A 144179-nucleotide genomic window follows, 5' to 3' on the forward strand; every position below is an offset into this window, starting at 1 on the left:
TAATAGCAATGAATAGGACTAATAGACCAGTTGCTGTAATTTGCATCTGGCCATGAATTATAAAGAATAAAATTGCCACAGCTAGGCCAGTCTATGTACTGTAAAAATGTTAATTATTCACTGGGTTTTAATTTAGCTTATTTCGCTGACTGGAAAATGTGCTAAATTAAAACACAGTGAATATGTAAAATTTAGCATAGAACACATTATCTAAATGATAACACTGTGAATTTAAAACCTACTGAATATGCCTGAAATGGTAAATCAGTGAAATTTAAACCCAGTTAAAATTAGTCATTTTACAGTATGCTATTCAAAAGAGAGATAGAGAGAGAGATTGTTTCAGGAAACAATGTAGTAGAATTCCATTTTGACTTGCTATATTAAATAGAGATTTCCTTTGAACACGCAAGACAGTCCTGATGCACGTTTCAGTGACGCAAGACAGATATAACAATAAATGCATTACAGTTATACAAACTCATTTAATCGTAGAGAAATATTATGGAACAGAAGTAAATTTCAATTATCACATCATAATTGGAGTGCATTCAAGCAGCGAATTACTGCGAAAAACATTAGAAATAAAACTGTAAAAAGAAATTGCATAAACTCTGTACACTTTTGATACTGAGCAAGTCAAGACTAAGACACTAGTAATCAGAGACAGTTAATTGGCATTATACAGGACCTCTAAGGCCACAAATCCTGGCATTTCAGGGAATATCGTTGTCCTACAACAATATATACTTTATTATTTTGGAAATACTATAAAAAATATTCCAATTTATTTGAATTTGAACCCGAGAAAAAAACCAAGATTGGTGACATTTAAGGGTCACACATACACCTATTACAACTCAAGTATTAGCTCTATGCGAATATCTTCAAAAAATTAAAGACTGGAAAATAAAAATGCTTAGTTGTCTGTGCAGCCAATTTGGACAGTACCACCCTTTCTGTTGGCAATCATCTAAAGAACCAAGCAACCCTGTTATGCACAGCATTGCATGTGGTTAGGTTAAACATATGACAATATTATAGTCACAATATATAGCACCAAATATTTTCAATATTTCACTGTACAATTTCTTTGTTTGTACAAAAATAAATCAATTTGTATTGAAAGACTGCTGGTAAAATTTCCAAAGTGACTGCACTGTGAAAAATTGACAAAAATTATGAGTTAGAAATTCAAATATTCTTATTTACACTGAAGATATAAATTGCTTTACAAGAGCACTGCTATTTCAAATTGAATGTTTTCACACCACCGAATGTAGTGTGGTAGATATTTCTGTACTGGCCTTTCATTTTACTAGAAAAGTACATATACAGAGCAGGTGCTTAAATTATTCATATTCATATTCATATTCATTCAAAGTATTTATTTGAAAATGTCATTTATGTTGCAACACAGAAATCTAATTGGTATACATTTAAATGCATGTTGAGTCCTCATTATCAAAGGGCTCTATATAAATTGCATTATAAACTTAATAACTATATCAAAATATTAACTGAATCTCAAACCAACTCACAGACAGTGTTGGATTTTGTTACCAGTGTTCCTTCTAAGCAATATTTTCGTGACTTTTTTAGTCAGTAGTCCAAGTTTTTCTGTGCTATTAGGCACTCTGAGAAACTTTTTTTTTTAAGTTCATTCATTCTGTATTCAAATACATCTGATTCAAGATGTTTTTTTTTGAGGATTTCTCCAAGTCAATATTGCCGAGAAAGAACATTGATTATTGCTCCACAAACCTTTCTAATAAACATTTTAACCAAACATTTACAGAAATACATGAAGAAACATTTTTGGGAAGAAGACGTGACAAAATTCATGCTTGCATTCTGAGATCATTCCTATAGTTTACTGGGGACTTATGACTATGTATGCGAGTATATAAATTGGTTATACCAGGGAAATGTATGATGATAATTCACCCTGGTTTCAATATTCTGTCAATTCATGTTGGTACAAAGCATTTGCAAATGAAATACGACCAAACATTAAATGCAAAAAATGAAATGGGTGCTAATATTCATAAAACACTGAAAATCTCTGAAGGTCAAAAATTTAGTCCCAAATTCATACATGTCACATAATACAGTCAGAGGACCCCAATAAAGCTATTGCATTTAGAGTACAACTTTAAGCTAATTGTTATTTGGGGTAATTTAGCTAGCCGTATCCTTGCTAGGTCAAGTAGTAGCTAATGTTGCAGTGTATTCTTACAGTAGGATTTAGCTAGTTTAGCTAGACAATATCCTTGCTAGGTCAAGTAGTAGCTAATGTTGCAGTGTATTCTTACAGTGAGATTTAGCTAGTTTAGCTAGACAATATCCTTGCTAGGTCAATTAGTAGCTAATGTTGCAGTGTATTCTTACAGTAGGATTTAGCTAGTTTAGCTAGACATTATCCTTGCTAGGTCAATTAGTAGCTAATGTTGCAGTGTATTCTTACAGTGAGATTTAGATGGTTTAGCTTGCTAGGTCAAGTAGTAGCTAATGTTGCAGTGTATTCTTACAGTGAGATTTAGCTAGTTTAGCTAGACAATATCCTTGCTAGGTCAATTAGTAGCTAATGTTGCAGTGTATTCTTAGAGTAGGATTTAGCTAGTTTAGCTAGACAATATCCTTGCTAGGTCAATTAGCAGCTAATGTTGCAGTGTATTCTTACAGTGAGATTTAGCTAGTTTAGCTAGACAATATCCTTGCTAGGTCAAGTAGTAGCTAATGTTGCAGTGTATTCTTACAGTGAGATTTAGCTACATGTAGTTTAGCTAGACATTATCCGTGCTAGGTCAAGTAGAAGATAATGTTGCAGTGTATTCTTACAGTAGGATTTAGCTAGTTTAGCTAGTGTATTCTTAGTGATATTTAGCTAGTTTAGCTAGACAATATCCTTGCTCGGTCAAGCAGTAGCTAATGTTGCAGTGTATTTTTATTTTTAGTCACAACAGCTATTTTGACATGCTACCATTTTGGTGTGTCTTACAGTAGTGATGGAGCAAGAAAGACAACAAATCTGTAAAGAAACGAAGAGCACAAAAACAGTCAAGAAAAAACATGGTTTACACATTTCATGGAAGCCATCAAGATATTTATAATTAATATATAACTTATAGAAAGCCTAACAAGGCATTCTGGGTAATATGGCTGCAATGTGTGACACTATTGGCAGGAAACATTGAAATGAAAAGGACAAAAATTATCGCTGCATTGTGTACTCTATACTTGATATAACCAGGGTTGGTTCAACAAGCATTATTTGTCAGAATTTATCAAATACGCCATATCAGTTTGATTTACCAACTGCAGAACTGTCTTTTTCAAGAGTTTCCTTTTCAACTGCAGCTGGCAATGCCTCATTGTGGACATTGCTGCATTTAACATGGATGTGCTCTTTTGTCTTCACAGGTGACGTGCCTTCTGCTTTTCTTCCCTCACTATGGTCCCTGGCCTTTACACTGTGATGGTGAGACTCATTTGATGAATGTCTGTGGCTACTCTTTGAGTGGTGGTGGTGATCCCGACTTTTATGATGGCTGCTTGAATGATGTTTGGATGATCGGTGGTGTTCAGGATTTTCAGTAGATGAACGACTCTTTATGAACATAAGAACAGGTCGGCGGAAACCTGCAAACAATTTATTTAGGTAGTCAGGTGAAACACAAAGTAAGTACAAATGTAGACGAATTCAAAAGTTTGGACATTGTATTTATAGACCTTATAGGCACAGGATCGTGAGTGCGAGAGAGCCATGTGACCTTTTTATGCCTTCCAAACAAGGGTCCCATTCACCTTGGTCCACCATAGATAATTCATAGACATGTGCAGATCCTTTCCAACAATCATACTTCTTCATTGTAAACTAATAAGTAGCTAACATAGGAAGCAATCTTAAACAAAGACAGGTTGCAGTTGAAATTGAATGTATGTTTAGATCTTGAATTGTGGGAGTTTTGATGTGATCAGGGATTGTTAGTCCCCGTTCGGACGCAGTCCGAAAACGGGGACTTATGTTTTGCCCTGTGTGCGTCCGTCCGTGCGTCCGTGATCACCTGTATCTCGAACATGCATGGACCGATTAAGTTCAAACTTCACTCATACATCACACATTATATGGGACATATGCACATGCATTTTTTTCATGATCCGATTAACGATAGCCGAATAGCGGCCATTTTAAGGCCGAAAATGCATCAAAATCGCACATTTTCACCATTCCGGACCCGGATCTCAGTTATGCATGGACAGATTTTGTTCAAATTTGGTACATACATTAAACATAAAAGGACCTTGATGCACGTCATTTTTTTTTTTGGATCGGGTTCGAAATGGCCGACTGGCGGCCATTTTGTTTTAAAGAATTCAGTTCTGGATCCGTATCTGAGACATGCTTGGATTGATCGAGTTCAAACTTCACACACACAAGGTACATCATGTCACAAATATGTATGTGCATTTGTTTCATGATCTCATTAACGATAGCCAAATGGTGGCCGCTTTAAGGCCGAAAATGCATTGAAATCGCACATTTTCACCATTCCGGACCCGGATCTCAGTTATGCATGGACGGATTTCATTCAAATTTGGTACATACATTAAACATAATAGGACCTTGATGCACGTCATTTTTTTTTTCGGATCAAGTTCGAAATAGCAGACTGGCGGCCATTTTGTTTTAAAGAATTCAGTTCTGGATCCGTATCCGAGACATGTCTGGATTGAACAAGTTCAAACTTCACACACACAAGGTACATCATGTCACAAATATGTATGTGCATTTGTTTCATGATCTCATTAACGATAGCCAAATGGCGGCCGCTTTAAGGCCGAAAATGCATTGAAATCGCACATTTTCACCATTCCGGACCCGGATCTCAGTTATGCATGGACGGATTTCATTCAAATTTGGTACATACATTAAACATAATAGGACCTTGATGCACGTCATTTTTTTTTTCGGATCAAGTTCGAAATAGCCGACAGGCGGCCATTTTGTTTTAAAGAATTCAGTTCTGGATCCGTATCCGAGACGTGCTTTGATTGATCGAGTTCAAACTTCACACACACAAGGTACATCATGTCACAAATATGTATGTGCATTTGTTTCATGATCTCATTAACGATAGCCAAATGGCGGCCACTTTAAGGCCGAAAATGCATTGAAATCGCACATTTTCACCATTCCGGACCCGTATCTCAGTTATGCATGGATGGATTTTGTTCAAATTTGGTACATACATTAAACATAATAGGACCTTGATGCACGTCTTTTTTTTTTCCGGATCAAGTTCGAAATGGCCGACTGGCGGCCATTTTGTTAAAGAATTCAGTTCTGGATCCGTATCCAAGACATGTCTGGATTGATCAAGTTCAAACTTCACACACACATGGTACATCATGTCACAAATAGATATGTGCATTTGTTTCATGATCTGCTTAACAATAGCGGAATGATGGCCATTTTAAGGCCGAAAATGCATCAAAATCACGTATTTTCACAATTCCAGAACCGGATCTCAGTCATGCATGGATGGATTTTGTTCAGATTAAGCACAATGTGTTGTACATATGCAGGTGCATTTCGGTCATGATCTGCTTTGAATGTATATGTCACTCAAATATGAACGGAACGGGGACGTGTCATTGACAATGACTTAGTAAAAATGAATAGTTTCACAGTTGATAAGGTTTGAGAGAAATGCCAGTGAAAATGAATAGTTTCACAGTTGATAAGGTTTGAGAGAAATGCCATTGAAAATGAATAGTTTCACAGTTGATAAGGTTTGAGAGAAATGCCATTGAAAATGAATAGTTTCACAGTTGATAAGGTTTGAGAGAAATGCCATTGAAAATGAATAGTTTCACAGTTGATAAGGTTTGAGAGAAATGCCATTGAAAATGAATAGTTTCACAGTTGATAAGGTTTGAGAGAAATGCCATTGAAAATGAATAGTTTCACAGTTGATAAGGTTTGAGAGAAATGCCATTGAAAATGAATAGTTTCACAGTTGATAAGGTTTGAGAGAAATGCCATTGAAAATGAATAGTTTCACAGTTGATAAGTTTTGAGAGAAATGCCAGTGAAAATGAATAGTTTCACAGTTGATAAGGTTTGAGAGAAATGCCATTGAAAATGAATAGTTTCACAGTTGATAAGGTTTGAGAGAAATGCCAGTGAAAATGAATAGTTTCACAGTTGATAAGGTTTGAGAGAAATGCCATTGAAAATGAATAGTTTCACAGTTGATAAGGTTTGAGAGAAATGCCAGTGAAAATGAATAGTTTCACAGTTGATAAGGTTTGAGAGAAATGCCAGTGAAATTGAATAGTTTCACAGTTGATAAGGTTTGAGAGAAATGCCAGTGAAATTGAATAGTTTCACAGTTGATAAGGTTTGAGAGAAATGCCAGTGAAAATGAATAGTTTCACAGTTGATAAGGTTTGAGAGAAATGCCATTGAAAATGAATAGTTTCACAGTTGATAAGGTTTGAGAGAAATGCCAGTGAAAATGAATAGTTTCACAGTTGATAAGGTTTGAGAGAAATGCCAGTGAAATTGAATAGTTTCACAGTTGATAAGGTTTGAGAGAAATGCCAGTGAAATTGAATAGTTTCACAGTTGATAAGGTTTGAGAGAAATGCCAGTGAAAATGAATAGTTTCACAGTTGATAAGGTTTTAGAGAAATGCCATTGAAAATGAATAGTTTCACAGTTGATAAGGTTTGAGAAATATGCCAGTGAAAATGAATAGTTTCACAGTTGATAAGGTTTTAGAGAAATGCCATTGAAAATGAATAGTTTCACAGTTGATAAGGTTTGAGAAATATGCCAGTGAAAATGAATAGTTTCACAGTTGATAAGGTTTGAGAGAAATGCCAGTGAAATTGAATAGTTTCACAGTTGATAAGGTTTGAGAGAAATGCCAGTGAAATTGAATAGTTTCACAGTTGATAAGGTTTGAGAGAAATGCCAGTGAAAATGAATAGTTTCACAGTTGATAAGGTTTGAGAGAAATGCCAGTGAAAATGAATAGTTTCACAGTTGATAAGGTTTGAGAGAAATGCCATTGAAAATGAATAGTTTCACAGTTGATAAGGTTTGAGAGAAATGCCAGTGAAAATGAATAGTTTCACAGTTGATAAGGTTTGAGAGAAATGCCAGTGAAATTGAATAGTTTCACAGTTGATAAGGTTTGAGAGAAATGCCAGTGAAATTGAATAGTTTCACAGTTGATAAGGTTTGAGAGAAATGCCAGTGAAATTGAATAGTTTCACAGTTGATAAGGTTTGAGAGAAATGCCAGTGAAAATGAATAGTTTCACAGTTGATAAGGTTTGAGAGAAATGCCAGTGAAAATGAATAGTTTCACAGTTGATAAGGTTTGAGAGAAATGCCATTGAAAATGAATAGTTTCACAGTTGATAAGGTTTGAGAAATATGCCAGTGAAAATGAATAGTTTCACAGTTGATAAGGTTTGAGAGAAATGCCAGTGAAATTGAATAGTTTCACAGTTGATAAGGTTTGAGAGAAATGCCAGTGAAATTGAATAGTTTCACAGTTGATAAGGTTTGAGAGAAATGCCATTGAAAATGAATAGTTTCACAGTTGATAAGGTTTGAGAGAAATGCCATTGAAAATGAATAGTTTCACAGTTGATAAGGTTTGAGAGAAATGCCATTGAAAATGAATAGTTTCACAGTTGATAAGGTTTGAGAGAAATGCCAGTGAAATTGAATAGTTTCACAGTTGATAAGGTTTGAGAGAAATGCCAGTGAAATTGAATAGTTTCACAGTTGATAAGGTTTGAGAGAAATGCCAGTGAAAATGAATAGTTTCACAGTTGATAAGGTTTGAGAGAAATGCCATTGAAAATGAATAGTTTCACAGTTGATAAGGTTTGAGAGAAATGCCATTGAAAATGAATAGTTTCACAGTTGATAAGGTTTGAGAGAAATGCCATTGAAAATGAATAGTTTCACAGTTGATAAGGTTTGAGAGAAATGCCATTGAAAATGAATAGTTTCACAGTTGATAAGGTTTGAGAGAAATGCCAGTGAAAATGAATAGTTTCACAGTTGATAAGGTTTGAGAGAAATGCCAGTGAAAGTGAATAGTTTCACAGTTGATAAGTTTTGAGAGAAATGCCAGTGAAAATGAATAGTTTCACAGTTGATAAGGTTTGAGAGAAATGCCATTGAAAATGAATAGTTTCACAGTTGATAAGGTTTGAGAGAAATGCCATTGAAAATGAATAGTTTCACAGTTGATAAGGTTTGAGAGAAATGCCATTGAAAATGAATAGTTTCACAGTTGATAAGGTTTGAGAGAAATGCCATTGAAAATGAATAGTTTCACAGTTGATAAGGTTTGAGAAAAATGCCAGTGAAAATGAAGTTTCACAGTATATGACTTCTTGAAATGCTTAATTACATCATATTGTGTGAAAGACAATGAAATAGCATAGTTTGGCAATAGTGGTGTAGGAAGAGGAATGCATCAATTCTAGACAACTATTGTATCTTGATGAATAAGCCTTATGTGACCATCTTGCTAGGGAGCTAAATTGGACCTATTGTACCACCACCCATAATCCTAACTCTAACCCTCCCTAAAACCCCCAATTCAATTGTATATGCCACCCTCTAGTTAATTGTAGGTTTCTTAGAAAGGGCTTTATAATATATAATTAAATTGAGAAGCGCTGGAGGGTTAGAGTTTGAGTTGAGGTCATGGAACGGGGTACAAAAGGAGGTCATGGAACGGGGTACAAAAGAAGCTCTTTCCACTAATATTGCCATTTATACATGTGTAGTCAGTCGTCAGAGAGCTAATACAGAATTAGTAATAATTTCATCTAACTATTTGGTTTTAATGTACCTACCTTTAGAAGAGTTTAATGGTGTATCTATCACTTCACATTTTGTGAAACCTACATCTCTAGACAGCAAGTATTCTGTAAACGTCTCAGGTTTCAATCGAATCTCTCTGTAGTTCTTGTGTATGGTGTCCTGCGAATTGAGAAAAGAAACAGTGACTCAAGGGGTTTATTAATCATTTTCTCAGGAGGCTAATTATAATTCAGCAGGGGATTCTTGTTATTCATTGTACAATTTACCTAATTCTCAGCAAGCCTTCATACTCCACCAGGTGGTAGACACAGCTTGCTGGAGGCTCTTAACACTTTGAAATGAAAACTCTTTTCACTTTGCACTTAAAAAGCATGAATAGTTTTTGCACATATTTTTTTTAAAAGGAAAATAGTCCGAATAAAAAATTATAGAAAAAAAGAAAAGAGCAAAATATTATATCAACATTGCAAAATAGTAGAAAATAACAAGGTTTGAAAATGAGAATCTCCATAAATATTCAAACCAATGTACATATACTGAATTTGTACTATGACAATGCATCATCTTTCAAACATCCTACAAATCTATTTGTTGCTAGCTTAGAAGTATTATTGGCGTTCCGCTCCGCTAGGATTGCCCTTATAATCACTTTTGTCGTTTTGTGTGTGTGTCTGTGTGTTGTACATTTCCAGTGTTTTCACATATGATTTCTTCTGTGATTTTTTTTGGCTTGGCCGATTTCGTTCAAACTTGGCAGGTAGGTCACCACCTTCACCCTAGTTATTAGGAAAAATCTGAAATTTTTTTTTGGCCCACCGTTGCCATAGCAACAGCCAAAAAACTGATTTTTGGATAGCATCGCGCCAAATGTATCTCCTACAAATTTGCGATAAAACACTTCAGACATAGCTCATTCTACTCAGCTTGAGTGTGGGAACAAAGTTACTATTTGAATTTTCGATATCTGTTTTCATTGCTGAGAAATTACACCCCAAAGTTAGGGTAACTACGTTTTTCGAAAAACCTGCGATTAGGCTGCGAAAGTAGAACATTCCGGAGGGGTCAAAACGGAAGAGCCAAATTTAACACGTAAAAATAGAACGCGTATTTTGACCTCTATGTGGTCGTTGCCAAAGAGCCCTGCGTCCATCGCCTGGCGATGCTGTTCCGTTTCACCAGTTGCGTTTTTTTTGACTAAAATTTGGGCAGTACTGTCAGTCACGAAAATTGATGTATACATTAATACACATAAAATATGAATCACGGGCTAATTCAATGGTCACCGAACACTCCACTACTAAACAATCTGTGGCAAGATAGTAGCGTACTGTATATTTGACCCAGATTTGACAAGCGTGGTACAGTTTTTTCCGCGTGTCCGTAATAACGCGCACAAAGGATTGTGGGACAGAGTCCTTTATTTGCTGGGATTCTCGACTTTTGACTGCAGTTCTTTTTTTTTATATTTTAGAGTAAATGCTTCTGATATGCTCTTAGGTTGCTTAATATCCATCTGAAATTCTGGACTGTGGTCACATTTTTCGATTAGAAGTCGTATATTTAAATAACTCACCGTGACTAGTGTTTAGCATTATGAAGTATATTGTTATGAAGGTCAACACACTGCAATTTAGGTAAATATTTACCATTTCATTATTTCGCTTTCCAGCATTTACAGGAAACGCTTCATTCTAGAAAATCTTATCGCAAAACGGTTGGAAATAATAAATGTAACAGCAGAATATGTCCTAGCACAGTCACTCTACTGGTAGAGTGACTGTGGTCCTAGTAATAAACTAAGTGACTTCTAAAGACTGAATGGTGTTTGCGAACTTCGTATTAGTTATAAACCGACGTTAGCTTCACGTTTATGTCACCATGGAAACAGCCAAAAACATATTGCTTGTTTCTGAGCGGAGCGGATCGCCAACCAGCCTACCGGCTTGTATATTACCTAACAGTGATTCCAGTCTTTAACAGAATTCTTTCCAAATACAGATTTAAATTTGTATGACCTTTGTACTGCAAAAGACAGCCAATCACAAACCTCCAATTGATGCATTATGTGTATGCTTTTAAACTCACAAGAACCATGTTATATTATATAACACAACATTTTTTCTGCAGAAAATCTTTTAATTCAAAGCCTGCTGCATTATTGAGGTACAAATCATTTCACCATTAAAATTCAAACCAACGTCTACTTCAAATGCACATGCATAATTGACATTCAACTCATTAACAATTTACCCAACTGAATCATTACGTCGGTTTTCTGAATACGCAGTTGCTGTATAGCAGAGAGATTAAAGTCATTGTTAGTCTATACAATGGTCACATGTGACAACAGTTCTGGGTAATTTGTTTCATATTGTACAAATGTATCTTGGTACCGGCTTATAATTCATTTAGGATTTCATGACATCCAGTGTACCACTTAAGTTATTACCGTAATAAACAAATCACGAAGATTAGGACGTCAATCACAATAAATCGGCTACTTAGTTCACAATCTTGTTTTTTTTTTCATCAAATCTTGATACAATAGTTTCTACAGTACTGGTTATCGGGTAAACGAGTATATTTACACAGGTAGAGTACTATTTTTTATTTGTTTTCTCATCTTCTGTGGTAGCAAATGGTTGATCAGATTTGTTTGCAAATGTCATATTTTTCACACATTATTCATAATGCATTAAGAACTCACATTTTTATTGACTTTGTGCAAAGTTTATCAACAGTGCATATAAACATATATTAAAGTTGTTTATTTAATTAGATTAAAGGACTACATGTACCAGTACAACCTACAGTACAGTTCTCGCGGAAGCTTTGGCTTTTGTGGCATCATTGTCGCCTACGCATGGCTTCATTGTCGCCTCAGCATCGCATCATTGTGGCATCAGCTTCGCGTCATTGAAAATTGAAGCTGTGTTCGCCTCGCTATTTTGTGGCATCATCGTGGCCTCAGCTTCGCAGTCTCATGGCATCAACATGGCATCAGCTTCAAAGTATTGTGACATGAGTATGACCTCATTATTTGCACGCAGAAGGGCAGTAGACAAAAACATGTACAGAAGTTCGATATGTAATCGATTTGAAATTCAAGGCGAATAAAATAATATGATCAAGAGTAAAATAACATTTTAAAAAGATATCTTGTTTAATTATTTTAGTGTTGCAAGTTTTGGGCACCAAAAACTTTGCGAAGTACATTACAATCGGCAAGGTGACGAGTTTCATATTGACTGGAAGGAAAATCGTGATAAATTCAAATCACACGATGCAATCGTCGTTCTGATACAACACAATTTGCTGTATACGAAGTGTGACTTTTCTTGTTATAAAATTTACCTTTTTTCGCTCATTTTATTTGCTGCTAGAAGAGCAGATTCAGATTCCTCATTTCGGTGGTATTTTTCTGTGTTTCGTTTAGTTTTAGCCGAGTCCGACCCCATGCCCGGACTACTAAAACATGCAAAACACACGTACGCCGCCGGGTGCGTCGGCGTCGTCGCCAGTCATCTTGATACAAAGTTCCAAAACAAGTGCGTACATTTCCAACATATGATTGGATGGTTGTGGTGGCGTCGGTCTGGTAAAATTTGACAACCAATTCTCAAAATTAAGTCACGATCAGTGATCTGAGCTCGATCTATACGTACTTTAAAAGTATTCTCACAAACATATTTTCGAATGAAAACGAGCCATGCCCTGTATCGAATAGCGCTTGACATGCAGGAATAATTTATTGGGCTTCAGAAAAATAAACGTGTCCATTTAGTGTGGCCGTAAATATTTGGTCACCAGCCGATGAACAATTTGAAAATCATGATTCACACGGAAGTCCTTCGATACTGAAAATCATCGACCCCAGTCTGGTTTACCTTATTTCCCAACTTGCAAAACTGATTTGTATCTCAGCCCTGTTTGTTTTGTTTTTTCTTTTTTTTGAACTGAGGTAAAATCCCATCCGTTTGTCAAAATATACCGATGTTTTCCAGTGAATAATTGCGAAGCCTGTCACAGCACACAAAAAAACTTTGTGAATCGACGATGGAGATTGGATGGTACGACGACCCTTCAATTTGCGTTAAATATGTTTTGTTACAACATCATTGATTGGCTGAGAGTCACCTGATCGGAGCATGACCTGGGTCACAGAACCATATTAGTCCGTATTATCAACAGAACTTTGCGAGAAAACCACACCCACATTTTCAACCATTTTAGTGCGGAAGTTGCCAACAAATGTCGAAAACTTGTATATTGTATAAATTCGAATAAAATAAAGCTAGCGATTCGTAAGACTGGTTAATAATATATCCCCCGATGTTCTTCGATTTTTTTATTTCAAGGTGAGAAATGGATACTAGTAGTTGAAGTTCCATCGATTTCAAGGCGACTATTTAACCGCGACAACTCTACGCTCTGTTGTAGTTTCGCGAGGTAAAACAAAAATACAATAAATAGTACTTGTTTAATTATTTGTTTTTACAGCCCGCAAATTACGGGACATGATCCCCATGAATTGCGATAAATTTATGCTGATTGTGTTGAATGACGGACGTCGGGACCGTTTGGGGAAACAAATTACGGTCGGTAGACACTTCAAACAAATGAAATTATTAACGAAAGACGAGATTTTTCTAGGTATTTACGATCATTCGGTCATACCAAATATATACAAAATTGACAAATACACAAAGATGTGTAATAGTAGGTCATTTTTATTTTAGCCTTAGAAATATTTTCCTTCACTCAGTCCACGTCCATGCGTGGGAATTCTATTTAGCTTCATGGTCCTTCGGCTTGTCTTCTGCTTGGGGGGAAACAACAATAATTATACAAATCGTAAACTCAACACAATCAGGAAAAGAAACCCAGACAACCATGTTGTACTTCTGTTGAATACATTTTGTAGCAGTGAGTCACGTCGGAATATTGTCTAAAATAAAATATTCAATCCCAGCCAAATCTAGGTCAAAGGGTCAGATTGCGTGCATATAATTATAGATAGTTAAAACAAAAAGTATTTGAACTTTTGACGGTTGTTCAACATCTATGCACGGTTACTAAACTAGTAACCGTGATCTATGAAAACCAGAAAATTTTTAGTAGTCCGAATTGTTGCACGGTCGAAAATAAAACGGAAATTGATCGGTCAAAAGCGGAAGCGGTCAAGAGGTTTGGGGGAAATGAGTACAGTACTTCTTTGTTTGATGAAGCGATGCTGATGCCACATTTTCGCCATAATGAGGCCACAATGAAGCGAAGCGATAATCGCCTAACTTTTTAATGTCGCGACATTGAAGCGATGCTGAAGCCATAACAATGCCATAATGATGCGATGCTGAAGCGAAGGTGAAGCTGAAGTGAAGCCAAAGCTTCCGCGAGAACTGTACTGTAGGTTAAAACAAAGGAAATACTGTTGTTGCCTCTCCCTCTCTAATATTCAGTTTTCAATCTACTCAAACTATTTATATCGAGACTAGAATTTTCTCTAATAAATTTTCTTTGCAAAAAATGTCTTAATTGTATTAAACTTAATATTACATAAATGTAATAGAAGCATCCATGTTTGGATGTGTACAAACCACTGCAGTCACAGGGCTTGTTTGCCCTTTTGTTAAGTAGCAGGGAATTAAGCAGAAATTTAAAAGTGCCTGTCAAAAATATGTTAAAGGCATGATTTTGGACATTAGAATTGACAAAATTGTCAAAAAACATACAAAAAAATATTAAAATAAAGCCAGTGGAAAAAAATAGTTGCCTGTCAAAGAAACAGGCTGACATTAGAGGGCAGTCACACATCAGCAGAGGGCGCTGTCCCTCAGTTATAAAGTAGAAAATTAAACAATGGTGACTTGCCTTGTCATACAATTATCCTGGTTGTGGGAGAACACTGCTTTTTTCACTTTCACAAATGTTTTGAAGCCTTTCACACTGAAGTCAAGTAGAATAACAAATCCCAAAGAGCTTCGGAAATGCATTTGCAAATTAAAAACTTCATGCACAATTACATGCAGGAAACAGATCTAATGAAGGTTGTTTTTAGTATAATGAAATTGAGTAAAAACATCCATTTAATGCCTCAGTATACACCTTTTGAAAGCAGGTCTTGGGATTTCATATCAGGACACAAAATTAACAGTAGCTGAAGCTAGTCACACTATCTGTTCTGGTCCCAGGATTAGCATTTTTCAAAATATAATTACACCTTTTTTTCTACATTGATGTACATAGCTTATCAACTAAAAGATGGATAATTGAATACAAATTTGGTAATAACAGTTTTTTTCTTTCTTTTGAAATGATGGACTGCCAAAATATTAGTGAGGCTATTTTTCTAAAATCTCTTAATTTTGGACCAAATGAACGCAATTATTAATTTGCTATAACACAGATCTTGTACAACATTTTGGAACAAATATAGAAAAATATTCTATTGTTTTGTGAAAGACAACAACAGTTGACTCTGGTACTCAAGAGTTAAGTGGGGACACTTTACAACTGAGCAAGTGCAGAGAACAAAATGGTGACCTGTCATATACCTTTGAACTAGTCAACCACATAACCCCCCCCCCCCCCCCCCCACTCCCCACTCCAGCAACAAGGGAAGTGAAACATTCACATCCATCTCTACCCTGCCGATGATGTAGTAAAGCTATTGATCACCTGGCCCATGATCTGCGGAAATTTATGTTATATAAACCATTCTGACACAGGGAAAGTAAATATAAGTGCTAATTATCTACACTCTTCACACATGTATACATGCATGTTTTCATTTTTCTTTACTTGATTACACTTGTGTTGGATTCATGTTTCCATAAAACTTCTGTTCAAGCTAATGAAACATTTTTTTCTCAATATCTCCATAAATATACGAGCCAGCTATACCAAACTTAAACTTCACTATGATTATATATTGGTTGATAATATTTTAAAGTTTGGGGAAGATTGAACAAAAATTATTTCAGTTATTCTGGAAACAAGAACTGTTAAAGACTAAGACGATAATGCAGACGACGACAACGACAAACATTATAACCTCTATACCTCACTACTTTACTATCATTATGGGACAAGGCTGAAATACTGGATTCTGCCGTAAATTCGCCCATCCAATTTGAAAAAAACAAAAACAAATATTTTTCGGGGACTTGTATTTTCATTAAAAAATCCACCTATGCTGACTTTAACGCAGTTGGTCTACCCAAAAGAAAACAAACTATTGCAGAAGCTAATCTAAAATTTGATATATTTTTTTTCATACTGGAAAAAAATTTCATTACAATTATGTCACCCAGCGCATTATAACCTAATAGTCATTGTAATAATATGCAAAAAATAAATTTGTTGAATTGAAATGAATATAAATTTCAACTTATTTCATCATAAAGCAAATGATTCCGGCCGCATTTATAACGCTTGATGCTGCAGAAATGAATATCCACCATGTTTTGACCTGGGACGAAGTTCTTCACTAATTAACCAATCAAAATGACGGATGATGACAATGTGTCCAAATCACCATAGCTCATTTAAATATGTTAATGTTATTGAACGAAGCACAGAAGAGATTTTCCGATGTTGTTGATCCTTTGGCTTGGATTTTGATGGAAAGAATTCAAAAATATCACTTTTCAGCAAAAATGACAAAAATAATCATCAAAATTCGATAAATCATCAAAATTCGATATCACCACGAATTTAACAAATCTGAAAGAGGTCCACATAAAGTATCTATATATGTAATATCACAGCAATTGGACTTGCGGTTTTTAACAAGAAGTCGAAAACATCACTTTTTACCAAAATTCACCAAAATTAGAGAATTGAAGATATTATCATGAAATGAAGAAACCTAAGAGAGGTGTACCCATGGTACATATACACTAAGTATCAAAGCATTCAGGCTTGTAGTTTTCAAGAAGAAGTCAAAGAAGTAAAACATTGACATGGACGATAGATAATGACGGACAATCACTCATATGATAAGCTCCGCTAGACAAAGTCGACAGCGGAGCTAAAAACTGCAGAAAAATTTTGTGATCTGACATATCAATTTGATGCTGATGAAGTCATTGAGATTTGATTGAAACCATTAACCAGCAGCCTCTCGGCTGAGATAGCTCCGCTGTTAGCAATGCACATTTCAATTAAAGAATAGAAGATATCATTAGAAAATGAACAATAAGCATAGTATCAATGCAATGGGACTTGCTGTTTTCAAAAATATCATATTTTACAATAAATGATTGTGGTTTTTAACAAGAAGTCAAAATATCACTTTTTACCAAAAATGATAAAAATATTCATCAAAATTAGAGAATTTATTAAGATATCATTACAAAATGAGCAAATCTGAGAGAGATCCACATGTAGTACCTACATACTGTAAAAGGGGTAATTATTCACTGGGTTTTAATTTAGCTTATTTCGCTGACTGGAAAAATGCGCTAAATTAAAACACAGTGAATATGTAAAACTTAGCATAGAACACATTATCTAAATGACGAAACCGTGAATTTAAAACCCACTGAATATGCCTGAAATGGTAAATCAGTGAAATTTAAACCCAGTGAAAATTAGTCATTTTACAGTATTATGTAATATCAAAGCAATTGGACTTGTGGTTTTTACAACAAGAAGTCGAAAATATTACTTTTTACCAAAAATGACAAAAATATTTACCAAAATTAGAGAATTGAAGATACGATCATGAAATGAACAAATCTGAGAGAGGTCTACCCAAGGTACATATACACCAAGTATCAAAGCATTCAGGCTTGTAGTTTTCAAGAAAAAGTTGAAAAAGTAAAATGTTGACACGGACGACCACTCATATGATAAGCTCCGCTTGACAAAGTCGACAGCGGAGCTAATAAAAGATGGATTTGTAAAAAATTACGATTTAGTGCTTTTACACGAGAATTGGACATTGGGCAGTCGTATTGAATCAAATTACAAAAATAATGTTCATGTTGATGTATCTATTGGTATACTGTCTTTGTACAAAATTTAAACAGAAATGTTCATTGCATTCATGGGAAAGTAGGCATGGGTATCATGTAAAACAAAATGGCCACCAGTCAGCCATATTAGTTTGAATCACAGAAATAATATAACATGCAACTATAACCCAATCTGTATGATCATCATACCAACTTTGATCCAAATTGGCCTAGTCATCTCTGAGAAACAGTTCCGAACATGTAAAAAAAAATGACGATTTAACGCTTTTACATGAAAATTGGGCGTCGGCCAGAAAATTGAATTGAATCACAAAAATCATGTTGCTGCAGATGTATCTCTTGGTATACTATCTTTGTACAAAATTTAAACAGAAACATTCATTGCATCCAAGATAAAGTAGCAAGGGTACCAGGAAAAACAAGATGGCCACCAGTCGGCCATATTTGTTCGAATCACGAAAAAAAAATTACGTGCACCTACAACCCAATATGTATGATCATCATACCAACCTGATCCAAAAGCGGCCCAGTCATCTCTGAGAAATTGCTGCGGACACGTTTAGGTATCAGAAATAGCAAATTTTACATCCAAAATGGCCGCCAGACGGCCATTTTTGCTCTGATCATGAGGTAACTTGACGTGCATATGTAAGACATTATGTATTGTCTTCATGTAAAGTGTGAATGAAATCTGTCAATGGGTGTCCGAGATATAGCTCCAGATGTACGAATGTACATACGGACGGAACAAACCCAAAATAATAGTCCCTGTTTTCAAACTTCGTCCAAACGGGGACTAAAAACCCCAAAACTGCCGTTTAACGGCCCAGGGCGAATTAACGACAGAATCAGAATGGTGATGTGACAGGCTGCCCTACTATGATAAGCATATTTTTTTGAGAGCAAGTTCCAGTTGATACAGAGATAATTTACACTTACAATCTGCCAGATGCGAAGACACAAATGTGAACAACCGAGACAAGCATCAGTTATTTGGACACAAATCTTACTTACAGTGAGTTTCTTCTTTTTTGAATATGACTGCCAGGATTGAGGTTCAAAAATAAACCTTCCACCAGGTCTAAGTTGAAGATATACTCGTTTAAATGCTCTTTTCAGTCCTTCATCACCAAAGTTAAGGTGAATCCATTTGGAGACACTGAGACACATTATCACATCATATTCAGGTCTTTGTAGTGATAACAGAGCATCTGTCTCAAGAACATAGTTACACTGAAAAAATAAACAAAAATAAACGAGTAAGAAATTATACAATAACTTGTAGTTACATGATTATCCTTTGAATTGTATCCGTTGGTGGGAACTAAACATTAAATTTACATCTCAGTTGCAGAATAAAAAGTAATGTTCCAATCAGCTAAAGTACTGTAAACTAGGATGTAGTGTTTTACAAAAATTGAGATATTAGAGTATTATTGCTTTCTTCATCCATTGACATGGAATTGTTTTACAACACTTGCAGCTTATGCAAACTGAGAGTGAATTATTAGTCCAAAGGAACAGACAATTTCTGTAATTACCTGTCAGCTAAAATCTGCCTGTCTAGGACAGGTAGACAGACTTCAATTTCCAGCACTGATATTAGTTATGCAATTTTTCAACTACAGGTATATTTTTTTAATCTTTGCAAAAATTAGTTTTTGATGTACCTCACAGAGTGGTATGTCATGTAACATCACGTATATTTATAATAATATGCAAATTCTGTATTTGCTCTATCAGAAGCACATCTTTAATAGAAGTGTATATAAACATAAAATTTATTCGCTGTACACTGAATAATTAAAATATTATTTATTTTAACCAAAGAAACTCTTTTCTAACTTATGTAAGTGCATGAGTAATAAAATGAATTTTTGGTTGAAAAAAAAAAATACAGCTGCCCGGGGGGCTGTTTGTATATGCTTAGTATGGTTCTTGGGATATCACTGGAACTTGCGAAAATACCGGTAGCTATTATACAAATTAGTTAATTAAGTATGTAAGCATTTCAACCAAAAACAACATTGAATCATCTTTGAATCACAGTCCCTCCACAAATGGTTATGAAACGGTCAGATATCTATTGTTACAATGCATGTTTCGGTTAATTTGTTGTTTATTTAACAGCTTAATCGTTGTTTATTTCGCCAACGGTAAAATACGGACGTTCTGTCATCTTTCCCCAACATTAACATAAAATTAGCATATTCGATGATGTAATTTCTCCCACAAAGCATTGCGTTTTTTTAGTGCGCATGCGTACTTTCAATGTTTTCATTCGTGTCAACATAGTTTTTACTTCCGTGATCACTCTAAAATATTACTGTAATGTGAAAATCCCACGATGATTTCGTCGATTTTGACGATGAAAATGTCGATTGGCCATCAGATTTAGAGGAGGAAAGCCGTGATGTGGAGTCTGATTTAGATTACGAGCCAACAGTGGACGAAGCAATGATGGGCGACTATACAAAATCGCGGTCGTTTCAGAAAACAATATACACAAAATAAGAACAAATTTGAGCAGAAAACTAGCATTACTGTCTGTCAGTAAGTATTGATGAATATATGTATATAATCAGCTACGAAATCACGACGTTTTGAAAATGAAACCGATCTACCGAGTGGTAGCCATTTTGTTTTACACACAAAAAAACAAACGAGTTGTGAAATAAACGATTTCAATTTTAATAAATGTCCTATAACGCAATAAACTGAATTAACCTGGTAAAATCCTATTCAATTTTAAAATAATTCGAAAAATTATCATTATATATTCGATAAAGTGTCAACAATTTGGGAAAAACTACCGACATCGTCATAACACAAAAGCAATGACCAATTCTAAAACTGCCCCTGAAGTTCCCAGTCACAAATCATTTGATACCTCGGATAAAAACGACACACACAACCTAATATTCACTCAAGATGTTCCTGACAACTAAATAAACTCAAATAATAGCGTCAATTACAAAATATATTTGAAGAAACTATTACACTACGTTGATTTCTCCGACTCGACCAACGACCGACCTCAGTGTGAGTGCTTCAGCGTGAACTATGACGTCATAACTTCAGCTGGAAGGCTGAAACACGCACTGTTTCTCGATCTAAGCTCGTTCACACCTTTTGACAATAGCGTTTCATAACCGGTTGTGGAGAGACTGTGTTTGAATTAAGCTACATTGAAATCTGATCCGTGGTTCTTGAGTGATAGGTGGGAAAGACGCACGTCGTCAACTCAGTATTTTCAGTTAATGAAACACGCCTGTGCCACATGGGTAATAGAAAATGCTTCCATTGATTGAAAATCCTGCAATTGTTGCATAATTAGAGAATCATGTCAAGTGCCTACATTGTACCAGCCATACAGAATACATGTCTAGATTATTGGAGTTTTAATCATTTTTTTTTTTTAGAAATTCCAATTTGTATATGCAATATTTGTACCAGAAAAAGTTCAGTTTTAAACATTGCTACATGTAGATATACTAGTAGGTATCAAAAATCAATAACAATTATTGGACATCTATACTTTCATATGGACACCCAGTTTTTCCCTGCAGAAGATATGGCAATGGGTATATAACAAAATGGTGGGACAGCATGCACACATAGTAGAAAACCTGAAAGTAAAGTGTTGATATCAGCCTGTGATCTGTACTACTGCAAGCCACAGAGTGAACAGAAATGCACACATAGTAGAAAACCTGAAGGAAAATGTTGATATCAGCCTGTGATCTGTATTACTGCAGGCCACAGAGTGAACAGAAATGTACACATAGTGGGGAACCTGAAGGGAAAATGTTGATATCAGCCTGTGATCTGTATTACTGCAGGCCACAGAGTGAACAGAAATGTACACATAGTAGAGAACCTGAAGGGAAAATGTTGATATCAGCCTGTGATCTGTATTACTGCAGGCCACAGAGTGAACAGAAATGTACACATAGTGGGGAACCTGAAGGGAAAATGTTGATATCAGCCTGTGATCTGTATTACTGCAGGCCACAGAGTGAACAGAAATGTACACATAGTAGGGAACCTGAAGGGAAAATGTTGATATCAGCCTGTGATCTGTATTACTGCAGGCCACAGAGTGAACAGAAATGTACACATAGTAGGGAACCTGAAGGGAAAATGTTGATATCAGCCTGTGATCTGTATTACTGCAGGCCACAGAGTGAACAGAAATGTACACATAGTAGGGAACCTGAAAGTAAAATGTTGATATCAGCCTGTGATCTGTATTACTGCAGGCCACAGAGTGAACAGAAATGTACACATAGTAGGGAACCTGAAAGTAAAATGTTAATATCAGCCTGTGATCTGTATTACTGCAGGCCACAGAGTGAACAGAAATGCACACATAGTAGAGAACCTGAAGGGAAAATGTTGATATCAGCCTGTGATCTGTATTACTGCAGGCCACAGAGTGAACAGAAATGTACACATAGTGGGGAACCTGAAGGGAAAATGTTAATATCAGCCTGTGATCTGTATTACTGCAGGCCACAGAGTGAACAGAAATGCACACATAGTGGGGAACCTGAATGGAAAATGTTGATATCAGCCTGTGATCTGTATTACTGCAGGCCACAGAGTGAACAGAAATGTACACATAGTGGGGAACCTGAAGGGAAAATGTTAATATCAGCCTGTGATCTGTATTACTGCAGGCCACAGAGTGAACAGAAATGCACACATAGTGGGGAACCTGAAAGTAAAATGTTAATATCAGCCAGTGATCTGTATTACTGCAGGCCACAGAGTGAACAGAAATGTACACATAGTGGGGAACCTGAAGGGAAAATGTTAATATCAGCCTGTGATCTGTATTACTGCAGGCCACAGAGTGAACAGAAATGCACACATAGTAGAGAACCTGAAGGGAAAATGTTGATATCAGCCTGTGATCTGTATTACTGCAGGCCACAGAGTGAACAGAAATGTACACATAGTAGGGAACCTGAAGGGAAAATGTTGATATCAGCCTGTGATCTGTATTACTGCAGGCCACAGAGTGAACAGAAATGTACACATAGTGGGGAACCTGAAGGGAAAATGTTGATATCAGCCTGTGATCTGTATTACTGCAGGCCACAGAGTGAACAGAAATGTACACATAGTGGGGAACCTGAAGGGAAAATGTTGATATCAGTCTGTGATCTGTATTACTGCAGGCCACAGAGTGAACAGAAATGTACACATAGTGGGGAACCTGAAGGGAAAATGTTAATATCAGCCTGTGATCTGTATTACTGCAGGCCACAGAGTGAACAGAAATGTACACATAGTGGGGAACCTGAAGGGAAAATGTTAATATCAGCCTGTGATCTGTATTACTGCAGGCCACAGAGTGAACAGAAATGTACACATAGTGGGGAACCTGAAGGGAAAATGTTGATATCAGTCTGTGATCTGTATTACTGCAGGCCACAGAGTGAACAGAAATGTACACATAGTGGGGAACCTGAAGGGAAAATGTTGATATCAGCCTGTGATCTGTATTACTGCAGGCCACAGAGTGAACAGAAATGTACACATAGTAGAGAACCTGAAGGGAAAATGTTGATATCAGCCTGTGATCTGTATTACTGCAGGCCACAGAGTGAACAGAAATGTACACATAGTGGGGAACCTGAAGGGAAAATGTTGATATCAGCCTGTGATCTGTATTACTGCAGGCCACAGAGTGAACAGAAATGTACACATAGTAGAGAACCTGAAGGGAAAATGTTGATATCAGCCTGTGATCTGTATTACTGCAGGCCACAGAGTGAACAGAAATGTACACATAGTAGAGAACCTGAAGGGAAAATGTTGATATCAGCCTGTGATCTGTATTACTGCAGGCCACAGAGTGAACAGAAATGCACACATAGTGGGGAACCTGAATGGAAAATGTTGATATCAGCCTGTGATCTGTATTACTGCAGGCCACAGAGTGAACAGAAATGTACACATAGTGGGGAACCTGAAAGTAAAATGTTAATATCAGCCAGTGATCTGTATTACTGCAGGCCACAGAGTGAACAGAAATGCACACATAATGGGGAACCTGAATGGAAAATGTTGATATCAGCCTGTGATCTGTATTACTGCAGGCCACAGAGTGAACAGAAATGTACACATAGTGGGGAACCTGAAAGTAAAATGTTAATATCAGCCAGTGATCTGTATTACTGCAGGCCACAGAGTGAACAGAAATGCACACATAGTGGGGAACCTGAATGGAAAATGTTGATATCAGCCTGTGATCTGTATTACTGCAGGCCACAGAGTGAACAGAAATGTACACATAGTGGGGAACCTGAATGGAAAATGTTGATATCAGCCTGTGATCTGTATTACTGCAGGCCACAGAGTGAACAGAAATGTACACATAGTGGGGAACCTGAAGGGAAAATGTTGATATCAGCCAGTGATCTGTATTACTGCAGGCCACAGAGTGAACAGAAATGTACACATAGTGGGGAACCTGAAGGGAAAATGTTGATATCAGCCTGTGATCTGTACTACTGCTGGCCACAGAGTGAACAGAAATGCACACATAGTAGAGAACCTGAAGGGAAAATGTTAATATCAGCCTGTGATCTGTATTACTGCAGGCCACAGAGTGAACAAAAATGCACACATAGTAGAGAACCTGAAGGGAAAATGTTAATATCAGCCAGTGATCTGTATTACTGCAGGCCAGAGAGTGAACAGAAATGTACACATAGTAGAGAACCTGAAGGGAAAATGTTGATATCAGCCTGTGATCTGTATTACTGCAGGCCACAGAGTGAACAGAAATGTACACATAGTGGGGAACCTGAAGGGAAAATGTTGATATCAGTCTGTGATCTGTATTACTGCAGGCCACAGAGTGAACAGAAATGCATATATAGTAGAGAACCTGAAGGGAAAATGTTGATATCAGCCTGTGATCTGTATTACTGCAGGCCACAGAGTGAACAGAAATGTACACATAGTGGGGAACCTGAAGGGAAAATGTTGATATCAGTCTGATCTGTATTACTGCAGGCCAGAGTGAACAGAAATGTACACATAGTGGGGAACCTGAAGGGAAAATGTTGATATCAGCCTGAAATGTTGTATCAGCCTGTGATCTGTATTACTGCAGGCCACAGAGTGAACAGAAATGCACACATAGTAGAGAACCTGAAGGGAAAAAGTTGATATCAGCCTGTGATCTGTATTACTGCAGGCCACAGAGTGAACAGAAATGCACACATAGTAGAGAACCTGAAGAGAAAATGTTGATATCAGCCTGTGATCTGTATTACTGCAGGCCACAGAGTGAACAGAAATGTACACATAGTAGAGAACCTGAAGCGAAAATGTTGATATCAGCCTGTGATCTGTACTACTGCAGGCAAAGTAATTCACAAAGCAAATGTTTCTTAATCAATCTATGATGTATGCTAACCATATAGGATTATCCAGTGTTTATTTGAAATATGACACACAAGTAATATGGAATGTGTTATTAACAGCTTCTGTTAGTTACAGCAATTGAATTTTGAACAACACATAAAGTGATTCGGCCATTAGATCATAGAAATTTAATTACAAAATATATGAGAGCACTTTTCTAATATACCGTACTCGACCGCGTTAGTGCCCATACAGGGGCAAGCGCCCACCCCCCACTTTTGCGCAATTTTTATATTTGGGGTTACATTCGGCAAAGCACCCACCCCTTCAAAATGCAACTACCGGTAATTTAAAACTTGGTCTTGCGTAACGAATCTTGGTAATCGTTTTTATATGATACAGCGTGGATATCGACTGCTGTGAACATATTGTGAATGCGTAGAACACGGTAACCGTGCGTAAACTACGCATCGACAATGACCTGCTAATACAAGTAAAATGTGGTAAATATTTCATGCTACACATGTATATTGGCGATCCGCTCTGCTAGGATTGCCCTTATAATCACTTTTGTCGTTTTGTGTGCGTGTCTGTGTGTGTACATTTCCAGTGTTTTCACGTATGACTTCTTCTGTGATTGTTTTGGCTTGGCCGATTTCGTTCAAACTTGGCAGGTAGGTCACACCTTCACCCTAGTTATTAGCAAAAATCTGAAAAAAAATGTTGGCCCACCGTTGCCATAGCAACAGCCAAAAAACTAATTTTTGGATAGCTTCGCGCCAAATGTATCATCTCCTACAAATTTGGGATAAAACACTTCAGACATAGCTCATTCTACTCAGCTTGAGTGTGGGCACAAAGTTACTATTTGAATTTTTGATATCTGTTTTCATTACCGAGAAATTTGACCCCAAAGTTGGGGTAACTTTTCACCAGCAATGGCTTTTAACTCCTCTGTGATTTTTTCGGCTAGACTGGTTTTGTTCGTGCCGTCACAGGTAGGTCGTGCCGTCACTAATTGGAAAACAATCCTGGCCCATCACTGCCATTGCAACATCCAAAAACTGATTTTTAAATACTTTCGCCCCAAATGTATTACCTCCTACCAGTTTTGTAAACAGTCAGCTGGCATCGGTGTCGCTGGGTATAAATGATAAAGGGAAGTTGTGCAACCAAATTTGCCGAGTTCACAGTTTTTCACCAATAAAAAAATAACTAAGGCAACAACTCACGGTTTTTCAGCATTTTTGTAATAAAGACATTATTGTCTATCAATAATCCGCCCAAAACAGGAACATTTCTACAAAATCTTGTGTTTTTTCGTCGTTTTTCGAAAAACCTACGATTAGGCTGCGAAAGTAGAACATTCCGGAGGGGGCGAAACGGAAGAGCCAAATTTAACGTGTAAAAATAGAACGCGTATTTTGACCTCTATGCGGTCGTTGCCAAAGAGCCCTGCGCCCATGCCTGGCGATGCCCTTCCGTTTCACCAGTTGCGTTTTTTTGACCAAAAATTTTGCAGTACTGTCAGTCACGACAATTGACACACATAAAATATGAATCACGGGCTAATTCAATGGTCACCGAACACTCCACTACTAATAAACAATCTGTGACAAGATAGTAGCGTACTGTATATTTGACCCAGATTTGACAAGCGTGGTACAGTTTTTTGCGCGAGTCCGTAATAACGCGCAGAAAGGATTGTGAGTCCTCTTGGGTTGCTTAATATCCGTCTGAAATTCTGAAATTCATATTTTACGATTAGAAGTCGTATATTTAAATAACTCACCGTGACTAGTGTTTTGCATTATGAAGTATATTATTATGAAGGTTAACACATGGTACTTTAGGTAAATATTTACCATTTCGTTATTTCATTATTTCGCTTTCCAGCATTTACAGGAAACGCTTCATTCTAGAAAATCCTATCGCAAAACGGTTGGAAATAATAAATGTAACAGCAGAATACGTCCTAGCACAGTCATTCTACTAGTAGAGTGACTGTGGTCCTAGTAATAAACTAAGTGACTTCTAAAGACTGAATGGTGTTTGCGAACTTCGTATTAGTTATAAACCGACGTTAGCTTCACGTTTATGTCACCATGGAAACAGTCAAAAACATATTGCTTGTTTTTGAGCAGAGCGGATCGCCAACCAGCCTACCGGCTTGTTCAGTTTACCTCTCAAAAATGGCTAGTTACTAGTTTTTTTGGAAAAACCATGTCGTTTATTCGCAGAAATCAATTCCAACAGATCATACTTCGACATCGATAATTCACTTCCGCATTGCGTTACCGGAAAGTCTTCGAGAATTTCAGAAGAATTGCGTCAGTACAACACAGCATTCTGATTGGTTAAAAACCAACTTGACCCATTAAGTCAAAGGACGCTGCTGCAGGTCAAATCTGCAAATGTATCATGGCGGAAAGTGATTTTCATCGTGAGTTTGCGTACGATCCAACACCTTCGTCAGTGGAGATATACGACACTTTTGACTTCGACTGTGTCAACAGACTCAAATGTTTTTAATTTCGTAAATTCTGGTGGTACGTAATTAATATTGTAAAAAATGTGCATATTTTTTGTGATCATTTCTGTTTTTCCATTGTGAAAATCAATGACGACTAAACTAATTTCGTAATTTGATTTACCCTCAAAGACGTAATCTGTCACTTGATGAATAACAATTTTCATTTGCACTCTTTTTCGAGGGGGGTGCTCGGGTAAGCGCCCACCCCTAAAAAATCGTCATTTCCTGAGTTGAGGCCCCTGGGCGCTAACGTGGTCGAGTACGGTAAAAACAATAAATTAGTTCTTTATAATACAACTCTAAGTATGCCTCATATCATAGCCATCACAATGTAAACAACTGTGTCCCCAATGAAACACTCCCAGGGATTATACTTTAAAGGATGAAGTGGGCCATTGTGTGACAGGAAATGAGCCGATAAATTAAGATGTATGCAGGAAAGTTATTCGGTTTTTGAAAAATAAAGGCTACAATATGGTTGAACAAAGCTTTGTATGCGTTGTATTTTCAACAATATATTGATATAATCTGAGATAATACACTGTTACTGTAGTTTCACAAATCTGTGGAGAAGATAACACTAAGTGTGTGCAAAGGCTGTATAATAAGTAGATATTTGTCAATACAGACAACAGAGAAACCCCATTGTATGGGGGTCTGATATTGCATGCATTGAAATACCCTATGTAATTGTGTGAATGCCCTGTATCAGGGGTTTTCTCTAGAAAAAAAACTGCAAGAGAGCACTGCAATTCAGACGAGCCACCAAGTGGAGGTTCTCCCTATCAGGGTGTGGAGTTTGTGATAATTCTAAGTTGAAATTGAGTATTCTGTAGCTTCCCTGGGGCCAAAATTACTATCAGACAGGTCACAGTTGAAGACTGTGGCCACATAATCATAATTTTATGATTGCCAGAGAATATGCTCCCCAGGGGTCAGGGAGCGCATGATCATGGCATGAGGGCGCTGCGCCCCCGTTTAAAAAAATTCCTGCCTGTATTGTGCAGAGTTATGCCAGGTTCTCCCCAGGGTTGTTTAGGGCCGAGGTCGGCGATGCCATACTTGTGAATCTCGGCGCTATGTGTTCCAACGCTTGATTTCATATTTTACATGCCAGTATCAGATGTGCAAAAGGTTTGTTCGCCCCGCTGGTCGGCCCCGACCGGCACTCAGAATTAGTGACCACAGAAACGCTTCCGACTAGGACTATTGTCATTATAATTACGTACCAATCGACATGCATCCTGCCAGTCGTGGATTATAATTTGTAAACAATAGACCTGGGCGCACGATACGTAGCGGCTAGTCAAATTTGTGAAATTAGCACCTCTTTGTTTGTAAGTAAATACTTTCTGTGATAGACAGTCTATTTCACCCCCCGATATAACATGGTAAAAGCAAAGTTCATGATCAGTTTATGCTACTCAAGAAAAAAACAACGTGTTTATTGTGTGATTTGGTGAAATACAATTGAACTGTTATCATCTTCTTTCAAGACCTATTTTACCTTTTAAAAATTGCTAATCCCCTCTTTCGAAAACCATCATGCAGTTTTCAACTGAAATCGATACCAACACATCGTGCTACGACATCGCTTTACTTTCGCAATGTAATTTTTATGATCACTACCATTCAGAAAACTTCGGATTCTACCGACATTACCATACAGCATTTTGATTGGTTAATGGCATTCTTGACCGAAGAATTATTGGTATAACCGGTATATAACATCGCAAAGCAAGTTACGGTACGTCACGTTGTAACTTTGATGATCGTTTTGAAGTTTTATCCGTTCGTTCATTACTGTGAATGTAAACGTTTTTGAAGTTGATGGTACAAATAATAAATTACAACAATACACCAATTAAATATGTTGTCAATTTTTTGGAGAATGTTTTTAGAGTAAATAAAATCATAAAATTCATAAACATATTTCTGGCTTAATGTTTCGAATGCGTTTCATTTATCGTTTTACAATAGACAATTAAATTGCAAATAATTTATTTGTGTTTGTGCAGCATTTGTATTTTGAGAATGTTTCAAACTCTTCTAAATTGTGAAACATGTGTTGATTCCATTAAAAAAAATATTCGCACTGTGACGGATCTCATCAATATTCATAATTGTAAATGAGTTGTTAATTAAAGAAGGAAATGATATGAAAATTATTATGCAAATTAATATGCAAATTAGTTGCAGCGCTATGCATTTTTTCTGGGGAGAACCTTGTTATGTACAGGTATCAGGACACACAACTAAAACAATAGTCCAACTTTTGTCCTACCTAAAACTAAAACTAGGTCTCACAAAATGAATATATCTTCAAATCTACATGTATGGGTGTCTATTATTATTAAACACAAATTGAGCAATGACATTTATTTGTATTAACACTTTCCATGACCACCCATTAGAAACACAACTTTTAAAAGCAGTCTAGTTGACTTCTAACATTTTCTTTTTTAATTTCAAGCTATGATTATATTATTTGCAGGACATCTTCAAAGACATGGTGTGGTCATGCCATGGCTCGTTTATAAATTACATTTTCTATTAGAGGAACCTGAATTTATGCAGGAGCCCCGGTTAATACAGCAACATTACAACTATTTGTAGAGATAATGTTTATTATTGTATGTATTACCAGTATACAAGTTTAATGCTTCCTCCTTGAAAACAAACTGTAGTGCATATATCAAATACGCAATTCTTGCCTCGATACTTAATGAGTTTGAATTGGTGCCCTTCAATATTGCACTGCACCTACATGTATAATACCAAAGCAATTTTATCAATTTTGGACTTTGGATTTTGGGTGCCCTCTCAAGTTCAAGCCCTGTGAATGTATATAACGATACACATGCAGTACATGTACAACCGCATGAAATATAGCTTATAAAGACCATCAGTCATTACAAAGCAATTACCCATCTCCATAAGGCACAAACAAAAAAACGGAGCAACTATGCAAACAATTCAACCAAAATTATTGAGTTGTCTTTATTTTATTTTATTTAGAATATGACATAAACAGCTGGAACAATACAAGGCAAGTACATGTATATAACCTAGAGGGAGATAGACATTTTACATGTAATACATATACAGTACAACTGCACATAATGGTGCATGTGGTGTTTGGAGTGCTGTGTAGGTAATAGAGATAAAGCAATTACTAGTAAAGATAGAATTCTAAAACAGCTGCATATGCAGCAAGCACTACCAGTCTTATTTTCTGGATTCTCATTTTCCAAAATCAATTACTGTGGAATATTTTATTTTCGCTGGATTTAATTTTCGCTGAAAAGGCTTTTTGGGCGTTTTGTATGGAATTTATTTTCACTGATTTTTGATGAGTTTAATGTGAAATATAGGAAAAAAAGTATATTCGCTGGATTTTATTTTCACGGATTCATCCCTTCAGCGAAAATAGCGAAAATTAATTCCAAGCGAAAATAAAGTATTCTACAGTATAAAGATTATTTCTGCATACTTAAAATTCACTAGTTTCCTTTTTATAATCTTCTACATGTACATCATCACATGTTTAGATTGTCAAATAGATGTTACAATGAACTGTTCAGTAACTTTTCTGATTTAGTACTGGAGAACATCCTCAAAATTTCCGGCTAAAAAAAAATGAAATGAATATTTTGATACAGTTCAGTTTTCACTACTTACCCGGTACTTTTAATTTAAAAACTACCTTACTAAAGTATACATTTTTGTACTTCCAATGAACCAGAATCGTTTATTTGGCCATGGCCTCACCACTATATCTTAGCATACCCTGTTCAACCAGTGCATTTTAAAGTGTGCCTACTTTAGCAAGTTGATATCATGTCTTTTGTTTTATTCTGATTGCCATAAGCCACAACAACTTTGTTCGGGCACATGCATTAGATGCACACCCAACCAGATCTGTATGTATTTTACAGAAGTCAAATATGCGCGTTTATATCGAGTTTGTGCATTTTTGTAAATAAAGAATGACTATAATCAGGCTAGAGAAAAAAATTGTGTTTTTAATAACCCTACCTACATGCATCAGTATCAATATATCCTGGAAGAATGATCATGAATGCACGCACACGCATCACCGAAACAGGATCTAAGACTTTGTGAGGCCTTCAATATGTTAACACATCGGCATTGTACATGTATGTTAACACAATGGTATTATATGTATGGAGTAACATCCAGTTACATTGTAAGGTTAGTGGACTGACTGCTCCAGATCTGTGTAATTGTAACAGAGACAAGCTGTCCACAGTCAAGTAGGATTTGATAAGTTTTGATCTAGTATGTAACACAGGCATACAATTTTCAAACATTCTCTTCCCTACTAATAACGTATTCTCGCATGAATTGCATGATGGGGAATTGTTACATGTAATCATATTGAACTTCACAATGTTTTTAATACAAACTACCATGGGACAATTGGAATACCAATTTCGACCAGCTTCCTCCAAAACTAGCAAGGAATATACACAAACTTGAAAAACACAAAATTTCCTGACCTGTATGACAAACCAGTGAACGAGTTTCATTTGAATTTTAAGAGCAATGTACACTTACTATCTTGCAAATATGAATCTATTCAACTCGTGCATTTAAATGATACCGAAGCTCTCATCGCTAACTTTTCACTAGTTGGCAATAGTGAATTACATTTACAAATTGGCTACAATAATTTTATGTGAAATGCTGGTACATCTAGAAATTTCCACGATCTGATTATTTAATTGCATTTGCAATGACAGCACTTTGCAAGCATCAGAGAACATCTTTAGGAAAACAGCAACATTTACATCGCAATAAAATTTGTGAACTAGTGACTTGACTGTCGAAATAGCTTCGCTGTTTCAGCAGAGCCTTGAGTGTTCCCCTAATGCAGAGAACTAATCTAAGGAACATGTATATACAGTTGTCAAAGAAATTTGATAGCACTATCAAGACAAAATCGGAAATAGAATTTTTTTACCAAAAATATTCGCCCCCCAAAAAAATAGAATTGAAGATATCGAAACATATAAAACAAATCAGACTGAGGTCCACACAAGGTACCTAGATAATACATGTAAGTATCAAAGCAATTGAACTGGTAGTTTTCATGAAGAAGATGGAAATGTTATAGTTGATGGACGGACAACGAACAATCACCTATATGAACATGTTGCTCTGTCATCTATGATGACAGCGAAGCTAAAAAAAATTGACTAGAAAAAAAATTTGTTACTGTGAACGAAAAAGCATTCCAACCAGGAATATTATATCACTCGCTATTTTGCTATCAAAATAGCAATATTGATAGTTGAAATATAACAGTTTGTAATGGTAAACTAATATCAATATGGCTATTTTGTTAGCAAAATTACAATACTGCTGGTTGAGTTGTCTTTTTGTTCACTGTACCTCTACGTTGCTGCAGGAATCTGAATAACAATGATTTTTCCACTGTTAACCAAGTGAATAAACAAGCCAGTATAAAGAAAAGCAATGTCATTAACCACTGTATCTAAAACTAGATAACCCTGTATAAGCCCAGGATAACATTTACAAATAATAGTTGCACTAAATGACACTAACAGTATCTAACTAAAACGCATACATGTACTTCTTAATTGAATTTTTTAATCCAATTAGCTTATAATGTGAATTTACCGGTAGGTAGAATAGTAATCAACACAAAATTTACTTCAGACTTGTGGCCAGCATTGGTATTCAATGTATTAGCATGTAAATATACTCATTATATTAACAGATAGTCATTTTTTTATCAATTGCTCTTGTGATAAAACCAACAGAAGGTTTCATCTATCTTGGTATTTGAGGGACTCCAATTTGAAATGCATTAAAATAAAACAGAAATGTCAATTGACAGTTTGCTTGACAAAATAGAGTATGTAATATTTCAAATTACCATCAATTTGACTGTTCCATCAGGTTGCCCAACAATATTTCGACAACAAATTATTGTTATTTTTGTTATTCCGTATCAAATAGAACATGTTGTACATATACATGTAGCTATTTGATTTGCTGGTATGTCGCGCAATCTTGAGTTCGTATATATAAAGTTATATTTACTATGGTTAAAGGGTACATTTCAAACATGAAACAGGCAGACTTGTACCCATAAGCATCTGGCAAAAAAAAAAAGGTTTTTAGTTCACTAAATGAAAATTTTTAAAACCTTGAAATAGTTTTTATTTATGTGAAAACATTTCCTAAAAAGTGTGATGTCTGCAGAATTTGATAATTGTGGGTCAAGATGTCAACCCGGAACACACATAGGTTCATCAAGGCATGGCTTCTGAGAAGATTGATCACTTTTGCAAATCAGAACCAACAAGAGCTAATTATTCTTCTCACAATTAAGGTAGAACAAGAGGATCAACCTTATAATAAGTAGCGGCGAAAAAATTTATAGCAGTTTCTTATTATACGAGTGTGACATAGTTATAGACATACTTCATTAACTTTTCAAGTTTTTCTTTCTGGTACAAAATATTTATTTTGAGAAAAACTACCTAAAAAACATTTTTGGAATAATTTCCATAGGAGACCATGTTAAAACATTATTCCAATAACAAATTTTTTCACTATCGGTATATGTATAAATTTTGAAAATAGCGAGAAATTTTTTTTTAACATAGAAATAAATACCCCAAAAAATCATCATTTCCATGAGTGTTTGACCTTTGTTTTGTGCAAAAAGTAGTTTCGCGACCATATATTTTTATCAGGGATTTGTGAACAACAGCATAAAATAAAAACATAGGACAAACGTCAAGAAATCTGATCATTTGTTTTAATGGTAGCCAAGGGTTTTTCATAAAGAAATTCAAACAAATTGTTACATGAATAGAAAAAATATATTCATGTACCGTAACTATAATGTACTAGTTTACTTAATCTGTGATTTGTGGAATTTGAAAATCGGCAGCTACGTTGGCCGTAATCTAAGCACCAGCTGAGTGCCAGAACAACTATTTTTATATGAATGACTATTCATTGTAATGGTGTTGTAGTGACAAAAGGCAAGCTAACCTCAAAGAGACTTTTTTTTCCTGTAACCATGGTAACTATGTTAACTATCAAATGTCTGCACAGTAGTCAGGTGACTATTATTGAATTATGGGCACCACTGGCATGCACATGCAAATATTTACACTCATCACATATTTACTCAACAAATGTACATCTGAATTTTGCATACTGTCCTACTAATAGAACCAATACAGTAACTGGACAATATTTTATTTTTATGAATTGATCTCGTAGAACGTTGTTTCAATCAGAGCTGATTTGGAGGACCATCTGATGGAGCACAAATTCAACATTTAGAGAGTTTGCTTGTCAAATTATGTCATTCAGTATTTCAAAACAATTTGCAACAATTCAATGTCTGTAATCAATTTTCACTGCTCAACAAGGTCAGCAATAAATACATTTTCAGAAAGCTGAAATTAAAATGACGGGATGCTTGATGAAGTTAATTGTTTAGTAACTTTATGGGATTATCACCCGATACATGTATGACTTTGTTCATAGAGCTTGTCCATGCAAGTGATGTCAGGAATTATCAATACAAGTATACTACTATTATTATCAATACAAGCCCAACACATCAAAAAGACATTTTGCACGCTCAAAAAACACATTAATTTATGCAAATAAGGTATTGCATCTAATATAGTAATAAGCATACATGTAATGGTAGACGTGTTTTTGCAGTTATAAATGCCATTGGTTTTTAACCGACAGAAACACTACCAATATTATTTCAGCATTATTACAAGTTATTGTCAATACATCATACGATAATTGTATCGAGCCTGAAATTCACATATCAGTGATACAAATGGTTCTGCAATTTGTTTTCGCTCCACGTCTTGTTCGAACAAGTAATGCAACTATCGTGACATTTAATGTACCGTATCAAATGATATTGCAAACTAAATGATAGTTATGTGAAAAATAGAGAATATTTACAAACTAACCATTAATACATATTCCCTGTTAGACTACGACAATATAGCCAGGCTAGTTGCTCATTTGCTTGCTATGTGTGTCTCAAGATATTTATGCCATTAGAATGTGTTAGATCAAACCGTTGGTTGGCAATGCTCCTGCTTTGGTATTGCAGAATAATATGGTGGTGACAGCAACATTATTATTTTATTTTCATTTTCTATCCCAAGATGCATTATTCCAAAGATGAAACGAATGATTAGATACTGTCAACAAAGAAGCACCAGCTTGTGCAATACATACAATCATAAACATAAAAAAATGGAACAATGCAGGTTTATCTTTACCATTTATTGGTGATAAATCTCTAGGCATTAACCTTAAAAGCACAAACATAACCACCCGATTTCTATGACCCCTTCTATGAAATCAAATAAATAAATAAAAGTTAAACTATGCAGAGCTTCCATGTGAATACAAATAAGCAATCACTGGTGTTTAATATGAAAATATCTGAAAAATTAAATTCCATAATAGTTATACGATGACATGGCCCCCAAAAGTGATCATGCATGCATGATATCCCAAGGTATCTCAGGGCTTCGCATACAGAGGAGGTAATTACCTTGGCTGAAACAGTCTATTCATTCCAGCGCTACAAAATGTAAACAAGAAATTTGTGATTTGAACGACTTTGCAGCATACTCTGACCAAATGTGTCACATCTAGTATGATTTGCATAGTGAAATCTGGTCACCATGTTTCTTTTTATACATACCTGTACCCAGAGCCACAATTTAAAATCCCACCAAGACAAATATCTGTTGGCATTTATGAAGACAAATTTCTGTTTGGTATATATGTTGGGTAAATAGTGTCTGCACCCTGGGGCACATAAACCATTCATGCATTACACTTGTTCAAATATTATAACCATCATAACAATGATTTACTGTAGAATACTTTATTTTCGCTTGGAAGTTATTTTCGCTATTTTTGCTGAAGGGATGATTCCGTGAAAATAAAATCCAGCGAATATACTTTTTTTCTTATATTTCACATTAAACTCGTCAAAAATCAGTGAAAATAAACTCCATACAAAACACCTATAAAGCCTTTTCAGCGAAAATTAATTCCAGCAAAAATAAAGTATTCCACAGTATATAAAACTATCAGAGCAGGAGAACTAAGTGGCTTAAACACAGTAAAGCATACAAAAAGGGGAGGGATGTTAGTAATAACCAGGTTGTAGGTTCAAGGGTCCTCTCCCCAACAGTCTGGAAATTTTGCCTAAATTTTGCTCCTGCAGTCAGTGGGTGTGCTAATCTGAATATGCTAATTTCTCAAACAATGGATGACAGCTGTAGGTTTTCCTCGTGCACTGTATTGACTTATAGTTGCCACAAAGATGAAAGTGCAACCGCCCTATTTATTGTGATGTCGGAATAAATTTACATGGTTAATGAGAATACCCACAAATCAAAAAGGTAACCAGTAAAGTCTGTACCATGATACAAGTGTGATAAAAAGTCCTTGTGGATCTTGATTTGAACTAGAATATGCAGAGTAATCCCTAATATCAAATGGCATGTTCTATATGACGTAATGTGGTACATGGGCGTCACTGCTTAGTATTTAGTATTTGCGTAGGTGGTATAATTTGTTTTGACTATCAACAAACTTTGCATGCATACACAATGTGCATGTCAAGCATAGTCATTAAGATGTTCGATTCATGGCATAATACAAAAGCGGAAAGCCCAATGACTATAATTGTGTCACTGTATATAGGTCACCATGCTATAACCTTTTCATAGTACATGTACTTAAAACTATGGATACTGAGGATAAAAGAAAGTTTCAGAACTATTGATATGTTAATGACATCAATGCTAAAATTATTCAGAGATAATTAATATAGACAGATTCTCTCAGTGTAACAACGAGTAAAACAAGTACGATAATGCAACAACAAAAAATGCCAAATATTTTATGAATAGTACGTTTCAGATAATATTGAAAAAAAAGTAGGGTCGGTACAATGTAGGTAGGTACATGTATTTACTTTTTATCTTGAAATGGTTTTCAACAAGATCCTGCTGGGCAAGTTGTTTCATAGTGTACAGTAGCAATTTTCAAATGAATGTGAATGTATATGTACAGGCAGATATTTTGGTGTGTACAGGCAGATATTTTGGTGTGTACAGGCAGATATTTTGGTGTGAAATTAGCATCTAGCATTTAGCTAGAGACAAGAAATGAGCACCCTCCAGTGTTCACTTTCCAGATCAGCCATAAACAGATACAGGGTTGGCATGCAAAATTTAAGATTACAGGAAACACTTTTCATTTGCCTTAGTCATAATACTGCGCAAGTACATATATAATGGTAAATCTTTTAAGAATTTTAGGACTAAGGTTGTCTTGAATTATGCGAGCCCACAGAGCTGTAAACTGTGTTCCAATGACTGATGCAATTCTTGTTGACCCTATATGCTTTTGGAGATGTACCATTATTTTTGACAAGGTGGCAACATTGGATATGTAGGATTATCCAGACTTGAACTTCAAGACACTGAATTTCAAGGCAAACATTTCTAAAATTGATTGAAATTGTGAAGAATGTATTGAAGAGGTCAAGGCATTCAGAAGGAACATTCAAGCAATTGGCCTCAGTGACTTGCAAGTCCTGCATTATTTCAGATGGGGTGGAAAGGTTTGATATATACCATTATTTCTGAAGGGGGCGACTATTTCTGTTAGGGGCAGGCAGCTAGGTTGGAGATAAACCACTATTTCTGATGGGGTAAATATACCTTTTTGTATGGGGGCACTGAGACTAGGTTGGAGATATACCATTATTTTTTAAGGGGTGACAAGGTTGGAGATGTACCATTATTTTTGATCGGGTTGAGATATACCATTATTTTTTTATGGGTTTGAGTTGTACCATTATTTTTTATGGGGTGACTAGGTTTGAGATGTACCATTATTTTTTATGGGATTGAGATATACCATTATTTTTGAAGGGGTGACAAGGCTGGAGATGTACCATTATTTTTGATGGGGTTGAGATATACCATTATTTTTGATGGGATTGAGATGTACCATTATTTTTGATGGGATTGAGATGTACCATCATTTTTGATTGGGTGACTAGGTTGGAGATGTACCATTGGGTTGACCAAGAGCGAAGAAATAGACATTTGTCAAACAAAGCTAGATCTGGAAGCATTTGTAATAAATTTATTGAAGCCCTAAAAAATACCTTTGATAACCATGATGCTAGATGCATTATAGTAATATTGTGGCTGCACAAATGACTATTGATAAATGACTATTTTCATTTACTGACCTTAATTGGTATAACTTCTGGTTAACTATTTATAGCCATGAGCTGGTACTCATGTACGAAATATAATTGAAAATTACCCTCCCCAAATAATCCTTCTTGTAATCCTTTTTTTGGGTTCTGCAAATCTGAAGGCATACAGTTTTTTGCATGTGTATTAAAATGCCAGTGTTTCAGCCAGCCAGCCACCAATCAGCTGTCAATTTTCACACTGGCAAAACTATTTTTCATAGTTTTCATTAGTTCTTCCGATTATAGCAATACATAGATAGTTTAATTTGTTGAACACTTTGTTACTTTTCACAAAATAAACCACAATTTTTCCCCCCACAAATTTTAAATGGTAAACAATGACTACCGGTATTTCAAAAAATGCTCAGATTAATGGATAATTTTCATAACAATATTGCATTAATTGCCTATATTGTGTTCATTGTTGCTCAACATTCGAGACTAGTGGGGCTACTACTCTCAGGGTCTGGGGACAACCCTGAAAAAAATTATGGAAAAATTCTTCAAAATTTGTAGAAACAAATTTACCAAATTCATGGCATTCAAAGTTACATTTTTATTGTAAATTTTCTCTTCATTCTTTTTGGATGGGCTCATTTAAATTTTCTGGCTAAAGCTAGTGCAAAATGTTGTTTTTATCAGAGTATAAATATAAAACAAATATAATTATTTTGGTGCAAGATATAATTAGGTTGAACCTTAGGTTATATTGGATAAATTCATTAACAAAAACATTGTTTACTTACACATCTGAACATCACATTGTTTGGAAACCTTGGAGTGTGGTCCATTCCACTTTGTGGGATAGGTGGGGCAGCTATAGGTCCATGGCATCTATCCATAGATATGGGAAACTTCTGACCCATAAAAGACCAAGCTGGAGAGAGGTAATGTCTAATATTTTTCCTGGCAATACTTATCAGGTTTCCATCTATATCAATTCCAGTAATTTTGCGCGGCTCAAAGTCCTTGGCAATTGTTAGAGTCACATGACCAATATTGCATCCAATATCTAATACATCTTTTCCCCTGAACCACTCTGTACAAAAACACTTTAGTCTACAATCTTCTTGTTCAGGGTTTCTCTTACCATAATATTGATTATAATTGCCATACTGGAATAGTTTTCCTTTGGAGTGACATTTTGGCAGTAGTTTATTTTCCCCGCTATGTTGTCGTCTGTATTTACAACTAGTTCTATTCACCTCTTGTTCATTCTGACCCGACTCACCTCGAAGCAAACTTCGGCTGATTTTGGAACTGGCATCTTTTCTTTTACGTCTTAATTTAGGAGATGTATCATCAAATGCATCTAATACTGGCGAAACTATTTTGTCTACATTTCTCTGACTTTGCCGTGGCATTGTCTCGGACTGTGATACAACCTCTTTATCATTTGCGTCCTTCTCAAAGACTTCGCTCAGGCTGCCATCACTAGACAAATCAATATTTCCCTCCTTTCGTGGCAGACCAACATCACTTCGTTTTCTGTGCGAGTGTCTTTTCTTCTTTTTACCTCCGGATTTGGGTGGCCCTAACACGGTTGTTGGATCACTGTTATCTTTGTCATCTCCGGATTTAATATTTAAAGGATCTGTAATATCTTTTGGAAAGAGAAAAGGATTTGGGTCCTTATTACGTGGTGCTGGCGAACAATATGGAGAAACCACAGGCGCACATGGGTCGCCAGTTACTAAACTATTCAAATTTAATGGGTCTGTACTGTTTCCACCAAGAAGGAATTTCATGGGCTGTGTGATGGCAGCGGTTTTTCTTCTTTTCTTAATATGCTGTGGGCTGGTAAATTTTGGACTGTTGTTATGGTTACCGGCAGGATAGTGGCTGCTATGACGACGCTTCCTTGTAGGAACTGGTTTACCTTCTTCTGGTACCAGAAGCTGAATATCTTTCATAACCGAATCATTTCTTGATGTGACGTCACTGGAGTTAATACCCATTGTACCTGTATTGTCAATACTTACAAATGGTTGAGTTGGTTGAGCAAAGGAGATGTTCTCCGCAACAAAATCTGCGTGACTGGGACTGATTTTAGTCATAATCGGTCCAGCAACGAAACTGGCATTGTCAGGTCCCGGCTCAACGTCCGATGCCATTACTGTATGTGTAATTCAAACAACCGTTAATCGATGTCTATTAAATCGAGAAGTTGAGAGAAACGTTCTGCTATTGCAGCAGAACATAAACAAGTTCAGCAAAGGGGGTCATACGACGATCTCATTATCATAACACTGAATATTCATGAGGCAGACCACTAGCAAAGCCTTGGTTTGTGTACAGGGCTGAGCATAGTTTTTAACAAAAAATCACCTTAAACGCCGAAATAATCCAGGACTGCTTCAATAAATTGTCGAGATACTTCAAAATGAACCAGTATACTGAAAATAGCTGAAATATTGCTGACCAAAGAGGCGTGATGTGCCAATAATTAGGAGGAGATCCTATCGTGTCAACGTGCAAGTTGCGTCTGAATTTTCAGAGCGCTTGCGTCGAGTGAGGAACTCTGGGGGCTGATTACGTATTCAAAATGGCAACTTTGCTTCTCCACAGTAAACATTCGGTCTTTTTTCTCCACTTTGATACTATCCCGATTGCGCAATTTCCAAAATTTAGTGCACGTATTTTTTACAGAGACGAGAATTCCATGGCGATTATGCGTTCGCAGACAGCATGTGACAGATCTCGGTTAACTCGCTGTAAGGTTGGATCAAGGCCCTGGAGCAAAGTAAAGTAAAACAAATTAACATTTTTTCAACGAGTTGGGGTACATTATTTCAATATTATATTAATTTCGTTGGCAAAACATATACTATTTACCTAATTTTGAATTACCAATAAATTTAAACTATTTCAATTGCATATACAAATTTAAAGTAGTCGGTGAATTAAGTTTATCACCTGGAAGTTGGACAATGCAAGTATGGTCCCTGTCTCGGTCGGAAGTCCGATGAAATGGCGCGAACTAACCAGCAGACGAAATCGCAAATGACGTCATCAGCAGCAGACAACTACGAGAACTGCTGTCTTGTTTTACATATGTGGAAGTTGTGCATCCTAATTTTACTGGAAATCATTGCATTTTTTTGGTCTGGCTGTGAAATAACTGCCCAGGTTTGTAATTATTAATGTGTCAAAAGAAATCTCTATCATATTATTTGAATGTTTCCAACTTAATTATTGACATTTTACTTGTCTACTTTGTTGTGAGGACAACTGAAACTCCCAACTGAAACTAAATACTATATATATATATATATATCCATCATGCTCATGTTTTATAAATAATATATTTTATGCTGTCATTTCGGAGCTAAAATTGGAATATTTTATTATTCTAATCTCTAGATATAAACATTGTGTTTATTGATTGGGATCATTTTTGATCATTTGGGATCATAGTGCCAGCTTATAAAATGCACTTTTCACTAGGTTTATTCCATTGCAATTATATGTATTGCTTTCCTGGTAGACCTAGTTTGGCAATTAATGGCATTTAAATTTAAATTATTATATAACAAATGATATCTAAAGTTCACAACTGGTGATTTTTCATTTGTTGGGGTTGTCCATGCGGTACTTCAGGATTTTTTCCCCTGCAAATATTACATTAACTGAAATTAATTTTGTATTTACACATTTCCCAATTATTTTTCATAATGCAGTCATCTGCACATTCTCCAGTAATAGTAATTTTTTTTCCATAATCAACTTTTTTTCATTAAATCCTTCAGCCTTTTAACTTTTTTAAATGGACCCTTCAGTACAGTCTGGTTGCAACTTAACTTCCAAGCTGCCTATCAGCTGGCTTTGATTTCATAAAAACTTATAAATTTTAAAGCAAGTATCATTGCAACTTATTCTTTATAGTATTTATCCATGTTATTATTATGAGACATATTCAGGTAGAAAACTAGATTCACAATTACAATATGTGGCAGTTTTGAAAGCATGATCAGTATTACAGTAACCTTTAACCCTTTCACCACCAATTCTCTTTTTTCTTCAAAATTTATTGAGACAAAAATTTTTTGAGTAAAAACTGAAAGTTAACTCAAATTTTGTCTCTTGACTCTAAAATTAGGGTTCATTTCCAGAAATATTGAAGAAGATTGGAAAACAGTGTAGAAAATTATGGGAGAGAAAGTCTGGTGATGAAAGGTTTAAACTAGCTTAAGGTAGTTGGCTACCATTACAACTTATAGCCGAATTTCTTTTACTTTTAGGCCAGACTTTTTTTATTCCTTGTTTCTCGAGTTTTTATAAGGCAATTTTTTTGAGGAGGGCGAAAAATAAATAAAATTAATTCTTTTTTTCCATTAAATTTGTGTGATTCTCAAAGAATTGAAAGTGAAATTATTGATCGGAGAGAAGAAATGAAATAAAATTTTATTCCATGTATAACCTTGTTTCTCATCTGCGCGAGACTTCGGTACTTTGATCATGATACTCACATGAAAATGCAACTTGGATTTGGTATGCAGTGGGCGGTAAAAAATGAAGAACCCCGGTAAAAATAATATTTTTTTAGCAATTTTTTGCGCTTACAAGTCGGCGGGCGCGAGAAATTACGCTGAAATTAAATTTTACTTTTCGCACAAAAAATTTTTGAAACACACAATGAATTGGCTATTTTTGAGCTATTTTTACTATTGGTTTCCATGTTATATCTCAAAATTGTGTTCAGGTACATAATGATAATAGTAATTAATGAAATTGGTCCTTATGGTTGTCCTGAATGATTGGGAAATTCTGACGGATACTATTTATTTGTTCATGAAATAAATTAATAATGCTTAATAACACAAATTCCTATGAAAATATTTCCAAAACAGCCTATTTTTTAATGTTTTCAGACTGGTTTCCTCCAGAAAAGTATTATTTACTGGGAAAAAAATTCCTAAAAGTAAATGATTCATGTCTAAATTAATAATTATGTAATGCTTTTAAGACAAATAAACATGTTAATTGTTTTGACCTTATCTAATTGGTTGAATACTCACTTAACCTCCTTTAAAGCTAAACGTTGAGTTATGCTTGGACTACACTGTACGGTAATTTCAATATCATGTTATCCACAGAATATATCATCCAGTACTTCAGGGTTTTTATAAATAAGGGAACAGGCCGGAGCACAGTTCCCTCATGCCATGGTCATGCGTCATCTTACCCTGGGGAGCAGATCCTCTGGCAACCATATAATTCTGATTGACCCAAGATCACATGTGGCCACAGTTTTCAACTGTGACATGTCTGATAGTAATTTTGGCCCCAAGGAAGCTATAGAATGGCAATGCTCCATTTTAACTTAGAATTATCAAAAACTCCACACCCTGGTAGGCAGAACCCTATCTCCCCCACTTGGTGGCGCTGTTCAATTGCAGTGCTCCCTCTTGAATTTTTTTCCTAGAAAACCCCTGGTACTTGTTTGTATAATACAATGTTTTCCACCATAAATCCCATCATTTCGCCCAATTGTTTAGAGGCAGAAAATTGTAATGTGAATTTTGTTTACAACTCTATACCTATTTCTTCAGTCCTGTAATTATGTGTACAATATGTATGTAACAAATATTTGGTCTACATTTTTATACTACTAATAATGGTCAATAACCATTAAATTTATCAGAGTGGATGTTCATTTGAGGTGACTACCAGTACATCATTCTGATGTTTATGCATTAATATTCTGAACTGCAGGTGCAGTCACATTAGGCCCCCAAAAAAACAAACTTATGTTGCCCTCAAGCTAGAAAATTGGCTCGGTCGGATTTTTTTTTTTTTTTTTTTTAAACTCATGAAAACGAAGGGTATTGTAAATAACGCATGCTATATATTAAACACAAAAATCAAAGTGTTTCTTTCAGTCTTTTGTATTTAAATACAGATCTACCCGAGGTTCAAAGTCGCCACTAACCCCTCCGGGGACCCTGGGGATTAAACAACGGTCCGGGATCGTTAATTTTTAGACGAAACACTTTTTTACTGCTTAAAATGGTGAGTTTTTAATATTTGGATCTATTGAAAAAAAACACAAAAAAAAACAAACAAACATGCGACCTGATATTCGCTGAGGGCAACAAAACAATTTTTTTTTTGGTCTTACATCAAAATGCACACTAAATATTATAGCTATTAAATATATGGAACTGCATGGCATTTCCATTGTATTTGCAATACCTGCCAAGTTCCTCCAATTTATGCTGGTGTCACCTGCATTCAGATGGATTTCAGTGCATAAAATCACTCACATTTTATCAAAGTGAACAATCTTTTTATTAAACATACATGAACATAAGTTTGCAATTGAAAATGTTGCAATATTTTTCCAGAACAAGACATGAACAAATGTCCACAATTTCTTTATAGGTAGTGGTCCAGAAATATCAGTATTCTACCAGCTGCCAATTTATACATGTCCTTTAGATAATGTCTGAATGTAATACATCTATGCCTGGGAATGTTGTTTCAGGTAAGTTGAAATTATAGTATGCTATATTTTAATATATAATGTGGCACTGTCTTGTATGTCAGATATATGATTCTTAGAACAACATGTGTATAGTTGCATATTACCGGGTTTTGCCATAAATTTGCGATTTCACGGCTGCTGGGCCCTTATTTGGCGTTCAAAATTTCAAAAAATGATCATCAAATATTTTTTGGGGACTTATATTTTCATTGAAAAATCCACCTACGCCGACTTTCAATGCCGACAATTGAACCACCCAAAATCTAAAATTTTATACATTTTTTTCTTGCTGGATTAAAAAGTAGAACGCCTAAAATTTCATTACAGTGTCACTAAGCACATCTTTCTCCAAAATAAAGTCACATTAACGAGCCTTGTGTGCCAAATAAATTTTTTTTTTTCATTTTATTAGTAACGAAAGTATATTCTAAAAGAAGTTTCAAATAAAAACAAACACAACTGAATTGCTTAGTAGCAAATGATCGGGGTAGAGCAACCCGGTCATGCTTTATTTCGCAATTGTTGATTATTACCTAGTATTGATTGTTATGAATTGTATGAAATGCAAATAAATTTCAATTTTATTTCATCTTAAACAAATGATTCCGGTCGCATTTTAAATGCTTGATGCTGTTGAAATGAATTTCCGAATATATGTTTTGACCTGTGATGGTGTTCTTTGACCTGATAGGTCAAATCTCCTATTAACCAATCAAAATGATTGATGATACCTATGTGTTCAAATTACCATAGCTCATTTAAATATGTTAATGTTATTGAACGCAGCTAGTCACAATAAACTTCAGACTTGTATACTAGTCTGAGAATAATCATCCTACTCTTGAATAGGCGTCAATGACTACAGTGAAACTTTTAGACATCAGAAAAGATTAAAATAACATGTTAAAAAAATGCTGAAAAATTTCTTTTTCTTGGTCCCATTTTACTTTTTTTAAAACCCAAACTGCCGTTCAACGGCCCAGGGCGATTTACAGCAGTAAATTTGTATCTCTACAACAAATTGCACTGAACATATTATTAAACACTTTATTGGTTGAATGACAAAAATATGATTACTATGTAGCGAATTAACCTTGGCTGGCAAAAATTAATGTGGTCTATACTTGTACATGTACTAGCTTGTATGTTACTTTGAGGGGAAACTCCTTGGGAATTTGTGGAATTCTATGCCTTCATGAAGTTCTAACCCTGATGTCAGATTTATTAATATTCTATGCCTATATAACTATATATAACATAGATTCTGAAGAGAACAAGGCACTAGAAGAGGAATATATAGAAGAAATAAATGAAAATCCCAGCAAGGAAAAAGATGACAAAATTGAAAAAAGCATGAAGAAAACTAATCATCAAGATAAGATGCTAAAATCATCCTTCACTGCACCAAAAGTATGTGAAACTGATGCCTTGTAAACATTTGATATTTAACTCTTATTTACTTGCACCACCACCAACCAATTCTTATTTGATTTTAATTATCTGTGAACAGTATTATAGGATATTAGTTTATTATATTTATTAGTTTTATATAAAAAAAAAGAAACCTTTTGCTAGGAATTTGCTAGGAGCTTGTGTAAATGCAGGAAAAATAATGATTGGGTAGCCATAATACAAGCAGAATTGTTTTTCTATCAACTCAAAAACCATGAACCTGAATATTCAAGACAAGCTGTTTTACTGTCACCGTCATATTGTTCAAGACATCAAATTAGCAATATTTCTGACTGATTTGCAATACATGTTTGGAGATCAATTGGAACAAGTTGAGTTAAACACACCTCAACAGGAGATGTCAAACTATTAGTGAAGTCCTAAAACATATATATAATATAAATGGAAGATGCAATTACCTTTTAATATATTACATCAGATTGTATAAATTAATTGCTGTATGACAATTTTTAATGGCAAAGTTATCCATATATATGTTCTGACACAATCTGACATGTCAGGACAGTTGCTGGTGTGTCTAGTGAATGGCATAATGCTAGTACCGTAAAATCTGTATTAGAAGCCGCATCCCTAATAGAAGTCGCACCCAATCTTTTTGTACAATTGAGAACCAAAAATTCATCATTTCTCATATGTGTAGATGCTCTAATAGAAGCTGCATCCCCTCTGTTGCATTGTACCATTTTAATAGAAGCCGCAGCTTCTAATACAGATTTTACAGTAAATGCTTGCATTTAGCAGAATAGCACACCCTCATAAAATGGTTTGATATAATCAGTTCTCTCAGTTGAGGCACACATTGCAAACCAGTCAGCATCTTAGCTGCCAGTGTTGCTGTTGTGGTGTTCAGTACAATGTGGTGGCAATTAATTCAATCTGTATTTCTGTATTCTTAATAGCAGAAAAAAGCTGGTGAAGATGTAACTGTAACAGAGCCTGCTGCGTCTGAAGAAAGCAAACCTAAAAAACGAGTATGAGTTTATTTCAAATTTATGATTGCCATTTCAAATTTGTACTTGTCATCTTACAGAAGTTGCAGTTCCTTCAATTATAATGAATTATTGAATTCATTGAATATAAGGTTATCACAGGAATACCACAAAGTTTGCAAGAAGGTAGTATGGTGATTTGATCTTGTACTGCCTGATGGCATATTTTGCAGTATACTTGTGACCTTATTATTATACATCTTTTGTTTGTTTGTAGTAATAATTTAATAATATTTAACAGCCAAATAGCCAATTTTGCTCTGCAAATCTTTGCGTTCAATGACAGGATTGTATTTCAGTCACTTGCAAACATTTGAAACATGTTCAATGTTGGTGAAAATTAGAAGGGAAATTTACATGTTTGTAAAAGTGCAATTAAGTTTTGGAACAAATTTAGATACAACTTTTTATAGTATGGTAAATTCTATTGTTTTCGGTACTAATGTATAAAAATTTCTTTTATTGAGGTCTGAAAAAATATACAAACACATATCAACACATGTATCATCACAAAACATAAATGTTGGTTTCATTCCAGATCTTGTGTTAAAGTTCATTCTCAGCAAGTTTAAATTTCATGGATATGTATTTATAACAATATATATATGTATATAACCATATTTATTCACAAATATAGAAACTTTTTGAACATGATCAACTGTCTTAATTTGATATGATGGTTTAATATGCTGGGTGCCAGATGTATGTCCTGTTTATTTTTTGCGTTTCATCTAAAAATGGCTGGCAGGTGGTAATTTTTTTCATGGTTTTGCATATCTGAAGTTATTTATCAGACATTATTATTACCAATTTGATTCAAACTAGATCAATGCATTTATTGAAAAGGGAGCATATAGATCATGGCATTTTATTCGTCATATATTAAAGGACAAGAACAGAGGAGGCTGGAAATATTTTTAAAGACATGTTTTTATTATCTCAGTAAGAAAAATACATACTTTATATTCATTCTTTCTGAGGGTCCTAAAAAGAAAGAAGGTACAAATGTAACAAAAGTGAAGTTACCTATCATATCATACAGTGATGAAGAATATGACAAGATTTTTGATGCAGTTTTGAGAAGATGTGCAGAAGAAGGTAATGAAATTTGTATTTGTTAATTTTCATGAGCTGCATGATATTTTCAAAATACACATGTGTGTTATTGTAATGTGATTGAAAAAACTCAAGGATGTAGTAGAGGTTTTCCGAAAGTAAAATACATATTAATTATATTCCTAGAGGAATCATTCTAAACCATTTCAACATATATATTTCATGAAAGCCAGACCCTAAATAAAAATCAATATTAATGCAGACGCAACCCTCAGTTGGTCATATGATCATAAATAGTAAATAAACTCATTGTTGAGACTTTGAATCAAAAGAAAAAAACGGATATTGCTGTATCTGTTGGATGGACTGACACTGAGGACTGAGAGTGAGTTTGAAATTTGTGTGCAGATAAATAAATGGGATACCACAAACTAGGTGTTACCTTGTATCGAGTAGGTCGGCTCCATTTTAATAATGAAATAAACATTGTTTAGAATTTAGGAAAATCTATGAACATGGCCATTTTTAATGTAAAATTGAGTCGTTTACAGCCAAAAAACCTCTACTACAGTAAATCATTAAATATGTCCACAAATCGCAAGGACCTCTTGATACTGCCAGTATCAATTTCTTGGTTTGAATCTGGAGAACAAACTAAGTGGAGAAGGTTTCTTGGCCGGCACGCAAGTTATTTTGTTGTCAATATTCTCAGTCACATTATAGTACAGTACAGTGATCTCATCATTGCTTTCAAGTTACCATCCAAACATGTATACTACCTTTTTTCACTTTATATTGTTACACTAGGTAACACACTTCTTTTTAATAATATCATAGTTGTTTGTGTTTTTTTTTTTTAATATATTTTTTTTTAAGTAGTTTAAACTTTTTGTTCCTAGTAACAAGTAGCTCTAAAGTTTTAAGGTATTTTTAATATATTTTTTTTTTTTCGATTTATCAGATACCTTTTTTCTAGATATTTTTCACTTTTGTCCCCATTTCCAAAATTCAGCATGAGTGCTACCATTTCACCGTTTAAAGTCGGAAGTTGGAACATTAACGGTCTGAAAAATAAAATTAATGATGATGATTTTATACATTTTACCTCATCACATGACTTAGTCTGTCTACAAGAGACTTGGCTACACAGTAATAGTAATATAAATATTTCATGTAGCTTAGCTGAATATGAATTTGTACGTCAAGACCGATATAGTTACAGCAACAAAGGGAGAAGAGGAGGTGTTGCTGTACTATTTAAACACAGGTTTAAAAAACACATCAGTGTAGTTAAAGGCACTTGTAATAATTTTCTTTGGTGCAAAATCGACAAGTCTATATTAACAACAAGTAAACACTTGTTTATTGGATGTATCTATATCCCTCCAGAATACTCGCCAATTTATAGAAAAATTGATTTAGACCTTTTCCAAAATTTAGAAAAAGACATAACTAAATTTTCCTCCTTGGGCGACATATTAATTGTAGGCGATTTCAATGCACGCTTTAGCCGCATGAATGATATAGTTGATGATGAACATAATCAACATATACCAGTCTCCGTTGACTATGTAGATGACAATTTTAGAAAACGAAATAATACTGACGTTGATTCGAAATACAGCATAAATAAATTTGGATGTAACTTAATCAAACTTTGTTTTAACTGCAATCTCATTATTCTAAATGGCCGTACTGTCGGAGATTCAATGGGAAAGTTGACGTGTCATACACCACGTGGTAGTAGCACCGTAGACTATGCACTAACTTCGAAACAGTTTTACGATAATATTCAATATTTTAAAATCCAAAACACTACCCATATTTCGGATCACTGCTTGTTTTCGCTCTCAGTTAAAGTAAATAACTATAATACTAAAAATATCCAACAAGGAAACAATTATAATCTAGAGGCATTACCAATTAAATATATCTGGGACCCTGCTGGAAAAAGTAATCTATTATCAGCTATGCAGATAGCGAAACACAGAGAAATCAGTGAATTCCTGAATAAAGACTATAACTCTGAAAATCCCGCCGTTGCAGTTTCCGATTTTGTATCTCTAATCTCGTCTTTAGCAGACAAAAGCTTGAGAAAAATAAATCAAAAAAGAAGAAAACATATGAAAAAGATAAAAAGAAAAAAACATGGTTCGATCAAGAATGTTGGTTACTTCAAAAAGAATTCAAAAGTATTTCAAACCTTTTAAAAAAATATCCCAGAGACCCATTTATTCATGGAAAATTCTTCAAGGAGAAAAAAAAGACTACAAAAAATTTTGGAAAATGCTGCGCCAAATGGGTAATGAAAATACTCATAACACTGATAACACTAATGACTCAGTAGCGCCTAACGAATGGTTATCCTATTTTAATAAATTACTAAATCCATCCTCTGAGTATAAATAACATAAATAAAAGTGATTTAGACGATGAAATAAACTCTGAAATATATCGATTGGAACACCATTTGGATAATAACACTGAACTCGACAGACCAATTCTAAAAAGCGAAATTATAAAAGCGATCAAACAGTTAAAAAATAACAAGGCGTCAGCGGAAGATGGGATCTCGAATGAAATAATAAAAAATCTTATCTGTTAAACGCAGTACATAAATTGTTTAATATAATATATAACAAAAGCATATTTCCAGAATCCTGGAGTTCTGGTTTAATAGTTCCAATTTTTATATCCGGTGCGAAATCAAACCCTGCAAACTATAGGGGCATAGCAATATCGAGCTGTCTCGGGAAACGTTTCTCAAGTATACTCAACGAAAGAATAACAGGATTTCTGGACAAAAACAACATTCTTTCTAATAACCAGTTTGGATGTAAAAAAGGCTGCCGCACAACCGATAACCTTGTCATTCTTAAAACAATAATCACAAAGTACCTGTACCATAGCGATCACACCAAAACAACAAAGGAGTGTAACAATAAATCGCAAACTAAGAAACCAAACAAATTATACGCATGTTTTGTCGATCTAAGGAAAGCGTTCGACAGTGTCTGGCATGAAGCCATGTTTCTAAAGCTACTAAAGTCTGGTATTACAGGCAAAATATATAGACTAATAAAAGACATGTATAGTAAAGTGAATTACAAAGTCAAAGTTGGTGGGGGGCTGACAACATCTTTGACATCAAAAGTAGGAGTAAAACAAGGTTGTAACCTGAGTCCTACACTATTCAACCTGTTTATTAACGACATTCCAAGAATCTTTGACTCACCGACATGTTACCCTCCTACTTTAAAAGATAGTAAAATTAGCAGTCTTCTATTTGCTGATGATATAGTGATTTTATCAGAAAATAAGACCGGCTTACAAAATTGTTTAGATAACTTATCCACCTACACAAAACAATGGAGACTATCAGTCAACACAGAAAAACTAAAATTATGGTTTTTAACAAATCGAACAGACTATTAGAAGATAACAAATTTTTTTTATGAAAGCAAAGAAATTGATATTGTTAAAAAATTAATTATCTTGTTATCAAAAGGTCAAAAGGCCATGTTCTCTTTAATAGGGAAACTAGGACAAAATCCTAATATAAATATAAAAACATTGATGTCCTTATTCCATAGGCTCGTAAGACCTATTCTGACATATGGCAGTAATATATGGGGCCATGATAGTTCTTATAAATCGGAAGTTGAAGATATCCATTTACATTTCTGCAGATTTATTCTCGGTATCAAGAGAAACACTCCCATAATGGCAATATACGGAGAATTGGGTGAATATTCGCTACATTTATTTATACAAAAACAAATGATCAAATACTACAACCGCGCAATAAACTCGCCTAACGTACTAATTAAAGAAGCAGCAATACTAAACAAGCAAATGAACAGTAAATGGTATATTGCAATAACGACACAATTAAACAACATCAATGAAAGTGACACAATTAACTTGGACAGAATAACAACAACTGCTGAAAACAAAAATTTACAAATACAATTGGAAAAACAATTTAAACAGTACTGGAAAAAGAATTGAATAATGATCGAGAGGGTAATAAATTGAGAACATACAGAAAATTTAAAAATAAATTTGAATTAGAAAACTATTTGATATCACTGAAAAATGTTGAACTAAGACAAGCATTATGTAAAATTAATAATTTTGATAATTTTACAATTAATGAACAATTTGCACTGACAATGAGTTATAATTTTACCTCATTTCATATCACACTCGAACAATTCAATAAAACTGCCCTCGACTAAAGACAGCAACACCTCCAAAATTTGTAACCCTTAATGCATTAACGCATTATTATTGTTATTACTTCTTAACAATGGTTTCTTCTACCTTTATTATTGCTGTTAGTGGGATTTATTACTATTCATGTTTTTTTTTGTTTTTTTTTATTTCGATTATTAATATTATTTTTTTTTATCATTACTTTAGTCTTAATTAATTCCTCCTGGGGAATTTTACGTGTTTAATAAAATATAAAGTATAAAGCAATGAGATTCACTGTCTGACTTGGTTTTATAGTAATATGACATTTGCTTTCATGTAAACTAATTAATTTCACAGAAAATTGTGTTATAGCACATCAACAAAAGTTGATTTGTGTTATGAACCTCATTAACTGTTTAGTGTAAACGATCCAATATTGGCAATAAAATAAACAGTTTAAATTACAGCTCCATTCATGCACAACTCACATTAGAAGGTGCAATTTAACAAAACACTACAGGAAACGAATTAATCATGTTACACTTGGTTAATGCTTCTATATCTATTAATACTGATATTGAAAATATTGATATTGAAAATGTGGTGAATGCTTAAAAGAAATATATTGTTAATTACTATAAATCTGATTTTTTTTTCTATCAAAGGATTTTCTGGAATATCAGTTGCCACTACAAATAAACCAGTCACTCAAAAGGATGTTCAGGAGCCACAAAAAGATGACTTTGATGCTTTGCTTGATGAGGATGTTGGAGGTGAGGTGTTCATATAACTTGGGGGTCTTAATCTCTGCAGTTTTCAGGCACAATGTAGTTATGTGCTCTAGATGAACACAGTATGTATACAGTACTCCATACGATTCTACCATCCTCTGTCTTTATAGGGATGATGATATGTATTGGCCAAATTAGTTTCGTTTTCATTCTGTCTGTGCTAAAGTTAGTAATATGGTATTGACTAGCAAAAATGCAGAAGATTTAAAATTACTACAAATTAATGATACTTTTCTGAGCGAAGCTTGTTTCCATGGGAACAATGACATTGTCAGGGCCTAAATTTAGGCAGAGGGTTCTCCGAACCCACCTATTGACATAGCTCATACCCACCATAGTCTCCGGTCAGTCAAAATGACTATTTTGAACTGTGGGCATTAATCAGCGATTCTGCCAATGACAGAGAGATAAAATCTAGGTCAGGGGAAGTCCCATGACCCCAAGATTTTTTTCCCTTACATCAGGAACCACGTGACCGAGGAAATGTGGCAACACCACCTCACCTTGACCTTCACTCTGGTTCCTTTCTCTCCGCATCGAGGACTAGACCAACGCTACGGAAAGAGTGGGTGGTTGGGGGGGGACCTGGAGTCTATGGTGGGTGTGAACTATCTGAATAGGCGGGTTGGAAGAACCCTCTGCTTAAATTCACTATGTTCAATTACCCACTAAGACTCCGATCAGTCAAAATGGCTATTTTGAACAGTAGGCAGAGTCAGACGCCAATACGTGGCGGGTTTTCCGAGCAAACAGAAAATGATGAAAGTCTTTTTTCCTAGTCCGGGATGATACACTCTATAACTACCACTCATCACCTAGCTAAGACCGCAAAAGAGGGTGGTGTCTTACCTTGCCTGTGCTGTCCCCAGAGCAAAAAGCCAAAACTGCTGCTACGGTCACAGGGTTCGGTGTACCCGAGAGCTAGACCCAAACCAAACTCGGGGGGTAGTATGCTTTCGAAGTAAACAGTTCTGCATGAGGACATGAGGAAACTTCAAAGAAGTGCTGACGGTAGAGAAATCTGTCCGCAAAGTTGCTGAGACCGACTTGCCTATGCACAGGGACCCTTGTGGTCGTTTGGGCTGGGTCAGCAACCAGAGTCTGACCCGCTACGACAGGATCCAACCTAACAAGGCCCTCCTGAATGAATTAGGCGTCTCTTGGGTAGTAGTTGAGAAAGACGTTTTGCGATCTCCAGAAGCCTGCCCTCAGTATATGTTGTAGGGGGCGCCTGACGCTAGCACTAGTGAGTTAGCAATTGCACAGAACTCATGCACTCGTACTGTCTCTGCAAGCTCTGTGTCGAGGAGGTTAAAGTATTATAGATCTCTCGTCGTACAGTACAGTCTTGAATCCCTAGTGCTTGAGGGAAGGGGACAAGGCCTGCCTGTAGCCAACGATCCCTGCGTAGGACAAACCCACTTCGTCAAACAGGAGGACGAAGGAGTCTGCTACCTGGCATGGATGGCATGGATCGATCTCCCTTCAGCTACTCCAATGAGTGTATGCTCGCCACCTTGAATTGTAGGCAGCATTGGTAGGATCTCTATTCGCCCTGGCCAGGACGTTGGCAGCCTGCTCAGACAAGACTTTGTCTGTGCGAGTCTAATGAGAGCCTCTATGCGTGTAAGAGATACACCGCTGGGCTCGTTGGTATCTGCCGTCTGGTTGGGACAGCAGGTATACCTTGGGCTTGTTCATCCAATAGATGCGCTCCCCAACCTTGGAGGGAGGCATCTGCTACCAGAGTCATAGCTGCGGCGAGTGGATTCAAGGGGGACCCCTGTCCGAGGTTGGCCAGTGACAACCACCAGGGCAGGGCTTCCTTCGCTTGGTCCGGGATCAATACCCGCCTGTCTAGTTCCCATAGGAGAGTTCGGTGTTGTAACAACAAGCGTTGTACCGGGCTTGAAATGGGTATACCAAGCCTAGCTCTGCATCAAGCTCTATGTCTCGGAAAACCAACTGTTGCGTTGGGTAGGGATGGGACTTGTCTGATTCACTAAAGAGCCCAACTGGTGAAGTAAATCCTGTGTTAGCCCTACTTGCTCAGCTAATAACCCCTTGCTTGAGTTATGCAATAACCAGTTGTCTAGATACGGACTGATGTGTACTGATGTTTGGTGAAGCAGCAGCACCAGCTGTTCCATCCATTCTGGCATAACCCGAAGGGGGGGGGGGGGCACCCGACATTCAAATGATTGGCCCAGCTGGGCGACTCGAAGGGTGCATCAGTATGTGCTGGTAGGCCCCGCTTAAGTCTAGTGAGGCTAGCCAGTCGAAACGGTGAGTGGAGAGAAGAACTCTGAATGGCGTCTCCATGCGGAACAGATCAAGGAGCACGTACTGATTCAGTCTGCCTAGGTCCAGAACTGGACGCCCGCCACCTGTAGATTTGGTACTACGAACACATTTGAGTAGAAGCTTGGACTCAATGCCGGCTGACCTACCTTGTGTGTGGCGCCCTTTTCCAGCAAACTGTCTACTTCCTGTCTGATTGCTTCCGTTTGGTCTCATCCCACACTTTGGGGTCTGATCCCAAAACCACACCGTCCGGGTAGCGTTTGGTCCAGCGGAAAGTGTTGCATAAGATTCACCCCACCCGGGGGCCTTAAGCATTACCTCCTCCGCGGCTGACCAACATCCGTCTATCAACACCGTCTGCGCGCCCTGCGCCCCACTCAGCACTTGGCCAGACAGGGGGAGACGTGCCAACGTGGTTGCTTTGGATCCCGGCGCCTGTGATCCCATAAGCGTTGAAGCAACAGTAAGTGGTTGCCTTAGGATTAAGGGTGAGGGTATAAACATTGCCCTGCCCCAAAATCGGAGGCTTGGCTGCCAGCATCCCCGTTGGCATTCAGTGCCCGAGCTCCCAGAGGAGACACGTAGCAACTAGCCTGAGACTAAACCACCGCCTGAAACAACAGACTGTGAGGATGCCCTCCGATCAGCGGGTGGAGACCTGAAAATATCGGTACCTCCACTGTCGGGCCTCCTACTCAACGTCTCAGTACACGAAGTACCGGTAGCCGAACTTGAAGACTTTCCACTCAAGCCAACACGCAACTCACTTTAACCGATTTTTACTGAACAAGCGACCTTGCTGTGACAATACAAGCGACGTGGTCAGTCTCAGTGATTTTGCATGGCTCTGGAAAACATCCCAGGCTTCAGAACTTCAGTGACAAACACATGCCTTCAAGGCAAAAACCCCGAACCCTGCACGCAGTCATGGCAAAAATAGCATTTCGGTTCAGGGTTCCATGCTGGTAAATTCTGATTATAACCACTGCACAGTCACCTCGAAAAACGAGGAGACAAAACCGGCGGCGAGCCTCTGGTGCTGTCATTACATCTATCCATTTCTAAATACATTTTTAAAGCATAAAATGAACACGACATGCATGAGGGAAGCGAAATACAGTTGGGAAAAGGTGACGCAAGAAAAACCAACGACGTGGTTAAATTGTGTCATCAGGTTTTATTTATTTTTTTGTGAAAAATTATACACACAAAGGGGGAAATCGACACAGGAGGGAAAAAAATTAGAAAAACTTATCCTCCCAACCAGTGTCGGCTACCGCTGGCCGTGGTAGCAACCCAAGCTGGAAACCCGGATAGGAAAAGGCAGGCTTTCCAGGCAGAGTCGCTAGACTTCATCTCCGTTGATACAGAGATAAAGAAAAAAGTGAAGGTCAAGGTGAGGTGGCGTCGCTACATTACCCCGGTCACGTGTGTTGTGACATAAGGGAAAAAATCTTAGGGTCATTGGGCTTCCCCTGACCTAGATTTTATTTCTCCATCATTGGCAGAATCACTGATTAATGCCTACAGTTCAAAATAGTCATTTTGACTGACCGGAATTTATGGTGGGTAATTGAACGTAGAGTTTAGAGGGCACCCATTTTCAAGGCCTACGTTGATAAAATTGCCTTGGCATAATAGGAGTTATAATATAGAGATTATTGATAGGTAGGTACCAGTGCAAACTCATTGGGTGCCAAGGCGTCAAAGCCTTTGTGAAGTACAAGTGTGATTTTTCCATAGTGTTAACCTACTTTTGTCTCTGCCCACTTTTAATTGAAAATTGATCAAATTTAATTTCATACAACTCATGTTTTTCTTTATTGCAAACAATGCCCATTTATAGTTATATATAGTGTGTCCATCCTTAATTCTTTAACTTTGACATGTTAAAAATATGAAGTATGGAAATAAACACTAATGGATTAATCTACTTGAGTTTGGAACATAACTATAAATCTGTTTTCTCTGTGAATATTTAAACTACATGTGTATTGCAACACGTTGTCATAATATTTTCAGAAGAGCATCTGAAGAAAAGTATGCAGGATAATGAAAATGATCAAGATAATGCAGAGTCAGTTAAAGGAAACAATAAAGGCGTCAACAAATGTGATGAAGATACAGAGTCAGTCGTCATGGATGATAGTGATGAAGATAATCAACATGAAAATGATACAGAGTCAGTCGCCAAGGATGATAGTGATGAAAACCTTCAACATGAAAATGATACAGAGTCAGTCGCCAAGGATGATAGTGATGAAGACTATAAACATGGGGAAGATAATGAGTCAGTAACTAAGAATGGGAGTGATGAAGAAGATACAGAATTTGTTGCTAAGGGCGACAGTGATGAAGTCCAAGATCATTCTTCAGGGAACAGTGATGTTCAAGAAGATTCACCACAAGAAATTGAAAGGATGGATGTGCAAATCCTTCCTCAGCCAGCTCAGTTGTAAGTCCAGACTTACTCTATAATGTTAGCTTATTTATTTAGATAACACTAAATTGCTTTTAAATGTGAACTACATGGGCAGGGCTCAAAATTAACAGTAGCCTAAGATGCACAGACGACCAAATATTGTCCTCTAGGACTATGTTTCAAAATTAGTAACTCATCAAGACTACTCGAAATTTACAAAATATTAGTATGTTTGTTTTAAACTACATGTAACTTGTTTTCAAAGCAATGGTTGTCATACACAAATTGAGCAATGTGACGTAATTTATTTCTGTTGACATATGGTAGTAAATACCAGATTTAAAATATGGTAATCCAGCAGACTTTCAAGGAATTTTGTTAATATAATATATATATTTTACACTATCCAGTGTTTCTCTGCTTACTAGCCATATAAACATATACATATAAACTATATACATTATGTATATATTTATCCATTTGACATGACAAAATTGCACTCTGTTCTGAAGTCTTGACAAATTTCATTTCCAGATTTGATTTCAATATTTTAGTTGGACACAATACTTGTACACAAGTTGAAATGACATTCTTCAACTTAGGAGACCCCATGTCATGTACCTACTTACTGCCCACACATAATTGTTGCTATACTACATGTACTTTTAAGAATGCTTTCATGAGTATAGGGGAACACTATGCTCACACCTACTACCGGTAGTTTTTTAAAGATTTTGAAATGACTTTGCAAATTGGGTGTATATATATTTATATATAACTTATAACTTAATGTGATTCATATTATTTTCATACTATGCTAGACACAATGATTTAGTAACTCCCCAGTTGTCTGAGGATGATACTGGTAAAACGCCAACAAGACCTATTAAACCGGTTGTTAAGAAGAAAAAGCTAACAAATAAAACACACAGACAACTTGATTTGACATTTCAACAACATGAAAATACAGACAAAGAAAAAAAAGGTATGTATACAATTATAGTGTATAAATATACCATAAAATCTGTATTAGAAGCTGCATCCCTAATAGAAGTTACACCAATTCTTTTTGAATAATTTAGAACCAAAAACTCATCATTTCATCATATGTGTAGATGCTCTAATAGAAGCCGCATCCCCTCTATTGCATTGTACCATTTTAATAGAAGCCGCATTCCCTCTGTTGCATTGTACCATTTCAGTCGCAGCTTCTAATACAGATTTTACAGTAATATGTATAAATATTCTCAATACTTTTAAAAATTGATTCAAGCATTTCCAAATTACAGTGTGAAATTTGAAGACCAAACCAAATGGTCAGCTGAAATAATCTCCAACATTCAGACGTGCTGAAAATATTTTCAATTTGAATAATGCTTAAAAATAGTATATATTTTAAATAGTAATATATTTTTAATGAGCCAGTGAGTTCAGTGTCGAAATAAGTGAAAAAACAGATCAGCCTGCTCTTTTTTGGATGGTATGCACGCCAACCTGAAACATTTATTTTTTATTTTTGCCTTTATTTCCCATATATTCATACCATCAAATACATGTCACATAATAGTTCATAACACTAATAAAACTGAGAGTTCAGCTTGTAATTAGTATGATTATTAGCAATTACATTTCCAGATGATGATCCAGCCAGGAAAACAAAAAGAAAAAAAACCAACACAAAGAAAAAGAAAAACAAGAAGCAGCGTTTTTCTGAAAGAGAGCTTGAAAAGAATGATATATGGGTGCAGTGTTCAAACTCTTATTGCCTAAAATGGAGAAAAGTACATGATATTAGTGACCCTACTTCTATACCTGACAACTGGGAATGTAACATGAACACTGGTTAGTTTCATTTTCTTATTCATTTGATGAGTTGCTTGTTATGTTTTAGTTCTCATTTATTATTGTACACATCTAGACTACCTCAATTTTACATGACAAAAGAAAACTCACAAAGCTTTTAGCAGTGAAAAATTTCCCTGAGATCCTAAAACCATCGTCTTTCATAGAATTTCATCTTTGTGGATGTTCTTACATCATCAAATTATAATTGTAATTTTTGCAATGTAATTTTACAGCATTCATGAGGATGTCATTGTGATTAACAGTCTCTAGAAATTCCAATGATTTATTTACTGATACAAAATCTCCGGCAAAAACTATTTGAATATACATTCAGGTTCTACTTTTTTTTACTGGCGCCCTCAATGTCAAGATTTTAATGATAATTTTACCTTTGCCTTTATGATGCAAGTCAGGTACTTTCTTTACAACTTCAGTGATCATTTCATCACATCTTTGTCAAAAATGCAATAGAGTTTCAAATTTCCTGGTAGCTACATTACTGAGCATGTATTTGCTAGAGACAGAAAGAAGGATTTTAAGACCCTCCACCTTTTTCACAAGTTGAATACATCCTTGGCTGAGATATATTACAATGTATGGATACAAAAATTTCACAAATTACATTTTGTAATGTATGTGTATGAATGAAAAACGTTTATGTTCATTTTGTAAACTTATAAAGGCAATACATTGTACCTACAATACAAAATCATCATTTTTGGTGAAAAACTCAAGCTGGTATATATGCCAAAAACTATATATCTGTGCCAATTAATGTTGATCATGTTTACAAGTTGGACAGAATCAGTCAATGCCTACCCCTCCCATTTTCATACACATGGTAACCAAGCAAACTATTGTTTGTCGGTTGCTACAGCTTTCTGTTGTAATCTAGACTGACGCAGTCGGGCGATTAAAATGCTTTTGTACATGTAGTTTAAATAAAATAAAAAAATTTGCGAACTGGAGGGGTTAGCAAGAAATCCCCTGTAGCTGCGAAATCACCCCGACTGGTTTATTCTGCATGGCCCTCTATCGACACTGCAGGAGCCCGTCGATTTTTCAACGGGTAATTATGTTAATGAGTGTTCTAATTGACAATCACAACGTCTCTTCAACTGACCTCTGACTGAGAAGACGTCGGCTGATTGTAGCAGCCTATATTTTTTTAATTTCACGACTAGTACGAGTTACTTTTTTACACATTGTGATGAATTAGAAACGATGAGTACGACAAACTTGAATTTAAACGTGCCGCCATGTTGGGTCTGCAGAGTGACCTTTACCATGTTGACCTCATTATTTACGCACCCACCTCTTTATAATATGTGCATTCATGAATATTTAATAGCAATGAATTTCCTGCAGAATAAACTAGTCGGGGTGATTTCGCAGTTACAGGGGATTTCGCGCTAACACCCCCATTTCGTGAAATTTGTTATTTTATTTGAACTACAAAAGAGAATTAATCGTCTCGACTGTGCCAGTCTAGTTGTATTCATGCAGCTACAGTTACTGATAAGATCAAATTAATCTATCAAACATTTTTCTTATCAGATGAAGATTACAATTCTTGTACCAAACCACAAGTGAAAAATACTGATGAGATTGATGCAGAATATGAGTTTGTTTTCACTAGATATACTATTGGATCTTTGGTATGGGCAAAAATGCAAGGCTATCCTTGGTAAGTTATTGGTTAGTTCAGGTGGTACAGTATTTGATTTGAAATGAAAAAAATGTTAATGTGATGTCTCAGAAATAAAAATGTTGTTGAATGATTATTTCTATATTATATCATAAGAGGAATGCAATACTATTTTCAAATTTTAGGTGGCCTGGACTGTTAGAAGAGGATCCTGATACCAGATCTTTCTATGAAACTGATGGTGTGTCACGTTATCCTGTAAGTACAGTATTATACATTTTGGTCATTTGTATATTTCTAATGATTCCTACAAAATCAGTCTTGTTAGAGCTAGGGCAAACTGCTCCCAAGGAGAGAAAATGTCATTTGTGTGACAACATAGTTGTTGACAATTGAATGGTAGAATATCAGTGCGCTAAAATACAAATTCAAAGCTTAGAGTCATATTTATGAGAGATATCTTAGTATACATTAAAAACTTATTTTACTAACTGCAGATGATTGTTTTATTAATAAAAGTGTAGCAATGTTTGTTGAGATTTTATGTTAAACATTGTATTTTTTGCCATAAATAATGTGTATTACATCCATGTTAAATAAATTTTGTTATATTTCTTATGATATATTCTGTAAAACACTCCTAAACTTTTTGAGAATATGTTTTGGCCCTTGTACGTGTCATTGTTTTAATACCATTTCAGATTCTGGTTTAGTTAGACATAACATAATGTTTTACATATGAACATTATTTTTCCATACTCTGTAGGCAAAATACCATGTAGTTTTTTTTGGAGATAATGTGTCAAGAGCTTGGGTTCGTTCCACTTCAGTAGAAGTTTTTACTGGCAAAGAGAATGTTGAGGACTTTGGATCTGTAAGTGGAATTCAATAGACTGAGCTATGTTCTATTTCTATATTTCATCACCAGCTGATCAGAGTAAATGAAAACAAATGCCACTTCAAACCAGACTGTATTATTTCATGTTTGAAATAAAATACGAATGATGCAATATCTAAAATTAACTGGCTATCACATTCAAACAATTATTTGTGATAACGATAAATTTATTTCTACAGAAATTAGCACATTAATATACACTTGTAACTGTCTGATAACAAATAAATCGTTATCAAATTATGATAATATTGTTAATAGGAAACAAGTTTATTGTTAATTTATCCTTTATGGTATATATTTCTAATGAAAAGCCATTATGGATGTACCAATAATATAATAAGTTCAGTGTTCGAAATTAACTGAAAATCATAAAAGGCCCGAAGGATCTATGTCAAATTAAAACTGTAGGTCCTTCTAGCTAACTGTAGGCCCTGATATTTAACAAACAAAGACTAAACGGATAATACAAGCTTGCAATTGCAAAACCTTTATTTACTAATTAATCAGATATATTATCTGCAGCCTCAAAGAGGTCATCATCATTTCTTTCATCGTCACTAAACTCATCAAAATCTTCAGAAAAAACACTGTCATGATCACTGGCCGACTCTGAATCTGACATGCATTTTGCATCGTGTTCACAATCATTGGCGTCAGCCTCAGCTTCTACAAGGATCAATTCTGCTGCATGATCCTTGACAAGGCCGGCAATACATCACCTTGTTGTTGTTATAAAAAAGTAACCAGTCTTTGAACTCCGCCTGCCAGCTAATTTGGAATGTGCGTGGTTTACGCCTAGACTGTTCGTATTCTTGCTGTTTGTCATGCCTTTCTTGTGTAGTTTTCAGCGTGTTTGATGCAAATCAAAGATTGCGGAACATAAAATGTAAGCGCGAATTCTATTGGTTTGAATCAGAGGCTTGATCGGCCTACAACCAATCAGATTGTTTGTTACAGTTCCCACGTTCGGCGCATTTCACGATCATTCGACATGCTTGAATTATGACTCGTATGCCCAGGTCGATGAGTGATGCCATTTGTTGATCAAACGTGCAAGAAAACGCAATTTTGAAACAATTCTGGAGTTACTATCAATATTTATTATATATTTGGTCTTACAATCATACTAAATAATGGAACGTTTTTTTTTTAAATATAAATTTATGGTCGGTCACAAGGACTGATGGTTTTTCACAGCTCTAGGCCCTTTACACCCACTGTCGGCGTGAGGCCGACGGACCGACGTTAATTTCGAACACTGAATAAGTAATTTCATTTAATATTTTAATTTAGCATATTGCATTTAATTCATTGATCATTTTCTGTTTCTATAAGCCTAAAATGAAAGGAAAGAATTACACAAAGGAAGTAAAGAAAGCACAAGAAATAGCAATGAAGGCAATGTCCATGACATTGAAGGTAATATCTTGTAATAAGTACAATCTACACAACATATGCAACAACTTTGACCAGTTTAATATAATGCAAATTTAATATTTATTTCTAATCTATGAATTTTACAAGTTCAAGAACACAAAACAGAAGACAACAAATATATTAACAAACAAACAAACAACATGCAGTCATTACATGGTCAATTCATTGAGATGAAGATAATATAGAAAGTATTACCACTGATATAATATATGTAATTATAGTGATTGTTGGTACCATATGTTCTCTCCAGTTATCAGATGATAACTAGGCAGTGCTTGGGGACACTGCATGAATACACAAACAAGAGTGCATGAATCAGCAATATCCAATTTTTTTCCACATTTGTAAGAACTGTTTAAACAACAAACCTATCATAAATTGTTTGTGTTAGGAAATCATGTTCATTTTCATCTGCAAAATTATGTGAGCGTGTTTTTGCATGCCATTTTCTCACGTCGAATCACTATGCACTATTAAAGCATATTGATGCACATATTTTCAATTTTTTGACACTTTAGAGTATTATAACAAAAGGATATTATTGGATGATAACAGAGATAAGATGTGAATCTTTAGTTCAAATATGGGCTAGATGTGTCCTGCCCATTATTGTGCACGTCCCCATCCTTCCCATATTATCACGAATAATAGGCAGTGAGTCCTACATTCTCTAAGTAGAATCATTTTATTTTTAGCTTTATTTTTGATCAATATATACCATTTCTCATCTATAATTCCAGTTATGATATAATTGTGACTATGTTTCAGGAAAGAGTAATGGAATATGGATTTAGTAGATTTAAAGGACCATGGGGTGCGGACTCACAAGGTAAAATGAATCTATTCACTATGCCATTGGTTTGATTGGTACTAATTATATATAATAAATTTATCAACATCATACAAATATCTATATATTGGAGCAAAAAAATAATAGTCAATCATTTGGATATAGAATGTACAACATATGGTGCATTGCCTTTATTTTTATGAGCTGGGAAAAAAAAAAAAAAATTAATCCGTAATTGGATTGAATAAAAACAATGAGCATGTAAGGCCACACTGATTTAATTTTATGGATGACATCCTCTGAATACCCCAAAACTAATGCGAGAGGGCGAAAAAAAAAAAAAAACGGCCAAAAAAAAAAAATGCTGCTAAAACCACAGGACTACGAAGCTATTATTACGAATTTAACCACAGTGTATCAAAAAAACAACAAGTCTTAATTTGTAGGATGCACATGCTGATGTACACATTTCGTACTGTATTACTGTCACAGGTATCATCACTTTTGATTTTGAAAAGGCAAGAGGATAAGGCAGATGTTAGCTTTGCCAAATGCATACACATCAACGCAATAATAAAGAAAAACTTACTGTGTTGTATTGAAAAAAAAAAATTAAAAATGAACAATAAGTTTGTCAACAGCAACCTGGAAATTAACTTCTTTGACATTCAAACTACAGCTTTTAAAGTGACACTTCAGAAGTGTAGACACAAATGCTCTAGAACTACTTCAACTCTGTAACAAATCATAAGAGGCTCGATATTGAAAAAAAAAAAAAACACCAACAGAGAGTCAACAAAAAATTGGATGCAGAAAATTATGTACATGTATCTTGATGAAAATGCGTCATATGATCAAAATATTACTGAATGTGTGTGCAAGCAAATTATCCGAATCAGAAAATGAAAAAAAAATAATAAGAAACTTTTCTTCACCCCGTAAGGGGACTTCGGCCAAGGAGCTTCTGCTGCTTTTGTTGCAGTTTTGCCGACTTCAATGCGGACAAAGCAACCGAACTGATTTGTCGCCTGACCGACTTTTAGGCCACCATACACCTCCACTCCTCTCATCATTGCAGAAGAAACCCGGGACAGCCACTCTGGACAATATGTTCTCAAAGTTGTCTTGGCGAAACTCGCTTGCCGCTACTGACCTCTCATATAGCTGTGTAAACGTCTCCCTGGCCAACGTCAATTGCATACCAGTCTACAACAATCTCTCCATTTCATCTCTGAACTTTTATGCTCACGTATTTTGGTGGTGTGGTCGCCATGTTGGATCGTTTATGGCAAAATTTGCATGTTTTGAGGCAATCTCTTTCCCATAGGTCTTTGCACTTTACGTAATGCGCATCTAACTGTGCGGAGTTTGGTTTTGAGGTAGTCCAAAACGAGTTTTACGACAAGTCGGCGCTTTGCAACAATATGAGTTGCCAAGTTCCGGACAGAAAACCGATCTGTAGAGACTCGTCGTCAGAGATTTTTTTTTTTTTTTTGAGAACAGGCGAAAACTAATGCGCGCGTGGATGTCATCCATAAAATTAAATCGGTGTAGCCTAAGTTAATTGTTTGTCAGCAAAATATATTCATTTTATGTCCATGTACCTATCCCAGCTGATTTTATTTAGAATTTGTACTGAAACATTGTTTAATGACCTCATATATTTTGATGATCAGAAGCAAAATGGCCAATGAACATGTTTTGCTACATAGCAATTTTGATTAGCATAGCAACATTATTTTTGTACACTGCATCACAAATAATGTAATGCATACATGTACTTAGGCAATTTCAGTCAAACTTAGAATATACTTTATACGTAGCTTCATTACATGCTTTTATTATAACTTAAGTATCATCACAGTATGACATCACATATTGCCGAACTTGTTTCATTGTACGCACTGCATCATGAGCTTGTTGCATGTGCAGAGCTTCTGGGTTTATATTGGTCATGGGGAACTGGAGGAAGCAAAAGAACAGCACAATGTAGATAATATTAGCCAGTTATCAAACATCATGAAAGTGAAATTAAGAGACCAATACAAACAGTCTTGGAAGGAGCAGCTAAACTCGTCCACTAGTAGTAGAGTCAACAATAAAGGCAATAAACTTAGGACATATAAACAATTTAAAATAAACTATGAACTTGAAAATTATCTAAATGAAATAAATAACTTTAGCTTACGTAGAATGTTATCAAAATTCAAACTTAGTGATCACATTTTGGAAATTGAACTGGGGAGAAGGAGAAAACCAAAACTACCAGCAGCAGAAAGAGTCTGTAAAAAATGTGATCAAAGCGATATTGAAGATAAAAACATTTTCTTTTGAGCTGCTCACATTTTGAAAATGGAAAAAAAAATCCTCCTGAAAAACTGTGAAATTACCTTAAGAGAAAAGAACAAAGACATAATGTTCTTAAAAATTATGGAAAATAACATTGCCCTATCTCTATATCATAAAAATACCATATATAAAACATGGTACAGTAGGGAGAACCTTTACTTTGATTTACTTACTGTATTTTTATTACTTTCTGATTTTTTGTAGTTATTAGAACTTTTAAATTTGTAGTTATTTTTAGTTGCTTTATTTTACACTATTTTTTACTATTTTTAGCTCCCATGAAACGGAGCTTATGTGGTACCGGTAACTGTGACTCTGTGACTCTGTGACTAAAATTTGTTCTACTGATAACTCAAGATCTACAATTTCAATTCAAATGAAATTTGGCACACAGCTAATATATGATGAGTAGATGCGCTGATTAGATTTTGGTGCAATTCCATGCATATTAATTAGTCAATTATTGCATTAATTAATTTATAACTTAGAGTCTTTAAAGTTTCTTAACAATTATTTGACTAGGGTGAGTGGCCTAATTTGCATATTGCAATAACCTATTCTGTCACAAAAAAAAACTGGTAATATTTCATTGGAAGGTCTGCAAATTTTCAAATTTTAGTATATAATGATTTATTATATCATGATGGATGTTATTTGAGCAGATACAGCGACTAAAAACATCAAATGTATGTGAGTATGGGGAGTACGTATGCGCAGTTACAAGAGTGACGCAGCCATTTTTTCAGTTTTACGAAAAAGCAGTACCCTTTTCGATTTTCATGAACGCAAGTTCAATTTCACTTTGTGCCTCATATTCATCAATAGACAACAGCGAAGACAGATGCCGTACAACTTTCTGCCAATCTTGATTCGTAAATGTGCTGGTTACAGGTACAGTGTTCTCCTCGGGCATGCGTCGCTTAGACAATAGCTGCGTAACTTTCGTTTCGCCCGCGGTTCTGCAGTATTCTCATCAGGTGTTTTAAGGGTATCTGGTCCGATACTGTTCTTTCTTTCCACTATACTGTTTTCCTCAAGCTGGGCCGTTTCCAGGCCATTGTTTTGCAATGATGAATCAGAACAGAACAATTCGTGTGAACTGATCGATCCTAACTTATTATCTGGATACTCATATTTACCTGTGGATACTTCGGCCTACTTTCAAGCATGAATATAGAAGGAAATCAACGAATTTTTTTCAGTATCGTTCCAGACTTTGCAAGAAATTTATATAATAATCACAGTGATCACTACTATTGGGTTCAAAAATTATTTATGATCATTCAAAATATAGTGGCCATGGCTGTCGGTTCAACCCAGTACTGACCTTCACCGCTATTGCGACGCCACGAGCAGAGAAAAGGAAAGCTGAATCCCTGCGTCTACACTTAATCCATGTATAAGGCAGACACCCGACAGCAACAGCAAGGAAGTTTGTCAGTTTTATTCAAGATATATATTTTCTATTTTACGCATTGGAGCGACACAACGTGACTGAAAGCACTTCCAATGTGATCTAATTTGTAAACAATCTCTTTGCACACGACTCCCAGTGTCTTCTCCTCAAGCAGACAGTAATGTTTCACATTTGTTTTCGCATGGTTTCCATCTTACTCAAATAAAACGAAGCAGTTGATTCCTATTTTACTTTGTGTTTATTCTTGTTTGACATCTTGATCAATTTTATTGATGGATTGACCTACATGCAATTACATTCACTTATTAGGCAAAGCCTATACCTTTATAATACCCCCGGTACATGCTCTGATCACACGGGAGCTATTTTGACAAATTTAGTAATGAAAAAAAAATCATATCATTACTAAGTAACGAGAAAATGTCAATTCCTTTAGCGCAATATTTATAAAAGTGTTTTAATACAAGACAGCAGCACTTACATAAACTAAGCCAGTAACACATTCCTTGTATACAAATTTATCTTTTTTTTAATGCTTTTTTGTTCCTTTACTTTTTATGTAGTTATTTTTCTTTTACAAATATCTGATTTGTAACCCTTTTCATCCCCTCCGGGGGATGTTGTGTGTTAATAAATAAATAAACAGTTTAATTTTGATTGTAGTTATTTTTAGTTGCTTTATTTTACACTATTTTTACCTGACTGTATCCACAGCAGATTACAGTTGCGTAATAAATTATTATTATTACATACGATCCAATAACTACGAATTGTGGATTCATTTTGGCAATCTCACATGTGTATTTTTGGAATTATTCTTTTGTCCTTCCAAAAAGTCAGTTGAAATTTTAAATCTGCTAGTTGATTGGAGCAGATATCACAAATGAGTAGAAACACCATTTACCAAAGAGTTCCACACTCATCCATACACCAAGCCTAGCAACAGCTAATTTAAGAACTATATACATCTACTATATATATTTTGCTTTTGCCAGCCAGTGTAAATATTCAGATTGAAAATGGGCTGTCTATGTATACCTTGGCTAAAATAATGTGAAAAAATGCTGGCAGTCTGATTATATCTTTTGGCATGTCAAAAATGCTGTGTAAAATGTATTTAGAATAAACCACATGTTTGTTGGACTAGGAACAATGTTCTAAAATAGTGTGGACAAGTGAATTAATGACATCTTATATTTTATTTCAGATTCTCAAGTATCCTCTCAGCTAAGTGTGAGTAATGGAATATCCAGTAAGACACCAGAAGTTGACACAATTCTTAGGACTGCAGAAAGTGTTCTAGATGAAGCAGAATCTATGATAGAGAGCATTGAAGATAGTTTAAATGGTGAGTAATGATTTGTATGGTTTTAATTGTTTGGATATTACAGGTATTAGGTATTAGGTATTGACATACATGATATCTTTTCCCCACTAGATGATGATGATGACTTTGTTGTGCCCAAGGAAAAGAAACATAAGAAACAGACTAAACAAAAGAAAGAAGTTAGTCAAAATGAAGGAGGAACAAAAGCTGTGAAAAGAAAGCTGGAGGGTGAAATGATGGAACCAAAGAAAAATTTAAAGAAAAAAAAGAAAAGCAAGGATGAGAAAAATGATGATGACGCTACTGATGTTTCAGAGAAGAAAGCAAAAAAAGACAGAAAAAAGAAATCATCGGCAGATAAATCAGAAATTACTGATAAGAGACAAATTGACCATGAAAAGATTAATAAGAATAAATCCAAAGATGTAAAGCATACAAAACCTGTTGGAAAGACTGTAGCAAAAGAAAATCCATCTAAGAACAAACAAAATATTGAGAAATCTAAGAAAGATGGTTTAAAATACCAAAATACCAATGTTGTTATTAATAAAAAGGAAGCCGAATTTAAAATGCCAAAGAAAAGTAAGCTTGGTTTCAAAGCTCCTGGAAAAATAAATAAATCTGAAATGAAAGTCCCATTGCCTTGTCGTAATGACCCAACAACTTCTGAAGAAGTCAACCCAACTAAAACTAATGAGATAAAAGTGTTTGACAGTGATGTTTACACAATGGATTTGGACACACAGCCTGAAGAAAAATGTGATGTGGCCAAAGAAAAAGTCAAGAAAAATAAAGCGAAAGAAATGAATGAAATCTCATCTAATACTGGAAAGCTTGCTGTAAATGGGACATCTAAAAATGGACATACTAAGAAATCTAAGCCAAAGTTTTCAATAAAAAGAAAAGAAACCGTGACAGGCAAAGATTTTGTAGCTGAACCAAAGGAAAAGAAGCCAAAATTGATCTTGGACACTGATAAAAGAGAGCCAGTTGAGGAACAGACAAAAGAAGATAGTCAAGATTTTGATCTTGATTTTGATTTACCACTTCATAGTGAGGTTATAGAGCCAGTAAATTTAAATCTGAAAAATACGCCAATTTTTGAAGATGATAATGATGATGATTCACAGCCATTTGAAATTATTTGAAAAATATTGAATTTTTGCTTGTCTCCCACAGTTATTTTAAATCCTTGTGATATGCCAACAAAAAGGTTAAGATAAGTTTCACTCGACACGAAAAAAAAAAATTGTTCAAGTTATGAAAATGACAGATTAAAACCATCAATTTTAACCCTTATGAATGCAAAAAGAATGTTTAACGTTTTCCATTTTTTTGTTGTTTTTCAAATTACCGGTATTCCAGAATAGTTTGCAATAGAAAATTATGTCCACTGGGTTTAAAACAAAATTACAGAAAAAGTTGCACAAGCAACTTATGGCATTTAAAGCGTTATGTTCTTCTTGAGTTACCAACTTCTAATACCAACTCCGGATAACATTACATTTTTAATATACACACATTGTATACAAAATAATTTTATACAGATGCTTAATTATAGAAGGTTCTAATACCATTTTTAACTTGTTATTTATTGACTACTTTTAGAATTTCTCGTTGATGTTAAAATATTACAAATATTTTTATGATGATGAATTTTTAAACTTTCTATTTATACAATTTTTTTAAAATTTCAATTATTTAATTGAAGGATTATTACAGTTTAATTATTATATTTAGTACATTATAATAACAGTATATTTTGGTGGACTTCCACAAACAAATTAAATGTGAAATTGTATTGGGATCAAAAAATTCACTAGTTGCCAAAAGCCCTTATCACTCATCTTGCTTTTAGAACAAAATTTCAAATTTACCTGGAATTAATTTTCACTAAAAAGACTGGTTTTTATGAATTTTATTTTCACTGATTAATCCTTTCAGCAAAAATATATTACTTTGAGTTCAAAGCAATGTGAGATAAATATTTTGATACGTCAAATTATCAGTTTCAAATTTGTTATGTTGTTTTGATTTCACTCACATAGGCCACTGAAGAGGGTGCAACTTGCATAACCAGGTCCTCAAGTAGACTTGCATACAGTCTCATCTGTAAATGGTGAAAGCCGTGTTACCGTACAGTTCGAGTTACCAGGAAATAAACAAGTTTATTTATTTTTTGCGATAACCCGGCTTTCGACATTTATACACTACCGAGTACCTTATATTATTTTATTGAAAAAAAAAATAAACACTGGCAGGAGACTGTATGCAAGTCTAGCCCACATTTTTATAAAAATGTTTTTTCTTCACAACAACATACCGGGGTATAACAGCTTGTTTACATTTTTCTGATTTGTTGAGAAAAAAAAAATATTACATGTATTTTAATACATTCAACATTGTAATTTAACTATTGGAGTTTGTAATGTTGGTTTTTTTAATATAATAAAAACATACTGTTATTTTCATGTATGCAGTTTACCTTTTCCCAATTTTAGCTCCAGTATCAGCACAGAATTAGAGATGTAGTCTACATGTGTGCATGCTTCTAGCAAATATGCAGCTGTTAACACAATCAGTACATAGATGTTTTATGAGAAACATGTTTTAACCATAATTTGACATGGTATTAACTGGTGCTATGTGTAATAGCTGGTTGCTCTGCATTTGTTCATAAGTTCAGTTCCTATCTAGGTTGAACAGCAACTAGGTGATTGTGCCATATTCTCAATGGGAAGTCAAAGCCACTGGCTTACATTCATTCATTAATGATGTGACTTTTGATTGACCTTGATCCACTTGTGCTTGACTGGTACTTTATAACTGACAATGGCATTTTACTTGAAACATACTTAGCTGCTTTGTTGTTTCTTATAGTTTATTTTCACAACATCATCACGTGTTAATATTAATACATCACTAAACAAGAGTGCATTAATTATGCAAGCATGCAAATTGTCCCAAAATTATGATGAAAGTGCCTGGAAGTAGCTAATATTGCATTCATTGTTGGGTTTTTGGAAAGAGAACGAACGATCTTGCTCAAATTTGCGTTGGTGGCGCTGTTGCGAGATCCGGGGTTTGTCACATGCGACACAGTCACTACTAGTCCTAGTAGAGTGTGCATGTGATGGCCACTTGCTCCATACTCTGCATGTATGGTATGGATTTTCTCAAACTCTACTCTTATGTTTGCAGATTAATCAGTGTCTGAGCTGTGTAAATGTAAATTTAGATATGTAACAATCTTAATTTAGTGTCGACAATTCCACTGTGAGAACATATAGAGTAATTATTGTATTCTAAATTACCGACATCTTGAATAATTGAAATTACAAATTAACTAAAATAACATACTAGCTAAAAGACATGTTTTACAGTAGTTTAAAGTCAAACTAGTGTCATGATCAGCCGAGGTAGTCAAACAAAATCAAGACGGCCGTTAGCATCAAACAACAATGCTACGACTGGAACCGTGACGAATTGTGGTAAAGACAATAGTATCGGTCAGTTGATAAAATGAGCTATATTGTGTTGATCCATGGAGCTAGAATCCATGGGTTGATTTATTGGAACTATTTCGTGGCTCTTGTTGTTAGACCTAATTAGACTGCCAAATGTAGAACGGATACGACTTTTTGTTATAGTGTACACTAAAATTGAATGCAGTTGCGCATGACAAAAGCATGTGACCTTCCATTACATAGAAAAAAGTGCCAACTATTGAACTAAGTGAATAATAAAATAGGGTGCACGGCTGGAATGATGAACTAAATTCTATACATCGTGTGTACTGCTGTCAGTCTAATTCGGAAAATTTGCCCGGGGCTCGTGCATTTCGACACAAAACAATTCGGGCGACGAAATTAAAGTTCGGAAATCAACTGAAGCGCTTTTCTACATATAGATAAAATACCTATTTCCTATTATATGAAACAATTTACCAAAGAAATGTCTTGTAAAGGATACACATTTCACGCAAAATTGTTGAAGGGGTATCTATTTTCGCATTTGGACCATTAAAGTTTCGGAAAGGAACGCTTTCCCGGGCGTTAGGGGGCGTGCCTGAACATCGGTGGATGTCTCGAAGATAAAACTTTCGTGTAGAACCACATCATTATGTTTATTGAAACACTCAAAATTCTTCAGAATATGATGCAGTGCGGGTCTAGAGGTGGGGTTCTTGGGGTCCAGACCCCCCCCCCTCCCTGTTGCAAAATGTATTCAATTTGTTTTTGTATAATATAAATAAATCATTAACTTTGTCTCGATATTTTAAAGTTTGGACCACCCCCCCATAACAAAAATCCTGTATCCGCCCCTGGAAGAATTTTAAATGGTTACACTAACTACTAGAACACATATTTAAAAACATATAAATTTTACAAAAAATTCTATCCTCTAAAGCACAACAATGGTTTAAAAAAATTCAATTAAAAAACTGGTGATAATAATAATAACAAATAATAATAAGCAATATACAGTAAATCAATCATGGAGGTTAAAGTGACCGCACCAATGCCATGTACTTAACACGTAATGCCCTACACATTGCGGCGCGTCTGGGTCATGCCAAGTTCTGTTGAGGGATTGACATACAATGAAATGGAGGAAAAGGACGAGTATAATGGCTGTCATTCAACTTAGTGCCTGTCAGTTCCAAAGTGTCCAATGGCGATGTTCAATTGTGTTTAGACAAATGAGAGGTATTCTCATTCAAGCGACCTCGCCCTAAATCTAAGTGTGCCTGCAGACGTCAACAGGGTTGGTCATGTAGCAACTACCGACGTTCGACTATCAGTGAAATTATTACTAGAAAGAACGGGATACAGGTTGGTATATGTCATATTCTAATGTTTTAATGATTGCGTAAAGTGGGTGCGTGTGTGGTTTCTTCCCTTGAAAGTTATATACTTGTTCATTCAGTAGCCTACTGTAACTATCTATGAGACTGTATTTACATACTTGACAACATTTCAGTTAATCAAACTAAGACCTTACTTAAATGACGCGTATTTAGACCCCAGAGGTCTTCAATACCGTATAAATGTAAACAAATGATCGCTGTGAAGCCCCGCTGATTTTATTTTGATTCAAATTGGTTTGAATCCTACATAAACAGGCTCAAAATCGGAGTACAGGAAACAAACCATCAAACATCAAGATGTACAATAACAAAACACCGAGATTCGCGGTAGACATCAAATTTGTAGGAACGCATTGAATGTTTTAGTTTGAATTAACACAAACTTAAGTGTACTTGGGATGCAAGTGGCAATCCTGTATACGTCGATGCATGCTCTTTTGTTATTATTAACATGTGTCAACAAGACAGTTACGACTTGTGTCGCAATAATGATTATTATAGAGTTGGATATATAGATTACTATGTTCTAAAATCAGGCACCGAGGACGCTTATGGAACGCAGAATACGTAAAACGTGTAGATTTATGTAAACAAGTAAACTGTCTTCAATAATCGAATCCAGTGATTTGTATTGCAATACATTTAGCAACACTCAAAGTAAATGAAATGGCGACAGTCCTCGCGCAGCGTCCTGTTCTATATGGGACCAGAGGTACATTACTTGGGGTTTGCAACTACGGTTACATGATATCAAGATCCCGTTACAATCTCGCTCTCGCATAAGCCGTTCCAACTCAGAAAAATGCGAATGCGCATGCCCGAGGTAACTAGGATACTGGGATGACCAGGTGGGTCAAAATAGCTGCCCACAATATGACGGATTACGAGAACTATATTTTCTGTACATTTTCAATGTATTACATTGTTCACTATGATAGTGGCAAGAAAAGTTTTATTTTTTCATTACAAACCTTGACCATTGATATATGTCATGTCAGAAGGTCGTAGCCTCAGTCTCGCTATCTACGAGAAGAGACTTGAATGGGATCTTGACATGATGTCACCATACAGTACTATGCGAGTTGCAAACCCCAAGTAATGTACCTCTGATGGGACTCATAGCGACGTATACAACGCGTGTGAAAAACATTGTTTATTTACATGGAATTCGAACACGCGCTGTGCGACGACCCTGGACCACCGCGCTTTAATGTAACACGGTCGTCGTGCAGCGCACCTTCGATTTTCATGTAAACAAACAATGTATTTCACACGCGATGTATACGTCGTGTGGGACCCATTTTGAACTCAATGAAGACTAGCGCTTTAAAGTGCGTTATACCGCAGACGTACGCGTTCTATCTAGACCGTGGTTACATGTAACAGAACATAATAAACATTTCGCCAAATATCATCATCAACGAATACGAAAACGAAATACGCATTGTTATACACCATTAAATATATCAACTACAAAACTATAACAAATAATAGAGACAAACTAAACAAGTATTTGTTGGATTAATATATTTCAAAAAACAACAACATTTATTAGCCTATGGCGAAAAGGAATGTATTATAAATTAGTAAAGAATAATATTACAAGAAATATTAATCATGTAATTAAAAGTATATATAAAGATGCAATGTACAGTATCTAATTAAACCTAGGATTTAAAATCACTTCGAAGTATAAGATAAGGGTATAACATCAGCCCAATTCTCTTTAGTGTATTTATAAATGATCTACCACATCAAATAGGTGAGTCATGTAAGCCAGCGAAAATAGACAACTAACCACTTAGTAGCTTGTTACTAGTATATGCCGATGACCTTGTCTTTGTGTCAGAAACAAAGGATGGTTTACAGAACTGTTTCATTGAGTTGGCAACGTACTACAGTATGTGGAATTATGAAATAAACACATCTGAAACAAAAGTTATGATCTTTAATAAAACTGGTAAATTATTAAACCACAAGTAAAAACTGTTGTTATGAAAATGAAGAATTAGATGTAATAAATAAACATTGTAAAGACATGTATGTATTTAGGAATACAATGTAAAGCAGTACGTATAAATTGTATACTTGTATACTTTACTGTTGCAGACAGAGACATGCAAGAAGTGCAATATTGAAGCCATTGGACAATATGTGTGACTAAAATACAGGATGCAAATGTATGGTCATATGGCCTTGTTAAATATACAAAATTGTCATATCTTAATTACTGTTTCAAATCGGAACATGCAATCAACTTAGTAATTATGACGTCTGACCAGAGCAATTACTCACTTTTTTAAGGTTATAACACGAACATGTCAGCAGTGCTCCAATGAATGCATTGTGCTAGATATCAGATATTGACATATGTCATGTGACCTCATTAATATTCATAACTGTAATATTTCAAGCACAGTTACAGATATGATAATGCAACCAGTGCAATATTAAAGCTATCGAACAAGAGATGTAACTAACTAATGAGATGGCACTGCTTCGTCGCAAGAGGGCACTGCTTCGTCGCAAGAGGGCACTGCTTTGTCGCAAGAGGGCACTGCTTCGTCGCAAGAGGGCACTGCTTCGTAGCAAGTGAGCACTGCTTCGTAGCAAGTGGGCACTGCTTTGTCGCAAGAGGGCACTGCTTCGTCGCAAGATGCCACTGCTTTGTCGCAAGAGGGCACTGCTTTGTCGCAAGAGGGCACTGCTTTGTCGCAAGAGGGCACTACTTCGTCGCAAGATGCCACTGCTTTGTCGCAAGAGGGCACTGCTTCGTCGCATGATTCCACAGCTTCGCCGCAAGTGGGCACTGCTTCGTAGCAAGTGGGCACTGCTTCGTGGCAAGTGGGCACTGCTTTGTCGCAAGAGGGCACTGCTTCGTCGCAAGAGGGCACTGCTTCGTCGCAAGATGCCACTGCTTTGTCGCAAGAGGGCACTGCTTCGTCGCAAGATTCCACAGCTTCGTCGCAAGTAGGCATTGCTTCGTAGCAAGTGGGCACTGCTTCGTAGCAAGTGGGCACTGCTTCGTAGCAAATGGGCACTGCTTCGTAGCAAGTGGGCACTGCTTTGTCGCAAGAGGGCACTGCTTCGTCGCAAGAGGGCACTGCTTCGTCGCAAGATGCCACTGCTTTGTCGCAAGAGGGCACTGCTTCGTCGCAAGATTTCACAGCTTCGCCGCAAGTGGGCACTGCTTCGTCGCAAGAGGGCACTGCTTCGTAGCAAGTGGGCACTGCTTTGTAGCAAGAGGGCACTGCTTCGTCGCAAGATTCCACAGCTTCGCCGCAAGAGGGCACTGCTTCGTAGCAAGTGGGCACTGCTTTGTCGCAAGATTCCACAGCTTCGCAGCAAGTGGGCACTGCTTCATAGCAAGTGGGCACTGCTTCGTAGCAAGTGGGCACTGCTTCGTAGCAAGTGGGCACTGCTTCGTAGCAAGTGGGCACTGCTTCGTAGCAAGTGGGCACTGCTTCGTCGCAAGAGGGCACTGCTTCGTCGCAAGATGCCACTGCTTTGTCGCAAGAGGGCACTGCTTCGTAGCAAGTGGGCACTGCTTTGTCGCAAGAGGGCACTGCTTTGTAGCAAGTGGACACTGCTTTGTCGCAAGAGGGCACTGCTTCGTCACAAGATTCCACAGCTTCGCCGCAAGAGGGCACTGCTTCGTCGCAAGAGGGCACTGCTTTGTCGCAAGAGGGCACTGCTTCGTAGCAAGTGGGCACTGCTTCGCCGCAAGAGGGCACTGCTTCGCCGCAAGAGGGCACTGCTTCGTAGCAAGTGGGCACTGCTTTGCCGCAAGAGGGCACTGCTTCGTAGCAAGAGGGCACTGCTTCGCCGCAAGAGGGCACTGCTTCATAGCAAGAGGGCACTGCTTCGTAGCAAGAGGGCACTGCTTCGTAGCAAGAGGGCACTGCTTCGCTGCAAGAGGGCACTGCTTCGTAGCAAGTGGGCACTGCTTTGTCGCAAGAGGGCACTGCTTCGTAGCAAGAGGGCACTGCTTCGTCACAAGATGCCACTGCTTCGCCGCAAGAGGGCACTGCTTCGTCGCAAGAGGGCACTGCTTTGTCGCAAGTGGGCACTGCTTTGTCACAAGAGGGCACTGCTTCGTAGCAAGAGGGCACTGCTTCGTAGCAAGAGGGCACTGCTTCGTAGCAAGAGGGCACTGCTTCGTCACAAGATGCCACTGCTTCGCCGCAAGAGGGCACTGCTTCGTCGCAAGAGGGCACTGCTTCGTCGCAAGTGGGCACTGCTTTGTCGCAAGAGGGCACTGCTTCGTAGCAAGTGGGCACTGCTTCGTCGCAAGAGGGCACTGCTTCGTCGCAAGAGGGCACTGCTTCGTAGCAAGTGGGCACTGCTTCGTCGCAAGAGGGCACTGCTTTGTCGCAAGTGGGCACTGCTTTGTCGCAAGTGGGCACTGCTTTGTCGCAAGTGGGCACTGCTTTGTCGCAAGAGGGCACTGCTTCATCGCAAGAGGGCACTGCTTCGTAGCAAGAGGGCACTGCTTCGCCGCAAGAGGGCACTGCTTCATAGCAAGAGGGCACTGCTTCGTAGCAAGTGGGCACTGCTTCGCTGCAAGAGGGCACTGCTTCGTAGCAAGTGGGCACTGCTTTGTCGCAAGAGGGCACTGCTTCGTAGCAAGAGGGCACTGCTTCGTCACAAGATGCCACTGCTTCGCCGCAAGAGGGCACTGCTTCGTCGCAAGAGGGCACTGCTTCGTCGCAAGTGGGCACTGCTTTGTCACAAGTGGGCACTGCTTTGTCACAAGAGGGCACTGCTTCGTAGCAAGAGGGCACTGCTTCGTAGCAAGAGGGCACTGCTTCGTCACAAGATGCCACTGCTTCGCCGCACGAGGGCACTGCTTCGTCGCAAGAGGGCACTGCTTCGTCGCAAGTGGGCACTGCTTTGTCGCAAGAGGGCACTGCTTCATAGCAAGTGGGCACTGCTTCGTCGCAAGAGGGCACTGCTTTGTCGCAAGAGGGCACTGCTTCGTAGCAAGTGGGCACTGCTTCGTAGCAAGTGGGCACTGCTTCGTCGCAAGAGGGCACTGCTTCGTAGCAAGTGGGCACTGCTTCGTCGCAAGAGGACACTGCTTTGTCGCAAGTGGGCACTGCTTTGTCGCAAGTGGGCACTGCTTCGTAGCAAGAGGGCACTGCTTCGTCACAAGATGCCACTGCTTCGCCGCAAGAGGGCACTGCTTCGTAGCAAGTGGGCACTGCTTCGTCGCAAGAGGGCACTGCTTCGTCGCAAGAGGGCACTGCTTCGTAGCAAGTGGGCACTGCTTCGTCGCAAGAGGACACTGCTTTGTCGCAAGTGGGCACTGCTTTGTCGCAAGTGGGCACTGCTTTGTCGCATGAGGGCACTGCTTCATCGCAAGAGGGCACTGCTTCGTAGCAAGTGGGCACTGCTTTGTCGCAAGAGGGCACTGCTTTGTCGCAAGAGGGCACTGCTTCGCCGCAAGAGGGCACTGTTTCGTCGCAAGAAGGCACAGCTAATAATGAACAGTCAGACTCTCAAGGATACTATATTAGCATAACTATAATACATTTTTTTTTCTATATCAGGCAATATGAGGAACGTGGTTATTTTCTTTCTGGTTTGTCTCTGGATGTATCAGATCCATGCCAAGAATATCCCCAAGGATGATGATATTAAGGTACGTACCTAGAATAATTTGATATTGTGTGCCACCAGTACCTCACTTTCGAAACAGACAAAATATGGAGCTTTTTGCAAATTTGCGGAAAATGTAGATCCATTTACTGGTTAATTTTTTTATTGTCATTTGTTTGTATGGTGTGAGCCGTTTCCCCAACCAACCAGTGCTTAAATACTGTATTTGCCAAAATAATCAGCGCGCGTGTGTGATACATTTTTTCATTGCTTAATCCAAACGACCGAATCAATTTGTAATGTGACTTTTGTTGTTGAAGCTAATAAGAACATTATTATTAAAATATCTTCATTCATTACGATCGGCAATGTAGAGATACACGTGTTTATTATCTAGTATACGTTGAATGTACACACGCATGCGCATTCATGTTAAAATAAATGATCCCCGTGGTAACACGTAGTATCAAATATGGAATATGGCTTCTATGACAAAGCCCCGTCTAACACATACAACGTGTGCGTGAACATTTTGGTTCATCTCCATAATACTAGACACTAAATTTACAATACACGATTGAACAACGCGATTATCTGGCGCTCGCATTATGGATTGATTGTCTTTGTAATTGTCAATCAATAACTTTAAAAATAATAACCTTTAATATCTGACTCATTTCACTATAATCACAAATGACCCAGCTCTACACACTTCCCGACAAACAACTTGTACACACATAGTTTTAACTCGAAAGTTTCGGCTCAGATGTTTTGGTTAGATCAGACTTAACACTTGACCGTTGCCAGCGCTGCTAGATTCACGCAAATAAGAAAGGTGTGGGAGTTGGGTGTTCAGATACCAGCTATACTTCCAAGAAGCAGTTATTTAGTTTAAAGGAGACATTCGTTTATGTGTACCAAAGCGCTGTCAAAAAATATAAAAAAAACGTTTAGATGTACACACGCACCTTCATTCTGTGAAATAACACTTCGATCACCGCCAATCGAGAGCCTTCAGTTCTGACAAATTATCGGATTATTTTCCAACATTTAAATCCATTTAAATTAGTTACCTTCGAATTAATTACACAACTGAACGCAATTCTTTGAACAACTTTGCGCATCATTGGTACGTTATGACGTCAGAAAAGTGAAAATATTTTGAAAATTTGTTTATAATCTGGGGTCTGACTAAATTCTTCATTTTCCTTGCAGTATATCGACGAATTGTTGGAAGAGCTTGAACGGAGAGGGGAAACAAAATTGAAAACATCCTCGAAGAACAAAATAATTGAAAATAGACATCATGTGAAGGAAAATAATGGAATGGAGAGAGAAAGTGCAATTGGCCCCGAAATACAAGCAATATATGACGAGCTAGGTATGGTAACATTGCTGACTCGTGAGTGACAAAGGGCGATGGTAGTGGCGACTCTTCGGATTTATTCCATGTGGCATTGATCCCACGCGGCGTATACAACATTTTTTAAAAACGACTGTAGCGTAGAACGTCAGCTGTGGTGGCGCTTTAATATTTTATTATTTTTTAGAGAGTCATTATGAATAACTTTTTTAAGGATATGTGCAAGTAATTTTTTAAGGCTGTAATGTGTTTTAAATCGTAAACAAAAAGTCTTTCAAAGAATTTTGAATGACGACAATTACTTTCAAATATTGATGCATTGTTTACTCACACAATTTGTTTAATCCAGCAACTTTGTTGTTACCATAGCAATTATGTGTCACACTTTAAATGAAATCATGGGCGGGAAAATGGTGGCACTTAATACTTTTTTTTATATTTTACATAGCTAATTTTGGACCAACTGATTATGTCTGTGGATATCGTCACCATGAAAACGGCGATAATGTGGATATACATGATGTCATCCACGGTAATTGGCCTTGGCATGTACAGATCAGAGTGTGTTCACCAAACGACTTGAACGACTGCTATATATGCAGCGGCGTTCTGATTGGTCCAATGTTTGCGATCACCTCAGCCAGGTGTTTTAAAGGCAAAGAGTAAGTTTATTTATTTATTAAATTAATTTTGCTAATAAGTGAAATTAAATCTACTTGGAACCATAAAATTACAATAGAATCCATGATTGTTTCATTGTCAAATTCGTGGATTTAAAGTCTATTGAGTATGACCAAAATAACAATAAATAGTAACATTTTACAGTATCAGTTAACGCTAATAGAAGTATATGTTTTTGCGCATATTGCATCTATAAATGTGCGTTAGACGTATTGCTAATACCCCCCCCCAACCATCCTCAGATCCCCCAAGGATAAAGAGAGGTTTCAGAGGAATGCATGACAAAAAAAGTTGTTGTATGTGATTAAAGAGCGCCACCACTGGTCAAGAATTATGTAATTCACTCCAAAATAAAACCGAAAATAATACATCTGAAATTATTTGTTAATTCGTAGCTACACTACTGAGAGCGTCCGAATTTTTATCGGACAGAAGACTCTCTCCGATAAGCCGGATGAGGGCGCTATTGTGAAAACACCCTTGAAGATATACATACGGGAAGATTACGATGACAACACCTTCGATAACGACATGGCCCTCATATATCTCCCTGGTATTGTGATGTTTGACGATCAAAAAGATCGTGTCTGTATAAATTGGGATGGATCGAAACCATTTGATTCGCAGTCGACTTGTTTTGTCACAGGCTGGGGCACTGTATTTGGTGAGTATTCAAGCAACACTGACACCACGTGACATGCAACAATATATCTATTATACAGCACCTATGATATAATACATGGGTTGTAACAACCACGCTTTAACAGTACTAGGGGTGTCTCAGCTGAATAAAATTAACGGCCAGTAAAACTACTATCAGTGTTTGTTTCATCAACATCTGAAAAAACGACAAAAGTAATAAAAAAATAGTACAAGCCACTGTTGTATTAAAATTCATTTTGGCAAAATTAGTCGTTTCAATTGTAACGGGGTAACACTAATGTGTATTTAATATTGTGACTTGCAACAATGATAACAATCCCAATTACCAATTTCGGATATAATTGATTCAAACATGGGCATTACGAGCTAACATCCCATTCTCGTAAAACTTCAAATCAGCCTTAATATCGTTCTAACACGAATTCTTAAGAATTTGTTATGATTTCACGACTTTCATTTAAACTACGATGTACGTATGTCACACGCAACATAATCTTACCGTAATTGGTATAGTACAGGTGTGATGGTTCAAATACCAAAATGGCAACAGTAACAGAACGACTTCCCTGGCGGCGATGATAAAATACGAACACGGAGCCAACAGATGAGGTTTCAACTGGTAAGGGTATTATTATACTCTGCAAACATCAAGTACAATAACGCGGTAAAACTCCACTACTCCAATGACTAGATACTTAAACTCCAATACAATTCAACGAGATCTCCGATCTGAACTCAGTGCTGAACAACTCCCCTATATATACCCCACTGTCTATAAATAGACCATTACATCAGCATACATAATGAGTTTGGAAATTACTACAAATTTCTAGAATGTTCCCTTACCTTCTATTGCCTCCTACAGTGTTCTATTACCTATTCAACCAGTTTCTAAAAAAATCTAGAATATTCCACCCAGACACAGTACGGTTCTAGAACATTCTCAGTGACACGGAAGTGGTAAATAAGTCGTATGCGACAACGTATTCATATAGCAGGGTGACACGTATAGTAGTAGTTTTTTGATCAAATTTTACATGACGAAGTTGCTTTTACTTAAAAAGTTGTGTTTCTGGCTCGATTTATGGTTATTGTTGATCACTTTGAAGTTTTTAAATGGATCTATGCCTATACCATAGTGCGTGTGCACCGATTTTATCTATATGAATCAGTTTTCGATATATGGTAAGATTAAACTCGGAATAATGGATCGATTTCAATCGAATTGATCACTTGAATGAAACTCATTTCCGCAGTACATGTATTGTCAGTAAATTTCGTCTGCTGCCCTCAATGGTGACTGAACAGTGGATGCCCAACAACTTGAGCAAGGGGATTGGACAAAACAACGTTCATTGATACAATAAATAAATATTAACAAAAGTTCCTTGCTTGTATTCAGTCTGCTCACAATAATGTTCGCATTGAGTTGGTTAACTTAAAAGAATTAAGTTTGGACGTAGGTGTGGGCTGGATTCAAATTCCAAAAACACAATTCATATGTGGCGCCATCTAGCGACAGTAACGGGTTTAAGTGACGTCATACACAGCGTTGTATTTTGTTCTGTAATCGTCCGTCAATGATGAAACAATTTTGTATTTTCGAGACTTGTTATATTCTTAATAATGGACGACTAAGCAAAGCTGTTGGTGTTCATCTTATCGATTACATTATGGCCCGGCCCCCCCACTCAGGATCCATAGGGGGCCGCATGCGCGTTCCCATTTTCTCGGGAAAAGGGGTACTTTTTGACGATCTGTCTCGGGAACATTTTCCCGAGAAAATCGTAGAAAAGGGGGTATTTTTTGCTTGTTTTCCCGAGATTCTCAAAATAGGGGGTGTATTTCAAAACACTTCCCGATATATACAAAAAAGGGGGTTTAAAAGGAGTTCTTGACTGAAAAGTTCCCTAGATAGGGGGTGAAATTCATCGGAAAAGCCCGTGAAAGGGGGGGGGGGTTAAATTTTCTTCTTTTCCCTAGATACGGGGGTGGGGTCAAAAAAATGAGGGAACAAGCATAGGCCCCCCTAAATATAGGGAGTGGGGGGGGGGGCGGGCATTATGGACGTCAATGATTACACCCATCACGTCATTTGACGTCACATGGCGTGATTGAAAGAAAATTTGTATTTACAACCACAAGCTCTCGATCAATGGGAGACTATAAAAAAATATTTGGAAGAAAAGAAAGAATAACTTCTATTAATTTGTTTTTGTTCTTTTTTACTCACCTAGCTGGTGGATCAATAGACTTACAGCACTCAGAATCGCCAACGATTGTAACAAAAGAATGCCGTGACCTGTCTTACTGGGATAGCAGTGACGTCACCGACAACATGTTTTGTGCGGGTCACATCAATGGCGACAACGACGCTTGCCCTGTGAGTATGACGTCACTGTAAATAACAGCGCATACACACTGTTAATGAGTATTTGACTCATGTCAGACATACAAGATTAGTTCATATATGTTCACATGAGATTGACGGCAGAATATGTCTTTAACTTCATCGTAAAATCGCGATGTTTTTCTACGACGCCGTAAAAATTGTTATGGAAACTGGTTCTAGATTGTGTTATGGTTGTTCCCACCAATATTGAACTGTGTTCGGAGTAAAGCAAAATTACCTGTAAATTCAATTCTATGGATTGGTGGGTTTTATGAAGATATGAAAAAAATAGAAACTTTTTGTGTTTCAAACGAAAACAAACTTTTAATTCTTACAAATCATCATCCATATTTCATATGCCATTTTATTAAATATCTACATTATTGATGTTCAAATTAATTTCAATTTATAGGAGCTATATTCATATTACATTCTAATTAGATTCATATTAGTATCCTAATGTCGTCACCCTGACATTACATCTCCACTGACGTCAACATCCCCATGACATCACCCGATATCCCTGCCACTCATTGGACAGAGAGCACTCCTAAAATAAACGCATATCCATTGATCAAGAAATTACATTACGAATAAATAATAGGTAAATAAATTCAAATGTGAAGAAAAATAAGGCTTTCAAAACTCAATTAAACTCGATATGCTTTGTATTACAGCAAGATTACGGCTCACCGTTGGTTTGCGGGGATTATGCCGGGCGGTTCACACTAGCGGGTCTGTACAGCTTCGGCGCAGACGAAGGAAAAGCCGGCGAAGAATGTCGTACTCCTGGCTACCCGCAGGTATACAGCAAGATAAGCACCTTCCTGCCCTGGGTACGTGAAATCGTACTTGAGGAAACTGGAATTGATGTGTATAATCTAATTTCAGAGTAACAGATACGTGATTATGGTTGATATGTACCCGAAACGCCCTCTATCAACGCACATACGTAAATATTTTCATAGTCTTACATTCATCACAATATTTGTATTACACCCCATATTCGTAAACAAAGATTCCACACTCTACAAATCAATATCTGATATTTTTCTCATCTGACTTTTCGTTCAGTTAAAGTAATTGACAAAGAAAGAATAACCCACGACAAACAAATAAAAAAATATATATATATACTCGTTATCATTAACCGAACAAGATTTCACGAATCCAAATTCCCTTCACAAGTTGTACGGGTTTCATCGTAGAGGACGCGTATTGTGGTTCTTATTTGGCGAGTAACTCCAAAGGCCGCATTAAAGATTAAAGGAGCCACCATTTATACCATCAAAACTTAGTTTCTAATGCTGTTAGGGGGTGACCTATCCAAATGAATATGCCACACTTTGCGCCCTCACCGATGCCCGTACATTGTACATTAGAACGTGGCGATGTATTCGTTTTACTCAGGGAGCCGCCGCAAACAAAATAACTCGATACCGCCAATGTTGTTATCAGAATTATAATCTACGTAGTTTTAATGTACTAGTAATTAATTGTTGGTTGTTATGTAATAAAGTAGTGAATTAAAAACAAAAGCAATTGATATCTTCAGTCAATATCCGATATACATGTATTTCTCTCCCAAAAATATTCAAATCGTACAGACAGATGATACGGAAAACAAATTAAGGATGATCTTGAACGTCTTCTCGCTGACTGGACTCATTAAAACGTCAGCAAATGATAATATGCCGGATGTCCATATATAGCAGCATTTGCGAAATAACGAGAATGTACGCACAGGGAGCCCAGGAACTATGATAAACTGTACGCAGTCCCTATGAGCGGGGGGGGGGGGTGGTATCGGCTGGTATCTAGTGTAAGAAATAGACAAGGGATGAAGGCTCCAGCCAGCTCACATTTTTTAAACCCGCAAAAAACAGACAAAAAGAATGAAAAATAAAATCTAAAAAAAAAAATACCATGTTGAAAAATATTAGTTGCTCTTTCAAATTTCGCCAAAGCCTTACCCATATTTTACCGATATCTGCAGAATAAATCAAGAAAACTACACAAATTGACTCAATTTAGAAATACTTAACGGTTTGCCCGAACGCACGGCACAGTTGGAGGCATGGCCTGTTCAAAATTTGTCAACAATCAATCATAATACTGGTTACTAACCACACCGAGGTTACGACTATGTTAGCCTCGCTCAACTGGCTCGTAACTAGTCTTGTGATTGTTTTTTGACAAATTCTGAAAAGGCCACAAACTGCCTTGTCAGCTAGACCGTGACTGTCAGCAGCGTCTGTTTTCATTCTCGTAGATATTTATAAAACACACAGTCACTGCATCCGTACATGTAAAGACTGGAGAGTCATTTCAAATCAATATTACAACGACGCGAAGTTTGAATCATCGTTTATTAACAATCTAAGTTTAAGATGAGAATCACACCCGTATTTACCTAGCGGTCATGACAAACAAATTGTAAAACACACATGTAAAGAATGTATAGACTAAATTTCTGAGTATACAGAGTGGTTCAAGCAACAATGCAAATACACTGTAACGCGCAGGATCTGCGACCTTGGTCGTTGTAGAGCTGTATAAATCCATCTTCCAGGATTCTTTCGGCAGGCGTAGGGCAAAAAACTGCCATATATGGATGATACACATGTATCATTATGATAGAACACAACAAGGTTTTTTTGTTGATTTCAATTATGTATTTATAATGATGATAATTACTTCGCAAAATTTTTTTAAACTTTTTTGATAAATACTGGCACTTTGACCATTCTTATTTGGTTGACTGAAAAACAAAACGATATATATTATAGTAATGAAATATCGCGGTCTGAGTTTCTTAAAATGCTCCCAGTTATACTTATATAATGTGAAACCGAATAAAAAATACAGTAACAAATATACAAGTAACAAATCAAACAGGTGGTCGAGGTATTATCTGTGTAACCATGATAAGTTCGTTCATTGGCACGTTAATGTTTATGACTATTATTTAAGTGATGCGTTGATTTGAATTATTTAATTTTTGTTAAATATATCTTGTAGCATCTAAACTGATGACATCCGATCCAGTGTTCTGTTTCTGTCGTGAAATTATAACATAATACCATTACTTGACAGTTTACATGCATTAATACACTCCACTGTGGAATAAGAGGGAAAGTCAGTCGTGAACATTTTGTAAATATCCAAGAACATTTATAGACTGGCTATCTAAATACCTTTCCACTGCGTGTGTGCTGAACAGGTTAGGCGAGTCAATATACCGTCACCCCCCCCTCAGCAAAACAAATCTAAATTTTTCTCAATGCTTTTTTGACTTACAAAGTGTAATGGTAACCACATAGTTAGTTCCACGCCATCTTAGGGCGACTTGTTGTCACATTTAAAAAGTTCGCGCACAGAACTGTTCAAACACGTCAGTTAAACAGTCAATCGATTAGTCGGTAAATTCAATCAGTGACTGACGGGGGGCAGAGGGGGTGGTCGCCCCTCGAAAATTTGCCTCTCACAATGCAGGAAATAGCGTTTCAGAGGATCTTGATTTTTATAATTGGGTAGATCTCGCCCCCTCCCTAAATTTCGTGTCGCCGCCTCTGGGATCACTAGAAGGTGACTGGCTTTCTTCTCTAAGTTCGGGACTCAACACGACTTCGTTAGCTTATTAAATGCACGTACAATAAACGTACATACTACTCAGGCTACACACCATATGATGTTTTAGTTGCAATTCAAGCCAGTCTTGACTCTTGAGCAGTAAATGAACTGTCAACTCTCTGCACGTGGGTTCATGGTTGCACAAATCAATAAAACAATGAAGGCGCCCGGGCCGATGTCAGAAAAAAAATTGGAACACTATTCGAGGGATCAGGGTCACTGGTTGCATAGTGATTGTCGCATCAGACTCATGATCGGTAGACCCAAGTTCAACTCCTACCTTAGGCTGAACATCAAAAGGTTCAACCCCTATCCTGGGTGAGTGTGCCACAGACTCAATGCCCATGGTCGGTAGGCCAATTCCACTAGCCGAGATTCATTCACTATCGAATGTGACATTGAGGGAACCTTGGTTAAGGTCCGCAGGTGCTCGTGTTCGCCAGGATAGCGCATTAAAATTGACATTTGATAGAGAGATGGCCACACAGCCATGTCATGTAGTCCCAAACATGAATATGACTTCTGTGGCAAAATGCACTTTGTGTCAGCACCAGCACTTACAATTTGCACCAGAAAAGTCAGGATAGACAACAGTGACACTCAATGTCTACAACTGTCGCCTGGCACAAAAACATTGATTTAAAAACTATTCGAGGGATCTTAACGGCCGTTATCGTCGACGTTATTTTAGACTGTTTTTTTGCAAATTAATAATTAACAGTAAATATGTTATAAATATATGCTTCAGTGAAACCATGGCTGTTTTAAGCCATAATGTCTAAACGAAACTCCTTGAAATTGATGTTTACTGTTTGATAATGCATATATATTAGATATTATTCACATGTTCTTGACATCGACGACCGTGACGGCGACACGGTAGAAAAACAACGCCATATTCCCACGCCCTTTAACGGATATGGCAATTTGAAATCCTTAGAATCATTCATTGGTGGCAATTGTTGTTATTTTTACTGCTTTGGGACTATAATGTATTGCATATAGAACACGTTGCAGTGAGACAGAAGGTTCGGCTGATCACCGAAATGACCCAGTTCCCATACTTATCGTTATATGTGAACAATCTTCATTGGCTTTCATGTTTGAATATGTTTTAAGGCAGGCGACTGTTCACGATATTGAATTTCAGTGTTGGCTTTGTCTATGTGCAAATTACAAGTGCAAACACAAACACCTGTGGCGCTTATACGGGTTCTCCCTAGTTCGCCCCACCAGGGAAAGAATGACAACCAGGTTTCTCCATTGAGTGAGTCTATGGTACACACACTCTCGGATGTGGTCAACCGCGTATCTATGTTAACTTGGTTCTTCCGGTCGCGAGTCCGATGCAATAACCACTACGCTACTCTTGACCTATGTTCTCCTACATACATTATCCGGGCATTGCCAGGAATCAATTTAATTTAATTTAATTTAATTATCCCATTGATTTTTAAAGATGCATTCCCACTTTTAGTTATATGTAGAATACTTCAAACTAATATCACTATAAAAAATGATAATTCAGTTGGCATAGCAAAAAATCTTGAAATATTGGAATACTGAAGTTGGCCAGCACTGGAGTTCGTTAAATTTGATTTCAAAATTTTGTTGGATTGTTGCAAAATGCAAAGACTTTACAAGAGGTCAGTTCTTTTACCGTTCATACAACCTAGGAATGATTACAGGGGTCAGGGGGTCATTAAGGAGTTTTCTACAGATATTGTAAAGTGAGAATGTAACTCTTACACCCCTATCTCATAAGATGGGAGTCATTATTCCATACTTGATTATGGCCAAAGTAAACTGTTGAGCCGTGAATTATCGCATCCGCACTTAAACCAGAAGAGCACTCTGAGATTGGAATGGGAATGGGAAAGATGATGGGGATGGAGATGTGAATGGGGATTGAAATAGGATAGAAATGGAGCCAGTTTATTTCGTTGTTGGTTTAAAACTGAGCCTCACGAGGAGCACATACCAGTATACTGTCTCCAAAACACTGAAACATTCGAAGTTACTTGTAACTTTTCCTATGTAGTTAGCCTTGGAAGTAATAATACATAATGGGCGTTTTATGAATACACCACCATTCCTGTGTTACAAGTGTTACTGCCATAACGATTTTTAAATCGGTTTCTTTGGTCTCGTTCAAGATTAAAGCCACTACAAATTACAAAACCGAGAGGGCTAGTCTAAATTCTATAGCAGCGAGTAAATATCAGCTATGATAAAGTTGGCACAACATTTAATGGATCTATAACTGCACATGAAGTGTTTATTTCGATGTATATCCAGGTTTGTAGCTAGAAGGTTTCATTGGTGCATTAAGAATAATAGCTTTTAGATTTGTGAAGAATTGCGTAATATGCGGTGCTTTTAAAAAAATATCTCTAAAATTCAGGGGTTGCTGACTCTCTTGCTGTCTACTCGTCTTCTGTTATGTGTGGAAACCCGAGTTACGCTCGTCACTGATAGAATGAATGCACAAAACACACACCGACGTCTCAGTCAATCACGTGATCAGAAACAATCGGTGAGTTTTCAATATTATGATAATTCAAGTCATAAACGGTTTCAACTGATTTTGTCCATGAGGTATTGGACATAATTCACCACCCCTGCATTGATAGTGGATTGTTCCATACAGGGCAGTGCCCATGATAAAAATAACGCCTCTTGGGTATCAGTCTTCCAGTCACATGCGAGATCTCCCGAGAGAAGTTCATCGTTGGCACAGCTATAGGTAAGTGAGTAAATCTCAATATGAGAACTTAATGATCGAATACTGCAACAAAATGTTATTTTTCCGCCGCATTGTTTCGTCTACTTTTCTTCACTATTCGACATATTTAGTCCATCAACGTATTTTTTTGCTTCCGTGGAAGTAACCGAATCCGAGCGTATAATTAATCTGCTGGCTCCGTACTAGTAACAGCAGAATGTCATATCAAATGGGCATGGTCAGCCCCTGTAAAGCTAACAGCACTCTTCGCAAAAAACACTGTTGAATTATGGGTATGGTCAGACAAAATTGTTTCATCCAAACTTAACATCAGCTGGACATATTACGTTTTATGCGAACGCACAGATTTCTATTTGGGCGAAAAACAACTTTTTTCATCAAATTTACAAAAAAATGACCGTGACTTTTTGTAACGACAATGTAGTTGTTTTACTGATACCATATAAGCAAGAAAGGGTACAGCGTAAACACTTTGTGTAAAAATGTATGTTTTTTTTTCTCTCTCTCTCGTTTATCGAACCGTCTATGGGAGACATCATACGTAAACGCGATCACACTCGTTTGAGCCGTCACAGCAGTATATTTACGCATAGTACTATTTGGTTTCTACTCAGTACACTATGTGACTTAATCGTCCTATTTACACAACTTTATCGATTTCAAAGTAAATGCGAAAAAGAATAACTATTCACTTTGTGAAGTAAATGGTCATCTCCGACTACCAGCTTATACGCGTTCTTTATTTACAGAAAGTTAATTTCGTTGTTTTGTCAACTTTATCGGAAGAGGTTTTGTTACTGGTGTTCCACGCCTGACTGCTTTTTGCATGATGATTGTATAGAAGACTCACATCGACAATCATGGCAAATGGACATCATACGTCCAGAATAACGCATGCGTTTGGAACAACAAAAATCAGAATCCCTGTTCAATAGGCAAGACTTGTAAAATCACGATTGTGAAATAATTAGACATTATTGAATCCTGGACTGTCGAACAAAGACATTATAGATCGTTTCTACGCAACCACGAATGATTGAGGTGCAGAAGAGTAGTGATGACTTTTGGCTTCATCACAATACACTAATCTACAGTGTGGAATAACTTGTTTCCATTCATCGTTTCCATTCATTCACTTACGTTACCTAACAAAGATGCTCGCTAGTTTACGACCCACAAAATACCGGCAAAATACGTACTACTATGATGACGATATTGGTTTTCTTTAAAGTATTCATTGGCGCATGCGCACTAAAATACGTTCTTCGTGAGTACTATTTATAGCGCTGGAAATCAGCAATAGTGATTTATGATGAAAATGTAATATAACATGAAAAGTATATCAACATTGAATTCTAGCTTTTATATGAAAACGGAAATGGCAACAAACGAATATAAAGAGTCATTGTTTTGGTGAGCCCGATTTACTTTGTATGCACGTGTTATGGAGACCATGGGGTTAACGCGTGACTGCATGTTACCGTGGATCTGAATAAAGCTTTGTTGGCATAGTTCCGGTAGATGCAAAGATTGTGTACTCATCTGATTTAGTGTGAAACTAGAAGTTATTGGGATATTGACTCTTCATTTTGCCTTGACCGCCGACGTCAATTCAAATCCGTAGTTGGAGTAGTTTCGATGGATGTAAAACGGTATTTATTCTGGCATGGTGTGTGAATATGTTGCTACCTTTATTGACAAGTGTTTGTTGCTCGTTCCACTTGATCTGACCTTGACACTGACATGCCTTTACCAAAAGGGATCAAAACTGTCTACGGGTCAACAAAATCAAAATCAAGTCCATCAACAATCTAAAAATGGTAAAAACATAGAGAAAAACTAAGAAATGAAAGTGCCTCAGTTTCCCCTTCAGTTGTGTGTAGAGAGGGCACTCACTGGTCGCACTGCACAGGGTTTAACCTTTCTGCTCAACAAATATATTCATACAAATTACACAACAAGCATGAAATGCGGTATGCGTTGGTTGCAGTACCCAGGAGCCACACGCGTTTATTACAATATTCCCATTACATATGTAAATATACACGAAATTATTGATGCTATAGCCCCATCGCGAATACATCGACCGCCCAGGAAAAAAAAAACAGATATAAAAACCCGTTAACAAAACCTGTACCCGAGGCAATGTCAGATTTACCTATGGGTGGATTTCGGGAGTCATCCATATTAAGAGAAAGAAAATACATATATATTAATATATTTAGCCAATAACCAATCAGAACAGGTGGAATCGCACATGTGAATAATTTACATACGAATAGATAGTAATTATCTGCTAATCTACGAAACGCAGATAATTTATCATTACTGCAACGCAACGCAACGCAATTATTATAGACTTGAGAAGTATTACTACAATGTCGCTTAAAACAGAGAAGTGACACGATGACACGTGACCAAATCAATCGAAAGTAACACACAGTCGTTACAGCTAATCGGGCACAATATGCTGTATGTGTAATCGACGTCTACAGTTTTTGAACACTGCAATATTTGTATTTGAATAATGAGAAAACATGTATATTATTACCACGTGTGGTGGTATTTTTAGGGTTACAGTTGGTCATTACACGTGACGTCATAGCACACGTCATAATTTCAAATTGGGGGTGAAAACTGACCTCAAAATGTCATATGTCAATATATTTGGCTAGTGTTCCTGAAATATTTAATTGTGCAAAATACTAATAGTATGCAATTCACTGTTGACTAGCGTTAGATAAAGTAAAATTTGTGTATCCACTTGAAATAAGCTTTTTATACAAACAAAATCCACAGAAAATATAGCTACTGCATTGAAAGAAAAAATATTGTGTTCCATGATTTCTTGATGAAATCGCTGAGGTTGACAGATTCCTCTACAATGACAGGGTTTTTATCATTGTTGCTGTCGCATAATGTTCTCTAAATGCCACAAAATGAGCTACGTGACGGTGCCAGGAATGGAGAAGACATTTCGACACGACGGCACTATTTACCATAGTCTTGCTAGGAATGGAAGTGTTTGCATGATCGATTCAATTTGATCAGTGCCATGGTTACAAGTTGTAAATTAGTGCTTTACATCAGTAACTTGTTTCCAAAGTTCCCCTTGTTATCCGAAAACCATAAAGGATTTACTGAACCGGAGAATAAATGATTGGTTTAGTCGACAATGCTATAGAGACCTGCACATGTTTAAAGTTATTAGCATTATTTCATCAACATCCAACAATAAACAAACAATCTTTCTTCCACATCTTTGCTGCATTAGTTTCACGCTCAGATCACGACTGCTTGCCACCCAACTGCAATATTGAACCGTGCTGGCCGCAAATAAAGAAACGCGCTTATTTTTTGTCGACATATAGCGTATCAGCTTGCCCTGGGGCTTGACATTGGCGAATGAATGGCAGATATAGTGGCTCTCCTGGGATATCGTTCTGATCGCGAACACTTCACGTATTTCCGGACACCATTGACTATTGTCATTCATCCGTGAATACGTATGTCCGCCTTCCACAAAAAGTGTGACTTGTACGAGTGTTATTTCAATCGAAAGTAACGATAAATGAAAAGATTCAGTAGACTGCATACACATGTACATGTGGTTCATCTGAATAGGAAAAGTCTCTTATTCTCTATTTTATTGTCTTTGAACAAATAGTATGGATAACATTAACGAATTCAGTTAGATATTATATGCTGTATAGACGTAGTAGAGTATAACACTAGTATGCGGTTTTTTAATTAATAGCTCAAGTACACCCAAAGGCAGTATAAGGGACGCATCGACCGTGTGTGTAGGGGGCAGTACGCCGAATGCGCTAAGCCATGTGGTTGTCGCACGCTTGTTAACGTGTGTAATTAAAATACTTTTAATAATTTCAGATTGTTTCCTTCACTGTAATTCGTATTATATATTCAGAATGCAGCCGGCTTACATACTCCTAATAGTGTTGGTGGTGTGTCAGACCTTACCAGTGAATGGCATCATGGATGACGTCATGAGGCGTGATGAGAAATTTGAGAGAGACGAAGTCCGCAGCCGAGTTAGTATTATGTTGGTCAACTGTCTTAATCGCACTATTTCGGTCGTTTTTTATTGAATTGCCTTGACTCCAAATTTTACAGCTTGAATGGGAAGGAATGAGCCCCTGGATTGTGCCGATATTATGATCATCTGAAGTTTTAACACTGCGATAAAGATTTTCCATTTTCGACAAATTCTGTCGTGTTTTTTGAAAAAAAAACTGAAAAAAAGTGATTTTGACGAAAACATTCAGAAATATATTAAGAACAATTCATGACGAAATGTATTCCATATGCCAACTATTTCATACTTACCGGTTACACAAGAATATGACAGAATATTTGCTATTTGCTATATTCTCTATAGTTTTGCATTTTATTTGTCTTGATTTATGACTGAAAGAAGCTGAGTGAAATTACAAACTATGTAGTCTAACAACTGATGTTGAACAATAACTTTAACAAATATGATTTACAGTAAAAATACTGTATTTTTCTGCATAAAAACAAAAGAATGTTTATCGTAGTGTTTTTTGCACTTATTTCATTCCATTCATGAAGTATATTTTACCATGGAGACAAGGCTGTAATTAAGACCATTAAGAAACTGCACCTGTTAAAAAATAGTGATGGCAAACTAATATTTTTGTTATACCTGAAGTCATTTTATTTTTACTGAAATGCTTTAAAGTGCTTTTTTCTTCTTCTGCCCTCCTCCGTCGTTATGTATTTCTTCGTCTGTCCATGTTCATATAGACAGACTTTGTTTTGTCTCGTCGTCCACCCATGGCTGTCTTTGATCGTTGCTTTCTGTGATCATTTGTAGTTGCGTACTGGGAAAGCAGTACTTGCGGCGTCTTCCAAATACAGCAGCATTCACTTTGGCGAAGACACACAGACGAAAAGTGAAGACAGGGAGCGTGACGAGCTGGTGCGCGCTTTGAAAGATCTTCTATCAGGAAATCCAGAATCATTCGACGAACTTCTCCAGGAGCGTGCAGGTGAGAAACTCCTCGGAGACAGTTGCCCGGATTCGAATGTCAATTATGTTACTAAGATTGCAGTCACGTCAAATCACTAAACGCAGCCTACGACATTTTATCGAATATTCAAGTGAATATACATTTCCACTAATTCGCGCCCTCTGGCGACGAATCTATAATATGACGTCAAAATGGCGTAGATGGGTTTAATCGATGACGTTTTAAAAATACCACACAGTGCGTTTGTATGAGACTAGCGCATGGGCAACAGACTATTAGTTCGCTTGTCGATAACAGCGCACCCAAACGTATCCCTAAGTTGGCTGGTTACCGCCCCATACGTCATGGCGCACCAAACCACAATAGGCCGGTTACTATTAATGGTTCCGGCATCCTGATTGGTTCATCATGTTCACATTCATAATTATAACACTGATGGGTTGAATTAAAAAGAAACGAGAAATACAAAGTGTTTCTTACCTTTGAAAGAGTGTTTTTTTTATATCTGTTCAGGCAGCAAAACAATATAATCCGCCGTGAGCCTCTTTCTGAGTTCATATTCCACAGTAAAGTGTGAGGGCGCATGTCTTATGAAAAGGGTATATGTTTTAAAATAAAATTTAAAATATGTCTATTGCGTATCAGTGTTCATTACGCCATTTCTGTAAAGATATTTTCTTTTTTATTTACGCTGTTCTCTTACCACTATATTTTTTTTATAGATTTTACTATTTGGAGTAACCACGGAGAATATAATATTCGAAGGGTACGATGCATAGATGTGAATGTTGTATCGTTATTAAACACCGTACATGCATGCACATGTATCTATTCGGAATGTCAGTTCAAAAGGGAAACTTGAGGATAGTCCTGTGGTGACTGTCCAAACGATTACCTTTGAACGGGAATAATTGAAAATTAATTTACGTTATCTCAATTAATATTTTTATAATGATTATTTTGTTACTAGACAATCCAAACCCTCCTTTAAGAGAAGACGATTTGTGCTGGAATCCAAATTACCCAATAATATGTGCAGATAAAATACTGTGTGTGAAAGAAGATACTTTGTGTGACGGGACGAATAATTGTTTAGATGGCAGTGACGAGAAGGACTGTGCTGGTCAGTAAACATCCATTAAAATATTCGTTAATATTACCTGTATGTCATTTTCTGCAATATCATGTTTTTACTATCTATACCATTGTTGCCCTTGAATATAGCTTGAAATATTCCCTTTCAATATTGCCCGTGTCAAAACTACATGTGCTATTATTATCTGTGCCATTATTACCTTGTTATTTTTGTGACCTTGGATGTATCGTGGACGAATTTCACCTGTTATTAGTATGTCCCTGTATACAATGAACTGAGGTCTCCGAATACATGCCCAAGTTTTAGTTTGACCCTCTCCTATGATACACACATTTTGTTCTCTTTTGTCAAATAACAATGAATCAACCGCCAGAAAGTCGTTATATTTTCTATTCCTTTAAATACAGGAATAACTTACTATAATAGTTTGTGAATATCCTCTATCGCATTATGATTTGCACATTTTTCACTAATATTGCACTTCTAGGACAGGGTTTATCAATATTTCCTAGTTTCATTGATACCTTGTCATTATTACGTGATAATGTGAGGTTATTACGAGGATACCTCAAAGTACACACGAAGACAGTACAGCGGAAGTATCGACCGACGCGCAGCAAGTGTAAACTTTGAGGTATCCTCTTAACAACCTTATTATTATACATCTTTTCCTACCAAGGATACACCATGGGAACGCCGAAATCAAAAATGTTTAGAACAGAATCAGCGAACTTCTTTGTGTGGAATCCGGTCGAACTCTGGTGTCAGCCATTTTTTTTTTATTATTAGATGGGGCTTACGCACGTAATCGCTCCATATTTGGAATTCGCATTTCCTAATATGGCAGGATGATAATACCCCGTAAAATACCGCAAAATTACAGCACGCTGCAACTTATGGCGTTACGGTGACAATGTATAATAATATTAGTTACCCGCACTGTTATCATCACTATGCCATTATTACCTGATAGTAACCGTGACCAACCATGGCTTATTGTCTGGAAATATTATCCACATTGCTATTATCACCTATGACATTATTACAATAACCACACATGCCATTATTGTCTGAGAATTTACCTCGTATATTCAGACTCATTGCTGTCCATATCACAGTTGTGGGATATTTTTATCGAATCAATCAATCAATCAATCAATCAATCAACTAATGATCATGTTCTGTCAATTTTGAAAATGATTGTTGCCTCAATTCAAAGTCCACACGAGTAAAGTGTACTATTACTTCTCAATTAATTCAGCGACAGGTGGAGCCGGGGGCGGATCACTCGGATGTTCATCAGAATCCCTCGTTGAAGGACGGTGCTCTAACCCCACCGGGAAAGCCGAATGCAATATTGGATTGGATGACATCAGACAGCAGATGCTCGATGCCCATAACTTCTATCGCTGCAAGCACGGGTCACCTGAGCTGCGACTGTCTTCACAACTTAATGACTATGCCCAAGAATGGGCGGAGTACTTGGCGGCTACCGACTCATCCGAACACAGTAAAAACAGAGGATCTAACCCACCTAATCGCGGAGAAAATATATGGACCGGATATGACGCATTTAGATGGCAATCATATGATCAATTCACAGGTAGGTGAAGGATGGTGTGTACTATGATGGTGCCGTAAAAGTGGGACACCGCCGATAGAGGGCGTTTGACGACTACTATTAAGTTCCACAGATTGAAGAACGTGACTGAAGTTTGCGACGCAATGACACAGACCCCGTCCTTATTAACTATATATACCCCTAGAATACAGAAATTGTTTAAACTCACACATGACAGATCATCCTTTTTCGAAAGAAAGTCACTACCAGTTAATTCTATAATCCCAATTTCCTGAATTTTGAAACATAAACCTTCATTTTTGTAGTTGATTTGTTTTTGTCTGGGAAAGCCTGTGGTGTTGTCTTTTAATTGGCATGACGCCCCCAGTGGCACCCGTAATACGGAAAGTAATGAAAATAAACAATGTGTCTGTATTTGCAGGATCCACGCCAGTATCTGATTGGTATTCAGAGAATGTAAACTATAATTATGCTTCAGGTACTCTCAACAGTTCCAATGGTGAGTCAAAATGCTTTAAATTAAACTGGTGACGTCAATCATGTTTTTATAGTTCTTCAGTTGCTATGTAGCCTATACAATTTAACATATCATCATTAGAAACGTAAGAAGCTGGTTGAAAACAACAAATTTTATAATTAAATACAATAAATTTAACAAATCACAAATGTTTATCAAGACCTGTATATAGCTAATCTCCGCTTAAAATATGTCAATTTCGTTCAAAATTAAATCATGAAAGTAAAGTAAAGTGCAAAATGTCGCATCAACAATTTTGCAGGAAATGGTTAATACTAAAATAAGATGGAAATATTGTAGCAGCTCTCAGGCTGTTTCTAGATTTGTCTGTCATCCAGGCAATTCAGACAATGACTCTAAACAATAAGTTGTATCATTGTACATACGCTTTTCTGATAAGTCAGTGTCTAACGAAACAAATTATTTGTCTGAGCTTCTAAACGCGACTAGCCTTCAAGCGATAGAAAACAACACTGTGAAATTCTTTATTTTAGCTGGAACAAATTTTCGATGAAAAAACTTTAGGTGTTTTTATGGAGTTTATCTTCACTGAGTCTGATAGTTGAGTTGAATGTGAAACATAGGAAAAAAGGTATATTCACTGGATTTTATTTTCACTGAAACATCCCTTCAACGAAAATAGCGATAATAAATTATAAGGTTACAAGGGCGCCCGCACGCGAAAGTTTTATTTGCTAGTATGAACCTAGGTCGTCGCTCTGTTCGAATGCTAATCGAAATTCATGTCTCAATTTTTATTTTTCAGGACATTTCACACAACTTGTATGGAAGACTAGCGACCAACTGGGATGTGGCATAGCAACAAAACAGAGGGCGTATGGACCAAAGTTCTACGTGGTTTGCCAATATAAACCAGCCGGTAATTTTGGCAATTTCTACCTCAATGTTCCACCACCTGTCTGAATTCATCATTCTCACAGCTGGAGCTTTATTCCCGCTCCGGAACTCTTATTCTTCTTTTTACCCCAAGTGCCGCAAATAATACAATGATTGCGCATTCGACGTACAACATTTTCACTGAATTTTATAGATGAACATTTTATTTTTTGAAAGATTCCATTTTCTCAAATATATGTTACCCATTGTTTTCTTTATTTTTGTTTATCTCCATATATACATGTATTGCTTAAGAAAAAGCTTTTATTTTTTTAAGAAATTGAGATCTAAAGGTGTTTTTACTCCGCAATCGTGAAATGCAAGAGCTGTTTTGTTTTACACAAGATTCAAAACCTGCAATATTTTGTATTATGTGTTGTAACTTAAATATGTAATACCAATATAATACCAATCTAATTTGAATATAAATGTAACCGTGAAGGTTTACCAATTTACATATGATACGTAACACCACGTCACTCAATGAAATATTCAAGACAGATGGAAGGTGCTTTAAAGCAGCTGCTTTTAATGAATTCATCAGTACAAAATTACACCACAATATTTACTTTTTTATCGCCAAGTTGAATTTGAATAGAAATACCTTGAAAGGAACCTCTAGATTCACTTTGAATGGTGGTCGCTATTGGTTGCGTACGATGAGGTGATGACACGTGTTCTTTTTGATCTTTGATGCCAAGTTCAACCACTGGATTTGGCGGCTGCAGTGCATCAGACACTGTTTTCTGCAGTGAAGTGCTGGTTAGCTTGCATGTGCGCAGACCATTATCAGAGCAGTGCCCGGTGGTTCTTTGATAAGTTGCTCATCGAAGTGGCTGATGTAACCTCGAAATAACATAAAATTTAATCAGTTATACATTAACAAATAACAAAGAAGTTAGCATGTCAAGCTCGCAATCCACGTGCATAATTACCAGAACTTAATATTCTTTTGCCTGGTACAACCACAGGGAGCCCAGGAACTATGATCAACTGTACGCACTCCCTATGAGCGGGGGGGGGGGGGGGGGGGTATCGGCTACGAACCACATCGAGGTCACGACTCGGTTAGCCTTGCTCAACTGGTTCGTAACCAGTCTTGTGATTGGTTGTTGACAAATGCTGAACAGGCCACGCCTCCAACTGTGTCATGCGTTCGGACTAACCGTTAGGAATTCCTAAATGGAGTAAATTTGTGTAGTTTTCTTGATTTATTCTGCAGATATGGGTAAAATGTAGGTAAGGCTTTGGCGAAGTTCGAAGGAGCAACTAATATTCTTAAACCTGGTATTTTTTTTAGATTTTATTTTTCATTCTTTTCGTCTATTTTTTAGAGTTTAAAAAATGTGAGCTGGCTGGAGCCTTCATCCCTTGTCTATTTCTTACACTAGATACCAGCCGATACCCCCCCCCCCTCCGCTCATAGGGAGTGCGTACAGTTGATCATAGTTCCTGGGCTCCCTGTGGTACAACAAAAAAGACGAACAAGCGTGTATTATTAACTTACTAATGAACGTGATTGCAATTGTAACACATACTAACCTTGCCAGAATGACCTGTGTGGTATCCTGTTATGCCTGCCAGATCACACATTCTCGACGAATATTGGCATAGAGTATTAATCCCGATCTTTTGCTTATAATGTTTCAATGTCCCACCCGTTGCTGACACAGGGGAGTAGGTAAAATGGTCCAGATGGGGGGGGGGGGGCAATTGTCAGTAGTTTAACACACAACGCGGATTTTTAGGATTACTATACTGGCGAATGTTTTCAATTTCGGGAGTATACTCAGAGTCGAAGACGTCCAAATAGGTGTCCATGCTGAAGTAATGCCGGAGTGGGAATAAATGACATGCTCGTGTTTTGCCGCACAAATTACAGACTGATCCACCTGGGTATGTGTAGTCAGTCTGTGGACCAATCAGTCATTGCATTACATCACTAAGTACCAATGCATTACATCATTAAGTACAATTAGAAGAAATAAATGCATACCCAGATGTAGGGCGATGGCTAATTCATATGCAGATCCATATTGGTCGACCACCGAATAACATCGCAAAACCGTGGATATTTTTTTATTTGTATTCCCATTTCCTCTTATTTCGTGGTACAAGTCGGTAATCGACTCGTAGGTTTACAATTTTAAACTTTAGAATTGTAAACCTACTCGAACCCGTACAATTACCTATACTTAGTATAGCAACGGCCGATACGCGGGAACTAGAAAGCGGAGTTACAAGGAACGGCGCTAGACGAACCTGAGAGGAAACGCACCCAAACCAAGGTCATGCTCGGTAAGGCTTGTAGGTCAACAGTGACTACTCTTGATTGGCTGGCAGGTTGCCTAGCGGAGATTTCTAAAAATAGGAAGACTAGGCAAGAAGGAGAAAGGAAAAGTACCGTTGCGTTGGAAGATGGCCACGTGTGGGACGTAACTTGAGTTCTCTCGAAAACACACTGGACATGCTATCGTTTGAACACTGGTTGCTGTAAGTGAGACCGGACTTTGATGATCAGTCGTCGGAAGGTGCGGTGCTGCTGATGTTGACAGCGTTGGAGAAGAATTGTCGTTGGGACGTGTGCCAACATTGAAGTGGAATTGTCGTCGGGGACGTGTGTTATTGTCTACGTTGAATTGCGTGCATCGTTTGCAACGGCAGGGCTATCGACATTCACGGATACGTCGAGTTGTACCAGTTCATTGAAGGTCGGGTAAGCGTGGCATTTATCGCAGTTCGTGAGTTTGGGAATTGACTCTTAAAGTACGAAACATTTTATTGACTCTTAAAGTTGTTTTCCGTTACTTCACGGCTTGAACTGTCAGTATTTCGGCTTACACATGTGTGATAGAGTTTGTGTGAGTGTGAATTGACATGTGCCACCACTTGTTCTGATATGCGGCCGACTAAATTTTAGTTAGGGCATTTCGTTTGTGCTTGTGTGTTGACTTGTCATTTTATTAATGTTAGGGCGATTTGTGTCCTGTAAAGTTGGATACTTTGTGGCGACCTATTTGGCGGCTTTTCGTGGAGCGTTGCCATAGTAACCTATGATAGCCGAGTGAACGCATGGCAATTATTGAATGGTAAGATTGTTTGTTGTGACATATCTCATTATCTACACAATTATTGTAGGTTTTGTTTGTGTAGATTTATGCTTTGTCGCTTTTCGATGTACTTGCGTTGTGGATGTTTTTCTATGTACTTTTACTGTACAGAGTAGAGTTTTTCATGTATATAGTGATAGACATTTCAGTTTTTGCTAGCAGTGTATTTCTTTCATGGAATTTGTGTTTCAACTAGTCTACGAATTTGTTGTTAGAATACCAGGCTTGGAGTTTATAGATTGTTTCTACAAATATTGTGATGCAATGTTTATGTTGTTTTTTATTTTAATATAATACTTGTTTTCATGATTGTGTTCTGAACTATACAGTAGTTGACAGTTTGACTTGTGCGGTTGACAAGCTGTTGTAGTTTGTATAGCGAAATAACAGTGGACAGTCCATAAATACTGCTCAGTTAGTTTGTAAGAGTCGATGGTGTATTTTGTTTAGAGGTGCACCCGTTAGTGTGGTTGGTAGTGCAAATTACTGTTAGTGAGGGTTTACACTAGTTTATATTATTAAGCCAGTTACAGTGAGTGTGTACGCTGAGGTCGTATAGCAGCATACTTGTTAGTATTTTATTTCTATGTCATGTAATACTGGTATATGCAGATAACCATTGATGTAATTAAATTGTTTGTGAGATTGATTTATGATCTTAATTGTTTTACTACATGCCTGTGGATATCACCTTTGTGAAGCGGCTGTGCTGCCTGGATACCATAGAAACCAACAAAGATACACATACGGACACCCCTGAGGTTAAAACGGTTTTAACAAATTTCTGTTAACCCCCTCCCCTTGCCAGTCCCTTTCAGGTGGCTAGCCAGGTCTTGTGTGTGGTGCGGACGAGGGAAGGGTGACAGTGGCGCCCAATGTGTGGGGCGTATGTGTATATACTCGATACATGTTGGTGAGGTATTGTAGTGCTTATTGTTAGATTGTATTTAGCTTTTAGTCATTTGTCTGGTCTGCGTACCAGGTGTTGAAAGTTGTTGAATTGTTGTTTAAAGTAGACATTCTGCCAGCGAACTCTTTTTATTTGCACGTGATAAGCTTTCTGGTCAGTCAGTATGTCTTGTAACGGTATAGATGACAAAAGCACGACGCTTGAGGGTGAGCAGGAATACAGACTTGAGATAGACCAATAGTCCTCCAAAGAGGTATGAGCGTAGCAGTAAAGCAAGACATGGTGAAACAAGTGCGCCAATGTACTTGACACAAAGGTCTAGGCTTTCGACATTTTCAGGTGACCCCACAAGAAAGGGTGACGTTGAATTTGAAGTGTGGAAACATGAGGTAATGTGGTTCCAAGAAAGTAATTGGTGGTCTTGCAGGCAATAAGAACATCTCTGCGCGGACGGGCAGCACAGTTAGTTATGTCGATGGAAATGGATGCTATGGTTGAGGAAATTTTAGACAAACTGGAAGGCAGGTTTGGTTAAGTAGAAAGTGTCGACAATTTGTTAGCACGTTTTTACAGTAATAGCAACCAAAAGGAAGGCGAGTCAATAGCAGACTTTGGCAACAGACTAGAGTTAGATTTAGAAATGGTATGCAAACGTGGTGGGTTTGCTTATAAAGATATGGATCACACGTTGAGAACTGTATTCTGGAGGAAAATTGCTGATGACCAGGTGAGAGAAATAGCGCGGCATGGTTTCAGAGAAGCTAGATCATATGATGCATTGCTGCGAGTTGTGAGAAATGCAGAACAGGAAGTGCATGAACGGGCTGATATGAATCATGAGAAGAAGCGAATTCCGGTGATAAAGGTACACCAGCAGATAACCGAGGGGTGTGATGACGCAGACAAAGAACAGGTCGATGTGATGCGCGATTGTCCGGAGAGGAAGTCCAAGGACAGTGACGGGGCAAATTGTAGACCACATTGTGAGAAACGGGCACGAAAGAATAGAAGAATCAGACATGATAAGGAGAATAGCAGGGTGAGGTGTGATGACAGCTTGCAAGGTTCACCAGATGCTAAGCCACTTTTGGTGCAAACACAGGTTAGAAAACGTATTGTTGGGTCGTCACCTGTAGAGACTGTTTACGTAAATGGAGTAAGAGCACGCTGCTTATTGGACACTGGTTCTCAGGTAACGACTGTTGGTGAAGGCTTCTATCGAAAGTTTCTGCATGACTATCCTATTCAACAGATGAGTGAGACTTCAGAGGTGACAGGAGCTGGCGGACAAGACGTACCCTTCCTGGGGTACATCGAGGCGGGTATAATGATACCTGCCAGGATATTTGGTGGTCGAGAGAAGCATGATGCGCTGGTGCTTGTTGTGCCTGATAGTGAATATACTAAAAGGGTACCACTGACTCTTGGTACGAATGTGCTAGATCTGTGTAAGCGTTTTCAGATGGTTGGGAGAACCGTGTATAAGGTCCAGAGTGCAAGAGTGTCAGTAGCTGGTAAAAAGGTCTTGCACACCTTGGAAGTTCGTAACCGTTTTGTGGGTCCTCATGGTCAGCTGGGTGATGTCCATATTTCGACAAATAGACCAGTGATGGTGAGACCTGAGCAAGCCAAGGTCGTCTGTTGCAACATAAAAGGCGGCACGAAAGGAGATTAGTATGTTGTTGCTGTAGAACCAACACCAAGTTTGAGTTGTGCAGTACTTGCGGGACCCCTAGTGACAGTGATAGAATGCAAGAGTGAGTCATCTCGTCGTCTACCAGTGTGATTGTATAATGCAACAGCGAAGACAGTGGCTGTCAGACCGGGAAGTGTTATCGGCAAAGCTAGCGCAGGGTTGGAAATGTCTGCCAGAGTACCAGGTGTGATTAATCTATAGTTGGTGAAGCACCTGTATTCATAGTGGGCGGCGTTGGGTTTCACTTGTCCGGGTCACCTATTGATAAACCTCAGTTACGCAGAGTTAAGGAATTGTTCAGTGATAGCATCGAGTCATTCTCCAAGCATGACAATGATCTGGGTGAGTGTGATTTGATTCGTCATAGAATCCATCTGACTGATGAGACGCCCATAAGAGAACTGCACCGGCAGGTCCCTCCTGCGATGTATGAGGAGCTGCGTAATGTTATAAAAAGTATGAGGGAGTGTGGAGTGATAAGGGAATCAGACAGTCCCTGGGCAGCGCCAGTGGTGATGATAGCTAAGAAAGATGGTACGACAAGGTTGTGTATCGACTATAGAAAGATTATTGCGAAAACTATTCGATATGCATATGCTTTGCCACGAATAGAAGAGAGTCTTGATGCACTGAAAGGGTCCAAATGGTTTTCTACCATCGACTTAAAGAGTTGTTATTGGCAGGTCTTGATGGATGAGCGAGACAGGGAGAAAACTGCTTTTGTTACACCTGTTGGCCATTATGAGTGTAACCGCCTGCCCATGGGTTTGTGTGGGAGTGCAAGTTCATTTCAGAAAGCAATGGAGAAGTGCTTGGGTGATTTGATCAACAAAACGTGCGTTGTATATCTTGATGATTGTCACACGCAACGTAATATTACCGTAATTGGTATAGTACAGGTCTGATGGTTCAAATGCCAAAATGGCAACAGTAACAGAAAGACTTCCCTGGCGGCGATGATAAAATACGAACACGGAGCCAACAAATGAGGTTTCAACTGGTACTGGTATTATTATACTCTGCAAACATCAAGTACAATGCCGTGGTAAAACTCCACTACTCCAATAACTAGATACTTAAACTCCAATACAATTCAACGAGATCTCTGATCAGAACTCAGTGCATTACCTTCCATTGCCTCCTACAGTGTTCTATTACCTATTCAACCAGTTTCTAAAAAAAAATCTAGAATATTCCACCCAGACACAGTACGGTTCTAGAACATTCTCAGTGACACGGAAGTGGTAAATAAGTCGTATGCGACAATGATGTGGTGATTTTTTCGCAGTCATTCACAAGCCATTGTGAACATCTGAAGGAGATCCTAGGGAGACTGAAGAGTAACAACTTGAAGGTCAAGGCAAAGAAATGTGAGTTCTTTTGTAAAGACTTGGGACATAGTTTCAGAGGAAGGGGTAAGAACTGACCCGGCCAAGACAGAAGCCCTGAGAAATTGGCCAGTGCCGAAGAATGGTAAGGAGGTGAAGACCTTTCTTGGTATAGCTGGGTACTACCGTCGTCATGTGGAAGGCTTTTCCAAGATTGCTAAGCCACTGAATGCTTTGACTGTGGGACTGTACACTCGGAAAGGAAAGAAGGGTGATAACCCATGTAAAGTGAAGATGCCAGACTTTGTATGGACTCCTGAGTGTCAACATGCATTTCAAACTCTGATCGATAGGCTAACGACTCCTCCAGTATTGGCCTATCCGGATTATGATATACCTTTCGAGCTACATACAGACGCCAGTCTTTTAGGTTTGGGGGCAGCTTTATACCAAGAGCATGATGGGATACAGCGAGTGGTAGGATATGCGAGTAGAGGACTTTCTAAAAGTGAGCAAAACTATCCCGTTCATAAATTAGAATTCTTAGCGCTTAAGTGGGCTGTGATGGAGAAGTTTGCAGATATGCTGTGGGGCAATAGGTTTAAAGTCGTTACAGACAATAACCCGTTGACCTACATCCTGACTTCTGCAAAGCCGGATGCAACGGGTCATAGGTGGCTATCGAAGTTGTCGGACTTTAACTTCAGTATTGAGTACCGACCAGGGAAACTTAATGGGGATGCAGATGGCTTGTCGAGGCGCCCAATTCAAGGGTACACAGCAGACAGAGAAGGAAAGCCACATTGGTTGGATTGGTTACCACCAGAGGAACGAGAGCGTTGCTCACTTAAATCTGATGAAGTAACTGCAGTATGTCAGAGTGGGTTGCTGGGCACTGTTCCAGCAATTGAGGTGATCAGTGCATCAGTAACCGCTTTTATGCCTGAAGCTATAGAGAGCTGTAAATCACTACCTACTGTAACAATGGAAAAGTGGAAAGAACTACAATTAGCAGATCCAGTGGTTGGTAAGGTGTACGAGTACATTTTACGTGGACATAGACCTGCTGCGAGAGAGAGGGACTTAGAAACTCCACCAGTGTTGACAGCGTTGAAGGAATGGAGAAAGTTATGTATTCGTAATGGAGTTTTGCACCGGCGAAGGATGGATATAGATGGACAAGTGGTTTATCAGCTGTTTTTGCCTACCCTTTACAGAGGAACAGCTCTAGAGGCCACCCACGATGATGTAGGACATTTGGGGCAGGACAGAACTATGGAGCTATTGAGAGGTCGTTTCTACTGGCCTAAAATGGCTAAAGATCTTGTCAGAAAAATCAAGGCTTGTGAGCGTTGCAGTCAAAGGAAATTATCGGCTGATGGGAAGACGCAGGCACCGCTGGTGTGCATCAGAACTACGTATCCATTGGAATTGGTCTGTATGGATTATCTGACCTTTGAACCATCAAAGGGAGGTCACAAAAATATACTGGTTGTGACAGACCACTTTACGCGGTATGCTCTGGCGATACCAACACGGGACCAGACAGCCAGGACTACAGCTGAAGCTCTGGTAACGCATTTTGTTAACCATTACGGGTTTCCAGCACGCCTGCATTCAGATCAAGGCAGGAACTTTGAGAGCGGTGTGATACGCAGTCTGTGTGATGCAATGGGGATTGTAAAGTTGCGTACTACCCCCTACCATCCCCAGGGCAATGGTCAGTGTGAACGCTTCAATCAGACCCTAATAAATATGTTAGGTACATTGTCTGATGAACAGAAGGCTGATTGGAAGCAGCATGTGGGTGCAGTATTTCATGTCTACAACTGCACGAGGAATGAGGCAACCGGTTATTCACCGTATTACTTGATGTACGGGAGACACCCCAGGTTTCATCAAGCATTCCTGTGAACTGTGAGCGTCATTGGGCATCATTTGATGAATAACAGGCGCTATATAAACTATTTATTATTATTATTATATTTTGCCCACCAATTAATGTACAGCTCAATAAATTAACAGAAAATTACTAGTATATTTTTATTCCCAAAAGAGATTCCACAGTATTTCACAATTGTTGTCATTACGTTGAATATATTGTTCACTTCCAACAAATATGTATACTTCCTGCTGCATCTTCTTCAGCCAAGGTTCGTTTATTCAGTCATCGCTTCAACTTTACACTGAGCGTAATTAACTAGAATGAAAACAACAAATAAGTAAATTATAATGATTAGAATGATTAATTATTATAGCCGCGAGAAAAAAGACCCGTTGATAGTGCTCAACGAGTACTAAGAAATCAATATGACAACTTATAGTCCAATAAAAAATACCTAAATAACTACAGTAACTAAGCAACAACAAATTCAGCAACAATCATTGACTGGGTTATCTATTCTAAGTGTAGTATCATTTACCATATAGCCGCGAGAATTTCTACACAGTTCTCCAAACAACTATAGGCTTACAGGGCGATGTTCACGAGCTCAATCGAGAAGGGATAAATTGCAGTTTACCAGATTTCCGTCAATAACAATCAAACGTGGACACTTCAGATCCAGTTTTGGGTTGTTTATTCTGACAACACTGCTCACGTTCAACTCAACTCTATTCCTAAATTACAGCAACTCACAAAAACACACTCGGCTCTAGTCCTTAATTACAGCAACTCGAAAAAACACGCTTGTAAAAACCTTGTTGGACTACGCGGCATCATCACGAGACAGTCGTCTATGCAGTTCAAATGGCTTCTAACTTAAACTAACGATTAAACAACTCTGAACTCTAGGTGGCGCTCACAATAAATCTTCAAAAACAATAAAATCTAAATTGGCGACTTGACACCAGCCCCCAAATGACCCATAACAAAATGGCAATTTCTAACTTAAACAAATTTTGTCACCAAGATTAATAAAAGCAAATAATTTCAAAAATTACAGAAAAATCAATGAACAAATTTCGATTCGCGATGTATAATAAGGCTTGATAGTACAAATAAATTTCAACTCAATCTCGATCTACATAGTGTACATAGTCTTCTAGCTTGCATCCCTCATCCAGACAAAGACCATGACCAATATCTGTATCATGCTGCAAGGTAAACATAGCATGGCGGTTATCGACCTTACTAAGTTGGTCCAACAGGACTCCATTTTCATCCATCCATTGCTGGAAAACATTACAGATCACAGTGGGTTTGATGGGCCCAAGATGATCTGTGCCTACGTTCCATTGTCCAAATCTAAGTACATCACAACTTTAGCTATCTCACTTTCTGGAATGGCTTTAACCCTTTTTCAGTAAAGTCGGTGAAAAAACGCCGTCAATATGGGTGTGCTAGAATTTACTACTCCAGCTAGGTAACTAGTTAAGTTGTTGTAAAACAGTCTGCTATTTTGGTTGCTCGGACGGTCAAATGTTTATAATACGTTGTACGGAACCTGATATTTTACACTAAATTATGGAGGGAGAGAATTTGTTTTCAATACCAACAAGTCAAATAAACTAACCGAGTAATAAAGAATGTAATTCTATACTGTTCATTTCATTATTTTACCGCCACAACGCGACGTTTACGACGACATAAAATTGCCTTGACTACATTGCAAATTGCAGCATTACAACGGTATTTGAACGATATGATTCACGATTATAATGGCAGTAGCGTATTTTGACCAGCTTGGCAAATAGTCCCGGCACTTAGAATGAATAGCATGACGGATTCCAGCTGAGTTTGAAATATCGGCAATCGCCAACAGTCCATGTGATTTCACCGTCTGAGCCAGCATATGCAATTCTATGTGTATGCAAATTGAAACCAATCCGTGTTCGGAAAAATAACATAATTATTACATAACAATAAATATTCAAATTGAGGGGAGAGGCAGTCTTGTGGACATCTGGTCGTTCAGTATAAATATGGCCGAGGAAAGTGAGATAAAGCCCAGACTCGCAGTGTGCCTCTATTCCGATACCTACGTTAATATGCCGTCTTTTACAGATAGGAAGTGTTTTATGAAGGCAAGAAAGAAATTGAAGTGATAAGTTTGACATTGACACGACATATTTTTCCCTAGCAAAGCGTAGGAAAAGAAAGAAATTCAAAGCAAAGAAAACATTTGACGTTGGTGAGTTACTAGCCGAACGTACCACGGACACCAGTGATTATATTCCTCTCAAAAAAGGCGTAAATAGAAAAAAGAACAAAAGTCGGAGACTGCCCCCCGACACTTGCGAGTTTCTCTGAAAAACAACTATTAAAAAACGTGTTTTGTGTATGCATCGCCAATGGACACGCGTGATGATGAACTTGTATTGGACGAAAAAACTACAACACAAAATACCAGATGACTTCATAGTTGCAAATGACGACGACACAGATTCAGAAATCGATGAAGATTGTGATGAGAATGACGATTTTTTAGAGCAACGTTACTCACCTGCACTCGATAGTGACATTGAAATTGAATCCGACACAGAAATTGGTGCTACATTCGATTATGTTGCCTCCGGCACTGGTGAATGGAGAAGGCCACGGAGGAAGGCGGTGATATATTTACTATTCCAGTTTTAATACATTGCAAAAAAATTAAATGCCCCCTTGCGTAATACAAATTTCAGTGAAATGTAAGCATTCTTTGGTGTGTTGATATGTATGGGTGTTGATCACAAATCAGCAATCGACAATTATTGGTTGAGTGACCCCTTTCTGCAGAATATGGGTTTAGCATCAGTAATGACTCGGGCCAGATTTCAAATGCTAATGCGTTATGTTCATTTAGCTGATCCATTAAATAATGACCCACGGTGGGATCCTGACATTGAACGTCGTCGTCAACGATCAGAGGCCGACCCGCTGTATAAAATCAACCCGTGGCTGAAAATTGCCGGCGATATTATCAGATGGGACAGAAAATTGTGATTGACGAGGGTATGGTGAGATTCAAGGGAAAGCCCAAGTTTAAGCAGACTTAAACTAACATGTCATCAACATAAAAACCAGTCTGTATGATATTCTGAACACATCGATCAGTAGTGTTTTCAGTAGATTTCTTCAAAGGGTAGTTTGCGCAGCTGGGTGATGATGTAGCACCAAATATATGTACTTTCATGTGATACCCAGCTGAAGCTGCTTGGATGTCACCATTTGCCCACCACAAGAACATTTGATAGTCCTGCTTTTCCTTGGGTATGTGTACCTGAGAAAACATGGCCTCCACATCAGACATCAATGCTATGTGTTCTCCAATCAGTGAGTTGACCAAATCTGGTCCCTGCATCAACTCCTTATTTAAGGAAGTCCATCGATATTCTGCGGCACAATCAAACACAATTCTAATTTTCTGCTTCTGAGGGTGATATACAGTTTGTGCGTAATCGTTTTTATCTCGTATTGCAGCGATGAAAGCACTAGTCACCATGTGAGTAATCGTTTTTTTCCCGTATCGCAGCAATAAAAGCACTAGTCACCATGTGAGTAATCGTTTTTTCTCGTATTGCAGCGATAAAAGCACTAGTCACCATGTGAGTAATTGTTTTTTCTCGTATCGCAGCGATAAAAGCACTAGTCGCCATGTGAGTAATTGTTTTTTCTCGTATTGCAGCGATGAAAACACTAGTCACCATGTGAGTAATCGTTTTTATCTCGTATCGCAGTGATGAAAACTTAGTTACCATGTGAGTAATCGTTTTTTCTCGTATTGCAGTGATGAAAACACTAGTCATTATGTGAGTAATAGTTTTTATCTCGTATCGCAGTGATGAAAACACTAGTTACCATGTGAGTACTCGTTTTTATCTCATATCGCAGTGTTGAAAACACTAGTAACATGGGGTAGTAACTGCATTTAGAGTGACCCCCTGGGTATGGAATACATGATATTATGAGGTATACTGCAAAGCATGCATGAAGACAGTACAGTTGGAGTATCGACCGACTTGCAGCAGGTGTCGATGTCACCGCGTACTGTCTGGGTACATACTTTGCAGTATCCTCATAATAACCTTATTATTCTATATCTTTTCCTGCCAGGAATATATCATGGGAATGCCGAAACCCAAAACGTTTAAAACCGATTCAGCGAGTTTCTTTGTGTGGGGTCCGGTCAAACTATGTTTCTTGAGTACGGGTGACTGTGGGTTATACACGCATCTATTTGACTATAATAAATAAATAATAATGTATTGGTGGAAGAAGGGAATAACTGAACAACCACGATATAAACGGATATGTTAACTACAGTACATAATGTATACTTCTAAATTTGGTACGCAGTATAACAATTATCCATTGTTTGTTGTAACTTATACTGTTTATTGGATCTTATTAGGCACGTTTTTGAACATATATATTTTGGTAATGATATTATAAATACATATCGTAACATATATATTTTGGTAATGGTATTATAAATACATATCGTAACATAGATACATCTGTAGAGATGATTGCTACAATACAGATACAATACAGTCACATGCTTCTATTGCATCACAGTATACTAAGTACATCAATATGTGAAACTTATTCTCATATACAAATACTTCATATTGCAAGATGAACATCACCATCTGACCTGTCTGATGGTATTTACTATTAAAAAATCCGTATCTTTCTCATTGCTTTGACTATATTGTGTAGTACATGTTCCGATTGTGAAACAATCGTATGGTTCTACTCTCGCGCTAGTAAAAATGTAATACTATAACGCTCACTGTTATATTTGCGCGTCCTAACTCAAGTGCTATCTTAACAAATCTTTCTTCAAACATGTTCCTAAATATTTATAATATATTCTACATACTCGTTTTATAATATAGTTTTTTTTTTTTAAATTTAGTACATGTCACATGATAAATTCATGCGTGGAAGAGGTAATTGTAGCTTCAGCCAATCAAAAAATGTGTACAAATATAGAACGTTATCATTTATTGATAAATTAATTACAATTTATATATGTACACTCCCAGGGGGACATGTGTTTAATGAATAAAAATATCAGTCATCAACAAATAATTAATTATAATATTCAATTGAATACTTAGGTCAACTACTACTCGAAACAAGATGCATTAATTGCCTGAACTAAATACATTAATACAAGTACGCCAAATACTATGCATATAATATTGGACGCAGATATGGCATTTGGACTCCTTAACTAGTCTAAGAGTTCAATATCTGTTCACGCCGGAACCGAAGCAGGCTGTAAAAAGCGTATTTTTGGCGTAGATTCGACTAGGATTCACCTGTCAGCGTGAAGACAGTCTATAGTGTAGTGCAGATTACCACCCCATGTCACCCATCACAACCACTTCTTAATATCGAATTTCGACAAGACGTTCAGTAGATAACGATTCATAAATTCAGAAGGCAGAATAGCCATGAATATCTATAAAGTGCATGGCCACGTACATCAGTGAAAACATGCCCAAAACAAGCTGCTAAATCCTACCACAGTACTAAACTTAATTCTACATTTATACTACTACTAACCCACTAGGTATTTTACATATCATAGTATGGACATTTTTTCTTAAGCTGATAATCCCTCCACCAGGTATTTACAGCACATACTATCGCTCCAAGTAAAATAATACTAGTCCCTAAAATAGAGTAAATATCAGGAATTTCAAGCAAACCGTAGGTTTGCAACAAAAATGCTACAACTATTTGGATGTTCGCCAATAAAACAATGGGTGTGGCTTCCGTTAATTGAAGAGATTTTAATCGACACACCGTTCCCAATAGAGTTGCAATGACCATTCCAGTAGCTGTTAAAGACATTTCTAAATCCATAGTCCATTTTGGATTTTCGATTACCAGAGTAAAAATTAAGGATATCACAGAACCAATTATACTAACCCAGCACAGTATTACCAATGCACTACTGTTTTCCCCTAAATACCTGACTATTACAATACAAAGAGACAACTGCACACCAGTAAATATCGCCAAACCATACGCAAACATTTCGAGAGAATTCACCGCTTCAAACTGATCTTCAGTTCCAAATATTTCCGGTGGTTGTGCCATCAGCAATATACCACAAATATTAACAACAGTTACTATACCATCAACGATGTGAAGTGATTCACGGAGTACTATCATCGATAATATGGGCGTTATAATTGGCATTGTTCCACGTAGAATTCCAGTAACATTGCCGATAGGTCCCAATAATAACGCCTTAATTAATGTGAAGGACGATCCTAAATAAAGAGCTGCGATTGTTATTAAAATACCCAGTTCTTTGTAACTCTTTCCAACAATATTGATTGATTTATAAATTATAATTGGAATGACGCAAATGCTCATACCAATGTTTAAGTAAAAAGTCGTCTGCAGTGGTCCAACTCCGCCGACTTCTTGTACCACTCGTATCCAATAATCTGCCACGGCAAACGAGATTGCGGCGAATATTCCAAACATAATACCTTTCATAGATTGTACAATTTTCAAGCATCGTGGCGAAAGCGCAATGCAGTGACTATCGTGGCCATTCGGATCAATTTGAGTTGATGACAGTAGCGGCAAAGCCATACCAGAATAACTCTCCTCTGATTTCATCATGCCAACCATGGACGAAATGATTTACGTATAGCTCCTAACTCTAGAAATATGTTCTGCTTCACCACCCACATGCAACTGTTTTAGAATATAATACTGGGATTATATAAATAAAGAGGGTATCCCTACCACTGACTATCGAGTGCCATATGTGCATTTCAGCTGTAAAGAATGCGGTAATGTTTTCTTTATTAATTTGAATAAAATTTAATAAGTTTAATGAGTTTTGATATAGGATAGTTGATTCCCTTATTAAGAAGATAATATTTTGAGCTAGATTTGAATACATGCTTAGTTTTAATATTTTTTTAATGAGGGGAGCAATGAATTCCAATGCTTTGTTGTGGCATATTTCAGACTGTGTTAATTTAGAGTAATTTTGACGCTGGGGATATAGTAATTATCAGAGGTAAACGTGTTGTATAATTATGAGGTATACTCTCTAAATACTGACCTACATAATACGCAAAACAATGATACCCACTTTAGGTCTACTTAATTTAATCACTTTGCTTATGTGCAATTTTCAATTCAAATGTTGTTCGACAGAAACGCCCAAGTAATTGTTAGATGAAACGCCCAAGTAATTGGTAGATGAAACGCCCAAGTAATTGGTAGATGAAACGCACAAGTAATTGGTAGATGAAACGCCCAAGTAATTGGTAGATGAAACGCCCAAGTAATTGGTAGATGAAACGCACAAGTAATTGGTAGATGAAACGCACACGTAATTGGTAGATGAAACGCACACGTAATTGGTAGATGAAACGCACACGTAATTGGTAGATGAAACGCCCAAGTAATTGGTAGATGAAACGCCCAAGTAATTGGTAGATGAAACGCCCAAGTAATTGGTAGATGAAACGCCCAAGTAATTGGTAGATGAAACGCCCAAGTAATTGGTAGATGAAACGCACACGTAATTGGTAGATGAAACGCACACGTAATTGGTAGATGAAACGCACACGTAATTGGTAGATGAAACGCACACGTAATTGGTAGATGAAACGCCCAAGTAATTGGTAGATGAAACGCCCAAGTAATTGGTAGATGAAACGCCCAAGTAATTGGTAGATGAAACGCCCAAGTAATTGGTAGATGAAACGCCCAAGTAATTGGTAGATGAAACGCCCAAGTAATTGGTAGATGAAACGCCCAAGTAATTGGTAGATGAAACGCCCAAGTAATTGGTAGATGAAACGCCCAAGTAATTGGTAGATGAAACGCCCAAGTAATTGGTAGATGAAACGCCCAAGTAATTGGTAGATGAAACGCACACGTAATTGGTAGATGAAACGCCCAAGTAATTGGTAGATGAAACGCACACGTAATTGGTAGATGAAACGCACACGTAATTGGTAGATGAAACGCACAAGTAATTGGTAGATGAAACGCACAAGTAATTGGTAGATGAAACGCCCAAGTAATTGGTAGATGAAACGCCCAAGTAATTGGTAGATGAAACGCCCAAGTAATTGGTAGATGAAACGCACAAGTAATTGGTAGATGAAACGCACACGTAATTGGTAGATGAAACGCACACGTAATTGGTAGATGAAACGCACACGTAATTGGTAGATGAAACGCACACGTAATTGGTAGATGAAACGCACACGTAATTGGTAGATGAAACGCCCAAGTAATTGGTAGATGAAACGCCCAAGTAATTGGTAGATGAAACGCCCAAGTAATTGGTAGATGAAACGCCCAAGTAATTGGTAGATGAAACGCCCAAGTAATTGGTAGATGAAACGCCCAAGTAATTGGTAGATGAAACGCCCAAGTAATTGGTAGATGAAACGCCCAAGTAATTGGTAGATGAAACGCCCAAGTAATTGGTAGATGAAACGCCCAAGTAATTGGTAGATGAAACGCCCAAGTAATTGGTAGATGAAACGCCCAAGTAATTGGTAGATGAAACGCCCAAGTAATTGGTAGATGAAACGCCCAAGTAATTGGTAGATGAAACGCCCAAGTAATTGGTAGATGAAACGCCCAAGTAATTGGTAGATGAAACGCCCAAGTAATTGGTAGATGAAACGCCCAAGTAATTGGTAGATGAAACGCCCAAGTAATTGGTAGATGAAACGCCCAAGTAATTGGTAGATGAAACGCCCAAGTAATTGGTAGATGAAACGCCCAAGTAATTGGTAGATGAAACGCACACGTAATTGGTAGATGAAACGCCCAAGTAATTGGTAGATGAAACGCACACGTAATTGGTAGATGAAACGCACACGTAATTGGTAGATGAAACGCACACGTAATTGGTAGATGAAACGCACAAGTAATTGGTAGATGAAACGCCCAAGTAATTGGTAGATGAAACGCCCAAGTAATTGGTAGATGAAACGCCCAAGTAATTGGTAGATGAAACGCCCAAGTAATTGGTAGATGAAACGCCCAAGTAATTGGTAGATGAAACGCACAAGTAATTGGTAGATGAAACGCACATGTAATTGGTAGATGAAACGCCCAAGTAATTGGTAGATGAAACGCCCAAGTAATTGGTAGATGAAACGCCCAAGTAATTGGTAGATGAAACGCCCACGTAATTGGTAGATGAAACGCCCACGTAATTGGTAGATGAAACGCCCACGTAATTGGTAGATGAAACGCCCACGTAATTGGTAGATGAAACGCCCACGTAATTGGTAGATGAAACGCCCAAGTAATTGGTAGATGAAACGCCCAAGTAATTGGTAGATGAAACGCCCAAGTAATTGGTAGATGAAACGCCCAAGTAATTGGTAGATGAAACGCCCAAGTAATTGGTAGATGAAACGCCCAAGTAATTGGTAGATGAAACGCCCAAGTAATTGGTAGATGAAACGCCCAAGTAATTGGTAGATGAAACGCCCAAGTAATTGGTAGATGAAACGCCCAAGTAATTGGTAGATGAAACGCCCAAGTAATTGGTAGATGAAACGCACACGTAATTGGTAGATGAAACGCACACGTAATTGGTAGATGAAACGCACAAGTAATTGGTAGATGAAACGCACAAGTAATTGGTAGATGAAACGCCCAAGTAATTGGTAGATGAAACGCCCAAGTAATTGGTAGATGAAACGCCCAAGTAATTGGTAGATGAAACGCACAAGTAATTGGTAGATGAAACGCACAAGTAATTGGTAGATGAAACGCACAAGTAATTGGTAGATGAAACGCCCAAGTAATTGGTAGATGAAACGCACACGTAATTGGTAGATGAAACGCACACGTAATTGGTAGATGAAACGCCCAAGTAATTGGTAGATGAAACGCCCAAGTAATTGGTAGATGAAACGCCCAAGTAATTGGTAGATGAAACGCCCAAGTAATTGGTAGATGAAACGCACACGTAATTGGTAGATGAAACGCACACGTAATTGGTAGATGAAACGCCCAAGTAATTGGTAGATGAAACGCCCAAGTAATTGGTAGATGAAACGCCCACGTAATTGGTCGATGAAACGCCCTCGTAATTGGTAGATGAAACGCCCACGTAATTGGTAGATGAAACGCACAAGTAATTGGTAGATGAAACGCACACGTAATTGGTAGATGAAACGCCCACGTAATTGGTAGATGAAACGCCCAAGTAATTGGTAGATGAAACGCCCAAGTAATTGGTAGATGAAACGCCCAAGTAATTGGTAGATGAAACGCCCAAGTAATTGGTAGATGAAACGCCCAAGTAATTGGTAGATGAAACGCCCAAGTAATTGGTAGATGAAACGCCCAAGTAATTGGTAGATGAAACGCCCACGTAATTGGTAGATGAAACGCCCACGTAATTGGTAGATGAAACGCCCACGTAATTGGTAGATGAAACGCACAAGTAATTGGTAGATGAAACGCACACGTAATTGGTAGATGAAACGCACACGTAATTGGTAGATGAAACGCCCAAGTAATTGGTAGATGAAACGCCCAAGTAATTGGTAGATGAAACGCACACGTAATTGGTAGATGAAACGCACACGTAATTGGTAGATGAAACGCCCAAGTAATTGGTAGATGAAACGCCCAAGTAATTGGTAGATGAAACGCCCAAGTAATTGGTAGATGAAACGCCCAAGTAATTGGTAGATGAAACGCCCAAGTAATTGGTAGATGAAACGCCCAAGTAATTGGTAGATGAAACGCACACGTAATTGGTAGATGAAACGCACACGTAATTGGTAGATGAAACGCCCAAGTAATTGGTAGATGAAACGCACACGTAATTGGTAGATGAAACGCACACGTAATTGGCAGATGAAACGCACAAGTAATTGGTAGATGAAACGCCCAAGTAATTGGTAGATGAAACGCCCAAGTAATTGGTAGATGAAACGCCCAAGTAATTGGTAGATGAAACGCCCAAGTAATTGGTAGATGAAACGCCCAAGTAATTGGTAGATGAAACGCACACGTAATTGGTAGATGAAACGCACACGTAATTGGTAGATGAAACGCACACGTAATTGGTAGATGAAACGCACACGTAATTGGTAGATGAAACGCACACGTAATTGGTAGATGAAACGCACACGTAATTGGTAGATGAAACGCCCAAGTAATTGGTAGATGAAACGCCCAAGTAATTGGTAGATGAAACGCCCAAGTAATTGGTAGATGAAACGCCCAAGTAATTGGTAGATGAAACGCCCAAGTAATTGGTAGATGAAACGCCCAAGCAATTGGTAGATGAAACGCCCAAGTAATTGGTAGATGAAACGCCCAAGTAATTGGTAGATGAAACGCCCAAGTAATTGGTAGATGAAACGCCCAAGTAATTGGTAGATGAAACGCCCAAGTAATTGGTAGATGAAACGCCCAAGTAATTGGTAGATGAAACGCCCAAGTAATTGGTAGATGAAACGCCCAAGTAATTGGTAGATGAAACGCCCAAGTAATTGGTAGATGAAACGCCCAAGTAATTGGTAGATGAAACGCCCAAGTAATTGGTAGATGAAACGCCCAAGTAATTGGTAGATGAAACGCCCAAGTAATTGGTAGATGAAACGCCCAAGTAATTGGTAGATGAAACGCCCAAGTAATTGGTAGATGAAACGCCCAAGTAATTGGTAGATGAAACGCACACGTAATTGGTAGATGAAACGCACAAGTAATTGGTAGATGAAACGCACAAGTAATTGGTAGATGAAACGCCCAAGTAATTGGTAGATGAAACGCCCAAGTAATTGGTAGATGAAACGCCCAAGTAATTGGTAGATGAAACGCCCAAGTAATTGGTAGATGAAACGCCCAAGTAATTGGTAGATGAAACGCACAAGTAATTGGTATATGAAACGCACACGTAATTGGTAGATGAAACGCACACGTAATTGGTAGATGAAACGCCCAAGTAATTGGTAGATGAAACGCCCAAGTAATTGGTAGATGAAACGCCCAAGTAATTGGTAGATGAAACGCCCAAGTAATTGGTAGATGAAACGCCCACGTAATTGGTAGATGAAACGCCCACGTAATTGGTAGACGAAACGCCCACGTAATTGGTAGACGAAACGCACAAGTAATTGGTAGACGAAACGCACAAGTAATTGGTAGACGAAACGCACACGTAATTGGTAGACGAAACGCACACGTAATTGGTAGACGAAACGCACACGTAATTGGTAGATGAAACGCCCAAGTAATTGGTAGATGAAACGCCCAAGTAATTGGTAGATGAAACGCCCACGTAATTGGTAGATGAAACGCACACGTAATTGGTAGATGAAACGCCCACGTAATTGGTAGATGAAACGCCCAAGTAATTGGTAGATGAAACGCCCAAGTAATTGGTAGATGAAACGCCCAAGTAATTGGTAGATGAAACGCCCAAGTAATTGGTAGATGAAACGCCCACGTAATTGGTAGATGAAACGCCCACGTAATTGGTAGATGAAACGCACACGTAATTGGTAGATGAAACGCACACGTAATTGGTAGATGAAACGCACACGTAATTGGTAGATGAAACGCACACGTAATTGGTAGATGAAACGCCCAAGTAATTGGTAGATGAAACGCCCAAGTAATTGGTAGATGAAACGCCCAAGTAATTGGTAGATGAAACGCCCAAGTAATTGGTAGATGAAACGCCCAAGTAATTGGTAGATGAAACGCCCAAGTAATTGGTAGATGAAACGCCCAAGTAATTGGTAGATGAAACGCCCACGTAATTGGTAGATGAAACGCCCACGTAATTGGTAGATGAAACGCCCAAGTAATTGGTAGATGAAACGCCCAAGTAATTGGTAGATGAAACGCCCAAGTAATTGGTAGATGAAACGCCCAAGTAATTGGTAGATGAAACGCCCAAGTAATTGGTAGATGAAACGCCCACGTAATTGGTAGATGAAACGCACAAGTAATTGGTAGATGAAACGCACAAGTAATTGGTAGATGAAACGCACACGTAATTGGTAGATGAAACGCCCAAGTAATTGGTAGATGAAACGCCCAAGTAATTGGTAGATGAAACGCACACGTAATTGGTAGATGAAACGCACACGTAATTGGTAGATGAAACGCCCAAGTAATTGGTAGATGAAACGCCCAAGTAATTGGTAGATGAAACGCCCAAGTAATTGGTAGATGAAACGCCCAAGTAATTGGTAGATGAAACGCCCAAGTAATTGGTAGATGAAACGCCCAAGTAATTGGTAGATGAAACGCCCAAGTAATTGGTAGATGAAACGCCCACGTAATTGGTAGATGAAACGCACACGTAATTGGTAGATGAAACGCACACGTAATTGGTAGATGAAACGCACACGTAATTGGTAGATGAAACGCACAAGTAATTGGTAGATGAAACGCACACGTAATTGGTAGATGAAACGCACACGTAATTGGTAGATGAAACGCCCAAGTAATTGGTAGATGAAACGCACACGTAATTGGTAGATGAAACGCCCACGTAATTGGTAGATGAAACGCCCACGTAATTGGTAGATGAAACGCCCACGTAATTGGTAGATGAAACGCACACGTAATTGGTAGATGAAACGCACACGTAATTGGTAGATGAAACGCACACGTAATTGGTAGATGAAACGCCCAAGTAATTGGTAGATGAAACGCCCAAGTAATTGGTAGATGAAACGCCCAAGTAATTGGTAGATGAAACGCCCAAGTAATTGGTAGATGAAACGCCCAAGTAATTGGTAGATGAAACGCCCAAGTAATTGGTAGATGAAACGCCCAAGTAATTGGTAGATGAAACGCCCAAGTAATTGGTAGATGAAACGCCCAAGTAATTGGTAGATGAAACGCCCAAGTAATTGGTAGATGAAACGCCCAAGTAATTGGTAGATGAAACGCCCAAGTAATTGGTAGATGAAACGCCCAAGTAATTGGTAGATGAAACGCCCAAGTAATTGGTAGATGAAACGCCCAAGTAATTGGTAGATGAAACGCCCAAGTAATTGGTAGATGAAACGCCCAAGTAATTGGTAGATGAAACGCCCAAGTAATTGGTAGATGAAACGCACACGTAATTGGTAGATGAAACGCCCAAGTAATTGGTAGATGAAACGCACACGTAATTGGTAGATGAAACGCACAAGTAATTGGTAGATGAAACGCACAAGTAATTGGTAGATGAAACGCCCAAGTAATTGGTAGATGAAACGCCCAAGTAATTGGTAGATGAAACGCCCAAGTAATTGGTAGATGAAACGCCCAAGTAATTGGTAGATGAAACGCCCAAGTAATTGGTAGATGAAACGCCCAAGTAATTGGTAGATGAAACGCACAAGTAATTGGTAGATGAAACGCACACGTAATTGGTAGATGAAACGCACACGTAATTGGTAGATGAAACGCCCAAGTAATTGGTAGATGAAACGCCCAAGTAATTGGTAGATGAAACGCCCACGTAATTGGTAGATGAAACGCCCACGTAATTGGTAGATGAAACGCCCACGTAATTGGTAGATGAAACGCCCACGTAATTGGTAGATGAAACGCCCACGTAATTGGTAGATGAAACGCCCACGTAATTGGTAGATGAAACGCCCACGTAATTGGTAGATGAAACGCCCAAGTAATTGGTAGATGAAACGCCCAAGTAATTGGTAGATGAAACGCACACGTAATTGGTAGATGAAACGCCCAAGTAATTGGTAGATGAAACGCCCAAGTAATTGGTAGATGAAACGCCCAAGTAATTGGTAGATGAAACGCCCAAGTAATTGGTAGATGAAACGCCCAAGTAATTGGTAGATGAAACGCCCAAGTAATTGGTAGATGAAACGCCCAAGTAATTGGTAGATGAAACGCCCAAGTAATTGGTAGATGAAACGCCCAAGTAATTGGTAGATGAAACGCCCAAGTAATTGGTAGATGAAACGCCCACGTAATTGGTAGATGAAACGCCCACGTAATTGGTAGATGAAACGCACAAGTAATTGGTAGATGAAACGCACACGTAATTGGTAGATGAAACGCCCACGTAATTGGTAGATGAAACGCCCACGTAATTGGTAGATGAAACGCACAAGTAATTGGTAGATGAAACGCACACGTAATTGGTAGATGAAACGCACACGTAATTGGTAGATGAAACGCCCAAGTAATTGGTAGATGAAACGCCCAAGTAATTGGTAGATGAAACGCACACGTAATTGGTAGATGAAACGCACACGTAATTGGTAGATGAAACGCCCAAGTAATTGGTAGATGAAACGCCCAAGTAATTGGTAGATGAAACGCCCAAGTAATTGGTAGATGAAACGCCCAAGTAATTGGTAGATGAAACGCCCAAGTAATTGGTAGATGAAACGCCCATGTAATTGGTAGATGAAACGCCCAAGTAATTGGTAGATGAAACGCCCAAGTAATTGGTAGATGAAACGCCCAAGTAATTGGTAGATGAAACGCCCAAGTAATTGGTAGATGAAACGCCCAAGTAATTGGTAGATGAAACGCCCAAGTAATTGGTAGATGAAACGCCCAAGTAATTGGTAGATGAAACGCCCACGTAATTGGTAGATGAAACGCCCACGTAATTGGTAGATGAAACGCACACGTAATTGGTAGATGAAACGCACACGTAATTGGTAGATGAAACGCCCAAGTAATTGGTAGATGAAACGCACACGTAATTGGTAGATGAAACGCACACGTAATTGGTAGATGAAACGCCCACGTAATTGGTAGATGAAACGCCCACGTAATTGGTAGATGAAACGCACACGTAATTGGTAGATGAAACGCACACGTAATTGGTAGATGAAACGCACACGTAATTGGTAGATGAAACGCCCAAGTAATTGGTAGATGAAACGCCCAAGTAATTGGTAGATGAAACGCCCAAGTAATTGGTAGATGAAACGCCCAAGTAATTGGTAGATGAAACGCCCAAGTAATTGGTAGATGAAACGCCCAAGTAATTGGTAGATGAAACGCCCAAGTAATTGGTAGATGAAACGCCCAAGTAATTGGTAGATGAAACGCCCAAGTAATTGGTAGATGAAACGCCCAAGTAATTGGTAGATGAAACGCCCAAGTAATTGGTAGATGAAACGCCCAAGTAATTGGTAGATGAAACGCCCAAGTAATTGGTAGATGAAACGCCCAAGTAATTGGTAGATGAAACGCCCAAGTAATTGGTAGATGAAACGCCCAAGTAATTGGTAGATGAAACGCCCAAGTAATTGGTAGATGAAACGCCCAAGTAATTGGTAGATGAAACGCCCAAGTAATTGGTAGATGAAACGCCCAAGTAATTGGTAGATGAAACGCACACGTAATTGGTAGATGAAACGCCCAAGTAATTGGTAGATGAAACGCACACGTAATTGGTAGATGAAACGCACAAGTAATTGGTAGATGAAACGCACAAGTAATTGGTAGATGAAACGCACAAATAATTGGTAGATGAAACGCCCAAGTAATTGGTAGATGAAACGCCCAAGTAATTGGTAGATGAAACGCCCAAGTAATTGGTAGATGAAACGCCCAAGTAATTGGTAGATGAAACGCCCAAGTAATTGGTAGATGAAACGCCCAAGTAATTGGTAGATGAAACGCACAAGTAATTGGTAGATGAAACGCACACGTAATTGGTAGATGAAACGCACACGTAATTGGTAGATGAAACGCACACGTAATTGGTAGATGAAACGCCCAAGTAATTGGTAGATGAAACGCACACGTAATTGGTAGATGAAACGCCCAAGTAATTGGTAGATGAAACGCCCAAGTAATTGGTAGATGAAACGCCCAAGTAATTGGTAGATGAAACGCCCACGTAATTGGTAGATGAAACGCCCACGTAATTGGTAGATGAAACGCCCACGTAATTGGTAGATGAAACGCCCACGTAATTGGTAGATGAAACGCCCAAGTAATTGGTAGATGAAACGCCCACGTAATTGGTAGATGAAACGCCCAAGTAATTGGTAGATGAAACGCCCAAGTAATTGGTAGATGAAACGCCCAAGTAATTGGTAGATGAAACGCCCAAGTAATTGGTAGATGAAACGCACACGTAATTGGTAGATGAAACGCCCAAGTAATTGGTAGATGAAACGCCCAAGTAATTGGTAGATGAAACGCCCAAGTAATTGGTAGATGAAACGCCCAAGTAATTGGTAGATGAAACGCCCAAGTAATTGGTAGATGAAACGCCCAAGTAATTGGTAGATGAAACGCCCAAGTAATTGGTAGATGAAACGCCCAAGTAATTGGTAGATGAAACGCCCAAGTAATTGGTAGATGAAACGCCCAAGTAATTGGTAGATGAAACGCCCAAGTAATTGGTAGATGAAACGCCCAAGTAATTGGTAGATGAAACGCCCAAGTAATTGGTAGATGAAACGCCCAAGTAATTGGTAGATGAAACGCCCACGTAATTGGTAGACGAAACGCCCACGTAATTGGTAGACGAAACGCCCACGTAATTGGTAGACGAAACGCACAAGTAATTGGTAGACGAAACGCACAAGTAATTGGTAGACGAAACGCACAAGTAATTGGTAGACGAAACGCACACGTAATTGGTAGACGAAACGCACACGTAATTGGTAGATGAAACGCCCAAGTAATTGGTAGATGAAACGCCCAAGTAATTGGTAGATGAAACGCCCAAGTAATTGGTAGATGAAACGCCCAAGTAATTGGTAGATGAAACGCACACGTAATTGGTAGATGAAACGCACACGTAATTGGTAGATGAAACGCCCAAGTAATTGGTAGATGAAACGCCCAAGTAATTGGTAGATGAAACGCCCAAGTAATTGGTAGATGAAACGCCCAAGTAATTGGTAGATGAAACGCCCAAGTAATTGGTAGATGAAACGCCCACGTAATTGGTAGATGAAACGCACACGTAATTGGTAGATGAAACGCACACGTAATTGGTAGATGAAACGCACACGTAATTGGTAGATGAAACGCACACGTAATTGGTAGATGAAACGCACACGTAATTGGTAGATGAAACGCACAAGTAATTGGTAGATGAAACGCACACGTAATTGGTAGATGAAACGCACACGTAATTGGTAGATGAAACGCACACGTAATTGGTAGATGAAACGCCCAAGTAATTGGTAGATGAAACGCCCAAGTAATTGGTAGATGAAACGCCCAAGTAATTGGTAGATGAAACGCCCAAGTAATTGGTAGATGAAACGCCCAAGTAATTGGTAGATGAAACGCACACGTAATTGGTAGATGAAACGCACACGTAATTGGTAGATGAAACGCACAAGTAATTGGTAGATGAAACGCACACGTAATTGGTAGATGAAACGCACACGTAATTGGTAGATGAAACGCCCACGTAATTGGTAGATGAAACGCACACGTAATTGGTAGATGAAACGCCCACGTAATTGGTAGATGAAACGCCCACGTAATTGGTAGATGAAACGCCCACGTAATTGGTAGATGAAACGCACACGTAATTGGTAGATGAAACGCACACGTAATTGGTAGATGAAACGCCCAAGTAATTGGTAGATGAAACGCACACGTAATTGTTAGATGAAACGCCCAAGTAATTGGTAGATGAAACGCCCAAGTAATTGGTAGATGAAACGCCCAAGTAATTGATAGATGAAACGCCCAAGTAATTGGTAGATGAAACGCCCAAGTAATTGGTAGATGAAACGCCCAAGTAATTGGTAGATGAAACGCCCAAGTAATTGGTAGATGAAACGCACACGTAATTGGTAGATGAAACGCCCACGTAATTGGTAGATGAAACGCCCAAGTAATTGGTAGATGAAACGCCCAAGTAATTGGTAGATGAAACGCACACGTAATTGGTAGATGAAACGCACACGTAATTGGTAGATGAAACGCACACGTAATTGGTAGATGAAACGCACACGTAATTGGTAGATGAAACGCCCAAGTAATTGGTAGATGAAACGCCCAAGTAATTGGTAGATGAAACGCCCAAGTAATTGGTAGATGAAACGCCCAAGTAATTGGTAGATGAAACGCCCAAGTAATTGGTAGATGAAACGCCCAAGTAATTGGTAGATGAAACGCCCAAGTAATTGGTAGATGAAACGCCCAAGTAATTGGTAGATGAAACGCCCAAGTAATTGGTAGATGAAACGCCCAAGTAATTGGTAGATGAAACGCCCACGTAATTGGTAGATGAAACGCCCACGTAATTGGTAGATGAAACGCCCACGTAATTGGTAGATGAAACGCCCACGTAATTGGTAGATGAAACGCCCAAGTAATTGGTAGATGAAACGCCCAAGTAATTGGTAGATGAAACGCCCAAGTAATTGGTAGATGAAACGCCCAAGTAATTGGTAGATGAAACGCCCAAGTAATTGGTAGATGAAACGCCCAAGTAATTGGTAGATGAAACGCCCAAGTAATTGGTAGATGAAACGCCCAAGTAATTGGTAGATGAAACGCACACGTAATTGGTAGATGAAACGCACAAGTAATTGGTAGATGAAACGCCCAAGTAATTGGTAGATGAAACGCCCAAGTAATTGGTAGATGAAACGCCCAAGTAATTGGTAGATGAAACGCCCACGTAATTGGTAGATGAAACGCACACGTAATTGGTAGATGAAACGCACACGTAATTGGTAGATGAAACGCACACGTAATTGGTAGATGAAACGCACAAGTAATTGGTAGATGAAACGCACACGTAATTGGTAGATGAAACGCACACGTAATTGGTAGATGAAACGCCCACGTAATTGGTAGATGAAACGCCCACGTAATTGGTAGATGAAACGCCCACGTAATTGGTAGATGAAACGCCCACGTAATTGGTAGATGAAACGCCCACGTAATTGGTAGATGAAACGCCCACGTAATTGGTAGATGAAACGCCCACGTAATTGGTAGATGAAACGCACACGTAATTGGTAGATGAAACGCCCAAGTAATTGGTAGATGAAACGCACACGTAATTGGTAGATGAAACGCCCAAGTAATTGGTAGATGAAACGCCCAAGTAATTGGTAGATGAAACGCCCAAGTAATTGATAGATGAAACGCACACGTAATTGGTAGATGAAACGCCCAAGTAATTGGTAGATGAAACGCCCAAGTAATTGGTAGATGAAACGCCCAAGTAATTGGTAGATGAAACGCACACGTAATTGGTAGATGAAACGCACACGTAATTGGTAGATGAAACGCCCAAGTAATTGGTAGATGAAACGCCCAAGTAATTGGTAGATGAAACGCACACGTAATTGGTAGATGAAACGCACACGTAATTGGTAGATGAAACGCACACGTAATTGGTAGATGAAACGCACACGTAATTGGTAGATGAAACGCCCAAGTAATTGGTAGATGAAACGCCCAAGTAATTGGTAGATGAAACGCCCAAGTAATTGGTAGATGAAACGCCCAAGTAATTGGTAGATGAAACGCCCAAGTAATTGGTAGATGAAACGCCCAAGTAATTGGTAGATGAAACGCCCAAGTAATTGGTAGATGAAACGCACACGTAATTGGTAGATGAAACGCACAAGTAATTGGTAGATGAAACGCACACGTAATTGGTAGATGAAACGCACACGTAATTGGTAGATGAAACGCACACGTAATTGGTAGATGAAACGCCCAAGTAATTGGTAGATGAAACGCCCAAGTAATTGGTAGATGAAACGCCCAAGTAATTGGTAGATGAAACGCCCAAGTAATTGGTAGATGAAACGCCCAAGTAATTGGTAGATGAAACGCCCAAGTAATTGGTAGATGAAACGCCCACGTAATTGGTAGATGAAACGCACACGTAATTGGTAGATGAAACGCACACGTAATTGGTAGATGAAACGCACACGTAATTGGTAGATGAAACGCACAAGTAATTGGTAGATGAAACGCACACGTAATTGGTAGATGAAACGCACACGTAATTGGTAGATGAAACGCCCACGTAATTGGTAGATGAAACGCACACGTAATTGGTAGATGAAACGCCCACGTAATTGGTAGATGAAACGCCCACGTAATTGGTAGATGAAACGCCCACGTAATTGGTAGATGAAACGCCCACGTAATTGGTAGATGAAACGCCCACGTAATTGGTAGATGAAACGCACACGTAATTGGTAGATGAAACGCACACGTAATTGTTAGATGAAACGCCCAAGTAATTGGTAGATGAAACGCCCAAGTAATTGGTAGATGAAACGCACACGTAATTGGTAGATGAAACGCCCAAGTAATTGGTAGATGAAACGCCCAAGTAATTGGTAGATGAAACGCCCAAGTAATTGGTAGATGAAACGCCCAAGTAATTGGTAGATGAACCGCCCAAGTAATTGGTAGATGAAACGCCCAAGTAATTGGTAGATGAAACGCCCAAGTAATTGGTAGATGAAACGCCCAAGTAATTGGTAGATGAAACGCCCAAGTAATTGGTAGATGAAACGCCCAAGTAATTGGTAGATGAAACGCCCAAGTAATTGGTAGATGAAACACCCACGTAATTGGTAGATGAAACGCACACGTAATTGGTAGATGAAACGCACACGTAATTGGTAGATGAAACGCCCACGTAATTGGTAGATGAAACGCCCACGTAATTGGTAGATGAAACGCACACGTAATTGGTAGATGAAACGCACACGTAATTGGTAGATGAAACGCACACGTAATTGGTAGATGAAACGCCCAAGTAATTGGTAGATGAAACGCACACGTAATTGGTAGATGAAACGCCCAAGTAATTGGTAGATGAAACGCCCAAGTAATTGGTAGATGAAACGCCCAAGTAATTGGTAGATGAAACGCCCAAGTAATTGGTAGATGAAACGCCCAAGTAATTGGTAGATGAAACGCCCAAGTAATTGGTAGATGAAACGCCCAAGTAATTGGTAGATGAAACGCCCAAGTAATTGGTAGATGAAACGCCCAAGTAATTGGTAGATGAAACGCCCAAGTAATTGGTAGATGAAACGCCCAAGTAATTGGTAGATGAAACGCCCAAGTAATTGGTAGATGAAACGCCCAAGTAATTGGTAGATGAAACGCCCAAGTAATTGGTAGATGAAACGCCCAAGTAATTGGTAGATGAAACGCCCAAGTAATTGGTAGATGAAACGCCCAAGTAATTGGTAGATGAAACGCACACGTAATTGGTAGATGAAACGCCCAAGTAATTGGTAGATGAAACGCACACGTAATTGGTAGATGAAACGCACAAGTAATTGGTAGATGAAACGCACAAATAATTGGTAGATGAAACGCCCAAGTAATTGGTAGATGAAACGCCCAAGTAATTGGTAGATGAAACGCCCAAGTAATTGGTAGATGAAACGCCCAAGTAATTGCTAGATGAAACGCCCAAGTAATTGGTAGATGAAACGCACAAGTAATTGGTAGATGAAACGCACACGTAATTGGTAGATGAAACGCACACGTAATTGGTAGATGAAACGCCCACGTAATTGGTAGATGAAACGCACACGTAATTGGTAGATGAAACGCCCAAGTAATTGGTAGATGAAACGCCCAAGTAATTGGTAGATGAAACGCCCAAGTAATTGGTAGATGAAACGCCCACGTAATTGGTAGATGAAACGCCCACGTAATTGGTAGATGAAACGCCCACGTAATTGGTAGATGAAACGCCCACGTAATTGGTAGATGAAACGCCCACGTAATTGGTAGATGAAACGCCCAAGTAATTGGTAGATGAAACGCCCAAGTAATTGGTAGATGAAACGCCCAAGTAATTGGTAGATGAAACGCCCAAGTAATTGGTAGATGAAACGCCCAAGTAATTGGTAGATGAAACGCACACGTAATTGGTAGATGAAACGCCCAAGTAATTGGTAGATGAAACGCCCAAGTAATTGGTAGATGAAACGCCCAAGTAATTGGTAGATGAAACGCCCAAGTAATTGGTAGATGAAACGCCCAAGTAATTGGTAGATGAAACGCCCAAGTAATTGGTAGATGAAACGCCCAAGTAATTGGTAGATGAAACGCCCAAGTAATTGGTAGATGAAACGCCCAAGTAATTGGTAGATGAAACGCCCATGTAATTGGTAGATGAAACGCCCAAGTAATTGGTAGATGAAACGCCCAAGTAATTGGTAGATGAAACGCCCAAGTAATTGGTAGATGAAACGCCCACGTAATTGGTAGACGAAACGCCCACGTAATTGGTAGACGAAACGCCCACGTAATTGGTAGACGAAACGCACAAGTAATTGGTAGACGAAACGCACAAGTAATTGGTAGACGAAACGCACACGTAATTGGTAGATGAAACGCACACGTAATTGGTAGATGAAACGCCCAAGTAATTGGTAGATGAAACGCCCAAGTAATTGGTAGATGAAACGCCCAAGTAATTGGTAGATGAAACGCCCAAGTAATTGGTAGATGAAACGCACACGTAATTGGTAGATGAAACGCACACGTAATTGGTAGATGAAACGCCCAAGTAATTGGTAGATGAAACGCCCAAGTAATTGGTAGATGAAACGCCCAAGTAATTGGTAGATGAAACGCCCAAGTAATTGGTAGATGAAACGCCCAAGTAATTGGTAGATGAAACGCCCACGTAATTGGTAGATGAAACGCACACGTAATTGGTAGATGAAACGCACACGTAATTGGTAGATGAAACGCACACGTAATTGGTAGATGAAACGCACACGTAATTGGTAGATGAAACGCACACGTAATTGGTAGATGAAACGCACAAGTAATTGGTAGATGAAACGCACACGTAATTGGTAGATGAAACGCACACGTAATTGGTAGATGAAACGCACACGTAATTGGTAGATGAAACGCCCAAGTAATTGGTAGATGAAACGCCCAAGTAATTGGTAGATGAAACGCCCAAGTAATTGGTAGATGAAACGCCCAAGTAATTGGTAGATGAAACGCCCAAGTAATTGGTAGATGAAACGCACACGTAATTGGTAGATGAAACGCACACGTAATTGGTAGATGAAACGCACACGTAATTGGTAGATGAAACGCACAAGTAATTGGTAGATGAAACGCACACGTAATTGGTAGATGAAACGCACACGTAATTGGTAGATGAAACGCCCACGTAATTGGTAGATGAAACGCACACGTAATTGGTAGATGAAACGCCCACGTAATTGGTAGATGAAACGCCCACGTAATTGGTAGATGAAACGCCCACGTAATTGGTAGATGAAACGCCCACGTAATTGGTAGATGAAACGCACACGTAATTGGTAGATGAAACGCACACGTAATTGGTAGATGAAACGCCCAAGTAATTGGTAGATGAAACGCACACGTAATTGTTAGATGAAACGCCCAAGTAATTGGTAGATGAAACGCCCAAGTAATTGGTAGATGAAACGCCCAAGTAATTGATAGATGAAACGCCCAAGTAATTGGTAGATGAAACGCCCAAGTAATTGGTAGATGAAACGCCCAAGTAATTGGTAGATGAAACGCCCAAGTAATTGGTAGATGAAACGCACACGTAATTGGTAGATGAAACGCACACGTAATTGGTAGATGAAACGCCCAAGTAATTGGTAGATGAAACGCCCAAGTAATTGGTAGATGAAACGCACACGTAATTGGTAGATGAAACGCACACGTAATTGGTAGATGAAACGCACACGTAATTGGTAGATGAAACGCACACGTAATTGGTAGATGAAACGCCCAAGTAATTGGTAGATGAAACGCCCAAGTAATTGGTAGATGAAACGCCCAAGTAATTGGTAGATGAAACGCCCAAGTAATTGGTAGATGAAACGCCCAAGTAATTGGTAGATGAAACGCCCAAGTAATTGGTAGATGAAACGCCCAAGTAATTGGTAGATGAAACGCCCAAGTAATTGGTAGATGAAACGCCCAAGTAATTGGTAGATGAAACGCCCAAGTAATTGGTAGATGAAACGCCCACGTAATTGGTAGATGAAACGCCCACGTAATTGGTAGATGAAACGCCCACGTAATTGGTAGATGAAACGCCCACGTAATTGGTAGATGAAACGCCCAAGTAATTGGTAGATGAAACGCCCAAGTAATTGGTAGATGAAACGCCCATGTAATTGGTAGATGAAACGCCCAAGTAATTGGTAGATGAAACGCCCAAGTAATTGGTAGATGAAACGCCCAAGTAATTGGTAGATGAAACGCACACGTAATTGGTAGATGAAACGCACAAGTAATTGGTAGATGAAACGCCCAAGTAATTGGTAGATGAAACGCCCAAGTAATTGGTAGATGAAACGCCCAAGTAATTGGTAGATGAAACGCCCAAGTAATTGGTAGATGAAACGCCCACGTAATTGGTAGATGAAACGCACACGTAATTGGTAGATGAAACGCACACGTAATTGGTAGATGAAACGCACACGTAATTGGTAGATGAAACGCACAAGTAATTGGTAGATGAAACGCACACGTAATTGGTAGATGAAACGCACACGTAATTGGTAGATGAAACGCCCACGTAATTGGTAGATGAAACGCACACGTAATTGGTAGATGAAACGCCCACGTAATTGGTAGATGAAACGCCCACGTAATTGGTAGATGAAACGCCCACGTAATTGGTAGATGAAACGCCCACGTAATTGGTAGATGAAACGCCCACGTAATTGGTAGATGAAACGCACACGTAATTGGTAGATGAAACGCACACGTAATTGGTAGATGAAACGCCCAAGTAATTGGTAGATGAAACGCACACGTAATTGGTAGATGAAACGCCCAAGTAATTGGTAGATGAAACGCCCAAGTAATTGATAGATGAAACGCCCAAGTAATTGATAGATGAAACGCACACGTAATTGGTAGATGAAACGCCCAAGTAATTGGTAGATGAAACGCCCAAGTAATTGGTAGATGAAACGCCCAAGTAATTGGTAGATGAAACGCACACGTAATTGGTAGATGAAACGCACACGTAATTGGTAGATGAAACGCCCAAGTAATTGGTAGATGAAACGCCCAAGTAATTGGTAGATGAAACGCCCAAGTAATTGGTAGATGAAACGCACACGTAATTGGTAGATGAAACGCACACGTAATTGGTAGATGAAACGCACACGTAATTGGTAGATGAAACGCACACGTAATTGGTAGATGAAACGCCCAAGTAATTGGTAGATGAAACGCCCAAGTAATTGGTAGATGAAACGCCCAAGTAATTGGTAGATGAAACGCCCAAGTAATTGGTAGATGAAACGCCCAAGTAATTGGTAGATGAAACGCCCAAGTAATTGGTAGATGAAACGCACACGTAATTGGTAGATGAAACGCACACGTAATTGGTAGATGAAACGCACACGTAATTGGTAGATGAAACGCACACGTAATTGGTAGATGAAACGCACAAGTAATTGGTAGATGAAACGCACACGTAATTGGTAGATGAAACGCACACGTAATTGGTAGATGAAACGCCCACATAATTGGTAGATGAAACGCACACGTAATTGGTAGATGAAACGCCCACGTAATTGGTAGATGAAACGCCCACGTAATTGGTAGATGAAACGCCCACGTAATTGGTAGATGAAACGCCCACGTAATTGGTAGATGAAACGCCCACGTAATTGGTAGATGAAACGCACACGTAATTGGTAGATGAAACGCACACGTAATTGGTAGATGAAACGCCCAAGTAATTGGTAGATGAAACGCCCAAGTAATTGGTAGATGAAACGCCCAAGTAATTGATAGATGAAACGCACACGTAATTGGTAGATGAAACGCCCAAGTAATTGGTAGATGAAACGCCCAAGTAATTGGTAGATGAAACGCCCAAGTAATTGGTAGATGAAACGCACACGTAATTGGTAGATGAAACGCACACGTAATTGGTAGATGAAACGCCCAAGTAATTGGTAGATGAAACGCCCAAGTAATTGGTAGATGAAACGCCCAAGTAATTGGTAGATGAAACGCACACGTAATTGGTAGATGAAACGCACACGTAATTGGTAGATGAAACGCACACGTAATTGGTAGATGAAACGCCCAAGTAATTGGTAGATGAAACGCCCAAGTAATTGGTAGATGAAACGCCCAAGTAATTGGTAGATGAAACGCCCAAGTAATTGGTAGATGAAACGCCCAAGTAATTGGTAGATGAAACGCCCAAGTAATTGGTAGATGAAACGCCCAAGTAATTGGTAGATGAAACGTCCAAGTAATTGGTAGATGAAACGCCCAAGTAATTGGTAGATGAAACGCCCACGTAATTGGTAGATGAAACGCCCACGTAATTGGTAGATGAAACGCCCACGTAATTGGTAGATGAAACGCCCACGTAATTGGTAGATGAAACGCCCACGTAATTGGTAGATGAAACGCCCAAGTAATTGGTAGATGAAACGCCCAAGTAATTGGTAGATGAAACGCCCAAGTAATTGGTAGATGAAACGCCCAAGTAATTGGTAGATGAAACGCCCAAGTAATTGGTAGATGAAACGCCCAAGTAATTGGTAGATGAAACGCCCAAGTAATTGGTAGATGAAACGCACAAGTAATTGGTAGATGAAACGCCCAAGTAATTGGTAGATGAAACGCCCAAGTAATTGGTAGATGAAACGCCCAAGTAATTGGTAGATGAAACGCCCAAGTAATTGGTAGATGAAACGCCCAAGTAATTGGTAGATGAAACGCCCAAGTAATTGGTAGATGAAACGCCCAAGTAATTGGTAGATGAAACGCCCAAGTAATTGTTAGATGAAACGCCCAAGTAATTGGTAGATGAAACGCCCAAGTAATTGGTAGATGAAACGCCCAAGTAATTGGTAGATGAAACGCCCAAGTAATTGGTAGATGAAACGCCCACGTAATTGGTAGATGAAACGCACACGTAATTGGTAGATGAAACGCACACGTAATTGGTAGATGAAACGCCCACGTAATTGGTAGATGAAACGCCCAAGTAATTGGTAGATGAAACGCCCAAGTAATTGGTAGATGAAACGCCCAAGTAATTGGTAGATGAAACGCCCAAGTAATTGGTAGATGAAACGCCCAAGTAATTGGTAGATGAAACGCCCAAGTAATTGGTAGATGAAACGCCCAAGTAATTGGTAGATGAAACGCACACGTAATTGGTAGATGAAACGCACACGTAATTGGTAGATGAAACGCACACGTAATTGGTAGATGAAACGCACACGTAATTGGTAGATGAAACGCACAAGTAATTGGTAGATGAAACGCCCACGTAATTGGTAGATGAAACGCACACGTAATTGGTAGATGAAACGCACACGTAATTGGTAGATGAAACGCCCACGTAATTGGTAGATGAAACGCCCACGTAATTGGTAGATGAAACGCCCAAGTAATTGGTAGATGAAACGCCCAAGTAATTGGTAGATGAAACGCACACGTAATTGGTAGATGAAACGCCCAAGTAATTGGTAGATGAAACGCCCAAGTAATTGGTAGATGAAACGCCCACGTAATTGGTAGATGGAACGCCCAAGTAATTGGTAGATGGAACGCCCAAGTAATTGGTAGATGGAACGCCCAAGTAATTGGTAGATGGAACGCCCAAGTAATTGGTAGATGAAACGCCCAAGTAATTGGTAGATGAAACGCCCAAGTAATTGGTAGATGAAACGCCCAAGTAATTGGTAGATGAAACGCCCAAGTAATTGGTAGATGAAACGCCCAAGTAATTGGTAGATGAAACGCCCAAGTAATTGGTAGATGAAACGCCCAAGTAATTGGTAGATGAAACGCCCAAGTAATTGGTAGATGAAACGCCCAAGTAATTGGTAGATGAAACGCCCAAGTAATTGGTAGATGAAACGCACACGTAATTGGTAGATGAAACGCACACGTAATTGGTAGATGAAACGCACACGTAATTGGTAGATGAAACGCACACGTAATTGGTAGATGAAACGCACACGTAATTGGTAGATGAAACGCACAAGTAATTGGTAGATGAAACGCCCACGTAATTGGTAGATGAAACGCACACGTAATTGGTAGATGAAACGCACACGTAATTGGTAGATGAAACGCCCACGTAATTGGTAGATGAAACGCCCACGTAATTGGTAGATGAAACGCCCAAGTAATTGGTAGATGAAACGCCCAAGTAATTGGTAGATGAAACGCACACGTAATTGGTAGATGAAACGCCCAAGTAATTGGTAGATGAAACGCCCAAGTAATTGGTAGATGAAACGCCCACGTAATTGGTAGATGGAACGCCCAAGTAATTGGTAGATGGAACGCCCAAGTAATTGGTAGATGGAACGCCCAAGTAATTGGTAGATGGAACGCCCAAGTAATTGGTAGATGAAACGCCCAAGTAATTGGTAGATGAAACGCCCAAGTAATTGGTAGATGAAACGCCCAAGTAATTGGTAGATGAAACGCCCAAGTAATTGGTAGATGAAACGCCCAAGTAATTGGTAGATGAAACGCCCAAGTAATTGGTAGATGAAACGCCCAAGTAATTGGTAGATGAAACGCCCAAGTAATTGGTAGATGAAACGCACACGTAATTGGTAGATGAAACGCACACGTAATTGGTAGATGAAACGCCCAAGTAATTGGTAGATGAAACGCCCAAGTAATTGGTAGATGAAACGCCCAAGTAATTGGTAGATGAAACGCCCAAGTAATTGGTAGATGAAACGCCCAAGTAATTGGTAGATGAAACGCCCAAGTAATTGGTAGATGAAACGCCCAAGTAATTGGTAGATGAAACGCCCAAGTAATTGGTAGATGAAACGCCCAAGTAATTGGTAGATGAAACGCACACGTAATTGGTAGATGAAACGCACACGTAATTGGTAGATGAAACGCACACGTAATTGGTAGATGAAACGCCCAAGTAATTGGTAGATGAAACGCACACGTAATTGGTAGATGAAACGCACACGTAATTGGTAGATGAAACGCCCACGTAATTGGTAGATGAAACGCACACGTAATTGGTAGATGAAACGCACACGTAATTGGTAGATGAAACGCACACGTAATTGGTAGATGAAACGCCCAAGTAATTGGTAGATGGAACGCCCAAGTAATTGGTAGATGAAACGCCCAAGTAATTGGTAGATGAAACGCACACGTAATTGGTAGATGAAACGCACACGTAATTGGTAGATGAAACGCCCACGTAATTGGTAGATGAAACGCACACGTAATTGGTAGATGAAACGCCCACGTAATTGGTAGATGAAACGCCCACGTAATTGGTAGATGAAACGCCCACGTAATTGGTAGATGAAACGCCCACGTAATTGGTAGATGAAACGCCCACGTAATTGGTAGATGAAACGCACACGTAATTGGTAGATGAAACGCACACGTAATTGGTAGATGAAACGCCCAAGTAATTGGTAGATGAAACGCCCAAGTAATTGGTAGATGAAACGCCCAAGTAAATGATAGATGAAACGCACACGTAATTGGTAGATGAAACGCCCAAGTAATTGGTAGATGAAACGCCCAAGTAATTGGTAGATGAAACGCCCAAGTAATTGGTAGATGAAACGCACACGTAATTGGTAGATGAAACGCACACGTAATTGGTAGATGAAACGCACACGTAATTGGTAGATGAAACGCCCAAGTAATTGGTAGATGAAACGCCCAAGTAATTGGTAGATGAAACGCCCAAGTAATTGGTAGATGAAACGCCCAAGTAATTGGTAGATGAAACGCCCAAGTAATTGGTAGATGAAACGCCCAAGTAATTGGTAGATGAAACGCCCAAGTAATTGGTAGATGAAACGCCCAAGTAATTGGTAGATGAAACGCCCAAGTAATTGGTAGATGAAACGCCCAAGTAATTGGTAGATGAAACGCCCAAGTAATTGGTAGATGAAACGCCCAAGTAATTGGTAGATGAAACGTCCAAGTAATTGGTAGATGAAACGCCCAAGTAATTGGTAGATGAAACGCCCACGTAATTGGTAGATGAAACGCCCACGTAATTGGTAGATGAAACGCCCACGTAATTGGTAGATGAAACGCCCACGTAATTGGTAGATGAAACGCCCACGTAATTGGTAGATGAAACGCCCACGTAATTGGTAGATGAAACGCCCACGTAATTGGTAGATGAAACGCCCAAGTAATTGGTAGATGAAACGCCCAAGTAATTGGTAGATGAAACGCCCAAGTAATTGGTAGATGAAACGCCCAAGTAATTGGTAGATGAAACGCCCAAGTAATTGGTAGATGAAACGCCCAAGTAATTGGTAGATGAAACGCCCAAGTAATTGGTAGATGAAACGCACAAGTAATTGGTAGATGAAACGCCCACGTAATTGGTAGATGAAACGCCCAAGTAATTGGTAGATGAAACGCCCAAGTAATTGGTAGATGAAACGCCCAAGTAATTGGTAGATGAAACGCCCAAGTAATTGGTAGATGAAACGCCCAAGTAATTGGTAGATGAAACGCCCAAGTAATTGGTAGATGAAACGCCCAAGTAATTGGTAGATGAAACGCCCAAGTAATTGGTAGATGAAACGCCCAAGTAATTGGTAGATGAAACGCCCACGTAATTGGTAGATGAAACGCACACGTAATTGGTAGATGAAACGCACACGTAATTGGTAGATGAAACGCCCACGTAATTGGTAGATGAAACGCCCAAGTAATTGGTAGATGAAACGCCCAAGTAATTGGTAGATGAAACGCCCAAGTAATTGGTAGATGAAACGCCCAAGTAATTGGTAGATGAAACGCCCAAGTAATTGGTAGATGAAACGCCCAAGTAATTGGTAGATGAAACGCCCAAGTAATTGGTAGATGAAACGCACACGTAATTGGTAGATGAAACGCACACGTAATTGGTAGATGAAACGCACACGTAATTGGTAGATGAAACGCACACGTAATTGGTAGATGAAACGCACAAGTAATTGGTAGATGAAACGCCCACGTAATTGGTAGATGAAACGCACACGTAATTGGTAGATGAAACGCACACGTAATTGGTAGATGAAACGCCCACGTAATTGGTAGATGAAACGCCCACGTAATTGGTAGATGAAACGCCCAAGTAATTGGTAGATGAAACGCCCAAGTAATTGGTAGATGAAACGCACACGTAATTGGTAGATGAAACGCCCAAGTAATTGGTAGATGAAACGCCCAAGTAATTGGTAGATGAAACGCCCACGTAATTGGTAGATGGAACGCCCAAGTAATTGGTAGATGGAACGCCCAAGTAATTGGTAGATGGAACGCCCAAGTAATTGGTAGATGGAACGCCCAAGTAATTGGTAGATGAAACGCCCAAGTAATTGGTAGATGAAACGCCCAAGTAATTGGTAGATGAAACGCCCAAGTAATTGGTAGATGAAACGCCCAAGTAATTGGTAGATGAAACGCCCAAGTAATTGGTAGATGAAACGCCCAAGTAATTGGTAGATGAAACGCCCAAGTAATTGGTAGATGAAACGCCCAAGTAATTGGTAGATGAAACGCACACGTAATTGGTAGATGAAACGCACACGTAATTGGTAGATGAAACGCCCAAGTAATTGGTAGATGAAACGCCCAAGTAATTGGTAGATGAAACGCCCAAGTAATTGGTAGATGAAACGCCCAAGTAATTGGTAGATGAAACGCCCAAGTAATTGGTAGATGAAACGCCCAAGTAATTGGTAGATGAAACGCCCAAGTAATTGGTAGATGAAACGCCCAAGTAATTGGTAGATGAAACGCACACGTAATTGGTAGATGAAACGCACACGTAATTGGTAGATGAAACGCACACGTAATTGGTAGATGAAACGCCCAAGTAATTGGTAGATGAAACGCACACGTAATTGGTAGATGAAACGCACACGTAATTGGTAGATGAAACGCCCACGTAATTGGTAGATGAAACGCACACGTAATTGGTAGATGAAACGCACACGTAATTGGTAGATGAAACGCACACGTAATTGGTAGATGAAACGCCCAAGTAATTGGTAGATGGAACGCCCAAGTAATTGGTAGATGAAACGCCCAAGTAATTGGTAGATGAAACGCACACGTAATTGGTAGATGAAACGCACACGTAATTGGTAGATGAAACGCCCACGTAATTGGTAGATGAAACGCACACGTAATTGGTAGATGAAACGCCCACGTAATTGGTAGATGAAACGCCCACGTAATTGGTAGATGAAACGCCCACGTAATTGGTAGATGAAACGCCCACGTAATTGGTAGATGAAACGCACACGTAATTGGTAGATGAAACGCACACGTAATTGGTAGATGAAACGCCCAAGTAATTGGTAGATGAAACGCCCAAGTAATTGGTAGATGAAACGCCCAAGTAAATGATAGATGAAACGCACACGTAATTGGTAGATGAAACGCCCAAGTAATTGGTAGATGAAACGCCCAAGTAATTGGTAGATGAAACGCACACGTAATTGGTAGATGAAACGCACACGTAATTGGTAGATGAAACGCCCAAGTAATTGGTAGATGAAACGCCCAAGTAATTGGTAGATGAAACGCCCAAGTAATTGGTAGATGAAACGCACACGTAATTGGTAGATGAAACGCACACGTA

At 37.9% G+C, this 144179-nt stretch overlaps 4 protein-coding genes across 4 annotated transcripts; 1 reads left to right on the forward strand and 3 right to left on the reverse strand.

Moving 5' to 3' along the window:
* Positions 1-465: 465 nt before the first annotated feature.
* Positions 466-41606, reverse strand: LOC100375248 (7SK snRNA methylphosphate capping enzyme-like). The gene is made up of 4 exons (XM_006824403.3): positions 39856-41606; positions 18861-19079; positions 8898-9024; positions 466-3642 (listed from the first exon to the last, which is right to left on the reverse strand). The coding sequence occupies exons 1-4, from the start codon at positions 41221-41223 to the stop codon at positions 3302-3304; spliced, it is 2055 nt and encodes a 684-aa protein (XP_006824466.1). The 5' UTR covers positions 41224-41606; the 3' UTR covers positions 466-3301.
* Positions 41607-42083: 477 nt separating this feature from the next.
* On the forward strand, positions 42084-71790 carry LOC102804076 (uncharacterized). Its single transcript, XM_085508569.1, has 18 exons — positions 42084-42238; positions 45494-45596; positions 46858-47006; positions 47969-48040; positions 49039-49156; positions 51771-52521; positions 52708-52859; positions 53980-54087; positions 58432-58864; positions 59653-59816; positions 60467-60673; positions 62234-62363; positions 62510-62582; positions 63091-63198; positions 64558-64641; positions 65428-65488; positions 70423-70563; positions 70654-71790. The coding sequence occupies exons 2-18, from the start codon at positions 45554-45556 to the stop codon at positions 71688-71690; spliced, it is 3831 nt and encodes a 1276-aa protein (XP_085364695.1). The 5' UTR covers positions 42084-42238; positions 45494-45553; the 3' UTR covers positions 71691-71790.
* Positions 71791-113618: 41828 nt separating this feature from the next.
* On the reverse strand, positions 113619-114068 carry LOC144341982 (uncharacterized). Its single transcript, XM_078005427.1, has one exon. It carries the CDS (start codon positions 114066-114068, stop codon positions 113619-113621), a length of 450 nt encoding a protein of 149 aa, XP_077861553.1.
* Positions 114069-116155: 2087 nt separating this feature from the next.
* Positions 116156-117229, reverse strand: LOC102803599 (solute carrier family 35 member G1-like). The gene has a single exon (XM_006824400.1). It carries the CDS (start codon positions 117227-117229, stop codon positions 116156-116158), a length of 1074 nt encoding a protein of 357 aa, XP_006824463.1.
* Between the last annotated feature and the right edge of the window lie 26950 nt (positions 117230-144179).

The sequence above is a fragment of the Saccoglossus kowalevskii genome, chromosome 15, assembly GCF_978046115.1.
Source record: "Saccoglossus kowalevskii chromosome 15, keSacKowa6.1, whole genome shotgun sequence".
Classification (NCBI taxonomy): Eukaryota; Metazoa; Hemichordata; class Enteropneusta; family Harrimaniidae; genus Saccoglossus; species Saccoglossus kowalevskii.

What these genes read in the sequence shown, in the direction of transcription:
- LOC144341982 (XM_078005427.1), bottom strand. Translation starts at nt 114,068, where the DNA reads ATGGTGACTAGTGCTTTCATCGCTGCAATACGAGATAAAAACGATTAC.
- LOC100375248 (XM_006824403.3), bottom strand. Translation starts at nt 41,223, where the DNA reads ATGGCATCGGACGTTGAGCCGGGACCTGACAATGCCAGTTTCGTTGCT. An exon ending in ACAATGTGATGTTCAGATGT is followed by an intron (nt 19,080 to 39,855) that starts GTAAGTAAACAA and finishes TTATTTTTTCAG; the next exon opens with TGTAACTATGTTCTTGAGAC. An exon ending in ACCATTAAACTCTTCTAAAG is followed by an intron (nt 3,643 to 8,897) that starts GTAGGTACATTA and finishes AATTGTTTGCAG; the next exon opens with GTTTCCGCCGACCTGTTCTT.
- LOC102803599 (XM_006824400.1), bottom strand. Translation starts at nt 117,229, where the DNA reads ATGGTTGGCATGATGAAATCAGAGGAGAGTTATTCTGGTATGGCTTTG.
- LOC102804076 (XM_085508569.1), top strand. Translation starts at nt 45,554, where the DNA reads ATGTCTGAATGTAATACATCTATGCCTGGGAATGTTGTTTCAG. An exon ending in GGCAATATACGGAGAATTGG is followed by an intron (nt 52,860 to 53,979) that starts GTGAATATTCGC and finishes TTTCTATCAAAG; the next exon opens with GATTTTCTGGAATATCAGTT. An exon ending in AAAATGCAAGGCTATCCTTG is followed by an intron (nt 62,364 to 62,509) that starts GTAAGTTATTGG and finishes TTCAAATTTTAG; the next exon opens with GTGGCCTGGACTGTTAGAAG.